Source organism: Phodopus roborovskii, unplaced genomic scaffold (genome assembly GCF_943737965.1).
Source record: "Phodopus roborovskii unplaced genomic scaffold, PHOROB, whole genome shotgun sequence".
In the NCBI taxonomy this organism is placed as follows: domain Eukaryota; kingdom Metazoa; phylum Chordata; class Mammalia; order Rodentia; family Cricetidae; genus Phodopus; species Phodopus roborovskii.
Genome location: NW_026126410.1, coordinates 41,626,984 through 41,771,162, shown reverse-complemented (window position 1 = coordinate 41,771,162; position 144,179 = coordinate 41,626,984). Strand labels below are relative to the sequence as shown.

At 40.8% G+C, this 144,179-nt stretch overlaps 6 protein-coding genes and 1 pseudogene across 7 annotated transcripts; 2 read left to right on the top strand and 5 right to left on the bottom strand.

Annotated features, from left to right (window-relative positions):
• Positions 1-1,471: 1,471 nt before the first annotated feature.
• On the top strand, positions 1,472-5,543 carry LOC127220799 (zinc finger protein 160-like). Its single transcript, XM_051182697.1, has 2 exons — positions 1,472-1,475; positions 2,959-5,543. The coding sequence occupies exons 1-2, from the start codon at positions 1,472-1,474 to the stop codon at positions 4,395-4,397; spliced, it is 1,443 nt and encodes a 480-aa protein (XP_051038654.1). The 3' UTR covers positions 4,398-5,543.
• Positions 5,544-8,153: 2,610 nt separating this feature from the next.
• LOC127220798 (zinc finger protein 708-like) lies at positions 8,154-22,317 on the top strand (annotated as a pseudogene).
• Positions 22,318-45,062: 22,745 nt separating this feature from the next.
• On the bottom strand, positions 45,063-93,961 carry LOC127220700 (zinc finger protein 58). Of its 2 annotated transcripts, none has more exons than XM_051182628.1 (4): positions 93,893-93,961; positions 48,496-48,622; positions 47,916-48,011; positions 45,063-46,247 (listed from the first exon to the last, which is right to left on the bottom strand). In XM_051182628.1, exons 2-4 carry the CDS (start codon positions 48,617-48,619, stop codon positions 45,079-45,081), a joined length of 1,389 nt encoding a protein of 462 aa, XP_051038585.1. In that variant the 5' UTR covers positions 48,620-48,622; positions 93,893-93,961; the 3' UTR covers positions 45,063-45,078. The 2 variants fall into 2 exon arrangements, with proteins under 2 accessions (XP_051038585.1, XP_051038584.1); XM_051182627.1 differs by lacking the exon at positions 93,893-93,961 and adding an exon at positions 53,178-53,346.
• Positions 62,493-84,663, bottom strand: LOC127220797 (zinc finger protein 345). Its single transcript, XM_051182696.1, has 5 exons — positions 84,566-84,663; positions 83,973-84,109; positions 82,167-82,697; positions 68,404-68,499; positions 62,493-63,375 (listed from the first exon to the last, which is right to left on the bottom strand). The coding sequence occupies exons 1-5, from the start codon at positions 84,661-84,663 to the stop codon at positions 62,552-62,554; spliced, it is 1,686 nt and encodes a 561-aa protein (XP_051038653.1). The 3' UTR covers positions 62,493-62,551.
• LOC127220796 (zinc finger protein 58) lies at positions 91,727-117,282 on the bottom strand. Its single transcript, XM_051182694.1, has 4 exons — positions 117,251-117,282; positions 114,270-114,354; positions 92,512-92,638; positions 91,727-91,830 (listed from the first exon to the last, which is right to left on the bottom strand). Exons 1-4 carry the CDS (start codon positions 117,280-117,282, stop codon positions 91,727-91,729), a joined length of 348 nt encoding a protein of 115 aa, XP_051038651.1.
• On the bottom strand, positions 105,860-112,942 carry LOC127220697 (zinc finger protein 58-like). The gene is made up of 3 exons (XM_051182622.1): positions 112,819-112,942; positions 112,089-112,184; positions 105,860-107,583 (listed from the first exon to the last, which is right to left on the bottom strand). Exons 1-3 carry the CDS (start codon positions 112,940-112,942, stop codon positions 106,118-106,120), a joined length of 1,686 nt encoding a protein of 561 aa, XP_051038579.1. The 3' UTR covers positions 105,860-106,117.
• Positions 117,283-122,976: 5,694 nt separating the features above from the next.
• On the bottom strand, positions 122,977-142,343 carry LOC127220699 (zinc finger protein 58-like). The gene is made up of 4 exons (XM_051182626.1): positions 142,287-142,343; positions 128,379-128,505; positions 127,434-127,529; positions 122,977-124,790 (listed from the first exon to the last, which is right to left on the bottom strand). Exons 2-4 carry the CDS (start codon positions 128,500-128,502, stop codon positions 123,517-123,519), a joined length of 1,494 nt encoding a protein of 497 aa, XP_051038583.1. The 5' UTR covers positions 128,503-128,505; positions 142,287-142,343; the 3' UTR covers positions 122,977-123,516.
• Between the last annotated feature and the right edge of the window lie 1,836 nt (positions 142,344-144,179).

The following is a 144,179-nucleotide window of genomic DNA, read 5'->3' as shown; positions in this document are numbered from 1 at the left end:
TATCCCAAAGTAGAGGCTGTTAGACAATATCTATTTTCATGTAGCCAGTACATCTAATAGCTTTATGTGTAACAGTACATATAGCAGTACATATTACAGCATTGCAGATACATCCCGCAGCCCAGTTTTAGTTTTTCTGGCCTGCTCACCCAAGTGTCTCTGGAGAACCTTGAAACCTCATGCAATTGAGTCCCAGTTCCATGCAGCTAGCTGGGAGGCTGAGTGGATCCTCAGGTGAGGGTTCAGGGACCTTGCCTGTATCCTCTGTTTTTGAAGGAATGTTAACATTTAACAAGCTAGAGTTATGATGATAGTAGGTTGTTCAGCTTAGTTGTACAACATCAGTCAAATAAAAAAAAGAGTGAAAACAAACTACACAGTGAGGGTAATGTGATGCATTAATATTACCTGGGCAATACTGTTAAACAATTATGCCTTGAAAGTTTCCAGGTCATCCTTATAGTGAACATAAGACAGACTTTATGACTTAGATAGTATGCAGACTTACCGTGATCATCATTAAAGTGATGCTGACAGCATCTAACAGAACCTGGCTGACTGTGATTTTGGAGTTATTATTGATTGCTTTTAGACAGATTGTCGCTTTTATCCTCTTTAATAACAAATACCCCATTGGTTGTTTTTATTCTGCACTTCTTCCTACCATGACATCATTAATAGCAGCCTCTCTTGGAAACAGTTCACCTCTTAGATGTTCTCAAGTGCACGGCGTCTTTTTCCCAAGCAGTCCTACTGTTCTCCCTCTGTCTGTCACAGAGTTGGAGCCAGCCTGACCCAGGATAAGGTTTGAGAAATGTGCTTGGGTTTGAAGTGGGTGGGGAAATACCCTTTTTCCAGAGCCAGCTTTTCAGTGAGCTGAAACAGACAGGATGATTTATGAAAACATTGTCTATATTCAAATGGCATTTGTGTCTCAATAAGACAGAACACAGTAATCTAAATATCCATAACTATAGTGTGTATCTTCAGATGTGAGCAGACAACCTGAATAGTTCTGTGTTTTGCCTCTTATAAAGATTTCAGTGTTTGGGATAATACACTGATTCTTATGAAACAGGGACGTACTAACTTCTTTGTGGATCAACCTCTAAGCTTAAAATAGATAGGTACCTGCAGCCTAGAGACATTTAAACCTATAAGCCATAAAACTAGACATTGAAGTGACTCAGAAAGTTCTAGAAGTGAAAGCAAGTGTATCCGGGCTTGTTGGAGCAGAGAGGAAGGCTGAGCTCAGCCACAGGGCAAAGAGTCCCAAGAATAGACAGAATTAATGTCTTATCTCAGAGGAAGCAGGCTTGTGGACCCAGTAGAAAAGACCCATCTTGGCTGTTATTTCTGTCTTTATGCACAAGCAGTGTAGGTGAGGAATTCTTTCACAGAAAGGCTGACTGCAACATCTTGTCCTCATCCTGAGCTAGAGTCCTAGAAGCTATCTAAGCTCCTTGGATATATGGGTACGCCTCTCCTGCCCACTCTGCATGTACTGGCATGGTGGCTACCAAGTAACCTGTGTTCTGAAAAAGAGAAGGTACTGTCCCTATGTGGACCTTACTGCACATGGATAGACCAGTGAGCTTAGTCCCCACCAGCCAGAGTATTCTTTGAGGGAATGTGACTAGGAGTTGACTAGGCTTGGTTTTTTGACAAGACCTTAATGGGGATCTCAGTGTCCAGGATGAACAGCTTAAAAAGGAATAGACATGGAGTTTCCCAGACCTGCTAACGCAGCCTCTGAATGGATGTTGGCACCACTCATGGAACACAGATGGGGACAACAGAACCCCTCAGCTTCCAGGAGCCTTGAATCGAACTGAGCTCAGACAGTGACTGACTCTCTGCTCCACAAGGGGGGGGGGGGGGTCAGGGAAAGCAACAGAAAGTAAGGAACAAAACCAAAGCTGAGACAGCATAAAGTATATAGTCAGTATAAGATTACAAAATATCTGTGAGCTTTGCTCTGTGAATTTCTACTTCATGTGTAAACACAAGTCTCCTGTTTGCACGCCTTGTTCATTGTCTCTCTAGTTAGGGCCCAATAACTATATACTCTTGTAAATAAATAAATCTTAGAAATACACAATATTATTGCCTAGGCATGGTGACATACTGCACTGATCCCAGTACTTGGGAGGCAGAGGAAAGTGGATCTCTGATGTTGAGGCCAACCTGGTCTATATAATGAGTTCCAGAATAGCAAGATCAACACAGAGAAACCCTTTGTAAAAAAAAAAAAAAAAAAAAAAAAAAAATATGAAATAACTCATTTTTTCATCTATTCATTGACAAATACATTGTCTCAGCACAATTAGTGTAATTCACAGGTGAACCTGAAGGTTTTTTGTTTTGTTTTTTACTGTGACTTAATATGTTTCAAGTATATATTTTCTTGTCATCCAAATAAAACACTGCCCTGAGTTTTTGAACTGTATTATTTAATCTTGTTGTGGACCATCTACTTCTTGTGCAGCAAGCATATTCTTTGTAACTTCCAAAATAAAACTATGTGGAGGATAAAAATTTTGTATTTTGATGATGATTCAGAACCATACAATCACCATTAAGTTTTTCTTTTCCAGGCCTGGCTACTTTATTTCATGGTGTCTAGATATCTAATATCTGTACAGTTTAATGAGCTTATTTCTGTTAGTAAAATGCTCTTACAACTTACTTAGCTTTTAAACTTTGAATAATATTTCATTATGTCTATGTTCTATTTGGTTGTGCCCTTATTCTAGTAGGAGTATAGATTATTCCTCGCTACAGTAGTTTATCATCCATGCTCAGTACCTATTGAAAATTATTGTAGTTTCTTATCGATGGTTCAATATGCATAAGTAAATCTCTCAATATAAAAGTAAGCATTTAAAAAAATATAAGCAGTATAATAATAAAGAATATTTCTTAGCTTTTGTTCATATTTCAACTTTTGCTCAACAGGAACAACCGATGATTATAACATTTACAACAAGACCATCGATTATAACTCAGAACATATTCCATACCAGAGAATTTATACAAGGGAGAAACCCTACAAGTGCAAAGAATGTGGTAAGGCCCTTAGTTCTTATAAAACGCTTTCTATACACCAGAGACTTCATACTGGAGAGAAACCCTACCAGTGTAAAGAATGTCATAAGGCCTTCAATACACGCTCATCACTTTTTATACACCAGAAAAACCATACTAATGAAAAAACATACAAGTGTGAAGAATGTGATAAATCATTTTACTATCTTCCAATGCTGAAGCAACATCAAAGAATTCATTCTGGAGAGAAACCCTTCAAATGTGGAGAATGTGGCAAAGGTTTTTATTTCCCTTCATACCTTAAGCAACATCAAAGGATCCATTCAGGAAACAACCCCTACAAGTGTGAAGACTGTGGAAAAAGCTTTTCTTGTTCTCTACGCCTTCAGGTACATCAAATAATTCATACTGAAGAGAAATCATATAAGTGTGAAGAGTGTCACAAAGCCTTTCGTTATCACTCATCCTTTTGGAGACACATGAAAATTCATATTGCAGAAAAGTCGTACCAGTGTGAAGTGAGTGGGAAAGAATTTACTAAGCCTGCTTCTCTCATTGGGAACAAGGCAGCTAACCCTGCAAAGAAAGCCTACAAGTGTGAGGAGTGTGGCAAGTGTTTTTGCTCGTCTTCATCCCTTAGACGACATCAAACAATCCATTCTGAAGACAATCCCTATAAGTGTACGGAGTGTGGCAAAAGGTTTTCCTACTTTTCACACCTTCAAGAGCATCAGACAGTCCATACTGGAGAGAAACCATACAAGTGTGAGGAGTGTGGCAAATGTTTTTCCTCCTCTTCATCCCTTAGACGACATCAGTCAATGCATTCGGAGGACAGCCCCTATAAGTGTGGGGAGTGTGGCAAATGGTTTTCCTGTTCTAGGAGTCTTCGGGAACACCAAGCAATTCATACTGGTGAGAAACTATACAAGTGTGAAGAATGTCACAAAGGCTTCCGTAAATATTCGACCTTTTGGAAACACAGGAGAGTTCATACTGCAGAGAGATCCTATGAGTGCAAAAAGTGTGGGAAATGTTTTTTCTCATCTTCAACCCTTAGACGACATCAGACAAGTCACTCTGAAGACTATCCCTACAAGTGTGAGGAGTGCGGCAGATGTTTTTGCTCATACTTTTTCTTTAAACGTCATCAAATAATCCATTCTGAAGACAGCCCCTATAAGTGTATAGAATGTGGCAAACGGTTTTCCTGTTCTAGGAGTCTTCGGGGACATCAAGCAATTCATACTGGCGAAAAACCATACAAGTGTGAAGAATGTAATGAAGCCTTTCGTAATAGCTCATCCCTTTGGAGACACAAGAGAGTTCATACTTCAGAGAAATCCTAATAGTGTGAAGTGTGTGCAAATATTTTTCTTCATCTTTGTGCCTTAGACAATATAAACACTCCACGCTTAAGACAATTCCTCCATGTGTGCAGAGTGTGGAAAAGTTCTCCTACTTTGCATAACTTCAGGAACCTCAGACAGTCCATACTGTAGAAAAACCATCAAGTGTGAAGAGTTGGCAAACATTTGTGCTCATCTTCATCTCTTAGGCAAGGAGAGAGACACACAGAAAAAGAGACAGAATTCATTCTGAACACAGTCCCTAAAAGGGTGGGGAATGTGGTAAAGACTGTTAATTTTTATAGCCTTACTAGATGCATGATTGTTCATATTGGAGAGAAATACCACAAATGTCTTAAAAAGTTTACACTTCAGCCCTTAAAACACATCAGATGTATCATTCTGAATACAAACTTCATTGAGTGCTGAGGGGAGAGGAGAGTAATGAGGAGATAGATGCCAGCTAGCTGATAAGAAATTAGGATATGTAGAAAATGAGACAACAAGCCATGAGCCTCGTGACAAAGCACAGATAAGTAATATGGGTTAATTTAAATGTAAGAGTACTGGGAAACTAACTCCTAATTCCCAACAGGTCTGATGCCCTGGGAAAGAAGTCAGCACAATGATGAAATTGTGATCACCTGTTTCAAGCAAGTAGCCCTTGATAGCCTGAACCATTTTTATTTATACACTTTCAGTAGTTTGCATGAACAATTTTACAGTCATGTTTCCTTAAGTTTCTAGTTATAAGTACAATAATTGCCAATTGGTTCCCATACTTTATTCCCTTTTTGTCCCTCAACTTTCCCATGGTAATCATTACCTATTTGATTTGTAGCTTTAATATTAGAAACATAAGCAGTATAGCAAGCTACAAAGGAAGTTTTCTAACTAGGCACACCTACAGGTCGCACAGTATGTCTAGCTGGCAGCACTTATCATTAAAGCGTCAGGCAAAGTGACAGAATTTTGCCTCTAAACTACATAACTAAAAAGGTTACTCTTAATATTTGGCACTGCTTATCCCTTATTTCATGTCCTGCTCTCACCTTCCTACACTATTGGCACAGCTGTTAAAATGAGGGCATTGTGGACTTGTATGATTCTCTTCATTCTCTGTTCCTATTTTGATTTTTAATTGAAACTTGAAGGACTATGAGAAGGGCAAGTCTTTTTTTTTAATCACAAAAAAGACTAAATTTATAATAAACCAAGAGCAACAACCAAATTAATGATAAATGTCCAAAAGTTTTTATAATTACAAAAGAAGTAACTGAATTAAAAAATGAGAGAGATTTTTATCTTCTCGGCAGAGAACATCTAAAGATGTGCATGAGAAAAGGTAGTTCATGGAGAGAATGAATATTCATATCTATATTAGAACTGTTCCCTATAATATGACCCTGAATTTGTCCCCATGAATAATCAGAGCCACTGTAAGACAATGTTGTAACACAAATTCATTTATAAGTTGTGTAACAAACAGCAGTAAGTCTAACTTTAATATTTGAGTCTGTGTACCCATGTATGAAACCTCTTCCTCCAATGCATTAATCCTATTAACAAGGCCCTTATCAACAGGTTCTTGAGTAAAGTATCAGAAACATTCTTAGACAATGTTTTTATGTTGTTCAAGGGCCGCAGTAGAGGCAGCTATAGTGCCAATGATAGAAATAAAGGCAGTAATACCCAGTATCAGAGCTATAATAAAGCATTTAGCGGATTAGCAGTAATACCTAGATCATCAAACCATGATCAAGATAGGTTAACAGGAAGAAGAATACAAGGAGGTTGATGGACAAACTACAAAGGAACCTGGGGATAAAGTTAAATGGTAACTGAATGTGAAATTTTTGAAACTGAAAGTGAAGCCATGAAAACTCTCACCAAGGATTGCAAATGGTGGAGTAATACAGGCTTGTGAGCCAGAGTAAACGGGAACCTTCTGAAGGTCTTTGAACAGAGTGAAATTAGTAGCTGCAAAGAGCTTATAAAAATGTCTTTGAAGAAAGAAGTAGAACATCCTGGGGAAAACCAATGATCCACAGAAACTGATTTTAAAATGAGATCATCAGAATGGGAAATAAAATAATCTCTATAAAAGAGAAGATTGTTCAGTCTACTTTTGAACAACCGCTAGTCTCAAATATTTTACATTGGTATGGATTTTTGTATATCGAAACAAATTTCAGGTTATTTTTGTTATATTGTATATATGTTTCTATTCTTGATTAAGATTTTGTACCCATGCAGCTCATTTGAAATGTAAAGTTTTAGTCCCTGAACGCTATTTAAGATAATAAAGAAACGCAGTTTAATAATCATCTACAATAATCAAACTTATAGTCATGTTAGGTATTTTTTTCAAGAATATACAAAGATTTATTTTAGCTAGATCCATGATCTTCAAACACATCAAGACCTACAAAATATAGCATTTAAAATGTTTTAATAACATAAGGCTTTTCATAACAATGAGACATATCTGCTCCTGATAGTATCAATTTACTTTAATGGACACCAAAGAACCTACATATGGAGATTGCTTTGTTTGTGGCAAAGCTAGCCAGAAAAGTGTTTGCTGAAATATACCAAGACAATGTAGGATAGTCCTTCAAAATTCCTGCTTCACAGAAAATTCTGTCAGATATTCTAGGCCTGTAGGTGAAGATGGATGTCCCAATGTTAGTTTCCTTTGTTACCAAATTCAAAACAGAAGCTTACATGAGAGATGTAATGTTTATAAGCTCGAGAGACATAAACAACTTAAGATGTTTTGAGGTCTAAACATATTTTTAGGATGGTAATACTAGTTATGGCAAAAAGGGTTAGGGATAATGCTTTGGATTAAGATAGGATAGATAATGTAGTACTATCTCTAAATTTGCCAAATGCAAATTGGACATTGTAAATGTAATTCTTGCCTGATAATTGTTCTTACTGTATACAGTTTATTGCATTAGAGCTAAAAACTTTCTATTTGTTACATTGAGATCGGTTATTAAAGAGCCAAACAGTCAGTAACTAGGCAGGAGGTGTAGGCAGAACTTTCTGGTCAGAGAGCTCTGGGAAGGAGAAAGGTGGAGTCAGAAGCCAGATGAGGAATAACCAGGATGGGCCTAAGGGAGATGAGGTCATGAGCATAGGGAAGAACATAGATTTAAAAATATGGCTTAATTTAAGTTATAAGCTAGTTAGAAACAAGCCTAATCTAAGGCTCAAGCTTCATAATTAATAGTAAGTCTCCATGTCATGAAAGATAAAGAAAGTCCATGTACAGGAAGCAGGCTTGGAAACCTATTAAAAAGAGCTGGCATTAGGAACAACTATAGCTTCTCCAACTGGAGAGCTACTAGCTCGGGACCCTCCAGCATAGTAAAAGTGACCCCACACCACAAGGCCACTGTGAGTCGGGGCCTGGCCTCCCTGGCTGGTTAGGCTACTGGATGATTAAGTTTTCAAAAGGATGAAGACATGCAGAATGGATGCTCCCCTACTGCTAACATGGCAGCTCCTGGTCAAGAGCCCTCTGCAGCTACCACAGGTGGTCCTTTCTGGCCTCCCTCACTCAGGATGTGAGCACAACCAAGAAGCCCAGTTTTCAGTCTGGTTATCTTGCATTGGGTTGCTTTAAGGTAAGTGGAGACTTAATAAAGGTTCATCAAAGTCATGTGACCTCATGAGTAGAAGTGTCTGAGACAAGTAATAGCATACTGGGAATTTTTCAGCAATAGGAGCTGTTATCAGGACGACATGATGGATAGTGAGTTTCAAGAGAGTGTCAAGTGTGCTAAAACTGAAAGGCCACTGGGCCTTGGGCTGAACAAATATTTTGTAAGTTTGGGGCATTTAGGTTCCATCTGAACCTGAGAGATTATAGTAAGAGAAGAGGCAGCACATTCTGGATGAGCTTGGCAATTGAGAGACATCTAGTGCCACTCTGTGTACACTGGAGTTAGAACATGTTAAGCCACTCTGTGTACACTGGAGTTAGAACATGTTAACACCTGGACTTCCCCCACACCCACTAAGTTACCTTACACACCGAAGAGGCACAATTGTCATGTGACCCAGTTGTGTGACTAAATTTTTGTTAGGCTGGTCTCTTATGTTTGGCTAAGGAAATGGTTGTTTTGTCTTTAAACAAAGCAGACGCCGACATGTTACAGGGGACTACATGTCAAGTGACAGCCTCATGTATTACAGCGATCCATACACAGATACCCCAACTGAGAGGATTTCACCAAGAAATGACTGATATGGCAGAAAGTGGGAGACAGTGTGGAGCCTACAGAACAATGTATTTCTAAGTAATAGGAGAAGCAATGTAGAGAGTGCACAGAGAAATTAACACTGCAAACGAGATGACCAGAGTGAAGGGGCTGATATGGAAAATTGCTTGTCCTATAGACATGAAGACATGGTTGATAGACAGCAGGATCCATATGAATATGGGATAAGGAAACATAAATGGAATCAGGATGAGAGGGACCTGAGTCATTAAAGTACTGCCTCCTGTGGAGATTGATCTCTGGGGAATATACAGACTCCTATCCTTCAGGTACATGGAAAGACCATCCTCCCAGGCATGATAAGGAAGATAAATAAGTATACCTCTATCTCATTGACAGGACACCTATTTCTGATGAGATCACCACAATATAGATGACTTTCAAACTCAGTTACCTAGAATGCATGAAATGTTCAGTTGATGAGATCTCTAGTTACCCAGAAGACAAACGTCTGGCACTGTCTCTAAGTAGACTTCTGTGGTAGATTACTGATGCCAGAAGACCATCTCTCAACATGTGTGCCTCAGTGCTAGAGAAGCATTCATTCCTCCCTCACTCATGAAGTAGCTTGGGATTTGACCAACAACAATTTGCATTTGATGGAAACATCCCATTCTGGTGGGGGGGGGTCACCTCATTAACCTTAGGAAGTAAGCATGTGATAGGCATGGGGAATTCATATTCTCAAGACCCTCAGAGCCCTCATTGCTGATGGTTAGATAAACAGTTAAGGGGCAGAGACTACCTCTTAAGTGGAGCTCCCTGGAACTCATAAACTGAGCTGAAGCATGCAACTTTCCTGAGTCTTTACTCAAAGTCCCTCAGATATTTCATACTGTTGATGTTACTACTTTGAATCAGTATGTTCCTGTTCTAATCCCTCATCCATACTCCTGTGTGCAATCCCACTAACAAACTCACCGACCCTGGAAGATAAGGACTTCAGCTGAATCTTTGCTATGTCTATCATTAGACACCGATCCAAGGTAAATAGACATTCTGTTCTCCATTAGAAAACCACAGAGTGTCTTTTTCAATTGCTGTAAGAGAACACATTAGTCATTTGTTGCTCATGGTTTCATTGTGTAAAAGTCCTTTGATAGAGAGCATAGCATCGGATAGGCAGGCATGATCCTCAAACAGGAGCAGTGAGCTTACTTACATCTTGATCTCCAATAGGAAACAGGTAATGCATAGGATTCTGTAACATCAAAGCCCACCCACAGGGACACAGTTCAAATCCTTCCAACTGGGGCACAGCATTCCATTGTATGAGCCTACAGGTGCTGATACAGTTTTTAAAAATGTCAGGAAGGAGTCAGGCCATACAATAGGCCAAACAAACCATCACGTGTAGGGTTTCTTTATTAGGGGAAGGGAAAGACAAAGGGGGACAGACGGAAGAGAGAAAGGTGGTGGAGTTCTACCTTGCAAAGAAGGGGCAGAGCACATGTGCAGAGAGACCACAGAGCAGGCAACAGTAGGGATGCTTAAAGGACCTGGCTGCAGTGGTGACGAACCCTGCCAGGCTCCAATGCCAGGTATGCCTGAAGGCCAACAGGTGCCATATTCATTCTAAACTACTATGACTTTAAAGTTATGAACGATGTGAAATGAACTATAATTCTCAGAGATTAGCTCCAGTTTGGGGAATCCTGGCACTTTGTATGGAGTCCATGTTGATTTGCTCTAAGCCTAGAGGCCAGCCCTGCAAGTCTGTCTTGTGGAAGTACAATTTCATTTGAAAGGCGAAGGACCACGGTAATTGTATCATGCTCAAACGTACATTTTTAGGAAAGTTTCTCCAGAGTCAGCAGGCATAGAAGAAGGAAACTGTGTTATGGTGTTGGGCCTTGTCCCAACATGGAAACAGAACAGACAGCACTGTGCACATTGTACTAGACCTGCAGATAGTAAGGGACAACATGTAGGTAACATTGAGCTTTGCAGCATATTTAAAGTGAACAGCTTCAATTCACCGTATAACTAGTCAGATGTCCAGTGTCCCTCCTAACAGTCCCTGTGTGGTCACACTTCATGGAACACGCAGGTGATAGCTAAGTGGAATTGGAATCTCACCATACACTCATGGCAGAAATATAGAAAACTCTACACTGGGGCTGTCTGTGCTTCAGTCCTGAGTCTGTGATCCAGGACCAGTGTCCCCTCACTTGGGAGGTAAGCATGAGCTCCTAGCCCACCTGGTGGTGAATGTGGACCTGAGTTTGTGAACAACCATTGGGACCCTGGCAAAATTCTAGTAGAGCTCTCATGCAAACTAGATAGCTTACAGAGTAACAGTTGAAAGTTTTCAAGGGACAAAAGGAAGGATGGAAAAATCTGAAGATGGGTTATGGGAGATCTCTGCAAGCAAATGTCAGAGTGATTATACCATCTCTGCATCCCTAACCAATCCTCTACACTGTAGGATTCCAATGTTCACACAGGACTGTTTTACAAGCTGTGGAGTCAGATCCACTTATAGCTCAGAGTGTCAGCACAGAGGAACAAGGAATATATATGTATGTATATAAGCATGTATGTGTAGGACTGCCTATTAAGACAAAGCCTACATTATACTAAACTGCTTTCGTCTGTCTTTGTATTGTTTTGACTTTCCTTTTACTTAGATACGAGGTCTTTTTAAATTTTCCAGTCCAGCTTTTCATCCCTGGTCCATTTGTCACACAACCTAGAAGCAGCTAGCAACACACGGTTGGTTTCAAAATCACCTCTAAAAGACACTTCTCGCGCCCAAGTAAGTCGGAGTCAAAGTGATTTTTAAATGTTCTTACAAGATTAAAATGAGAGAAAACTTACAAGGCTAATATTTCTGTCAGTGTCATGACTCACATTCATAATCTCGCGTTGTGGAACACCAGCCTCTCTGCACATGGTTGCAATACTGACTCTGCTCCTTATTTACTGCAGGGAGCCAAATACAAATCCAGAACATTAGAAATCTCCTACCTGGGTAACAGGATTTCTTTCGCACGGGCTTATGGGAAATGTAGTCCGTGCCACTGTAACAACACAGGGAGCCTTCCAGGAAATCCCCTTCTGGCTTCTGGCTTGCAGAAGTGCATCTTTTCCACCAAAGTTGGACACGCATCCTGCCCTGCTGGATCTCCTGCTGCGTCTCTGACTTGGAGGTTGATGCAGGGTGCAGTGCAGCCTGAGGCTCTGTGCGGGTCCATCTTGGAGGGAGCGGACCTGGGCTGGGTGGGAGGGCAGAGATGCTGCCTAGGGGGTGCTGTGCTGAACAGGCTGGAAAGCTGGAGGTTGCAGGTCAGGGCTGAGGAGAGGGCAATAGGGACTGAGTCCTGAGTGATGGTTTCCTTGACGTGCAGCCCGAGTCCGCCTTGGGCTTCTGGGACAGGAGAGCTGCCTGGGAGCGCGGAGTAGATAGATCAAGCTAATGATGGTCAGATGAGGTGACCAGGACTTGTGCAAGCTAATGATGATCAGCTGACTGCCTGCTGCTGAGGTGGAGCTGGGCGCTCACTGAGCAGCTTTGGTGGGGAAGCAAGCCTCACTAGCTGAGCCATTCTCACGTGGAAGCTGTCAGATTCCTCAGGATCTTAGAGCAAACGGGGTTTCTGACCCCTCCTGTACTCTGACCTGCCTGGTGTAAGGGTCCCAAGGTCTTGATTGTGTTCATTTTCTGTGCCCGTTAAAGAATTAAGAGAGGAAAAATGTGAGGCAAAGCAAAGGTCTCAGATGGGAAATTCTGGAAAACCACAGACAGATCTGCCAGACTCAGCTGCTACAGAAAAGCGTTGACTAGGGCTGGGAGAGCAAACATGAGGGCCCCACACACAGAGGGACCCTCTGCAGGGAGAAGGGACTGGAGAAGCTGACTCCAAGCCTCACCTTGAGGGCTGTATGGTCTTAAATCTCTGAGAGATCCTCCATTCCTCCACAATTGATGTGTCAACATGTCTTTTTCTGGTCTTGAGCTGTTGAGGTAGTCCCTGAGCAGGATCCCTAGAAACAGGTGAAAAGTTCTCATGGCCTTGTTTTATGGTAACAGAGGTTTTTTTGTTTGTTGTTATTTGTATGTGTGTGTGTGTGTGTGTGTGTGTGTGTGTGTGTGTGTGTGTGTGTCAGGTCAGCAGGGTGAGGAGACCTGTGTATATTCCTGTCATAAAGTAAACAGACCTGTGACAGAAAACAAACTCCAGTCTACTCTATTGCATACCCTGTCATCTCTGCATTTGTGAGGGGGAGGCAGGACCCTCTGGACCTCCCATGCTGCATAGCAAATTCAAAGCCTAGGCTACCCAAGTCTGTGTCAGAAAACACTCGAACATACTTCATGGGTGTGATAAATACTGTCATGTTTCTTACAGTGAGCACCGTGACAGATCCATGAAATCAACATTTTGTGACTCAAGAACTACATGTACTTAGCTAATGTTGACACATTTCACACTTAATTTATACTTTTGTCGCTAATCTATTTTTGTTGAAGACTTTAAATCATGGTGATTAGATACTTGTTTGCATTTACTTTATAAGGAAGAATCCTCTTTGCCGAGTTTGAATATTCCTTCCTATATGCAGCAAATGTTCATTCTTTTTGGATGTCATTACTGTTGTGACCTGGTGTGGTTTTCTTCTGGTTTTCCCCTGATTTCTCCCACTTTGCTCCTTTCATATGTAACCTGACACTCCATTATTCCTTCCTTTCCATTCTGCAGTTGTTGGCTGATGCTGCTACTGTGGTTGCATTCCTGGGTCCTTTTCTGCAGCTGCAGCTGGGATGCCTCCCTGTCCTTACACCAGAGGTTCCACTATGAGCAGATGAGTCTTACAGTTAGCCAGGACAGAACCACGTCCTCCACTTCCTTCACCCCAGGCACTGCCCTATCCAACCAGTTAAGCAAACTGCTGATGTTGGATTCCTGTTCTTCCATGGGTGGAGTGCAGTTCTCCTGTTGAACAGTTCTGTGTCTCTCCTCCCTGTCTTCTGTCATCATATTCAATGGCAGTGTGACAGGAGGAGTACTTGTGTGTACAATTTATGCATGAACCTTGCTGTGTTAGACATATGTCATCTCTGGAAAGCTCTGGAGGGGAGTGTGCTGGTGATGACATTCAGTTGCTGTCTATCAATCTATATGGTTATATCAGAGGCCATGGAGAGACATTGCAAAAGATTTGAACAAGGGGTCAAACACATGCCAGGAATAAACTGGCACAGATTTGCATTACACTACTTATAAAAGTGTCTGCCACAGTGTCCTCCATAGTCATTATCAAATGCAGTGTCATATTTTGAGTTGAAAGGTGTGTGTGGTTGCATGGCCAACTCTTTCAAATCTGCCTTCCATTGTTCTCTGCTTTGCAGTTATGTATATGAAATTAAGCCAGACCTATGAGAGTGCATGCCCCAAATCTTTATTGGATGCACTCTTCCTACTGTTGTTTTAAGAAGACTCAGAAACAATATATGGACTATTAAAATCCACAAGCAACTAGGCATCAAATCTTCATTCTTCCATGAATTATATTTTGGTCTCCCATATAGTTTTCATGGTTTCATCCCTTTTCTAGGTCATAAAATTGAAAACTTAGTAGCTTGAAGCAAAACCTAGTGATTGTTTCATGCCTCTGTTATGTGAGTAAAGCCTGAGACAGCTATCGAGGAGTTGCTTCTTCATCACGCCCGTTGTGTGTACTTTAAGCACTATGTTATTGTAATCTGTAGTTTGTCTGTTTTGAATGGAGGGTCACTACTGTTCAGATCCTGACCAGGAATCCAGTCCTTTCTTTCCATATCATTTTGACTTCCCATCAATGTCCTGCTAGTCTTCAGTTTTGTCTGACTCTCTGAAAAGATATCTCTGAGAGACACCAACAGGAGATGCAAGAGTTCTTCTTACATCTACTCTGTCCATTCTGTTATAAGCTTCCCTCTAGAACCAGCCTCCATTCCAGTGGAGGACAGATGTCCACTCCAATTATAGTATGAATGCATAGCAACTTTTAATGAGTGGCAATGAGCTCCACCAACACTCCCCCATTAGTCCTGATATTATTTGAAGTTCTTCTCCATAGAAAATGAAGTTTGCCCATCTCAAATTCCCCTGAAATGTTTGCCATTAATTAGCATTGGGGAAATTCTCTCTGAAATAATACCCTGTTTACAGGTGTCATGCCCTCCACTCACGGTGTCCCACAGGAGGTTGGCCCCAGGACAGCAGACACTTCCCGATGTAGACTGGTGGCGTGCTGTGCTGGGCAGTACAGGGAGTGATCCTTACAGTTAATTCTGCTTTGGGGACCTGCTCAAGCTCTCCCAGAGGTTAATGTTTCCATCTTTACTCTTCTCTGGGCTCTTGCCCTTCTCTGTGCTAGTAATGTCCCTCTTCTTGGTGGCCCCTAGCTCTACAGCCTCACCTTTCCTAATGTTGTGAGCCTTTAATACAGCTCCTCATATAGTGCCGATCCCCAACCATAAAATTCTTTTCCTTGCTACTTCATAACTGTAATGTAAGGTTATTTGTTTTCATGTAAATGCTTTTAGAGATGAGGATTTGCCAAAGGGGTCGTGACCCACATGTTGAGAAGCACAGCCCTGGTTAAAAAAGAGTGGAATCTGTTTTTCTCGCTTCTAAAGGCAGTGACATACTATACTACTTTGTACTATCTACAAAGAAGCTTCCAAAACAGTTCAGTCTCTCTTCCCTTGAGAAATTACTGGGTATTCTGGTCACCAGATTGCTTCATTCTGCCTGTGTCTTGAAGGTCTGCTGGCCTCCTCATTGCTGCTCAACTCTGTCCTTTATTTAAAGACATTTTTTCTGTGTAGCTTTTCCTTATGGAGGATGTATTCCAGTTGTTCCCCAAAGTCTTGTGATGATAAGCTCCTTCCTCCCAATGGTGAAAACACCATGCCCTTCAGACACAAGACTCAGGTTTGTAGCTGGATCTGACCTGAAGGTCTCCTGCCTAAGGGTGAGTTTTCTTCATGCTGGAAGGTGTTTTGCAAGCTCCATGGGAGAAGCAATAAACAGTCCTGTTTAGCTGTTATGCGCATGAACCACACAATGACCATTATGCTATGATACCTCTAAAGGTGCCTCTCATATCTTCACCTTAGCAGCACCTGTCTAATGGGACTTAGAGGGGACAGGAGAACATACATAATGCTCGGGAGCTGATACCACTAGACCAGCATAGTTCCTAACTGCATTCCAGAGCCTTTTCCTTAAACCTACACTGAAGTGTAGCTGTCACTTCTCATCAGAGACGCCTCATGCTGCAGCACAGACAGCATTACAGAAAACTAAACTGTACAGAGCGCAAAGAACTCTTATCTCATAGTGCCTTGACCCCAAAGCTACACTGTACCAGAATTGCTGCACGGAAGGTTCATTGAGCATCTCTGGGGAGGGCATATATCAATTATGAGAGCTAGGTATCCAGGAAGTTTGCTGTGATTTTATGCCTTCTAGAAAATGAAGCAGCATGCATGATACCCCAACAATTATGACTTCCTGAGCAAACCCTGAACAATGACAGTGGCACAAGATCCCCTGCAGGGGGCAATTTGATGACTAAACCAAGAAGTACAGGCACCTATGAACTGCTAAGAGAGGAAGAATTAGTTTTCCCCAGGGGTGAGCCCACTCCCTGTTTATCCAGTTACAAGTGGTTAGTCCTCAGAACATGCACACAGGCGACCCTGAACAGAATTGGCCATATTTATATAGTTATGTGTAGATATATACAGTTACATGCTGTGTGTGTAACAACAATAATTAGAGAAGAATACACCATCATTTTGAGACTGCCTATTGGGGGACAAGAGACAAGTTGCAATGAGGAGCTAGAGGGGAAAGTGCCGTATTTTAATTCAATAATTTTTCAGAGAATACATACAACTTTTTTTTTTTTTTTTTTTTTTTTTTTGCCTATTGTGATGATATTGGTAAACTGGAAGATACCAGGGAGATAAAGGTAAAGAACACATGATCTCATCAATATGTTAAATTTAATGAATTGTAACTCATATAAGAGAGATGTTAAGTGTAAGGAATTGTAAGGCACAGAAGTTGGAGATGTAATGGTTTTATTCATTGACCCCTGTCCTCAGAAAGCCAACGCTTGGAGACTTACTTAATTTGGAATATTAGTGCAACTATGTAAAGAGGTTTTACATTTCTTTATGGGACATTTGTTTAACTAAATAAAGATGTCTTGCATTTGTTTGCTTTGCATGCTTAAGGACCTGGATGGTCTAATAAAAAGCTAAATAGCCAATAGCTAGACAGGACGTGTAGGCGGAACTTCTGGGCAGAGAGAGTAAGAAGAGGAATCCAGAGGGAGACTCCAGGCTCCTGCTAGCAGATACTGAGAAAGCAAGACATAAAAAATGAAAGAAAAGTAAAAGTTCTGAGGCAAAACGTAGAAAAATAGGAACAGGTTAATTTAAGTTGTAAGAGCTGGTGGGATAAGCCTAAGCTAAAAGCCAAGCTTTCATAATCAATAAGTCTCCATGTCATTATTTGGGAGCTGGTTGGAGGCCCAGAGAAAAAGGCCAGCTACATTTCTTGAATAATGGATGCATTGGGGCAGTGTGATGGGAGGGAGGAACCGCCTCCAAGTACTGCTGTTCCAAGTACTGGATGTGTGTAAGAATTATGTAGGGTACATTTCAGAAGCCCAGAAGATTGTGCTTGAGGATCATTTTGCTCTTTTTACTCTGTTGTCTCTAGCTCTTATGGGGGAGTCTTATTATTACTTATGAATGCTTGGTCTTAACTTGGCTTGTTGTGGCCATCTTTTCTTTAATTTAAATTATCCCACCTACCTTTGCCTCTGGGCTTTTACCTTTCTCTTCTTTATATCTCACTTCCACTTTTATCTCATGGCTGGCAGGGTGGTGGGTGCTGGGTGGCTGGGTGGCTGGGTGGCTGGGTGCTGGGTGGCTGGGTGCTGGGTGGCTGGTGGCTGGGTGCTGGGTGGCTGGGTGGCTGGGTGGCTGGGTGCTGGGTGGCTGGTGGCTGGGTGCTGGGTGGCTGGGTGCTGGGTGGCTGGGTGGCTGGGTGCTGGGTGGCTAGGTGGCTGGGTGCTGGGTGACCCTATTTCTCCTCTCCTCATGCTCTTTCCCCGTTTTCTCCTCCCATCCCCACCTATCCTTTCTCCTGCCTCGCTATTGGCCATTCAGCTCTTTATTAGACCACGGGTGTTTTACACAAGCAAAGAATCACAGCTTCACAGAGTTAAACAAATGCAACATAAAAGAATGCAACACATCTTTGCAACATTAAACAAATGTTCTACAGAATAAACAAATGTAACACATCTTAAACTAATACTCCATAACACTATACCACAACTGAGAGAATCCAATGCTCCACCATGAAATTATTGCAAAATACCTCATTATTACATAAATTGCTGATATTTAATGTATTGGTAAAAAAAGAAAAATGAGGTGTGACTATTTCCACAGTGTATTCTGGGACTTTACTCATTAAAATATGAAAAGGGTAAATTCTAAAATTAGAAAATTTGGGAAGAAGAAAATAGCACCAACAGCCATATTTCTCATCTACATAGAGCACACTGATGCACAGGTGTCATGTATGTAAAACATGCTTTAGGAATACCACAAACACCTCCATCAGTACCAGAGAAATGGAAAGGGAAAATGGCAAAAAGGTCAAGTAATGCATATTCTGTTTTAAATCCTCAAACAGTGTTATTCCAATACTTGCCTATTCTATACCATGGTCAGATGATATTTAGTCTGTGTATTCTTCTCCTGGCCTGCTACTTCTCATGTCCCTTGCCACTATCATTTGCATCATTACTGAACTCTGCAGAAATCCTGAAATCCACATGACAGCCTGACCGGCTGCATCAGACTCTATTTCCATTTCACCTGACATTCCTGACTGTGCACATTAACTGTTGAGAAATCCCCTCCCAACATGACTTTCTCCTGTGAGGGATGTATGTATGTGTGGTGTACAGGAGGACATGGCACTAAATGCATGTTCTGTGGATGCATTCATTTTTACATTTCACCTGTCATAAATGGATCATGTCCCTCTGGGCTTATAGAATCTTTTATCTGTCTTTCCTTGAAGATGGGTACAGTGTGAGATTGTGTGACCACCTTGGACATATCTAAGGACTATTACTCACCAATGTAAGAAACATTTCTAGCTCTCTTTCCTGCAAGGAAAAAAAAATCTAGATTTCTGTTCAAGTCACACAATGCCTGTATCAGGGTTTCTACTGCTGTGATATAGACCTTGAAGAAAGACAGCTTGGAGAAGTAGGGGTTTATTGTAGACTACAACTTCAGGTAACTGTCCATCACTGAGGGAAGTCAAGGCTGTAACCTGAGGTGAGAGCTGGAGCAGAGGCCACAGAAGAACACTGCTTACTCATGTACCCAAATGGCTTTCTGTACCATATAGGAGTGCCTACCCATCCTATCAATCAATAATTAAAAAATTAATTCTTGGCTTGGCTACAGGATAGTTTTAGAGAGACATTTTCTCTATTATATTTCTCTCTTCTCAAATGACCATAGCTAATGTCAAGTTGACAGAACTATCCAGCCCATTCCTCTTGGTATATATATCATTAATGGTTTTAATTAAAGTAAAATTAAAGTATGTTATCATTCATTGACCTTTGTTTCAGGAAATGCTGTCCTTCTGGGATGTGGCCATTGAGTGTGGGAGTGCCTGAAGCCTGCTCAGTGGAATCTGTACAGGGATGTGATGTTGGAGAATTACAGCCACCTTGATTTCCTGGGTAAGGAACTTATCCACAGTAAATTCTTATTTCACCACCAACATGTAGCTTACTTGCTTTGTATGGTGTCTCACAGGAACATTTCAACTGTGAGTTTCATATTTTTTGTTTTTCAGACAAAATAGGGAGATCTCTGTATTAAGAATCATTTTGGTGTTGGAGAGAGGGCTCAGTGGTTAAGAGCACTGACTGCCCTTGTAGGGGACCAGGGTTCAATTCCCACCACCTACATGGTAGCTTATAACTATAATTCCAAGGTCTGACACCCTCAGATAGACATACATGTAGGCAAAGTACCAGTCCACATAAAAAATGAAAATTATTAAAGAATCATTTCATTGTTTTTCTGCTTTTGTGTTTAGCCTTCCTGTGTTGGATGTTTGTTTCCTTCACTCTCCTGGGATTGATAGAAATTCAGTGGCATGAGACATGAAGTACACTTGTTAATGAAAGTCTTTCACATTCAGTTTTCATTTTTGTTCCCTTTAAATGAAACTCAGAATCTGGATGCTGTACATTCCTTTATGTACTGCAGTGATCCTGTCAGAAAACATATGGAACTGATTGTCTGGAGTCATCTATTACATCATCTCTTTCCTTATGAGCCATGCACTGGAAGGCACATGTCAATTCCCAGTAGAAGAACACCTATACAATCTTGTTCCTTTTTCTACAAAGGTTTGCTATCCCTAAACCACACCTGCTGCCATTTCTGGAGCAAAGAAAAGAGCCTTCAGGTGTGAAGAGACAAGCAGCAGCCACCATGCACCCAGGTGTGTAGGAATGAGAAGGGGTCAGGGTCAGAACTGAGGTCCAAATATTCAACTGAAAAGCAAGTGCCTTGAAACACAATTTTATGGGAATCATTCTTTGGTCTCTCTTCATGGCTTTGTCGTCAAAGCACATTTCTCAGATGTTTTTGATGGTTTAAGTCTCTTCAGCTTTGTATTTCCCCAACAGTGAGCTGTGCTTCTGTTTACAGTGACCTCCAAGGTTTTTCTTTTTGTTGAGTCTCCACTGTAGTGTAAGACTCAGGGAAAGAGAACTCAGTGCTATTCAGACCAAGAGTCATTTCTTTGCAAAACTTGACAGCAGTCTTATGCCAGAAGGATTTCTACACCAAAGTGAGCGTGGTTGGGTTCATAAAGCCAAACCCACAATTCCATCACAGAGAGGCAGCCAGTGACAGAGCCTCAACAGTTTCAGTCCTGATGATCCCAACAATTTGTAGGTAGGGAACAGTTGGATAAAACTCAGACAATCTGGAGTCACTTTGGATAGTTCATTCCCCACTGATCGTAGGGAAGAGTCAAAGCCCTAACATATTGTATAAAGGAGTTCTACTGGGCCAATATGTATACTAACAGAGATTGTTTTTTCAACACTTTTGCCACCAATTGGTTGAGTAGGTTCTGACCATTAGACCTATGAAGAGTAGCACAGGATGACCTACAAGGCCTTACACTCTTGATTCAGGGATGCCCATCAAACCAGATATGGGTACAGCTATGTGTGCCTCCCTTTTATGGCAGTTAGTAGAGTTTGGCCTTTCAGTGAGTGTAAAGCCCCATGGTCTTTTGGGTTTTGTGTTTTCAAGTTAATATATTCATCACACATTAGGTCTAACTGTTCTTTGGATACACCACTGATCCCAGCAATTGGGAGACAGAGGGAGATGGGCCTCTAAGTTTGAGCCAGCCCAGTTTAGGTAATGAGTTTTGGATAGCAAGTTCTACACATAGAAAGCTTGTCTTGAAAATGAAACCAAAAAAATGGAAATAAATCATTGTTTTATCTTTTCATTGACAAATATGTTGTCTTAGCAAAATTTGTGTAATGTGAAGGCAAACCTGAAGTTTTTATTATCATGACTAAATATGTTTCCTGTATATATTTCCTTATCATCCAAGTAATACATAAAATACTATCCTGAATTTTTGAACTATAAATTTAAATTTTCTTTTTTTTTTTCTTTTTTTTTTTTTTTTTTTGTTTTTTGTTTTTTGGACCATCTACTTCTTGTGCAGCATATCTTTTGTACCTTCCATAATAAAATTCTATGTGGAGGGTAAAAATATTGTATTTAGAAGATAGCTGAAATTCAGAGTCACAAAGCTTTTCTTTATCACTCAAGCCTTAAGAACCTCAAGGCAGTTCATACTGGAGAGAAACTCTACCAGTGTAGACTTAGTGGAAGAGGCCTTACTAAGCCTGCTGTCGTCATTGAGGACAAGGCAGCTCATACCACAGAGAGAGACTATGAGGGTGAGGAGTGTGGCAAGTGTTTTTGCTCATCTTCATCCCTTAGACAACATCAAACAATCCATTCTGAAGACAATCCCTATAAGTGTGCAGAGTGTGGCAAAAGGTTTTCCTCCTTTACACACCTTCAAGAACATCAATCAGAGAGTCCATACTGGAGAGAAACCATACAAGTGTGAGGAGTGTGGAAAAAATTTTCATTTTCATCCCTTAGACGTCTTCAAGCAATTCACTGTGAAGAGGATCCTTACAAGTGTGAAGAGTGTGGCAGATGTCTTTACTCACCGTTTTCCCTTAGGTGACATCAAGTAATCCATTCTGAAGACAATCCCTATTCTAGGAGTCTTCAGGAACATCAAACAATTCATACTGGGGAGAAACCATACAAGTGTAAAGAATGTCACAAAGCCTTTCATTATCAATCATCCCTTAGGAAACACAAGAGAGTTCATACTGGAGAGAAATTCTACAAGTGTGAAGAGTGTGACAGATGGTTTTCCTCATCTTCATCTCTTAGACGACATTTAAAAAAAAAAAAGAAAAGAAAAAACAAAATTCATTCTGAAGACAGTCTCTAAAAGTGTGGGGCATGTGGCAAAAACCTTGCTAATCTTTATATCCTTATTCAACACATGATATAGTTAGTTCCTACAAGAGAGAAATCCTACACATCTTTAAAAGTTTACTTCTTCAATCCTTAAAACATGTCAAATGATTCATTCTGACTATAAACTCCATGAGAGTGTGAAGTGTGGCAAAATCTTTGCTAAGAATTCAGATCCTATCCAACTCTAATGAACGCATAATGGAAAATATTAAGTTAATTATTTTGGAATGTCAACATGAACATCTCACAACAGTACAAATGCTAAGAATGTCGTCAGAGAACAGTAGAGACCTCTCTTTGAAGTAACCCTCAATAGTTTGTTCAAGCAGAGTGTTTGAAACTACCTTGATTAGTGAGTCTCTTTTGTAACTATAAATGTTCCATTAAACCTTTACCATATCATAACTTTGTCCATTGGTTTCCTGCAATTTAAGATCTGGGCTGTGGCCCAATTACCGGCGTTTCTCCCAGTGGAGTCCTCTAAGCTCCTGGAAAAACCCCCTTTGTGTGTAGGAAACTCTGTCTTCTCTGAGTAGCAGGTTTTCACCCAGCATCTGGCTCCTGAACTTTTATTGGTAGAATAAAAGGATAGAGACTTAGTTAAAAACTAAGAGAATGCACTTCCAGTCTAAGGCCTCAGGAGCAAGGCAGCAGCAGCTGCTGGAAAGGCACAGTCACCAGCCAGGACAGCGAGAGTATTAGGTGCAGCCACTGTATTTCAGATAAACAAGTGCCCATACAGCAATAATGGCAGGAGAGTTTTGAGAATAACCAATCGTTTTCTGACTAGATTTATTCCACAAATCATAACTGAAGTGATGTTAATTTGGTAATATACTTGTACCTTGCTAGGTGCTAAGCCCTAAAGAGAATTTAATGCTAATTAGAACTAATTCTAATGATTGGATACAATCTAATTTGAACCCAACTTCTCATCATTATACCTACAGTGTCGGCAACCTCTCAGCACCCACCAGAAAATACTGTGTTATAGATGGAGAATAAACACACATGCAAATTAGTCCAAATATAGAGAATATTAGCCTCTGGAGAGCCCCAATCTAAACGTGACACCTGTGTCACACATTGTAAAGTTGCTAACACACATCTCAAGCCAAGTCAGGGATTCCTAAAGGAGAAGTGGGAGGAGGAACATGAGAACCAGGTATAGTAGATGTCTGCAGTGTGACAGTGAAATGTTGAGACATTTCTAGAACAGTGACACACTGCTAGACATGTCTGTGCCATTTCATGCCTGAACACTGTGACTATCACTAAACAACACTTACACAGCCTAAACCCTGGCATATAGTAATAATGGAACGATGAGCAGTGGCCTTCCCTCCCTCCTACACCCATAGAGATCACAGCTGCTTTGGTTACTGGTTACCCATCAGTATTAGAGTTAGCAAAGTCAACTGATTTTGCTGTGTAGAAAGTTAGAAGACAATACATCACATACCTTCTATCATTGAGTTTTGTTAAGAATAGTTTATTAACATGTACATGTCATGAGCATATTAGTGAAAACAAATGAATAAGCCTCGAGATTACATGGCAAAAAGAGTATGCTTCCAGCTTTAATTTCCGTCATAGATAATTACAAAGAAAGGCTGCTGTGAAGGAAGTCTCTGTTTTTTAATAATGTCTAAGATGTGGTCAGCAAAGCACCTTAAACTAAGGTCAGGTTTGCTGTGTGTATGTGAGTCTATGTTTTTGTCCAGCTTAGAGTCTTTGCAGACCTAATTAGTTATTTCCTCAGAACACAAGAGGGAGATTTCCTTATGAATGGAAGTAACCTTAATGGATATTTGTGCTGTATGATATTTTTGCTCTTTGGGATACCTATCACCCAGCACTCAAAGCAATCACACACAGAGTTTTATTATCTATCAGTGCCTGGACTAATTTTGACTTGTTTCCTGCCAGCTTTTCTTAATTTACACTATCCAGTTTACCTTCCTTTTTTTGACAGAAAAGGGCAAATATTGTAGAATATTATTTTAAAGTGTGTTACTTTTGTGTATGTTGCGTTTGTTTATCTCTGTGAAGCTGTGTTACTCTGCCTGTCTAAAACACCCAGGGATCTTAAAGAAATGAATGGCCAATAGCGAGGCAGGAGAAAGGGTAGGTGGGGCTGGCAGGCAGAGAGGATAAACAGAAGGAGAAATCTGGGAGAAAAAAAAGATGGAACCCGAGAGGGATGAAGACATCAGGAGGAAGTCACCCCAGAGAACAAAGGTAGATGGTGATAATTTAAGGAAAGCTGGCAAGAAACAAGCTAAGATAGGGCCTAGCATTTATAATTAAGAAAATAAGACTCCATATATTTATTTAGGAGCTAGGTGGCAACACCCCAAAGTATAAAACAACCAAGAATGTTTTGGTGTACCAGCATGGGCCTCGAATTTAAACAGGGCCTGAGAAAGCTTGAAAAAAAAAAAAGGATACTGCTCCTTTAAGAGTTTCTGTCTGCTGGGGAGCCTTCAAGCAGCCAGCATGTAAAGTAGGGACAAAAATCTAGGGGAAACTTCTGTCGCTTTGGAAGCAGCATCATTCCAGAACTCTAGCGAGCTTGAATACAGTTCTTGGTCACAAACTCCCAACCTGACTGTGTCCTTCAGGCTTTGCTTTCACAGATCAAGAAGCCAGCCACCCATGCTGCAAACACACTGTTAAGCAGTTTAAAGTTTGCTCATGCAGTCAACAAGGCTAAAAGATACTCGATAAAGGATGTAGAGGTGGAGAAACCTCTAAATAGGTTCCAGTGTGTTTAACAATGGTGTAGGCTTAAGGAAGAAAAGAAAATGGGTATAGACACTCTCAGAAAGAAGTTAGAAAAATAGTCTTTCTCTCTTTAAGAGAAATAAAATAATATAAAACAACAATAACAACAACAACAAAAGCCATGTAAGATGGGAAATACACAGAGAGCCTGGATCCTATATGTTGTTATGTTGACTTTGAATTTTGATTGTTGAGAAACAAACTATAGCTGTGAACTTGACTGCAAAACTGAACCAATCTTGATACTTTAGGACTATCTTAACTTTAAAGAAGATGTCAAAAATGTATTTTTCAAATGGAAGTAAATAAATGCTTTGGAGTTGTGTTCCCACAGGAGATGAGAAGCTACAGATTCTTTCAGGGTTAATATGTATCGGGTTTGAATCTTGACAGGTGATATCTGTGAACAAAGATTATAGTGGGTCTTCCCAGAACTTGGTCATTATCTCAAATTTTCACTCTGGGACCCTAAATACACTTTTTAGCCGGAGGAGAAGTCACATGGCAGCAGGTAGAGGAATAGAAATGGGTTAATTCAAGTTAGAGCTCTGGGGGGGGATAAGCTTCAGCTGTTGGCTGAGCTTTCCTAACTAATAATAAGTGTCCATGTTGGGTTTTGTTTGTTTTTGTTTCTTGAGCTGATGGCCCTTAGAAAAACCCATCTACAGAGCTGAGTCAGCACATCCTGAGTGAGACATCGAGTGCCACTCTGAGTACCCTGGGACTCAGAGAAAGTTAATGAACACACACACAGACTTCTCCCACACCTACTAAGTCACATTACAAGACACCAACCGGGGTCTCTACAGTTTTGATAGATTGGTCCCTTGTATATGGCTAAGGAAAGAATTTGTCTTTAAGCAAACCAGGAACTGACAAGATGTTATAGATCCATAGGTCAAGTTACAGCATCAGGTATAACAGTGATGTGTGTGTGTGTGTGTGTGTGTGTGTGTGTGTGTGTGTGTGTGTGTACAAATACCGAAACAATGTATAAAATGCATAGAGGATAATAAAGAACCCTAAAAATAGATTGCATAGTGCTTTATTAATTTTGAGTTTTCTGGATGCTAATGAGAAAGGAATGATAGCTGCGGAGACTAATAACTAGAAAAGTCTGTCAGACATGCTAGGCCTCTAGGCCCAAGATGGATGCCACAACATTGCAGAACAACCTTGGGTGACTGTCCAGGCAGCCAGCTGTTTTTGTCACTTCTCACATTTTCTTTGGAAGTCACTTCCTTGAACTTCCTGCTTACTCAGTTAATATAATTTCCTTCTCGGGTCTCTGAAGGAATTGAAGACTAGATAGTGATATTTATTCTTTTCCTTGTTTACTCGACTCAGAAAAGAAACTCACTAAAGAGGTGAAAAGTGTAGAAGGTTGAGAGATATTAAAGACAATTTGATAATGCAAATAGAACAGAAAGTATATTGGGTACAAGACATTGGACTCACCAAGTTAAGATAAATAATGACGTATTTTCTCTGAATTTGTCAAATGCGAATGGACTAAATATTGTTAAAGGACTTATTGCCTGTATATAATGTATATAGTTATTGTGTTTTTATATAGTTTTGCTTACATTAATTATAACCTTCTTTTTTGGATTAGACAAAAAAGGGGGAATCATGATAATGTGTTATTTATGATTTAATAAAGCCACTGGAGATCAAAATGCAAAGCTAGCCACAGCTATAGAGCCAGGCAGTGGTGATACATACCTGTAATTCCAGCAGCCATACTAGTTAGGCACTGATGTCAGGAGGTGGTGGTACACACTTTTAATCCCAGGACTCAGGAGACAGAGGCAGATGGTTCTCTCTGAGTCCAAGACCACCCTGGGCTACATAAGAGTGAATCAGTCAAAAAGAATAACAGAGCTTATACCTTCAATCTCAGGACTAGGGGAGTATAAAAGGAAGAAGCAAAGGGTCTCATGTGAGATTCAGTTTCCAGACAGGGGAAGGATTGCACTCTGAGGATTCATGGAGACAGGATCACCCATTTTGACCCGAGGTAGAGGTAAGAACTAGTGGCTGACTGCTTTGCTTCTCTAATTTTCATCTTGAAGCCCAATATCTGTCTCTGGGTTATTATTATTTGTGTTACATTTTCTGCTGTGGGTTAATACTTTTGTACACTGAAAAGATTTGGTACTTGAATTTGTTTAACGATGATTGGCCAATACCCCCGGGGGAAAGTATAGGTAGGGCGATCAAACCGAGGATGCTGGGAGAAAGAAGCGTCTCAAGGAGCGTCTCAAGGAGATGCCAGCCAGCTGCTTGGGATGTGTAGAAAAGAGGTGATGAGCCATGAGCCAAGTGGCAAAGCATAGATAAGAAACACGGATTATTTTAAATATGAATTAGGTAGTCACAAGCCAGAGCTATCTGACCCAGAGTCCTTCAGATTTTTAGTATTGTTGATATCACTGCTTTGAATTGTGTGTGTTCCTAATCTTTTTTGTTATTATTAAACATTTCATTTTACTTACCAACCACAGTTCTCCCTCCTTTTCTCCTGCCCTTCCCGCCCCCATCCCACCCACACTCCTCAGAGTGGGTAAGGGCTCCCCTGGGATGCCAACAAAGTCTGGTGCACCAAGTTGAGGGAGGATCAAGCCCCTCCCCCCACTGTGTCAAGGCCGGGGGAGGTATCCCACCATGGGGAATTGGCTCCAAAAATCCAGTTCATGCACCTGGAATAAGTCCTTGTCCCACTGCCAGGGGTCCCCCAAACAAATCAAGCCGCATAACTGTCAGCCACATTCGCAAGGCCTAGTTTGGTTCCATGCAGATTCCCAGCTGGCAGTCCAGAGTTCCTAGGTCCCACTAGCTTGGGTCAGCTGTCTCTGTGCTTTTCCCCAAAATGATCTTGAACCCCCTCACTCATATGATCCCTCATCCCTTTCTTTACTGAAGTTGAGGAGCTCAGCCCAGTGCTAGGGTGTTTCCATCAGTTCGTGGATGTAGGTTCTATGATGACAGGGTATTCACTAATCTGATTATAGGGGAAGGCTACATTAGGCACACTCTCCACTTGCTAGAAGTCTTATCTGGAGTCATCCTTGTGGATTTCTAGGAATTTCCCTAGTACCAGGTTTCTGCTTAGCCTCATAACAGCTCCTACCAAGATATCTCTTTCACTGCTCTCCCTCTCTGTCCCTCCCCCAAGAAAGAATAATAAGAGCTGCAAAGGAAAAGGGCCAAGTAACACATATGGGCAGACCTATCAGAATTACACCCGAGTTCTCAATAGAAACTCTGAAAGCCAGAAGATCCTGCACAGACATTCTGCAGACACTAAAAAACCACAAATACAAGCCCAGACTAATATACACAGCAAAGCTTTCAATCACCACAGATGGAGAAAACAAAATAATCCATGACAAAACCAGATTTAAATAACACCTGTGCACAAATTCAGCCCTACAGAAAATACTGGAATACTCCAACCCAAAGAAATTAGCTACAATTTGAAAACACAGGAAATAGATAAGTTCACACCAGCATAACCCAAAGAAGGGAAACAGACACACTACCATGATTAAAAACCAAAAATAACAGGAATTAACAATCACTGATCATTAAAATATTTTAATATCAATGGACACAATTCACTGATAAAAAAAAGACTCAGGCTAACAGAGTAGGCACAAAAACATGACCCATCCTGTTGATGCAAGAAACATACCTCAAATTCCAAGACAGCCATTACCTCAGAGTAAGGGATTGGGAAAAGATTTTCCAACCAAATGAACCTAAGAAACAAGCTGGTGTAGCTATCCTAACGTCTAACAAAATAGACTTCAATCTAAAATAAATGAAAAGAAATCGAGAAGGACATGTCATATTTCTCACAGGAAAAATTCATCAGGATGGTCTGAATTCTGAGTCTATGACCCAAAATACAAGAGCACCTACATTTGTAAAAGAAACATTACTAAAGTGTGTCCCTGTTCTAATCCCTCATCCATACTCCTGTGTGCAATCCCAGTAGTAAACTCACTGACCCATGTAGATATGGACTTCAGCCAACTCTTTGCTGTGTCTATCATTAGACACCGATATGAGGTGAGTAGATATTCTTTCTCTTCTCCATTGGAAAATTACAGAATAGAGTGTCTTTTTTGTTTGCTGTCAGAGGACACATTAGTCATTTGTTGCTCATGGTTTCATTGTGTTTTAAAAGTCCTTTGATAGCGAGCATAGCACTGGGTAGGCAGGCATGATCCTCAAAAAGGAGCAGAGAGCTTACATCTTGATCCCCAATAGGAGACAAGTAATGCATAGGATTCTATAAACTCAAATCCCACACCCAGTGACACAGCCTTCTGGTAACTACAAACCCTCTAATCCTTCAAAAACAGTTCCTACCAACTGCGCCCAACCACTCAATTTTATGAACCTATAGGTGCCAATTTCATTCTAAACCACTGTGACTTTAAAGTTACAGACAGTGTGAAATCAGATGTAATTCTCAGAGACATTAACTGTCATATGAGTACATCCATAGAAGTCTCTATCTTGTGGAAGTACAATTTCACTTAAAAGATGGAGGCCATTGTAGGAGCGTCATGCTCAAAACTTCACTTCTGGGAAAGTTTTTCCCAGAAGGTCAACACTGAGCTTCACAGCACTTATAGAGAGTACGGTTCACCGTATAACTAGTCAGATGTCCAGTGTCCCTCCTAACAGTCCCTGTGGGGTCACACTTCATGGAACATGCAGGTGATAGCTAAGTGGAATTGGAACCTCACCATATACTCATGGCAGAAATATAGAAAACTCTACACTGGGGCTGTCTGTGCTTCAGGCCTGAGTCTGTGATCCAGGACCAGTGTTCCCTCACTTGGGAGGTAAGCATGAGCTCCTAGCCCACCTGGTGGTGAATGTGGACCTGAGTTTGTGAACAACCATGGGGACCCTGGCAAAATTCTAGTAGAGCTCTCATGCAAACTAGATAGCTTACATAGAGTAACAGTTGAAAGTTTTCAAGGGACAGAAGGAAGGATGGAAAAATCCGAAGATGGATTATAGGAGGTCTTTGTGAGTAAAAGTCAGAGAGTTGGACATTTAACTTTGTTCAGTGACTGTACCATCTCTGTGTCCCTCACCAATCTTCTACGTTGTAGGATGCCCAAGTTCACACAAAACTGGTTTACAAGCTATGGAGTCAGATCCACAGGTGGCTCACACAGAGTGTCAGCACAGAGGAATGAGTAGTTATTTATTTGTAGGGCTGTCTAATAAGGCAAAGCCTACATTATCCTCACCTGCTTTAACCCATCTTTGTTTCATTTTGTTTTGTTCTGAGTTTTCTTTTTTAGTTAGATACAAGGTGATTTAAAAATTTCAACCCAGCCTTTTTCCCTAGGTCTACTTATATGAATAACAGCTGATTTCAAAATGACCTCTAAAACATTAACGTGTCGCTTCGTTAATTTAAAGTAAAACTGAGTCAACCTGATTTTTAAATGCTCTAGAGAGTTTAAAATCACAATATATGAACCAGAAAAATTACAAGGTTAATATTTCTGTCAGTGTCATGACTCACATTCATAATCTTGTGTTGTGGATCAGGAGGCGAACGACCAGCCTCTCTGCATATGGTTATAATGCTGACTGCTCCTTCCTTCCTTATCTACTGCAAGGAGCCAAATACAAATCCAGAACATTAGAAATCTCCCTACCTGGGTACCAGGAATTCTGTCGCACAGACTTCTGGTAAATGTAGCCTGAGGCACTGTGACATCACAGGAAATCCCTCCAGCCTTTTAGTCTCACAAGTGAGTGTTCCCCAAAGTCGTGCCCTGCTGGATCGCCTGCTGCTTCTCTGACTTGGAGGTTGGTGCAGGGTGCAGTGCAGCCTGAGGCTCTGTGCAGGGTGCAGTCCTTCTTGCAGGGAGTGGACCTGGGCTGGGTGGGAGGACAGAGAAGCTGCCTTGGAGGTGCTGTGCTGAACAGGCTGGAACGCGGGAGGTTGCTGGTCAGGGCTGAGAAGAGGGCTATAGGGACTGTGCCCTGAGTGATGGTTTCCTTAGGACATGCAGCCCGAGTCCGCCTTGGGCTTCTGGGACTGGAGAGCTGCCTGGGAGCGCGGAGTAGATGATAGCTCAAGGTCCAGGACAGCAAGCTAATGTTGGTCAGCTGAGGTGACCAGGACTGCAAGCTAATGATGGTCACCTGACTGCCTGCTCCTGAGGTGGAGCTGGGCGCTCACTGAGCAGCTTTGGTGGGGAAGCATGCCTCACTAGCTGAGCCATTCTCATGTGGAAGCTGTCAGATTCCTCAGGATCATAGAGCAAAAGGGTTTCTGACCCCTCCTGTACTCTGTCCTGCCTGGTGTAAGGTTCCCGAAGTTTTGATTGTGTTCGTTTTCTCTGCACGTTAAAAAATTAAGAGAGGAAAAAAAAATATGTGGCACAGCAAAGGTTTCAGATAAGATATTCTGGAATATAGCAAACAGATCTGCCTTTTATTCAAGCATTCATTTTTCAAAATAATTTTCAAATATACATATATCTGTATATATATGAAACTGTAGATATAAACACAGTTATTATTTTTATACCCCATTGGACAAATTTAAATTTGTTTTGGGGTATGTGATTTAGGCTGTACTTCAACAGCATATACAGAGGACTATAGAGTGAGAGATATAATTCGATTCTCCTTCCCATCTCATCTCTGTAAATAAATATAATTTGTACTTAGCATGACTAGAAACACAATTCTGGACACATTAGAGACATTTAATCATCTATAAGTCAGTGACTGTTAATGTTTAGGTGTTAATTACCCCAAGTTAACAGTTTATTGCAAATTAGTAAACTTGAGATTGAGATGACTTTCAGATCTGTATCAACAGTAAAGTAAGATCTGTCTCTACAATGTCTCATACTTGATGATCACATATCTACTAACCAAATGCATCCCTTCTGCTGAGTGAGTGCAACTCGCTCGGGTCCTTATTTCACTGTGAAAGCATTCTCTATGACATGACAGCTGGATACATATGAGAAATGCTGTTCTGAACTTTAAAAACATAAGGGATTCTTTATTCTGTACTCAAATATGACTGAAGATATGTTCCATTAGCATTTCTTTGGGAGATAAACACAAATGCCCATTTACCCCAAATTGGTACCAATGCAGTTTGGAACTTCTTACACACCCAGGGGAGATGTTATTACAAACACTTAGGTGACCCCACTGGGGAAAAAAACAGTAACTATACCACAGCCTAGATTTCAGATCCAGAGAACACAACAGACAAAGTTATGACATGGTAACATTTTCATGGAACATTTATAGTTATAGAAGAAAGAGTCATAAGTCAAGGTAAGCCAGAGACATGGCTTGAACAAACTGTTGGAGGTTACAGTGAAGTCTCTACTGTTCTCTGGGGACATTCTTAGCATTTGTATTGTTGGAAGTTAGGTGTTCTTGTTGACATTCTAAAATAATTAATGTTCTCCACTATAGATTCATTTGAGTTGGATAAGGTCTAAATGATTAGCAAAGATTTTGCCATATTCCACACACTGATGGAATTTGTATTCTGAATGAATTATTTAACTTTTTTTCAGGGCTGAAGATGTGTAAACCTTTTATTTTGTAGGATTTCTCTCTAGTATGAACTGTCTTGTGTCAAGTAAGGCTATAAATATTAACAAAGGCTTTGCCACATTCCCCACACTTGTGTGGATGGCCTTCAGAGTGAATATTTTGGTGTCTTTTAAGGTCTGAAAAATGGGGAAAGACTTTACCACACTCTTCACACTTGTAGAGTTTCTCTCCTGTATGAACTGCCTTGTGTCTATTAAGGGCTGACTGGTTACGAAAGGCTGTGTGACATTCTTGACACTTGTACGGTTTTTCCCCAGTATGAATTTTTTGGTGTTTTTAAGGTCTAAAGTAGAGTAAGACATTTTTTCCACATTCTTCGCACATGTAAGATTTCTCCCCTGTGTGACGTAGTTTGTGCGGAGGAAGGTATGAGAGCAGACAAAAGGTGTTGCCACACTTCACATTTGTGTGGTTTCTCTACTGTGTGAGATCTCTTGTGTACAGGAAGTTCTGTATGAGTACAAAAGACCTTGCTACACATGACACATATGTAGGGCTCCTGCCCAGTATGAACCCGCTCGTGTCTCTTCAGTTTTGAAGGGTAGGCAAACTTTTTGTCACGCTTTTCACGTTTGTGTTGTTTCTCTCCAGTATGAACTATTTTGTGCTGAACCAGGGAAGAATTACTAGGAAAGGCTTTTCCACAGACTTCACACCTATACCCTTTCTCTTGACAATGAAGACTTTCATGTTTCTTTAGGTCAGGAGTAAAGTGAAACACTTGGCCGCATCCTTCACAATTGTAAGATTTCTCCCCAGTATGATATAACTTGTGCTGACTCATGGAAAATTTAGAAGTAAAGGCTTTCCCACACCCTTCACACTTGAATGGTTTCTTTCTAAAATAAGCAAGCTGAATAAGGGTAGAAATCTTAGAAAAGGCTCTGCCACACTCCCCACACTTGTGGAAATTATCTTCATAGTGAATTCTTTGATATATTTTAAGGTCTGAAGAATAGGAAAAGTTTTGCCACACTTGTCATACTTGTAAGGTTTCTCTCCACAAGGAATGAAGCATTATAAAAACTTCTGCCACACTCTTCACATTTGTAGGGTTTCTCTTCAGAATGGGTTCTTTGATGTTGCTTCAGCATTGAAGGATAGTGAAATGACTTGCCACACTCTTCACACTTACAGGGGTTTTCTCCAGCATGATTTTCCTGGTGAACAGAAAGCATTGAATGAGTACTAAAGGCCTTATGACATTCTTCACATTTGTAGGGTCTCCAGTAAGATGAGACCACGTGGAAGTAGTAGGGGACAGATCCAAGATGGAGGACCTACAGGATAGGATGACGTCTCTCTCTCTCTGGTAAGATAAGACCACGTGGACATACTTAGATTAATAGAAATGGTTAATATTTAAGACAGAGCTAGCCAATAAGAAACTAGTAACCAGCCAACAGAATTATATCTACTACAGCATCTCTGTGTGTTATTTGGGGCTGGCATGGCAGTGGGTCCAGACCAGCAGGAAAAATCTATTCGTAACAGTAGGGTTCTTCTCCAGTGTGAATTCTGTGGTGTTTAGAAAGTTTAAATCGAGTATTAAAGGTCTTACAACCTTTACACACTTGTAGGGTTTTTCTCCAGTATGAAGTCTCTGGTGTCTAGAAAGTATTGAGCAACTAAAGCCATTACCACATTCTTTACACATACAGGGTTTCTCCCCTGTATGAGTTTTGTGGCACCGAATAAGGAGTGATTTACCAACAAAGATCTTGCTGGAATCATTACATTCATTGGATGTTGTTCCTGTTGAGCAAAAGTTGAGATATGATCAAAAACTTACCAACATTATTCATCAGGATAAAATGGAGATGTTTACTCATATATATTTAACCTTAGATGAGAAACCACAACATATTTTAACACCTATAGGCAATGAGCATAATTCACAAAATATAATAGGTGGAAACAACTGTAATAAATGCACAACCAAATAGAACATAGAAATAATGGAAAGTAGCATATTATTCAAAGTTAAATAGCTAAATAAATTGTGGCACCTAAAATTGTGGAAACTCTTAAGGGCATTTTGCTTACAAAAATAAGCCCATTACCCCTCCTGGATGGCATCACCCTACATGTGGAGTGGGGTGGGGAGGGGAGGGTGGTAGGGTGCATGTGCGGGGTGGGGGGAGGAAAGGAGGGAGGGGAAGGGAACTGGAATTGGTATGTAAAATAAAAATAAAAAATGGAAAAATTAAGCCCATTAAATAATACAGGTATTATGTGGCAAGACAGATATGAAATTAAAAAGTAGCCATGTTTGGAAAAGAGGAACTTCATTGTGACTTTGTGAGATAGGACCAATAAAAATATACAAATCTTAAGTATAAAGTTGAAGGCAAAAAAGATAACACTGCAAAATAAGTAGACTGTCCACCACTATTAAATAATATATCTCAAGGATTTAGGGTGGTCCTTTACATTTCATTTTGATGACATGAAAATATATACTTGAAGATAATGAAGTTATGAAAAACGTTCATGTTCAGTTGTAAATAACAGAACTTTGACTGAAGACAACATATCTGTAGGCGAATGGATAATCACAATAACCTAATTTCTAAGAACTAATTCATCTATAATATTAAACAACCATTGAACAATGAATGGAGAGAGATAATGTACAGAAATGCATGCCTTGTGATTACACATGAAGTGGAAACACATTTCTCATGTTCACAGAACTAGACCTTGTAGATATTTTTATCTTACACTGTCTCCATGTATTTTATAATTGGATATTTCACCTATGCAAATATATAGATTGCATGTAGGCAAATGGTTGTAGGTCATGTGCCCTGTAAGATAACAATGCAGAATATCAAACAGCAAATAAAGAAAAAAATCTTCAATCTACAGAATTCTGAAAACTTATTGATGAGCAATCAAACACATTCTCCTAGATGTGGACAGTTTTTCTTTTAACTATATGTCCCCAAAATCCATGCATTTTAAATCACTGGAGAAAAATGAGAAGATATTTTCATCATTCATATAGAACTCAGATGACTTTTATTAGTATGAAAGAAACTTAAGTGTGAAGTTACTGTTCTATAATGGTTTCACACTAGAAAGTGTGCAGTTTTCAGATGTGTACAAACAGTGCAAAGTCTGCTATTGAACTGCCCAAAGGGCCTCCATTTTGTCTGAGTTTTATCCAACTGTTCCCCTAGCTCACTAGTCAGTACTACTGAGGAAATGTTCTCATGCAGCCTCACCTGCAGCTTTGGAGGATCCACTGTTTGATAACAAATTGTTGAATCAGTGAAACTGATACATACGGAACTTCAGGCTTCTGGCCAGTGTCTGGTATGAGGAAGTTTTGGGTTTGGCTTCATAATCCAAACATGGTTCACCTCATGGAAAACAGTGTTTGTGGGACTCCTTTGCCCTGTGGCTGAGGTCAGCCCTTGTCTCTGCTCCACGAAACCTGGATACTCTTCCTTTCATTTCTAGAATTCTCTGAGTTCCTTAGATGTCTACTTTTTATGGTTCTCAGTTTAAATGTCACTAGGCTACAGGTACTTATGATTTAAAGCTTATTGGTTGATCCATGAAGATGCCAATATGCCCCTGTCTTTAGAATAATTCTATTATCCTAACACTTGATATCTTTGTAATAGGGAAAGTAAATATAGAACTATTCAGGTTGTCGGCCCACATCTGCAGACACAAAACCAGTTTTGGATTTATAAATCACTGGGCTCAGTCTTATAAACAAATGCCCTTTGATTATAGGTAATGTTTTTTTTTTAAATCATATACTGTTTTAGCTCACTGAATGCCTGGCTCTGGGGATAAGATTTGCCACAGCCTCTTCAAACACAAGAATATTTGTCTCAGAATTTCTTCTAAAGCCCATGTCTTGGGTCAAGCTGGCTCCCTGACTCGCTGACAGGCAGAAGGAAAACAACAGGACAGCCCAAGAAAAGATGTTATGAGTTAAAGTATCTCATACAGAAGCTATTATTTAATTTACCTCAGGGTAGAAAGATGTGTATTATAAAAACAGCTAATGGGACCCTCTGTTAAAAAGACACTGTCCAAAATCTCTCAATAATGACCTCAAAGTCACGGCTAAATTCTGTTAGATGTTTAATGTTTACTTACTTTAATGATGATCATGATAAGTTTACATACTATTGAAATCATAAAGACTCTGTTTTGTTTTCTATAAGGTTTACCTGGTAACTTTCAAGGCACAATGGTTTACTAGCAATATTTATCACATCAACCATCACTGTGTAGCTTGCATTCAACTTTTTATTAAGCTGATATATCACAATGTCTTCTAAGATGAACACTTACTTCTATCTCCTTCATATCTCTAGCTGTACCTGCTAAAGTAATCACAGCTGGGCTTGTTCAATGTTAATATTAATCAAAAAAGGAGATCGAGTCAAAGGCACTGAATTCCCACCAGAGTATCCAGTCACTCCTCCCAGATAGTTGCAAGGAGTGAGGTTTTGACTTCAATAGGTCTCAAGGTTTTCTGGAGACACTAGGGCATACGGGGCAGAAAAACTAAGACAGAGATGCAGGTGTCTACCTATTCAGTGAGGGGAAACCTGTTGTCTGGCTAACTTTGCCACAAAGAAAGTAAACTCCATGTGCAGTTTCTTCATTACTCATCATCTTCTGTAAAGTAGATTGGTGCTGCCAGGAGCAGACATGTCTCATTGTCATAAAAAAAGAAAAGAACCTATGTTATTAAAACACCTTAAATGCCACAGTCTGTAGATCTCTGAATTGTTTGAAAATGACCTATTTAAAATGTATCTCTGTTTGACATTGAAAACATACCTAATATAACTATAAATTTGGTTATAATAACTAACTACTAAGCTGCATTTCCTTATTATCCTAAATAGTTGGTAATAATAACTTTCAAGGGCTAAAATTTGCATTATATTATTAAATGAGTTGTGATGTACAACACTTTGAAGATTTTACATATATATATATAATATTTTTTTAATTTTTTTACATATATAATCTTCTAACAAAAATAATCTCACCTTTGTATCAATATACCGAAAAATCCAAGCCAATGTAAAATATTTAAAACTAGTAGTTGCCTTTTTGGTTTAAAAGTAGATTCAATAATCTACCTTTTTAATCCTTATTTCTATATACACCCCCTTTTTTTTCAGAGTAGACTCAATAATCCACCCTTATATCCTATCGTATCTGTATCCCCCTTTTTTCTTCTCAACACAAGGACATTGAATCTAAACTCCATTGTTCAGCTTTCATTCTGACCAGTTACCAATAGCAACTTCAGTTCCTCTGTGAGTCACACTGATGTTTTTGGTCCATTGTTCCATGTAGAGAGTATTCTATTTCCTTTTCATCATCGTTGGTGCTCATCATCAGTCCTATAATCTGTACTCTGACTGCAGCCACTGGAGCAGCTGGAGCCCCAGTCAGAGTCTGAGGAGGAGGAGCTAGACATGCTGTACTTTGGGGAAGATGAGGCAGATGTCTCACTCTCTGATGAAGACTCACTGGCCGAACAGTCGCTGCTAAAAGTACTGGAAATTGTGATACTCTTAGACCTCTTCTTATTGACTTTCTCTCTTTGTTAGTCTCTCCCATGCTTTGCTGCAATAATCCATTTTCTTTTTCTTTTAAAGCTTCCTTCAGATCTGCTGTCCTTGAAGGCCTGTGTAAGTACTTTTCTTTTTTCCTGTGCATTCATATATATATCCAATGTCCAAACTGCAAGCATTTCTGACATCTTGCACATTGCTTATTGGCTTCAGCTTGTCTCTGAGCTATTAGTCTACGCATGGAAGTTTCCATCTTGGCAGCCAATTGTAGCACAAATTCTAATTGGTATCAATAATAAAAACTCAGAGTCAGATATTAGGGGGTGAAAGCTGAAAGATCAGAGAAGCAGAGCAGCCAGCCATTTAACTATTAATGGGGTATTCTGCAAAAATTTCATGAGTAAACTTTGGATCATCTATCTCAGTTTCTGTTTGCTGATCTACACAAACACTATAGATTGTGCTTCAGAAATGTACCCTAGATAATGTTTACACACTTCCAGCATTAGGGGAACCAGTACTGTGAGCATAGATCACCCTTATATCACAGTGTTGAGGGCCATCTATTGTTTGGTAAGCCCCTAAGCCTCTGCTTCCTGATGTCCCTGGCTTGTGGGAAAAACCACTGCATTTAGCCTATCAATGTGATCAAGTGGTATTTATCCTCCTCTGCCTGAAATAATTTCTAGTTTCACCCATGTTTTCACAACTGACCAGACTGGTCAGTCTGTTTTTCTGAAAAATTGTAAAATGAAAGTATAATTATATTATTCCCCCCCCCAATTCCAACTCCTCTCTTGTCCATCTCAAATGTATTATGTCTTCTTCAACTTTTACTGTTAAATAAAACACACATGCATGCACATAACCATATAAATATGAAAGTCTGCCGCTGCTAAGGGTTGCCTGTGTATGTTTTGAGGAACAGTGAGTAGGTTCATCCTTGGGAAGACTAATTCTCCCTCTCTGGGCAGCTCTTTGGTACATATATATTTCTTCTGGATAGGGTCACATGAGATTCCTGTCTACAGGGTATCATATATGTTAATGTTGTTCAGGGAGTCCTATCTTTTGGGTTATGGCTTCTCTCCCTTGGAAGCCTGCAAAGCATCTTCTAATACTATGAAAACTCATCCTTAGGTCTCAGGGTCTTAGGCCAGACCAAGAGGATTGTGTCTGAAGTGCATGGTGCTTGCAGCTCTTGGACAAGGGAGGAGCCATGCTCTAAAGAATTTGTGCAGTGGAAACATATATTCTGTGAAGAGTGATTACACTGAAAATGTCATTTAGTAAGGGACAGGGTTAAGCAGCAATGAAGAGACCAATATGTATTCAAATGACAAGCAGAGAAATTTGGTAATTAGAACACTCTTTATTTTCTCAAGGGAAAAGCAACTGACCTGGGTTGAAAGCACCTTTGTAGCTTGTAGACCCCATTCCCATCTTTACAAGTAAGCGAGGAAAAACAAAAACAAAGATCCAACTCTTTCTTTAAACTGGGAGATTGGCAGGAGCAGGAAATTGGTGACCATGGAGAATGGCAAGAGTTCAGATGATGAAGATGGAAACTGCTGTTCTCTGGGAGAACTAGAGCAGGTTCCCAACAGAGAACTCACTACAAGGATCACTCCCTAGCACAGCCCAACACAAGGGGGGCACTGTTCTACCTTGGAGAGTACTTGCTGTCCTGGGACCAGCCTCCTGTGAGATGCTAAGGGTGGTGGGTTGTAGGCCTATGTATAAGTTAGGGTTTCTATTACTGTGAAGAGACATCATGACCACAGCAACTCCTAAAGGAAAACATTTAATGGTTTCAGTTTTAAAGGAAAACAGTTCAGTGGTTCAGTCCATTATCACCATGTTAGGACATGGTGGCACACAAGTAGCCATGGTAGTGAAGGGGCCGAGAGTTTAGAACTTGATATACAGGCAACTGGAAAGGAACTGAGACAGTGGATGTGCCTTGAACAGGTATGAGAACACAAAACCCACCTCCATAGCAACAAACTACCTCAAGCAAGGCCACACCCACTCCAACAGGCCACACCTCCTAATAGTGCCACACCCTTTGGAGGGCATTTTCTTTTAAAGCACCACATTCTACTCCCTGGCCTCCAAACACTTGTAACTGTATCATAATTCAAAAATTCATTCAGTGTAACTTCAAAAGTCCCATAGTTTGTAACAGTCTCACACTTACTTAAAAGTCTAAAGTTCAGTCTATTCTGAGGTGCATGTAATCTCTTAATTGTAATCCCCTATAAAATCAAAATAAAAAGACAGATCAAACAGGTCCAACATATAGTGACACAGGATATACATTACTGTTCCAAAGCACAGGGAACGGCAATTAGTGAGAAAACGCTGGACCACAGCTGTGCAAACTCCAAACTCTGCATCTCCCTGTCTGATGTCAAAACGCTCCTCAGATCTCCAACCCTTTCAGCTTTGCTGACTGCAACACACTTCTTTCTCTTGGGCTGGTTCCCCTGCCTGTTAGCAACTTTCCTCAGCAGGTGTCACATGACTTTGGCATCTCCAAGGCAATCCAGGCTTCACCTTCACAGCATCTTTGTGAAGTGCCCTGTCAAGGCCTCCATTCAGGAACACATCGGACACATGTGTGGCCTCAGCAGCTTTTTTCTCAGAGGCATGTTCCATAGTGCCCCTTTTCTATCTTTAACTCCAGAACCTGTTCCTAGGGACCCTGCTCAACGGACTAGCTCAACAAATACTTTAAATCACAGGAACACACACAGGTCTGTGAGTTCTTCCTCACTCTCCTGACCCAACACAGAACCCTGGGCTCACAAGGCCATGAGAACTTTTCACCTGTTCCTAGGACCCTGCTCATGGACTACCTCAACAGCTCAAGGCCAGAAGAAGACATTGACAAAACCACTGTGGTCCACCCTACATTAGGGATGGAGGACCTCTCAGAGATTTAAGACCATACAGCCCTCAAGGTGAGGCTTGGAGTCAGCTTCTCCAGTCCCTTCTCCCTGCAGAGGGTCCCTCTGTGTGTGGGGGCCTCATGTTTGCTCTCCCAGCACTAGTCAAAGCTTTTCTGTAGCAGTTGAGTCTGGCAGATCTGTCTGTGGTTTTCCAGAATTTCCCATCTGAGACCTTTGCTTTGCCTCACATTTTTCCTCTCTTAATTCTTTAACGGGCACAGAAAACGAACACAATCAAGACCTCGGGACCCTTACACCAGGCAGGACAGAGTACAGGAGGGGTCAGAAACCCCACTTGCTCTAAGATCCTGAGGAATCTGACAGCATCCACGTGAGAATGGCTCAGCTAGTGAGGCATGCTTCCCCACCAAAGCTGCTCAGTGAGCGCTCAGCTCCACCTCAGCAGCAGGCAGTCAGCTGACCATCATTAGCTTGCAGTCCTGGTCACCTCAGCTGACATCATTAGCTTGCAGGACCGGACCTTGAGCTATCGTCTACTCCGCGCTCCCAGGCAGCTCTCCTGTCCCAGAAGCCCAAGGCGGACTCGGGCTGCACGTCCTAAGGAAACCATCACCCAGGGCGCAGTCCCTATAGCCCTCTCCCCAGCCCTGACCCTCAACCTCCCGCGTCCCAGGCGGTTCAGCACAGCACCTCCAAGGCAGCTTCTCTGTCCTCCCACCCCGCCCAGGTCCGCTCCCTCCAAGACGGAACCGCACCTTGCACCAACCTCCAAGTCAGGGACACAGCAGGAGATCCAGCAGGGCAGGACTCTCGCCCAACTTTGGGGAAGACGCACCTGTACAAAAAAAACGAATTGCAATTCCCTGGACCTCTCCTGTGCTTTCACAGTCACATGGACTACATTTCCCAGAACTCTTTGCAGGCACCTTCCCGGAAGTCGGGTGTATGATTTATTGATTGTTTGTTTGTTTGTTTTCCCTCGTGTTCTTGAATTTGTATCCTGCTCGCTAGTGTTTTTATTCTGGTAGTTAGCCTACGTTAACGAATTTGACTCTAATGTAGACTTTGTCTAAATACTCCAATACTGGAAATAAATAGCCCTTGTTCTGTGTGAGCTATATATAGATCAGAGTTCACAACTTGGAAACGAGTTTTTGTGTGAACTTTGGATCCGTCATACTGAAGTAAGTTGGTCAGGGACACAGAGAGCATACAAATAGCATTGAACAAAGTTAAAAGTCCAACTCCCTAGTATTTATTTGTAAAGACCTCCCATACTCCATCACAGGATTTTCCCACCAATCCGTAAGTCCCTTGAAAAACTTTCAGCTTTAGTGGGAGCCCTGCTAGAATTTTAACAACCTCCACCTGGATTTTACAAACTCGGGTACATAAACACTGTTCCTAGTTCATTCTTACCTGCCTGCTCCCATCCCAACCGGAGGGCAAGGCGCCTGTCTCAAACAGGTGTGTGCAATGACCGCTGACCCACTGTAGATTATTGGCATTCCCTCTGCGGAGCTTTGATCTGTCTCTTCCAGTCTCCTTTGCCGGCTCTGATACTGAAATTCTTCCTGTGTGACAGTGTTTTCAAAGTCAGACCATGTGCCTTGAACTTACCTCGGTTTCTCAAAATCACTAGACAGAAATGCCGACTTCTAAGATTCAAAGACAGCAGAAGTGTCGAACAACCTTATTGACTCAGCACCATAACCTCTACCTGGCAGCCTTGGAGTTTCACTTTCATCTGTCTAGGAAAGGCAACCCATTCTCTATGACCCTTTAGACTGAGAGTTGCCAACATGCAAGTAGTTGTCTCGGATGTTTCTATTCACCAGGTCACAAGGCTTTGATGGATCTTTATTAAGTCTCCAGCTACCTTAAAGGAACCTAATGCAAGATGCACAGACTGAAAACTGGGCTTCTTTGCTGTGCTCACATCCTGAAGTGAGGGAGGCCAGAAAGGACCGCCTGTGGTGACTCCAGGGGGCTCCTGAGCTGGAGCTGCCACACTGGCCTTAGGGGAGCATCCACTCTGTACCTTTTTATCCTTCTGAAACCCTAATCATCCAGTAACCTAACCAGCAAGGAGGCCAGGCCCCAACCCAACTCACTGTGGCTGTGGGGTGTGGGATCCGTTTTTTGTTGTTGTTAGAGGGCCCCTGAGCTGTGTGACTCTCCGGTTAAACTATACTGGGTTCTAATGCCTTCTCTTTCTAAGGTCCTCAGGCCTGCTTCCTCTAACTGTGATAGGATATTCCCTCTGTCCTTGAGATTACTTTGCCTTACGCCTGTGGTCTGCCTTGGTTTCTGACACAGCAAGACTGGTTACTCTTGTTCATGTTTCTTTCTTTCCCATTATAGGAAACAACTGTGCTTTGTGTATGGATAACATTACAAATGCATTTGCCTGTGGCGGCTCCAGGGGATGTGCAGTATAATCAGGGTATCCTGACAGGGCCTGAGTTACTTCATGCTCTACTTCTGTTCATTACTTTCAAATCTTTGATTTTTATGAAGGGGCAGGAACTGGGCCCTTAGAATTTTTTCCCTCTCATTTGACAAAGTTTAACAACCAGTTAATTAAGCAGGACCTGGTCATTACAGCAGGTATAGCAGGACAGGAGCAGCAGACATTCGGCAGATTTTCCCCCCTTATATCCTTATGATGTCACATGGTGAACATGTAACTTACTCTCATAGGGTCTGTGTCCCATCTGAGAGGAAAAGGTGCTCCTTGTGCCTGGGGGGAGCCCTGTCATCTAAGAGTATTGTGAAATTAACACCTTTAGGACTAACACACTATTTTCCAAACCAGGATTTTTTAAAAGTATAATTAGACTTGGTTTTTAATTATGTCATATTAAACAAATTAAGTTTAAACTTGTCATGAGGTATGTGATTTAGGCTGTACTTCAACAGCATATACAGAGAACTATAGAGTGAGAGATATAATTCGATTCTCCTTCCCATCTCATCTCTGTAAATAAATATAATTTGTACTTAGCATGACTAGAAACACAATTCTGGACACATTAGAGACATTTAATCATCTATAAGTCAATGACTGTTAATGTTTAGGTGTTAATTACCCCAAGTTAACAGTTTATTGCAAATTAGTAAACTTGAGATTGAGATGACTTTCAGATCTGTATCAACAGTAAAGTAAGATCTGTCCCTACAATGTCTCATACTTGATTATCACATATCTACTAATCAAATGCATCCCTTCTGCTGAGTCAGTGCAACTGGCTTGCACTTGGATACATATGAAAAATGCTGTTCTGAACTTTAAAAATGTAAGGGATTCTTTATTCTGTACTCAAATATGACTAAAGATGTATTCTATTAGCATTTTCTTGGGAGATAAGCACAGATGCCCATTTACCCCAGATTGGTACCAATGCAGACTATTTCACCAAAGTCCAACTTGGTGAGAAATGATTCTATGGAGATTCTTACACACCCAAGGGAGATGTGATTATAGGTGTTTAGGTGACACCACAGAGAAAAATAATGGTAACTCTACCATAGCCCAGATCACAGATACAGGGCTCCCACAGGATCAAGTTATAACAATGTAAAACTTTCATGGAACATTTTTAATTACAGAAGAAACTCGTCAATCAAGGCAAGTTTCAAACACACTGCTTGAACAAACTGGTGAGGAAGTTACAACAAAGACATTCTTAACTTTTGTGCTGTTGGAAGTTAGATATCCTGTTGATATTCCAAATAATTAACTTAATAATCTCCACTATGGGTTCATTTGAGCTGGATTAAGATTTGAATGATTAGCAAAGATTTCTACCATATTCCACATACTCAGTTTTATTCAGAATAAATCATTTGATGTGTCTTAAGGTCTGAAGAAGTAAACTTTTTCTGACATTTGTAGGATTTCTCTCCTGTGTGAACTATCATGTGTCGAGTAAGGCTATAAAGATTAACAAAGGCTTTGCCACACTCCACACATTTGTAGGGATTACCTTCAGTGTGAATTGCTTGATGTCGTTCAAGGCACGAAGATGAGGAAAAACATTTTCCACACTCTTCACACTGGTAGGATTTCTCTCTAGTATGAACTCTCTTGTGTCTCCTAAGAGCTGAGTGATACCGAAAGGCTTTGTGACATTCTTCACACTTGTACGGTTTCTCTCCAGTATGAATTGTTTGATGTTCCTGAAGGCTTGCAGAACAGGAAAATCTTTTGCCACATTCTACACACTTATAGGGGTTGTCTTCAGAATGGAACGTTTGATGTCGTCTAAGGGATGAAGATGAGCAAAAACATCTGCCACACACTTCACACTTGTAAGGGTTGTCTTCAGAGTGGATTGTTTGATGTCGTCTGAGGCATGAAGATGAGGAAAAACATTTGCCACACACTTCACACTTGTAGGGTTTCTCTCCAGTATGAACTGTCTTGTGTATCCTAAGAGCTGAGTGAAAACGAAAGGCTTTGTGACATTCTTCACACTTGTATGGTTCCTCTCCAGTATGAACTTTTTTATGTTCCTGAAGGCTTGCAGAAAAGGAAAATCTTTTGTCACACTCTTCATACTTGTAGGGATTTTCACCACAATGAATTCTTTGATGTTGCTTAAGGAATGAAGGATAGCAAAAGGATTTGCCACATTCTTCACACTTGTAGGGTTTCTCTCCAGAATGAATTCTCTGATGTTGCTTCAGCATTGAGGGATAGTAAAATGATTTGCCACATTCTTCACACTTGTATATTTTTTCATCAGTATGATTTTTCTGGTGTATGAAAAGTGATGATCGTGTATTGAAGGCCTTATGACATTCTTTACACTGATAGGGTTTTTCTCCAGTGTGAAGTCTCTGGTGTATGGAAAGTGCTTTATGAGAACTAAGGGCCTTACCACATTCTTCACATTTGTATGGTTTCTCCCCTGTATGAATTCTCTGGTGTTGAATAAGGAGTGATTTATAATCAGTGGCCTTGCTATAATTGTTACAATCATTGGGTATCATTCCTGTTGGGCAAAAATTGAGATATGAAGAAAAGGTAGGAAAAGTTCTTTGAACTTATAAGGCTAATCTTTGGAGTCATTTACTCATACATATTAAAGCATCAATGAAATACTATAGTGTATTTCAACACTTATATACACTGAGCATAATTTACCAAGTAGAGAAGATGGAACAATCTATACTTCTACTGTAATGAGAGCACAACCGAGGAGGGCATAGATGTGATGCCATGTTATCCAAAGTTATATAGCTAAATAACTTGAAAGGGCATTTCACTAATAGAAATAAGCCCATTAAACAATACAGATGTTAAATGGCTGAACATCCATGAAATTATAAAGCAGCCAAGTCTAGAAAAGAGTAAGTTAATTGTGATTATGTGATATTGAACCAACATCAAAATATACCATTGTAATCTTAAGTATTTCATTTTGGGAGATACAAAAGATATATTGCATACCAAGTAGACTGTCCATAGCAAGAGTAGATAACATAGCCTGAGGATTTAGAACAGTATGTTTTATTATTGATGATTAGAAAACACATACCTGAAAGATATCATGTCATTATAAAACAAAAAAAAAAAAAACTTCAGGTTCATTGGTGAATAACAGAAATTTCCCTGAGGATTTTGTCAATGAACAGGTAACAAAATGACTTATTTGTTTTTGGTTTTTTGAGACAGGGTTTCTCTGTGTAACCTTGGCTATCCTAGAAATTGCTGTGTGGATGAGGTTGGCCTTGAACTCAGAGATTTACCTACCTCTGCCTCCCAAGAGCTGGTATTATGCAGTAGGGCACCAGGCCTGGTGATAAAATTACCTATTTCTGAGATTCCTTCATTTACAAGATTAAATGACCATCGAGCACTGAATGGAGAAAGGCAATGAGCAAGGCATAGAAATGGAAGGCCCATGCTTCCCCATGAAAAGAAAAGTACAGAACCAGAGCACTTAGGTGTTTGTATCTCATACTGTACTGTTGTGTTTTATCCACCCACCAAGGTATATATGGTACATAAAACATGTGATTATAGGCAATGCTCATTTCTAAATAACAATAAAGCATAGCAAATTCCAAAGTACAAAAAAAAAAAAAAAACCAAACAAACAAAAAAAAAAAAAAAAAAAAACTCAAACCTATTAAATTCTGAAAGCTTCTTGATAAGCTATTAGACAAGTCCTCCTAGTTGCAGGCATTAATCTTCGAATATATATCCACATGACATGCATTTTAACTCCTTATTATTGAGGGAAAAATTTAGAAAACTTCCATCATTCACAAAGTACTTGGATGGGATAACACTCATTAACGCGAGTGTGATGCAGAAGAAACTTATGTGTGAACCTATTGTGTAACAGTGGCTTCGCACTGTGATCTGGAGAAAAGTGTACAGACTTCCAGGCATTTCTTATATTACAATGTCGACTCAACAGAAAGAAAAACCTTGGAAGTCTCTGGAAATACACAGCTTACCACTGGGGAATTACAAAGTTTAAGAGACTTCAAACATCATAAACATCTGAGAGACATCCTTTGACAACAAAAAACGGAGAGACCCAAGGAGTTATCTCCACAACAACATAGGTTTTAATATATATTCGAAAGCATGCCTTTTTGTTGGATATTTGGACCTCAACTCTGTCCCTGAAACCCTCTTTCCTACCCACCTGGAAGCACAGGGGCTTCTGTTTGTATCTTCACATCCCAAGGTCCTTGTCTTTGCTCCAGAAATGTCACCAGGAATGGCTTAGAGACAGCAAGACCTGTTTGTAGGAAAAGGGAAGATTATTTAGGTGTTCTTCCACCGGGAATTGACACGTCCCATCCAGTACATTGTTTATAGGAAAAGAAATGTTGTAATAAATGACTGCAGACAATCAGTTCCTTAGATGTTTTCCCACAGGACCACTACAGTACAGAAAGGAATTTACAACATCCAGATTCTGAGTATCGTTTAAAGGGAAAACATTAAAACTGAATTGCGAAACACTTTGTTAACAGGCGGGCTCCCTGCCTCATGCTATTGCATCTCTAACAGTCCCACTAGAATGACTGCTGGATGAAACACACATTCAACACTGACAGTTCAAACATTGGGTTGTTTTATCTACGGAGAAAGCTCTCTAATTTTTCTTAAAATGAAAGATATGAAACTGGCTGTTGAAATGTTCCCATGAGAAACAGTACAAAGTGAGGAAGCCACATGCTGATGGTGAAATAAGAATTCACTGTGGATGAGATCCTCACCCAGGAAATCAAGGTGGCTGTAATTCTCCAACATCACATCCCTATACAGATTCCACTGAGCAGGCTCCAGACATTCCCACTCTTCTGGAGAGAAATCAATGGCCACGTCCCAGAACGACAGCATTTCCTGAAATACAGACCAACCTTTAATTAATTAAAGGCATTAATTATAATACAGATACTAAGATGCTTTGGGATGGATAGTTCTGTCAACTTACACTGGCCATTTGATAAGAAACATAAAAGAGAAATTGTCTCTCTAAGACTGCCCTGTAGCCATTGGGGGCATTTTCTTAATTAGTGATTGATATGAAATAACACAGCCTATTGTGGGTGGTTGGCTGTCCAGGGCAGGTAGTCCTCATGGTATAGGAAAGCAGGCTGTGCAAGTCACTGAGCAGTGTTCTTCTGTGGCTTCTACTCCAGCTCTTGTCTCAGTCTCTTGCCTTGATGACCCTCAGAGATGGACAGTTACCTGAAGTTGTAGTTTAAAATGAACCCTGTAAATGGACATTTCCAGTCCTGATTGCCCAGCCCCAAATAATCAACTCAGAGTCTGAATATGAATTATAAATGATCAGCTGATAGCTCAGGCTTATTACTAACTAGCTCTTACATTTTAAGTTAACCCATATTACGTATTTACCCTCTGTCACATGGCAGTACCTTTACTAACAAGGCACCATTAATCTCCTGCTCTGTCTGTGTCTGCTGGCAGACTCCGCAGACTCTGCCCTTCTCCTTCCCATCATCCTTTAGTTTGGTTGCTCACCAATACTTCCTGTCTGGCTACTGGCCAATCAGCGTTTTACTAAACCAATTCAAGTGACAAATTTTTACAGTATACATGAGAATCATTCCATAGCAAAACACTTTCTTCTCCAAGTTGTCATTCGCCATGGTCTTTATCATTGCAATAGAAACTCTAACAGAGGCATGTGTGCCTGTGGACACAAGTCTAGATTTTGCCCAGGATGAAAGAGAGCTACAAATGTTTTTGACATAGGTGAGTAATATTCCTCAGTCATGTCTGAAGTGGTCACATGATCTCACAATGGACTCATCTGTAGCACAAATTCTAACTGATCTTAATAATAATAATAATAATAATAATAATAATAATAATAATAATAAAACCCAAAGTCAGATATTGGGGTAAATGCTGAAAGATCAGAGAAGTAAATGAGTCAGCCACTAGAGAGACCTTTTACTTCTACTGAATCCTCAGAACAGAGTAGGCAAGATCCTGTCTCCACAAATCCTCAGACTGATTGCACTGAGATCCTGTCTCCTCCTTCTTTATATTCCTCTCTTTACCCAGCCATATCCCTTTCTGTCTCCACTTTCCTAGTGCTGGGATTAAAGGTGTGAGCCTGGCTCTAGTTCTTTTTAGACTGGATCAGTCTCGTGTAGCTCAGGCCTGGCCTCTATGGCTAACTAGCGGCTGAGCTCTGTACTCTGGTCTTCAGGCAAGCTTTATTTGTTAGATCACAAACATTCATTTTCAAGGAAAGACAAGGCAAAATATCTTATAAGCCCCATTGGACATGATCCATTTAAGACAGATGAAATGTAAAATGAATGCATCCACAAAAGAACATTCTTTGGTGCCATATGCTATTATACACCACACACATATACATTTCTCACAGAAGAAAATCATAGTGAGAGAGAACATACTTTTCAACACTTAATATGCATAATCACGAATGTGAAATGCAATGAAAATGCAGATTTTGATGCAGTGGCGCTGGATGGTGTCTGGGTTTCTGCAGAGTTAAGTAATGGTATAAAGAGACATGGGGTTGAGCAGGTAAAAGATAGAATAAAAAAGTAACAAAGGGAGAACTCACAGGCTAAGTATTTGAATACACGTTTTAAAAACTGCAAGAAAAGGACTGACAACAGAGAATTTAAGATAGAATGGACATCACTAAATCTATTCGTTATTTTCCTTTTCTACCCTTTCTCTGACAGGCATCAATTGATGTTTTAATGATATTCCTAAGGCATGTTTTACACATACACATGTGAACATCAGTGTGTTGTAGCTGAGGGATACAACTGCTGATGCTATTTTCACCTTTCACATTTTTTAAATTAAGAATTTATGTTGTTAATATCTTATCAAATAAAGGGGCAGAATGACCTATGGGAGTAGTCATACTTTATTTTGCTTTTTTATTAAAAAATTATCAACCACAGGTGTATTAATGCATTATTTTGTAATAATTTCATAGGTAACGTTTGGACTGTCTTTCTCAGTTATGGTATGTACGGTCACCTCCTCAAACACAAACTTCCAGGCTTCTGAAAAGCACACTTCATAATGCTTACACGCATCCAGTATTCAGGGCAACAGTACTGGGACTTCTCCCCCTACTACACTGTTGCCAGCATGCCCCGTCTGTAGAGCATCCACAAGCCGTGATTTGCTGATGTCACTGGACAATGGGAACAACCATTACATCTGTGAGTTACAATTAATTGCATTTAAGATATCAATGAGGGGGCTGGAGAGATGGCTCAGAGGTTAAGAGAACTGGCTGCTCTTTCAGAGGTCCTGAGTTCAGTTCCCAGCAGCCACATGTGGCTCACAACCATCCATAATGAGATCTGGTGCCCTCTTCTGGCCTGCAGAAATACATGCAGGCAGAATACTATATACATAATAAATAAATAAATCTTTAAAAAATATTAATGAAATCATGTGTTAATTAGTTTTATCTGCTTGAAAATAATTTCCAGCATCACCAATATTGTCACAATTGACAAGATTTTATTTCCTCTGAAAGACTAATGAATTATACTATAAGTAAACCATTTTCTCTTCTATCTCCTCATTGTAACTTCTCTCATGACCTCCAACAGTCCATGTTGAATATATGATGTAGTCTACTCTAATTTTTACTGTGTGTGTGTGTGTGTGTGAATATGAATGGCCAATTCTGTTCAGGGTTGCCTATATATATGTTTTGAGGACTGGCCACTTGTTACTAGACGAATAATAAGTGGGCTCATTCTGGGGAAGACTACTTCTCTCTTTCTTAGCAGTTCTTAGGTGACCCTCCAATCACAGCAGCCCATGTACTGAATAAATGACATAGTGCTTAAAATACACACTACACACATCATGAAGGCATCGCACCCAGGACTCTGTCCGAACTCTATGATTATATACCTGGGGGAAAGAAAGAGTCATCAGTTTTAGTTTTAAACCCTCACAACTTAAGATTATAAGACTCACAAGTGGAATGAGCCATGAAAAATATGGAAGACTAAAAATATGAGAGACATGAATTAAATAATTATACTGTGAATTTCAAAACATCACAAACTTTGCCTTTTACATTAGATGTCTAGATGTGTTTGTGGATTTTAATAGTCTATATATTGTTTCTGAGTCTTCTTAAAGCAACAGTAAGTGGAGTGCATCCAATAAACATTTGGGACATGCACTCTCATAGATCTGACTTAATTTCATATACAAACTGCAAAGCAGAGAACAATGGAGGGCAGGTTGGGAAGAGTTGGCCAATGGAACCACACACACCTTTCAACTCAAATTATGACACTGCATTTGATAATGACTATGGAGGTCACTATGACGGGGACAGAAGTATGTTTGTTTTCTGACACAGACTCTGGTAGGCTAGGCCTTTGAATTGGCTACAAATCAAGAGAGGACCGGTCCTGCCTCCCCCTCATAAATGCAGAGATGACAGGGTGTGCAATAGAGTAGACTGGAGTTTCTTTTCTATCCAGGTCTGTTTACTTTATGGCAGGAATATACACAGGTCTGTGGGTTCTCCTCCCCTATTGATCTGAAACAAAAGGTTGGCACTCTAAAATAAGGCCATGAGAACTTTTCACCTGTTCCTAGGGACCCTGCTCAGGGACTACCTCAACAGCTCAAGGCCAGAAAAAGACATGTTCACAGAACCATTGTGGTTCACTCTACATTAGGGATGGAGGACCTCTAAAAATTTTAAGACTACCCAGCCCTCAAGGTGAGGCTTGGGGTCAGCTTCTCCAGTTTGCTCTCCCAGCCCTAGTCAACGCTTTTCTGTAGCAGCTGAGTCTGGCAGACCTGCCTGTTGTTTTCCAGTATTTCCCACCTGAGACCTTTGCTTTGCCTCACATTTTTCCTCTCTTAATTCTTTAACCAGCAGAGAAAACGAACACAATAAGTCCTCGGGAACCTTACACCAGGCAGGACAGAGTACAGGAGGGGTCATACACCCCCTTTGCTCTAAGATCCTGAGGAATCTGACAGCTTCCACTTGAGAACGGCTCAGCTGCTCAGTGAGCGCCCAGCTCCACCTCAGGAGCAGGCAGTCAGCTGACCATCATTAGCTTGCAGTCCTGGTCACCTCAGCTGACCATCATTAGCTTGTAGTCCTGGACCTTGAGCTATCATCTACTCCGCGCTCCCAGGCAGCTCTCCTGTCCCAGAAGCCCAAGACGGACTCGGGCTGCACGTCCTAAGGAAACCATCACTCAGGGCGCAGTCCCTATCACCCTCTCCTCAGCCCTGACCTGCAAACTCCCGCGTCCCAGCCTGTTCAGCACAGCACCTCCAAGGCAGCTTCTCTGCCCTCCCACCCAGCCCAGGTCCGCTCCCTCCAAGACGGACCCGCACCCGGCACAGAGCCTCAGGCTGCGCTGCACCCTGGACCAACCTCCAAGTCAGACACGCAGCAGGAGATCCAGCAGGGCAGGACTTGCGCCCAACTTTGAGGAAGACGCACTTCCACAGAACAAAACCCGGATTAGGATTTCCTGGAAGGCTCCCTGTGATGTCACAGTCGCACGGACTACATTTCCCAGAAGTCTGTGCAAAAGAAATCCCGGAACCCAGGTAGAGAGATTTCTAATGCTCTGAACTGTATTTGGCTCCCTGCAGTAGATAAGGGAGGAAGGAGAAGAGTCAGCATTGCAACCTTAGGCAGAGAGGCTGGTGTTCGCCTCCTGATCCACAACACGAAATTGTGAAAGTGACTCATGACACTGACAGAAATATTAGCCTTGTAAGTTTTCTGGCCCGCATATTGTCATTTTAATCTTACAAGAGCATCTAAACATCACGTTGAGTCAGCTTTACTTTAAAATAACGACGCAGCACATTAATTTGGGAGTGAGACGTGTCTTTTAAAGATGATTTCTGAAACCAGCCGTGGTGTGTCTAACCATGCTCCTAGCTGCTTCTCGGTTGTGTGACAAATGGACCAGGGATGAAAAGCTGGATTGGAAAACTTAAAGAGACCTTGTATCTAAGAAAAAACAAAAAACAAACAAACAAACAAAAACCAAAAACCTCCTTGCTCCTTGTTCCTCTATATTGACACTCTGTGTGAACCATACTTGGATGTCATTCCACAGCTTGTAAACCAGTATTGTGTGAACTTGGGCATCCTACAATGTAGAAGATTGTTGAGGGACACAGAGATGGTACAGTCGCTGAACAAAGTTAAATGTCCAACTCTCTGACTTTTACTCGCAAAGACCTCCTATAATCCATCTTCGGATTTTTCCACCCTTCCTTCTGTCCCTTGAAAACTTTCAACTGTTATTCTATGTAAGCTATCTAGTTTGCATGAGAGCTCTACTAGAATTTTACCAGGGTCCCCATGGTTGTTCACAAACTCAGGTCCACATTCACCACCAGGTGGGCTAGGAGCTCATGCTTACCTCCCAAGTGAGGGAACACTGGTCCTGGATCACAGACTCAGGCCTGAAGCACAGACAGCCCCAGTGTAGAGTTTTCTATATTTCTGCTATGAGTGTATGGTGAGGTTCCAATTTCACTTAGCTATCACCTGCGTGTTCCATGAAATGTGACCCCACAGGGACTGTTAGGAGGGACACTGGACATCTGACTAGTTATACGGTGAAGCTGTACTCTCTATAAGTGCTGTGAAGCTCAGTGTTGACCTACACGTTGCTAACCCTGGAAAAACTTTCTTAGAAGTGAAGTTTTGAGCATGAAGCCCCTACAGTGATCTTCACCTTTTAAATGAAATTGTACCTCCACAAGATAGAGACTTCTATGGATTTGCTGTTAGTTCATAGAAAATCACTGTGGGCTCTGTACAAAGTGCCAGGGATTCCCCCCCACACACACTGGAGTTAATCTCTGAGAAGTACAACTGATTTCATATTGTTGTAACTTTAAAGTCACTGTGATTTAGAATGAAATTGCACCTATAGATTCATACAATAAAATTCTTGGGCTCAGTTTTTAGGAACTGTTTAGGGAGGATTAGAGTGTTTGCACTTAACACAATCCTGTGTCACTCAGGGTAGGCTTTGAGGTTGGGGATCAAGATGTAAGCTCTCTGCTCCTGTTTGAGGATCATGCCTGCCTACCCAATGCTATGCTCGCTATCAAAGGACTTTTACACAATGAAACCATGAGCCACAAATGACTAATGTGTCCCCTGACAGCAAACAAAAAAGACACTCTATTCTGTAATTTTCCAATGGAGAAGAGAAAGAATGTATACTCACCTCAGATCAGTGTCTAATGATGGACACGGCAAAGATTCTGCTAAAGTCCCTATCTTCTTGGGTTAATTGTAGAAGTGTATGTTGGGTGGGTTGAGGGGAACAAGGAGGGAGTGAGGAAAGGGACAAGTTTGGGTGAAATGTAACAGGAAATTTAAAAAATAAAAATATTACATTTATAAAAAAGGGAAGGTCTTCTGACCTCAGTAAGCTACAACAGAAGTCTCCTAAGAGAAGTTTTTCTCCTGGATATCTTGAGATCTCATCAACGAAACAATCCATGCATTCTGGGTAACTGAGTTTGAAAGTCATCTATATTGTGGTGATCTCATCAGAAATAGGTGTCCTGTCAATGAGATAGAGGTATACTTATTTATCTTCCTTATCATGCCTGGGAAGATGGTCCATGTACCTGAAGGATAGGAGTCTGTATATTCCCCAGAGATCAATCTCCACAGGAGGCAGTACTTTAATGACTCAGGTCCCTTCATCCTGATTCCATTTATGTTTCCTTATCCCATATTCATATGGATCCTGCTGTCTATCAACCATGTCTTCATGTCTATAGGACAAGCAATTTTCCATATCAGCCCCTTCACTCTGGTCATCTCGTTTGCAGTGTTAATTTCTCTGTGCACTCTCTCCATTGCTTCTCCTGTTACTTAGAAATACATTGTTCTGTAGGCTCCACACTGTCTCCCACTTTCTGCCATATCAGTCATTTCTTGGTGAAATCCTCTCAGCTGGGGTATCTGTGTATGGATCGCTGTAATACATGAGGCTGTCACTTGACATGTAGTCCCCTGTAACATGTCGGCGTCTGCTTTGTTTAAAGACAAAACTATCATTTCCTTAGCCAAACATAAGAGACCAGCCTAACAAAAATTTAGTCACACAACTGGGTCACATGACAATTGTGCCTCTTCGGTGTGTAAGGTAACTTAGTGGGTGTGGGGGAAGTCCAGGAGTTAACATGTTCTAACTCCAGTGTACACAGAGTAACTTAACATGTTCTAACTCCAGTGTACACAGAGTAACTTAACTTGTTCTAACTCCAGTGTACACAGAGTGGCACTAGATGTCTCTCAATTGCCAAGCTCATCCAGAATGTGCTGCCTCTTCTCTTACTATAATCTCTCAGGTTCAGATGGAACCTAAACTGCCCCAAACTTACAAAATATTTGTTCAGCCCAAGGCCCAGTGGCCTTTCAGTTTTAGCACACTTGACACTCTCTTGAAACTCACTATCCATCATGTCGTCCTGATAACAGCTCCTATTGCTGAAAAATTCCCAGTATGCTATTACTTGTCTCAGACAAGACATTCAGACACTTCTACTCATGAGGTCACATGACTTTGATGAACCTTTATTAAGTCTCCACTTACCTTAAAGGAACCCAATGCAAGATAACCAGACTGAAAACTCTCTCTGTCCAGAAGTTCTGCTTATATAACCTGCCTAGCTGTTGGCCATTTAGCTTTTTATTAAACCAGTCACAGTGATGCATCTTCACACAGTTTAAAGGAATATTCTTGGTTGTGCTCACATCCTGAGTGAGGGAGGCCAGAAAGGACCACCTGTGGTGGCTGCAGAGGGCTCTTAACCAGGAGCTGCCATGTTAGCAGTAGGGGAGCATCCATTCTGCATGTCTTCATCCTTTTGAAACCCTAATCATCCAGTAGCCTAACCAGCCAGGGAGGCTAGGCCCCTACTCACAGTGGCCTTGTGGTGTGGGCCCACTTTTACTATGCTGGAGGGTCCCGAGCTAGTAGCTCTCCAGTTGGAGAAGCTATAGTGGTTCCTAATGCCAGCTCTTTCTAATAGGTCTCCAAGCTTTCTGTAGATGGACTTTTACCTTAGGGCCACCAGGTCACAAAAACTTACATGGAGACTTATTATGAAAGCTCGGCCACACCTTAGGCCTGTTGCTAACTAGCTCATAACTTAAATTAAGCCGTATTTTAAACTCTGTGTTCTTTGATGTGCTTATAACCTCATCTCCATTGTCATTTCATGTCAGACTGGATACTCCATCTTTTACCAGCACTCTCTCTGTCCAGAAGTTCTGCTTATATAACCTGCCTAGCTGTTGGCCATTTAGCTTTTTATTAAACCAGTCACAGTGATGCATCTTCACACAGTTTAAAGGAATATTCTACATTTCTCCCTTTTTGTATAAATTTTTTTAAAAAAGTTTTAACTCTTAACACAATAAAACTGTATGCAGTAAGAACAATTATCAGGTAAGAATTAAATTTATAATGTCCTGATGGGGCATGTCCTTCTGTATGCTGTGAATATATGTTTCTCTTATTGGTTGATGAATAAAGCTACTTTAGCCAATGTACAGGCAGGGTTTAGCCAAGCAGGATCTCCAGACAGGGATAGAGAAAGGGAATTGGTGGGCTGGTGGCGGGGAGGGGCATGTAGCTACCAGGAAAGAATGTATTCCCAGACATTCTATGTAAGCCAAGACCATGTGGAGATTCATAGATTAATAGAAATGGGTTAATAATTAAGAGAGAGCTAGCCAATAAGAAGCCTGAGCTATAGGCCAAACAGTTTATAATTAATATAAGGTTCTGTATGTTTATTTGGAACTAAAGAGCTGCAGGACCAGGCAGGACACAAATTTCTGTCTACAACACAGAGACAGTATACTCACTGAACAAGGTTAAAGTTCAGTTCTCTGACGTTTACATACAAATAACTCAATAATCATCTCAGCATTTGCTACCTGTCCATAACTTCCATGAAACTCTCAACCGTTAACCTGTGCAAATATTTCAAGTTTTGGAGGGCTCTACTAGAATCTTAACAATGTTACCTTGTTTGTTTTTCACAAATCCAGGTGTGTATTCCACACCAGGTGTGCTATGTGCTCATGATTATGTGCCCTGCTCCTCTGCAAAGTGAATTGACTCTGCTCCTGGGTCAAACAGCTGTGTGATGACATCTGAAATTCTATGCTGGAATATCCATGCTGGAATTCCCTCTGCAGAAGTTGGATGTGTTGTGTTCATTATCCTTTGGTTTGGAAAGGGTTCCTATGTGACAATGTTAGGAATCTGACAATCAGACACCTTACCACACACCATAATCTCTACCCTGGCAGCCTCTAAGACCTCACATTTGCGGTGCCTGCACAGCCAGAGTACCGAGCTTGGCAGAGGGTGTCAGGATTGAAACACTTAACAGACCACCATGATAAGTTAAGAAGCTGCTGCCATTGTTTATTACAGAGAGTAATGAGCTTATATACCCATGCCAGGGGATGGGCTAAGCATAGGAGGAAGTCATGCACCCACACCTGGGGTCAAGGCACACCTGCACTGCACACCGGTAAGTTTTGAAAGCAACCTTGTTTACTCAACCGTGTTTGCACGAGAGTTCTACATCTGGGCGGGGAGAAGAGAACTGTAAGGGACAAGTACTTAAATTTCCCAACAGTTCCTCCCTTTTTATTGTTTTAAATGAAACAATTCCTGTCTTAGGTCACCTGAGGAACAATTACCTTACCCGTCATTGGGAAATGCTCTTATCATTTCCTGTCTTAGGCGGCATTGATCCCTCTAGGAGTTGCCCGTCATTGGTTATCGCTTCTCCAGCAACTATAGTCACACTTAGGCTGATTCAGGTTACACTGCCAAGGCCATGAGTGCCTGTCAGGTGACACTTGCCTGTCTATTGTACTTGTTACAGAATCCAGATGCATGCACCAATACCCAGGACCCCAGTAGGGATAACGCGATAGACCCCGACCAGTGCTGTACCCATTCCCCCATATGGGACATGAAATTTTACCAATTTGACCCCTTTTTCTCAGTCACTTTTCTCTGTAAACAATATTTGGGAATTTGGGCGTTGTTCTTTCCAAACTGCTTCCTGCTGGTAGGGGGTGCTGTCATGGGGATCCTAAGAAGATGCAGAAATCCTGGCTGTAGTGGTCTGCAAGGCTGCCTTGTCCCAGCTGTTTTGAAAGTTGGATCACCTGGGACACTGTTTCAGGGGGTCTGGCTTGATCAAACCACATTAGTCTGAAGAAATCCACAGCTTTTCATTTTCTGTGGAAACAAAAATAGAAATTCTTTTCTCCCGTAACCCATCCTTGGACTTAAATTTTGGAGTCAAAGCATTTTTAAAATATATAAATTGAATTAATCCAGCAGCATTTGTTTTTAACAGTTGTTATTTCCTCATCTCCCTTATCTGAAGAAAGACCCTCATGACTATGTCCCCTATGAGTTTTTTTTATGACAAAGCCCGCAGCCTATGGCAGAGTTCTTCACCTTCCTTTAATAAAGTTTCCTCCTCCAAGCCCTGGACTCAGAAGATGTTAACCTTTTTGTTTCATTTTCTTTACTTGGGGGGGGGTCTGACTAATTGTTACTTTTCATCTAGGTTCCTCCTCTTGGACCTCTCTAAAAGCCTCCTTGGTTGTCTCTAGTTGTTTTTTCACTTTAACCGTGTCTGTTAGTAAAGCATCTTTGACTAACCTCCACAAAGAGAAGGTGGCTATCGGAATGTTGTCAAGACCCTCTTTATGGAATGTTGTCAGTACCCTCTTTATGTAGCTTCTTCTGAAGGTCTGATTTCACTTGATCCCAATCAGGAGGAACATTAAGTCCTCCCCCTGTCAGAAACCAAGGACTAACTTTCTCTATGGTGTCTGCAGCTTTAACTTCTGTTCCTTGTTGTTTTAAAAGCTTTCTTATTTGTTCTTTCATTTCATTCTTACTTGAAACAATTCCCATATTGTTGTACGTACCTTGGGAGAAGAGAGCTGTAAGAGACAAGTACTTAAATTTCTCAACAACCTTCATCTCTTACTAGAAAAGGCAACCCATTCTCTATGTCCCCTTGGACTCTGATACTCAGAAGACAATAGCTTATGCCACAGTGCTTACAAGATTATGATGTATTAAGATATGAAAAGGGAAATACACTCATGAATACAGGACATGGAAAATCCAGTTGCAAAGTCCTTGGAAAGCTGGGGACAGATCACATGCTGTTTCAAGCCCACCTGACCAGGTCTTCACCACCAAAGAGAGTGTGACCCACACTCTCCTCCTTCCTCACAAGAGGTCACATAGCTAGACAAGAAGCACAGCCTCTATGGGGCCAGACAGTCCAAGGTCATGGGCAGAGCGAATACCCACTGTACTTCCCCTTTTTGTCTAAATAAGAAGATTCTAAATCTAATACAAACCATATACAACAACAGTGATTATCAACTATTGTCCAGGAGAAAGAATGGGTAAAAACATAAACAAAAATGGAACAACAACCAACAAGAACAGTGTCATGTAAGAAACACATACTAAATGTCCAGACCAAATTACGTAAATTGTTCCAATAGTTGCCCTATCCTGAAGAATCTGTGTCTAGCACCTGATAGGTCCTTAGCTGAGATATGACAGGATTGTAACTGTGACCATCAAAGACCTGAGGAGGAAAATAATATTATTACCTGAGTAAACAGGAAGTGCAAGCAGGCGACTTCTGAAAAATGCAGGAAATGACAGACAGCTTGCTCGCTGAACAGTCACACAATGTTTAACTTCGACATTGGGACATCCATTTTTGGATACAGGCCTAGAATATGTGACAGACCATTTTCAGAAGTGGAAACTTTGAAAGACCCTGACTTGGCAAAGTTCAGCAGTTGCTTTTACTTGCATCTTCCTCATCCAGAATGGACACCATGCTTACGGTCTGCAGCCAAGGCAAGGGCAGTTTTACCCAACAGGCCATTATGCCAAGAAGAAGGCAAATTCCATGTGGAGCATCTTCCATGCCCAACATCATCTTGGGAGTAGATGGGTGCTGCCAGGAACAATCGTGTTTCATGTGAACAGAATTCTAAGTTATTAAAACATCTAAATGCCAGCAGGGCATTGGTGGTGCTCCTTTAATCCCAGCACTCTGGAGGCAGAAGCAAATGGATCTCTGTGAGTTTGAGGCGAGCCTGGTATACAGAGCAAGTTCCAGGCCAGGCAATACAGAGAAACCCTGTCTTGAAAAACAACAACAAAAACATTTAAATGTCATATTCCTTGGGTTTATGAAATGTTTGAAGATTACTTATCCATGCTCAACATTCATTTCTGTTATTTGGAAAACCTAACGTGAATATAAGTACAATAAGCATGGGTGACCTGTATTTCTTACCAACCTAAATAGCTTAAAAACTAAGGATTCATATATAAAAAATAATCTGTAAACAGATGTACAGTATAAAGATAGTGACTTCAAATTTCCTACAGTATACAAAATATCTTGATCAGAGGTAGAAATGTATAGTGGCAATATGATAATAACACCCTCAATATACAAAATATCCTAAACAGAAGTATAACATACATACAGCAAGACAGGTGTAATTTATACTTTTATCAAGTTATAAAAAATGTATTTTAAATTAGTAGAAACATCTACAATATGACAAATACAGTTTTGAATTTCTAACAATATATAAATTTAAACAGGAATAGAGAATGAATTTTACATTTGTAACAATATACAAAAATCCATTCCAATGCAAATTATCTAAAGCTGACATGTTGAATAAGTTTACAAGTAGGTACAGTATCTACTTTATTATGCTAACCTATATTGATATTCTCTATAGGGTAAACATCTCACTAACTAAACATCTCTATCTCTTTACTTCTCAGAAAACGTGTAGTCCCTACTCTGTAGTAAATCAAAGCTGCCTTTGGAGTTGGAGTGTGGCTCTCTCCTTCTTTTCATTCAAGCATGTTGTCAAAAGAAAATATTAAGAGTTTCTGTCTCCTATCAGAAGAGGTACTTGGTATGGGACAGAAAAAATAAAAAAATCTAGGGACTATTGTTGTCAAAACTCTATTATCTTTCCTTTTCATCAGAATAAAAAAACTGGGTCAGGCTGGACCCACAGCTCTCAATGTACCTAGCACACAGCCTCTAGGACCGCTTGTAGCTGCCAATTCCTGTAGCAGGTAGCCAGGAGGGGGCCAGTGCGATCTAGCAGCTCCTACAGCGAACCTGCAATGGCTAATGGAGCATGCAGGGGGTTGAGCCTAGCTGCAGTGGATGGAGCTGTCTGGTGAGGATCCTGTATCTGGGGGATCCAAATGCAGGACTTGGGACGTGCTATAGCAGCCAGAGCCTGGAAAGCCACACCGGCATTTTGGGATCTGACCATATAGGGGCCACTTGTAATGAGAAATCCATGTGCATCTATTTAAGGGGTATTGCTGATTGTTATGAAATGGGTGAAAATACACTCATGAATACAGGATATAGAAAATCCAGTCGCAGAATCCTTGGAAAGCTGGGGACTGATCACAGGCTGCTTCACACCCACCTGAAGCGTCTTCACCACCCGAGAGTGTAACCCACGCCCTCCTCCTTCCTCACAAAAGGACACATAGCTAGACAAGAAGCACGGCCTCTATGGAGCCAGACAGCCCAAGGTCAAGGGCCAGCAAATGCCCACTACACTGTATCATCTGCTGAGTGAGGATACAAAGAGTAATAGTCTTTGCCACATTCCCTACACTTTTAGAGATTGTCTTGAGAATGAATTCTGATTTTATGTTGCTTAAGGCCTGAAGATGAGGGAAAACATTTGCCACACTCTTCACACTTGTAGGGTTTCTCTCCAGTGTGGACTGCCTGATGTTCCTGAAGGTATTTAAAGCGTGAAAACCTTTTGCCACATTCTGAACACTTGTAGGGTTTCTCTCCTGAATGAATTATTTGATGTTGCTTCAGCATTGAAGGATAGTAAAATGATTTGCCACACTCTTCACACTTGTAGTTTTTTTCATCAGTATGAATTTTTTGGTGTATAAAAAGTGATGAGTGCGTATTGAAGGCCTTATGACATTCTTTGCACTGGTAGGGTTTCTCTCCTGAATGAATTCTTTGATGTTGCTTCAGCATTGAAGAACAGTAAAATAATTTGCCACATTCTTCACACTTGTAGGGTTTCTCTGCTGAATGGATTCTTTGATGTTGCTTCAACATTGAGGGATAGTAAAATAATTTGCCACATTCTTCACACTTGTATGTTTTTTCATCAGTATGGTTTTTCTCGTGTATAAAAAGTGATGAGCGCGTATTGAAGGCCTTATGACATTCTTTACACTGGTAGGGTTTCTCTCCAGTATGAAGTCTCTGGTGTACAGAAAGTGTTTGATAAGAACTAAGGGCCTTACCACATTCTTTGCACTTGTATGGTTTCTCCCTTGTATAAATTCTCTGCGGTTGAATACTTAATGAGTTATAATCAATGGTCTTGTTGGAAACATTATGATCACTGGATGTTGTTCCTGTTGAGCAAAAGTTGAGATATGAACGAAAGCTAGGAAATATTCTCCATACTTAATCTTTTAAAAAGGAAAGATTTACTCATACTATTGAAGCATCAGTGAGAAACTACAGTACATTTCAAAACTATAGGCACTAAGCATAAATGATAAAATATTGTAGGTAGAAATGATATATACTTCCACTAGGAAAAGGGCAGAACTAAATAGAACACAGACATCATGGCATATTAAAGTTTAATAGTGAAGTAAGTTGTAAGGGCATTTTATTAACAGAAATAAACCCACTAAATGAATAGAGATTTTATATATCTAGGCACCCATGATTATAAAGTAACCAAGCCTAGAAAGAGGAAGTGAATTGTGATTGTGTGATTTTGAGGTATCATCTCAATAGAAAATTTTCATCCTCCACATCTTAGTTTTATTTTGGAAGTTACAAAGGATATGCTGTACAACAAGAGGATGGTCCACAAAAAGGGTAAATTTATAGCTCAAAATTTCATGACATTGGTTTGTTTATGTTTCATTTGGATGATAAGAAAATATACACCTGAAAATACTGGGTCGTGATTAAAAACAAAAACAAACAAACAAAAACAGCCGGTATGTGGTGGCGCAGGCCTTTGATTCCAGCACTTGGGAGACCAAGGCAGGTGGATCTCTTGTGAGTTCCAGGCTAGCCTGGTCTATAAAGCAAGTTCCAGGACAGGCTCCAAAGCTACACAAGAAGCCTTGTCTCCAAAACCCAAAACAAACAAGCAAAAACCTTCAGATTCACCTGTGCATTACACAAATTTTGCTGAGATAACATATTTATCGCTGAATAAATGGGCAAAATTACTTATTTCCTTTTTTGTTTTTGCTTATTGAAGACAAGGATTCTCTGTGTAGACCTTACTGTCCTGGGACTCACTATCTAAGCCATACCTAGGAGCATGCATTTTAAAACCACAAATTTTTGAAAGCTCAATGGTGAGCTATTAAATGTACACTCCTAGGTACAGACAGTTTTAATCTTTGAATATGTACACACATAGGGTATGTATTTTAAATCCTTATTATTGAGTGTGTGATAAAGAAAAACTTTAGAAGGTATCTTCATCAAAGGCAAAGAACCCTGCTGATGTCACTATTGTCAACATGAATATAAGTGACATGAAAGAAACTCATGTATGAAGTTACCTTCTTACAATGGTTTCACACCTAGTTATTTAGAAATGTGTGCAACTTTCCAAATGTATAGAAAACACTAGAGTCAGTGGGTGAACTGCTCAAAATGACTCGATTTTGCCTGAGTTTTATTCAACTGCTCCCCCAACCAACCAATCCTGCTGAGAAAATGTTTTCATGCAGCCTTCCTGGCACCTTTGGAACCTCCATTGTTTTACAACAAAAATGAATCAATGGAACTAAAAGTTTTAGCCTTCACGCCCCTGTTTTGTGTGTGGTATGATGGAATTGTGGACTTGCCTTTATAAACCCAATCAAAGTAGGATGAGAGAGTGTTGGAAGGACCAAAGCATTTACAAACAAACCCAACCTTGTCCTTCTGGTCCTCCAGTGGGGTAGGTGTGGGTGGATGTTTATGTCTGGTCCAGATTCTGGAGGGGGAAAAAAATCCCTGACAAGAACTCCCTCCCTGTGTCTCCTTCTGAAAGTAAAGGTGTGGACTGGAGAAGCAATGGATAAATTTTTAGTTAAACCCAGGTCTTCCTTCATTCCTATGGATGCTGAATGAGTGAATACATAGTACCCTCCAGCTATGGCTCTGTGACATTTTCTGTTGCTTTCCTGATGCCCTAGTGGAACAATCAGTCACTCTCTGGGATCACTTGGATTCAAGGCTCCTGGATCTGCTGTCCCCTGCCTGTGCTCCATGAGCCATGTGCCACCTTTTCTGAGGCTCTATTAGTGGGCCTGGGCAAGCCCAAGTCTATTCCTCTTCAAGCTTTTCACCCCCGGCCCCGAGCTCTCCCTTATGGTATTCCTTATGATGATACAGCCACTGAAAGGAGAAGGTCTGCAGGACTGGGTTAGATTTTATAAAGAACAGTATAAAGGGATCAGGAGGTTAAAGTTCCTAGTCCACCACGGACTGTGTTTATCTTTAAAGTTTGTTTGCTAAAAAAGATTTTAGCTCAAAAAAAAAGTAATTTTAGAGTGTGAAATTTTTAAGAGATAAATTACTTTCATTTATTAAGTCCTAATATGATGAGAGTCACTATTTTGTTGTAAGATGTTACAACAAAGGTAATTAAGACAAAATAGTTAATGAGTCACATAATGAATAATGAAAAATACTTAGTTCCCAAAGTTGTGTTTATAGTCATGCTAAATATAAATATAATTCATTTATAGACAAAATATTAGGGGGAAAGAAAATTTTCTACCTTCCATTATTCATACTCTGTACATGTCATCAAAGGTAAGCCCAAAGCAGGTAACTGAAACAAATTCAAGTTCAACTTTCTTTTCGTTAATATGGAATAATGTTAAAATCAGGAGTACTTAAAGTAATTGGTTATTGGCTCAGGAGTGGTGACACAGCTTTAATCCCAGTACTCAGGAGCAGAGGCAGAAAGATCTTTTTGAGTTTAGTACCAGCCTGGTTTATAAGGCCAATTCTAGAGAACCGGGACTATACAAAGAAAAACACAACAATAACAACAAAAATAACAAAGAAAATCCACAACACTGGTTATAGAAACTGGATGCTTGAATGTAAGCAAATCTACACTACACTTGCATGGCAGGACACATCCACAATCAATTACTATGCTTGCCCTCAGTTGGGACATAGACCTAGCAGACTAAATGGCATTCTATTGTCAACCCAGCATAGGGATGCATGGGAAATAGGAGTGTCAGTATCTGCTGCTCATGTCTCCCTCTGGTCTGGAAACCAGAGCAGGAAATCCTAATCCTTATCTGTAGGGAAGATGAATCACTCTTCATGTCCCACCAGACAGGGGGTGGACTCCCTCACACCGAGGAGGATCTTAGATTCTTCACCACACTCTAAATGTGTCAAGTAATGGAGACACTCACTGCAACTTGTCAGCACTCCATGTTTCCTGAACTGACAGTTGAGGGTACTGAGAGGAACCTTGTACCTATGCCTGCCACCCAACTGGTATGGGAACTACACTCTAGTTCAAACGGCAATGCCCTGTCCCCTGGCTTTGAATTTCCTCCTCTTAACAAAGCCAATCCCAGGGCTGAGATGTCAATGCCTGATTGTGTATAGAATCCTCAGCAAAGTGGTAGATAAGACATGACAGAGGCTCAACCACAGGGCCAGTACACACAACAGGGTCAACTCTGGGCAGTACTGAAATTAAGTCACAAGTGCCATATGTGGACACCACATCAGTATAGATGGCCTGAGGAGGAGGTGAGGTGGACTGTGAAAGTTTACCCAGGGCAGTCATTCTAGTCACCTTCCAGAGACATCTGGGACCAGCTCCTCTGCTGTGGAACCCTCTTTTTTGGTACGATATTAAACTGCATCACTGTCATTGTTAATGGCTAAGCAGGATTTTCTGGGCCCAGAGAATGCTGGGAAAAAAGGCAGAGTGAGAGATGTCCCCAGCAGCTGCAGTGAGAAACAAGATGAATGTGCTGTGTTGAAAGAAGGTCCTGCCATGAAGCAGAAGGCAGATCAGAAATGTAAAAACTAGCTAAAAATGAGCCTAAGCTATTGGCCACACACTTAAAATTCATATTAAGTCTGCACGGCTGCCTAGATAGGAAAACTTCGCCTACAAATGGCATTTTAATGTAAGTACACTTTCATCCACATAAGACTTGAGAAAGCTTTAAAAGTTTCTCAGCACAAAAATGGATGAAAACACACTTCCAAGACTCATGTCTATATGTGGGTTACAGTACATAAATGCATATTCTGGCAGCTAGCCCAAGTCCCACCAGAGCTCTGCATGGTGATCTTGGAATTTTGTTCATGCAGACAGAAAATGTTATAGATACTCAGTAAAGACAGATTCAGGTGGAAAAAAGGGACCATAAGGTCTCTTCATCCAATTGGACTTATGGTCATATTAGTCATAATGCTTCCTATAGGACTAGCCACACTGGCTACCCTGAGCTGAAACAAAACATTACTAGCTCTGGTGTATCTGAGAACATTGGGCCTATACATAAAAGTTTATACTTTTTCTAACAAGTTGTGACTGGAAATATATTCAAATAAAGTTAGACCTAATATACAATGAACGTATTAATGTGAAACCAAAACAAAACAAAGAAAAAAAACAAACAAAAGCATGGAGCACTAAATCACTAAAAGGCCTACACTGACAAACTGCGATGACAGAGAGGCACACTATCACTGTACCCATATCCATTTCATGGGCATCCCTGAATCAACAATATAAGGCCTTGTAGGTCATCCTGTCCTACTCTTCATAGGTCTAATTGTCAGGACCTACTGTACCCACTGGTGGTAAAAGTATTGAAAAGAAACAGTCTGTTAAATTCATGTGTCTAATGCCCAATATAACCCCTTCTACAATATGTTAATGTTTTGAATCAGATGAGTGGGCAATGAGCTATGCGAAGTGACTCCAGTTTGTCTGAGTTTTATCCAACTGCTCACCACACCCAAATTGTTCTGATCAGGACTAAAACTGTTGAGGCTCTGTCACTGCCTGCCTCTCTGTGATGGAATTGTGGGTTTGGCTTTATGAACCCAATCATGCTCACTTTGGTGTAGAGATCCTTCTGGAACGAGTCTGCTGTCAACCTCTGCAAAGAAATGACTCTCGGTCTGACCAGCACCGAGTTCTCTCCCTGAGTCTTACACTACAGCGGAGACTCAACAAAAAGAAAAACCTTGGAGGTCACTGTAAACAGAAGCACAGCTCACTGTTGGGGAAATACAAAGCTGAAGAGACTTAAACCATCATAAGCATCTGAGAGATATGCCTTGACGACAAAGCCATGAAGAGAGACCTAAAGAATGATCCCCATAGAACCATGTTTCTAGGCACATGGGAAAGCCTGCCTTTCTGTTGGATATCTGGACCTCAGTTCTGACCTTGACCCCTCATTAATACACACCTAGGTGCTCGGTGGCTCCTGCTTGTCTGTTCACACCTGGAGGCTCTTGTCTTTGCTCCAGAAATGTCACCAGGTGAGGCTTAGGGACAGCAAGACCTGTTTATAGAAAAGGGAACAAGATTGTGTAGGTGTTCTTCTACTGGGAATTGACATGTGCCTTCCAATGCATGGCTCATAAGGAAAGAGATGATGTAATAAATGACTCCAGACAATCAGTTCCATGTTTTCTGACAGGATCACTGCCGTACATAAAATAATTAATTACATCCAGATTCTGAGTTTCATATAAAGACAGAAAACATGAAAAATAAATTGTGACTTTCATTAACAAGTTTACTCCATGTCTCATGCCACTGAATTTCTAACAGTCCCACTAGAGTGAAGGAAACATACATCCAACACAGGTTAATACAAAAACAGAAAAAGAGTGAAATGATTTCTATTCTTAATTTATTTTTTATTTTTATGTGCCATGCTGTTTTGCCTGCATGTATATCTGTGTGAGGGTGTCAGATCTTGGGATTACAGACAGTTGTAAGCTGCTAAGTGGGTGCTAGAATTGAACCCCTGTCCTCTACAAGAGCAGTCAGTGCTCTTAACCATGGAGCTTTCTCTCATGCACCAAAATGATTCATATAGAAATCTTTCTAATATTTATGAAAATGAAGCATATGAAACTCATTGTTGAAATGTTCCCGTGAGATACAATATACAAAATGAGGAAGCCACATGTTGATGGTGAAAAAAGAATTCACTGTGGATGAGATCCTCACCCAGGAAATCAAGGTGGCTGTAATTCTCCAACATCACATCCCTGTACAGATTCCACTGAGCAGGCTCCAGGCATTCCCACTCTTCTGGAGAGAAATCAATGGCCACGTCCCAAAAGGACAGCATCTCCTGAAACAAAGGTCAATGAATGATAATCCATTTTAATTTAATTAAGACCAGTAATGATATCAATACCAAGAGCATTGGGCTGGATAGTTCTCCTGTCAACTTGACACTAGCTAGGGTCATTTGAGAAGAGAGAAACATGATAGAGAAAATGTCTAAGACTGTCCTGTAGCCAAGCTTAGAGAACATTTTTTCTTATATATAATTTTTTATTTAAATTTGAAACAAGCTTGTTTTATATATCAATCCCAGTTCCTGCACTCTCCTGTCCTTCCCTGAGAGCATTTTTTGATTAGTGTTTGATATGAGACACCACAGCCCACTATGGGTGGTACCCACTCTGGGAAGGCATCTTGCCTCAGGTTACAGCCTTGACTTCCCTCAGTGATGGTCAGTTATCTGAAGTTGTAGTCTACAATAAACCCCTTCTTCTCCAAGCTGTCTTTCTTCAAGGTCTTTATCATAGCAATATAAAAAATAACAGATATCATGTGCCTGGGGACACAAATCTACATAATGTTAGAATTTATGTTCATTATATTTTACTGAGCAATGTCCCAGAATGACCTATGAGAATACTCACACATTTTCCCTTTTTTATCAATCAATGAAGTATCATTCAATTATGTAATAAAGAGGTATTTTATAATACTCTCATGGTTAAGCTTTGGATACTCTTTCTTAGTTAAGGTATGGTGTTGTGGAATATTACTTAAAGGTGAGTTATATATGTTTATGCTGTGGGACATTTGTTTACTGATGGAAAGATGTGTTGATTCTTTTAAGAATGTTCAATGTTTTCTGACACAGACTCAGGTAGCCTAGGCCTTGAATTTGCTATGCAGCAGGGGAGGACCAGAGGGTCCTGCCTCCCCCTCACAAATGCAGAGATGACAGGCTGTGCAATAGAGTAGACTGGAGTTTGTTTTCTGTCACAGGTCTGTTTACTTTATGACAGGAATATATACAGGTCTGTGGCTCCTCCTCACCCTGCTGACCCAGCACAAAACTGTTACCATAAAACAAGGCCATGAGAACTTTTCACCTGTTCCTAGGGACCGTGCTCATGGACTACCTCAACAGCTCAAGGGCAGACCAAGAGATGTTGACACAGTCATTGTTAGCCAAGCAGACATCCTGTCTTTATTATAGTTAGTTTACCCTATATTAGGAATGGGGGGATCTCTCAAGGGTTAATAAAACCCAGCCCTCAAGGTAAAGCAGGGTTCAGCTTCCCTAGTCCTCACTTCTGCTTTACAGTGGGCCTTTCCCCCAAGGCCTGCAGTACCTGTGTTCTCTCAGCCATAGTCAATGCTTTTCTGTAGCAGCTGATTTAGGCAGACCTGTGCCTGTTTCAGAATTTTACTCCCATGAACCGTTGGGCCTCGGGTATTTCCTTTCTTAATTCTTTAACTGACAGAGAAAACGAACACAACCAAACCTCAAGACCCTTACACCAGGCAGGACAGAGTACAGGAGGGGTCAGAAACCCCGCTTGCTCTAACATATGGAGAAATCTGACAGCATCCAGGTGAGAATGGCTCAGCTAGTGAGGCATGCTTCCCCACCAAAGCTGCTCAGTGAGCGCTCAGCTCCACCTCAGCAGCAGGCAGTCAGGTAACCATTATTAGCTTGCAGTCCTGGTCACCTCAGCTGACCATCATTAGCTTGCAGTCCCGGACCTTGAGCTATCATCTACTCCGCGCTCCCAAGCAGCTCTTTTGTCTCAGAAGCCCAAGGCCGACTCGGGTTGCACGCCCTAAGGAAACCATCATTCAGGGCACAGTCCCTATAGCCCTCTCCCCAGCCCTGATCCTCAACCTCCCGCGTCCCAGCGGGTTCAGCACAGCACCTCCAAGGCAGCATCTCTGCCCTCCCACCCAGCCCAGGTCCGCTCTCTCCAAGACGGAACCGCACCCGGCACAGAGCCTCAGGCTGCGCTGCACTCTGGACCAACCTCCAAGTCAGAGACGCAGCAGGCGATCCAGAGGGCAGGACTCGCGCCCAACTTTGGGGGAAAAGATGCTCCTGTGCAGACCAAAGCCAGAAAAGACTCTCTAGGACGGTTCTCTGTGATGCTACAGTCTCACTGACTACATTTCCCAGAAGTCGGAACGAAGGGATTTCTGGAATCCTGGGTGGTGATACTTATTCTTTCTGTACTCGATTCTGGCTGCCTGCAGTAGAGATGGGAAGAATCAGGGTGGGCTGGAGAGCTGTTGGCCTGAGAAAAACCAATTGCAGGAATGCCTAATTAAAGCAACCTTAATTTTACAGGAACACCAGGAAGTGGCCAGGAGGCTTTCTCTCCCAAAGTCCGCATTTGAGAGAGTAGCCCCTCATTGCTTTTTGTGGTCCCTTTGTGTGGAAGCGTTAGGGTTCATAGAATACAGCTGTCGAGATAATTAGCTGTGAAAATGGATGATATTAAAAAGAACGGGTGTTCAATAATCATTTTCTTAAGGCAAAAACCAACCATCACAGGTTATTTGTATAAGGCACACGGTGAGCATACATCATGGGGGTCATACAACTTCCACATTGATTGGAACATGGTTTGCAGGGTACATTAGGCTTAGGAATAAGGAAATGATACCTTTCAGCATCGGAGACTTAATAACAATGTATAAAAATGTGGTTCCTGACATGTTTCTACACCCCAAATAGCCTCTCCACCAATGCAGCAATCCAAATCAAACCAAATTAGAAAAGACCCACATTTAGTACTTACAAAGCTCCTGGATGGCCTTCCAGCCCCCAATGGAGGAGAAGAGAAAGAGAGACCAGAAAATCACCAGTCGGGTTTTCTGAGAGGCAGTTAGAATACCCTCTGGGAGTGGTCTTGAGCATCTCTGGGGGAGGGGTAATCATTTCGCGGGCTTTCTGAGATGCTGCAGGGTTTGGAGGGCTATGGGGGAGGGGGCTTCGGTGGAAACTCATCATTACATTCCAGAGTCTTTGTGTCTGTGGTTGCCAGGGGCTGGGGTGAAGCTTCCACCAGAACAGTGTGGCTACTGTTTTGGTTTAAGACAGCAATGGGGACTCAGTCTTTTGTTCACCTCCAGATCCACAGTATGACATGCGTGCCTGTGAGTCAAGACTTTGACATAACTATTAGGCTCAGAGGTCAGTTTTGTTCTATATGTCCTGATTTAACCTTACTACAGCATTAAAATGGGCATTAAATCAGCTGTACTTCAAAATGATAAAGCAATACTGTGTGGAGTGATCTTTTTGCACACTGTGAAGATCTGTCGTTACCAAGGAAACTTGGTCAATAGCTAGGCAGGGGAGGACAAATGGGAATTCCAGGGAGAGAATAGAAAAGAGGGATCTAGCTGAACAAAAATACCAGCTCCAGGCAGACCGAGGTAGGCATGCAAGATGGTGGAGAAGTTTAAAAAAAAAAAAAAGCCATGTGGCAGGTTTTAGATGAATGAAAGCAGATTAAATGAAATTATACTGTAGCTGGGGAAAAGCCTAGGGTAAAGGCCAAGCATTCATAAATACTAAGAAGTCTTGCTGAACCTGTTCCCAGGCTGGATTAACTTGCCCAGCATTCATGCAGAGGAAGGAGCTAGGTCCTCACTTAATTTATGTGTCATTCTTTATTCAAGCCCATGAGAGGCCTGCACCTTTCTGGAGACAGAGCAGTGGATGGATGGTAAGGGAGATAGAAGGGGGGTGGGGTGAAGGGAGTGGAGGGGGGGGATGTAGTTGGTATGTAAAGTACATGAAAAGATGTTAACTAAATAAAATTAAAAAAAAAAAAAGAAATCTCTTTGTCAGCTCTGTGAGCTCATGGACCAAACAAGTGAAACTTGCACGATTAACTAACATAGGAATGAAAAGTATCTTTTTTAAATGATTTATTTCTTTAAATTTCATTTTACAATCCATTCATAGTTTTCTCTCCCACCCCTCCTTTCATCCACCATCCCTCCAGACCACCCCTAGGTTACTCCTCCTCATGGGTAAGGGGTCTATGTATAGTCAACAAAATCTGACACAACAGGTTGGGGCAGGACCAAGCCCCTTCAATGCATTAAGCTGGGTAAGACATCTCACCCTAGGGAATGGGCTCCTACAAGCTATCTCATGCACCAGGTTTGTAACTTGGTCTTACTGCTAGGAGCCCCTCTGATAGCCCCGGCTTCTCAACTGTCTCCCATAGATGGAGTGACCCTGAAGTCTGAACCACTGTTGGTCTAGAGTTATGAGTTTCCACGGGCTTGGTTCAGCCGACTTTGTATAATTTCTCCATCATAACCTTGACCTCCCTTGCTCATACATTCCCTCCTCTCTGACTGGATTCATGAAGCTAGGCCTGGTTCTGGATTGTGGATCTCTGAGTCTGCTTCCATCAATTGCTGGATGAGGACTCTATGATGATAGTTGGGGTATTCACCAATCTGATTACAGGGGAAGGCCAGTTCAGACACCCTCTCTACTATTGCTGGAAGTCATCACTGGGGTTATCCTGTGGATTCCTGGGAGTTACCCCAGCACCAGGATTCTCTTTCCTTGCTCTGCCACTGCATCCCTCCCCCCTCCACGTTGCCCTTCAACTTTCAAATGAAGTTGCATTTCTACAAGATAGAGACTTCCATGGATGTGCTCAAGACTCAGAGCACACATGTACTGGGCTCAAAGTACCAGGATTGCCAATATTGATCTTAATCTCTCTAACAATTACAGCTGATTTCACACGGTCTGTAACTTGAAAGGCACAGTGGTTAGAATGAGGTTGGCACCTATAGGCTCACACAGTTGAATGCTTGGGCACCAGTTGGTAGGAACAGTGTGGGAAGGATTAGCAGATGTGACTCATCATAGAGATGTGTCACTGGTGGGCTTTGCATATGCAGAATCCCAAGCCATCCCAGTTAGCATTGTCTGCCTCCTAGTGTGGATAAATATGAAAGCTGTCTGCTCCTGCTTGAGGAATATACATTCCCACCTGATACCATATTCTCCAGCAGAGGACATTTTTACAATGAAACAAGGAACCCCAAATGATTGATGTGTTCTTTCACAGCAATTAAAAAGACATTTGGTTCTGTGATTTTTTTCCAATGGAAGAGTGAAGGAATGTCTACTCACTTTAGAGCAGGCTCTAATGACAGACAAAGCAAAGTTTCCACTCCAGTCCCTATCTTCATGAATCAGTGTTTATGGGGGTGTTGACAAGACTATGAATGAAGGATTAGAGCAGAAACAGGGATAACTTACATTTAGTGACATCAGCAATACTAACAATCTGACTGAACATCAGGTAAGCACTCAGGTTAGCTGCATGCCTACAGCTCAGTGTATGACTTCCAGGCAGCTCCACTGATGAGGGGTCTCCTCCCTTACAATCCTTACTGTTTGTTGCCTTCAGCAGGGAAGGTTCAGTGAATCTTGTAGTCGTGGGGGAATTTCCAAGGCCTATCACATGCACCCTTCCCAAGAGTTGATGCGGCTCCTTCCAGGATGGAATGTTCCTTCAGAGGACACTGCTACTGGTCACATTACACGCACAGTCACAATGGAGAGAACAAGGAATGAGTCTATTCAGCCCTGCTGATACTGTCAAGGGCAATCCTCCAAAGTTTGGAGCTATATACGTTTAGAGAGATCTTCTTTGCTCAATAATCCACTACTAAATCTCCCTAACAGACATTAGCAGAAGTGTGTCTCCTAGGTCATTTGAGATCTCATCAAGTGGACTGCTAGGTGTCCTGGATGACTGAGTTTGAAGTCAGGTACAGAATAGGTGACATCATCACACACAGGTGTCATGGGAGTGAGTTAGAGATGTACTTACCATTCTTACCATACCTTACCTTGGAACATGGACTTTCCATGGACATGATGGATAGGAATCTGTAGAGTCCCTGAGGATCAATCTGGATATGAGGTGATACTGAAATAACTAACATCCATTTTTTCTGGATTCCCTTTATGTTCGCTTAACCACTTCTCTGTCTTCTACCCTTCTTTCACACTTTGAAGGATTATGGTGTTCATAAACCATATATTAATTTTGTAGGACAAGCACTTTTCTGTATTAGCCTGTCCCTGTCCCTTTAGACCTTGTTTGCAGTCTTAATTCCTCTATGCATTTTACACTTTGTTTATCCTGTTACTTAAAAATCCATTGTTTAGTAGGCTCAATATTGTTTCCCCACTTTCTGCAGTATTAGTCATTTCTTGTGGATACCCTCTCAGTTTTGGTATTTGTAGATACACACACATACACACACACACACACACACACACACACACACACACACACACACACCACTGTTATACCTGATGCTGTAACTTGACCTATGGATCTATAACATCATATCAGTTCCTGATTTATTTAAAGACAAATTCTTTCCTTGGCCATATACAAGGGACCAGTCTATGAAAAATGTAGAGAGCCTGGTTGATGTTTAACTTGTAATGTGACTTAGCAGGTGTTGGAGAAGTCTGTGTGTTTATTAACTTTCTCTGAGTCCCAGAGTACTCCGAGTGGCAACTTTCAGTTGTCATTGCTCACTCAGGATGTGCTGACTCAACTCTGTAAATGGGTTTTTCTTAGGGCTGCCAGCTCAAAAAAATAATAAATAAAACTCCAAATGGAGACTTATTATTAATTAGGAGAGCTCAGTCTATTCCTTAAGGTTTATCCCACTAGCTCTTACAACTTAATCTACTTCTCTTCATCTACATATTGCTAAGTGACTTGTGGTGTTTACCTCTCCTGCAAGTCTTTGTCCCTTGGAGTCTCCCTGCCTTTCTCCTTCTCAGACCTGTCTCTGTCCAGAAGTCTGGGATATTGGCCATTTAGGTTTTTGTGGAACCAATCACAAGCTGACTTTGCCAACACACATCTTCACAGTGTACAAAAAGTTTATTCCACAACACCTGCCTTACACTAATCTCTCAGCCTGAAATGGGCCCCAAACTGACCAACTTATGAAATATTTTTACAGACCACCACCCACTGACTTTTCTGTTTTGGCACATTTTATATTCTCTTGAAACTCACAATCCATCATGTTATCCTGATAATAGCACCTATTACTGAACAGTTCCCAGTTATTATTTATCCCGGACCCTGTCACTCATGAGGTCACAACCACTATTAGGTGGTTCAGTTACCTTAAGGAACCCAGTGCAAGATGCACAGGCTGGAAACTAGGCTTCTTGGGTGGACTCACATCCTGAGGTGAGCGAGGCCAGAAAGGACCGCCTGTGGTGTTCCAGGTGGTTCATGCGTTGGAGGTCCCATGTGGCAAGGTGTAGAGCCTCCACTCTGCTTGTCTGAAACCATAATCACCTAGTAGCCTAAGCAGCCAGCAGGTGTCTATAGAAATGCAGACAAAGTATCCAGTCACTTTTCCCAGCTTGGAGTATGTAGTTCAGCCATGAATATATGAGGCCTCAGGTTTACTGTGGCACAAGGTTGTCCAGGGTCCAAACATTTAAAACAGTGCTCACCCTCACAGCCACAGGAGAGCAGCCTGCAACCAGCATTCCTTCCAGTGACCTCAGAAGTCAATGCAAGCTGGGTTAGGAGCTTACTAGGCAGCCAGGTGGGCATATGCAATCACCCCTGGGACCTTGTGAGCCTGCTGGAGGCAGGTACTGAACTTCAGATGCAGTGAACTATCAACAGGCTGTGCTTAGAGCTACAGAGCTTAGAGCTCAGAGGCTTAGAGCCTCTGAGACCACAAGAACATAGAGTATGTATGCTGCAGCGATCACCGGAACCTCCATGATGACCTCACACCACTGGAACCAGGACTCTAGGGTCTGCATATCTTACTATAGAGACATTTGTACCCCATGTTTGTTGCTTCTTTATTCTCAAATATGAAGAAGCTGAATCAACATAAATGCCTAACAACATACTAATGGAAAAGAAGTTAACAAATATAAATGCATGCTTGCTTATCACACACACACACACACACACCACGAGTAAAAACATATATAGTGTAACAAAAATAACTTTAAATTTGTATCAATATACTATATTCCCCTAAATGATAACAAACATCCATGACCCACCAAATAACCAAAGACCATCCACAACCTGGAAATCTTGGGAACATGGACCTTGCTTTCTCTACAATACTTTCTGCTGTCTGTGAAGGACGTGTATTTAGGGTCCCAGAGAGAAAATTTGAGATAATGACCAAGTCCTGGGAAGACCCACTATAATCTTTGTTCACAGATATCACCTGTCAAAATTCAGGTGGTCCTGCCTGATCAAACCCGATCCATATTAACCCTGAAGGAATCCACAGCCTCTCATCTCCTGTGGAAACAAAACCCCAAAGCATTTATTTCTACTTGAAAAATACAGGGTTTTCTTTGTTTATTTGTTTTTACTTCTTTTTTAAATATTTTGTAGTCTAGTCCACAATCCTATGCCTTTTAGCAGCTATTGTTTGCTTGTCAACAATCAAAACATTCAAACTCAACACAATAACACACAGGATCCAAACACCCTATGTATTTCCCTTCTTAGGTGTCTTTTTTCTTTTATATTATTTTACCATTCACTTTAAAAGCTTTTTTTTTTTTTTTTTTTTTTAACTTCTTTCTGTGAGAGTCTATACCCATTTTCTTTTCTTTCTCAAGCCTACAGCATTGTTTTTCGTCTGGACCTCTTTATTGCATATCTTTTAGCGTTGTTGACCTCATGAACAAACTATAAACTAAGTGCTTAGCTTGAGGCTTTGGCAACATCACCATCACTTCTAAAGCTGTGAAAGTGAAGACTGAAGCTCCAAGTATGGATGGGGGTTTATGACCAAGTCTGTGCTAAACCTTCTTAGAGTTCTAGATGCCAGTGTTTGCAGCATGGCAGGCATTTTTAATTTCTTCCTACTTCACATACTGGCTTCTCGAGGGCTCCCTAGCAGGCAGACTCTCTTAGGGAGCCCTATCCTTTTTTTCTTTTCCTCAAGCTTTCTCATGCCCTATGGAAATCCAAGGCCCATGTTGATACACCAAAATGTTGTTGTCATTTTTTTTTTTTTTTTACACCCAGATCCCAAGTAAACACACAGAGGCTTTTCCCCCCTCCTCAATTATAAATGTTTGGCCTAAGCTTGGTTTGTTTCTTGCCAGCTTTGCTTAATTTACCCCATCTATCTTTTGCCTCTGGCCTTTTCCTTTTCTTACTTCTTGTAGTCTTTCAATCTTCCTCCATGGCTGGCTGTGTAGCAGGGAGGCTAGCCCCTGATAATCCTTCATTTGTTTATGCTGTGGAATGTTACCTTAACTGTAAAGATGTGTTGCAGCTGTATCTGCTGCCTTCGGTACTGATGTGAAGATGTAGAGATGCGTTGCATTTGTTTCATCTTGCCTGCCTAAGGCACCTGATTCGCATAATAAAAAGCTGAATGACCAATAGCTAGGCAGGGGGAGGACAGGTGGGGTTGGACCACAGAGACAGTAAATAGGAAGAGAAATCTGGGCTGTAGGAAAAGGTGAAAAGGAAAAGGGAGAGAGACAAGTCAAGCCTCCAGCCTTGGAGAATACAGGAAAGCAAGTCACACAGAGAAAAGGAAGGGTAAAGAGCCCTGAGGCAAAATGTAAATGAAGAGAAACAGGTTAAGTTAAAAGAGCAAGCAAGAAGCAAGCCTAAGCTAGGAGGCAGAGCAGTCATAACTAGTAAGTCCCCTTGTCATGAAGTGGGAGCTGGTTGGTGGCCCAAGAGAAAGCCTGTAACACTACAGAGGACATTCAAAACAATCTGAGGCTTTCACATTGGATTTGACACTGTGTGCACTGCATATATATTACATGTACTTACATGAATACTAAAACCCATGACGGAGTTGCAACCTGAAAATAGTTGCCGTATGTCTTCTTTCACAACCCATGTTCATTACCTGCTTTAAATCCTTCCTCATTCCTAACATTCAAACTTCATTCTCTTTTCCACTTTACATGCTGTACCCACATAGCTATCTCTTCACATACGCACATGTATTATTGTGTGGATTACACATGAGGTAGAACATGCAGTGTATTTCTTTACGAGTGGCTGTTGTAGAATAATATTTTAAGGTGTGTTACTTTTCTTTATGTTGCACTTGTTGAACTCTATGAAGATGTGCTTCTGTGCCTCTCTAAAACACCTGATAGACAAATAACTGAATGGCCCATAGAGAGGCAGGAGAAAGAGGGTGAGGGGCTGACAGAGAGGACGTATAGAAGGAGAGTAAGGGAGGTGTGAGAAAGAGAAAAGGGGTAGACAGAGACAGAGGCTATCAGGGGCCAGCCACCTTCCCACATAACAAGCCATAGACAAAGAGTAAGACTGAGAGAAGAGAAAGGGACACTGGGTAATGTAAATCAAGAAAAGCTGGCAAGAAGCAAGTCAAAATGAGTTCGGGCATTGATATACAATAATAGGACTCCGTGTGTGACTGATATGAGTGAGGTGTGGTAGGCCTCCCAAAGAGCAAAAATATCATACAACACAAGTGTATATCCATTAAGGTTACTTCCATTCATAAGGAAATCTCCCTCTTGTGTTCTAAGGAAATTACTAACTAGGTCTGCAAAGACTCCAAGCAAGACAAAAACATAGACTCACATACACAGCAAACCTGACCTTAGTTTAAGGTGCTTTGCTGACCACATCTTAGACATTATTAAAAAAACAGAGACTTCCTTTGTGTTACCTATAATGGAAATTAAATCTGGAAGCATACTCGGCCATGTAATATTGAGGTTCATTCATTTCTCTATTATCTCAAAAGTACATATGACATTTACACGTTAATAAACTATTTTTAACAAAACTCAATGATAGAAGGTATGTGATGTGTTGTCTTCTTTCTACACAGCAAAATCAGTTGACTGCTGTATTTCCTTCCTAACTCTAATACTGATGGATAACCAGGGACCAAAGCAGCTGTGATCTCTATGGATGTAGGAAGGAGGATGGGGAGGCCACTGATCCTCGTTCCTCTGTGGTACTCATGGCAAAGCCAACAGGAAGCTACTAGGAGAGTCTGGTCACATCTCATCTTGGCAAAGGCATTCCCCTATATTTCCAGAGGATACACTGCTGAGGGGCCCTGAGTCCTCAGCATCTGAGCCATTCTGGGAATCATCGTACTTGATCTCTCAAGATGCCTTTCTAGTAGCTGTGTGTCTGTAAACTTTAAGACAACCACAGTCATGTCCTGTCATCACTGCCAAAATAGGTCACATTTAGATGTTCAAAATCATCATGGTATAAAATAATATTTTGGGAGAATTCAATACTTATATAATATTTTATTCACATCTCTATATTCCTTTGCCGACTAGTTATATCCCTTAATTAAAATCACCTTACTCTCTCTCTCTCTCTCTCTTTTTGGGGGGGGTTATTTATTCATTCCACTTAGCACTCTCTCCTATGTAGAGGTGTAGGACAGTTGGAGCCATCAATTGCCAATCGCTTTTCCACTCAGGGTGAAGTATAGTGGGCCCTCATGCATGATGGGGTTCAGCTTGTGTAAGTGTTGTCTAGTAACAGTCATAGTATGTTCAAGCATGAAACAGTACTGACATGCCTAGTAACAGTCAGTGTGTTCAGGCATGAAATGGTACTGAAATGTCTAGTAACAGTCAGTGTTCAGGCATGAAATGGTACTGAAATGTCTAGTAACAGTCACAGTGTGTTCAGGCATGAAATGGTACTGACATGTCTAGCAGTGTGTCACTGTTCTAGAAATGTCTCAACATTTCACTGTCACACTGCAGACATCTACTATATCTGGTCTGACATTCCTTCTCTCGCTTCTCCTTCAGGACTCCCTGACTTGGCCTTAGATGTGTGTAAGCAACTTTTTACAATGTGTGACACAGGTGTCACTTTCAGATCCGGGCACTCCAAATATAGTCTCTATATTTGGACTAATTTACATTTATGATTATTCTCCATCTACAGCACAATATTTTCTGGTGGGTGCTGAGAGGTGCCTAACTCCATGCTTATAAAAATGAGACCCAAGGTTCATTTAGTTTATATCAACTTACTAGAATTAATTTCAATTAGTATCAAATTCTTTTTAGGGCTTACCACCTAACCAGGCAGAGTTATGTCACTAAATTAATAACACATCAATTACTGTTTATGGAATAAGTTTTAAATCCAGTCAGAAAATGACTGATTACTCTCATAACTTTCCTGCCATTATTGCATTACAGACACTGTTTTTTATCTGAGGCATAGCAGCTGCACCTGATACTCTAGCTGCCTCACCTGATGACTGGGCCTCTGCAGCTGCTTCTGCTGCCTTGATCCTGAGGCCTTAGACCAGAGGAGCCTTCAGGTTGGGTTAACTAAGCTCTATCTTTTTATCTTACCAATAAGAATTCAGGAGCCAGATGCTGGGTGAAAACCTGCTATCTCAGAGAGACAGAGCTTCCTACACACCAGGGGAGATATTCCAGGAGCTCGAATGACTCCACTGGGAGAAACAACAGCCAATGCCAGATTCCAGACAAACAATGGACAAAGTTATGACATGGTAAAGGTGTCATGGAACAGTTACAGAAGAAAGAGACCCACTAATCAAGGTAGTTTCAAACACACTGCTTGAACAAAGTGTTGGGGTTACTGCAAGGAGAAGTCATCACTGTAGGGTTTCTCTCCAGTGTGAACTCTCTTGTGTTCCCTGAAGGATGGTACATGCGGATAGGCTTTGTGACATTCCTCACACTTGTATGGTTTCTCTCCAGTATGAACTGATGTCCTCTGAGACATGCCCATGAGTGAAAACACACGCTAAACTCTTCTCACTTGTAAAGATTGCCTCTACAGTGAATTCTTTGATGTCTTCTAAGAGATGAAGATGAGAAAAAACACTTGCCACACTCTACATCCTCATAGGCTTTCTCTGCAGTATTAGCTGTCTTGTTCTCAATGAAGAGAGCAGGCTTAGTAAATCCTTTTATAGTCAGTTTACACTTGTAGAGTTTCTCTCCAGTATGAGTTGCCTTGTGGTCCTTAAGGCTTGCATGATAACGAAAGGCTCTGTGACATTGTTCACACTTGTAGGGTTTCTCTTCTGAATGAATTCTTTGATGTTGCTTCAGCATTGAAGGATAATAAAATAATTTGCCACATTCTTCACACATGTACATTTTTTCATTAGTATGATCTTTCTGGTGTAGAAAAAGTGATGAGCGCGTATTGAAGGCCTTATGACATTCTTTACACTTGTAGGGTTTCTCTCCAGTATGAAGTCTCTGGTGTACAGAAAGTGTTTTATAAGAAATAAGGACCTTACCACATTCTTTGCACTTGTATGGCTTCTCACTTGTATAAATTCTCTGTGGTTGAATACTTAATGGGTTATAATTGATGGTCTTATAAACATTATAATCATTGGTTGTTGTTCCTGTTGAGCAAAAGTTGAGATACGGACAAAAGTTAGAAAATATTCTCCATATTTAATCTTTTAAAAAGAAATAATTTACTCATATTTACTAAAGCATAAGTGAGAAACTACAGTACATTTCAAATTCTACATGCACTAACATAGTTGATAAAATATTATAGTAGAAATAATTAATACTTATACTAGAAAAAGAGGCACAACCATAGAACATACACACAATGACATATTACTTGAGGTTTAATAGCTAAGCAGGTTGTAAGGGCATTGTATTAACAGAGATATTATACATCCGGACATGAATGAAATTCTAAAGTAAAAAATCAGGGATAGGAGAAGTTAATTGTGACTTTCTGAATTTCAGCTTCTAACTACAAATTTTTTTATTCTCCACATAGTTTTATTTTGGAGGGTACAAAAGATACGCTGCACAAGAAGTATATGGTCTAAAAAGAAAATCACATCTCAAAAATTCAGATCAGTATCTTATGTTTTATTTGAATGACAAGAAAATATATACCTAAAACAGTGATAAAAAAAAAAAAACCTGCAGGTTCATCTGTGCATTATACAAATTTTGCAGAGACAACAAATTTGTCACTCAATGGAAAAATTACTTATTTCCTTTGTTGTTTGTTTTTGCTTTTTTAAGACAAGGTTTCTCTGTGTAGACCTTGCTATCCTGGAACTAACTATCTAAATCGAGATTCACCTGCCTCCCAAGTATTGGGATCAATGAAGTAGTCCACCAAGGCCAAGCATTAAAATTATGTATTTCTTTTTTGTTTGTTTGTTTTCTGAGACAGTGTTTCTCTGTATTGTTTTGGAGCCTGTCCTGTATCTAGCTCTTGTAGATCAGGCTGGCCTTGAACTCACAGAGATCCATCTGCCTATATCTCCTGAGTGCTGGGATTAAAGGCATGAGCCACCAACTCCTGGCCCAAAATTATGTATTACTAAGACCAAACAGCTATTGAACAGTAAGTAGAGGAACAATGAAGGCATGAAAACAAGAAACTTGTGTTGACCCATGAAATAGACATTCACAGAGCATTGCTGATAGATAATATGTAATTTTGTACTGTTCTTATATCCACCACAATATATAGGGAATGTATAACAAATGACTATAGGTTATACACACCTCCAAAATAATACCAAATTCTAAACTAAAGGAAATTTTCAGAACTTGGTGAGCTATTAAGTGCCCACTCATTGTTACAGTTTTCATCTTTGAATATATACACACAAAAAGCAAGCATTTTAAACCCTCATTACCGAGCATCTGATAAAGAAAATCTTTAAGGATATCTTCATCAAAGACAAATAACTGTGATGGGGTCACTTTCGTCAACATGAGTGCAAGTGACACAAAGGAATCTCGTGTGAATTCAGTTTCTTCCAATGTTTCACACCTAGTCATTTAGAAAGGTGTGAAATTCTTCAGATGTATAGGAAATACTACAGAATTTGTTGCTGAACTGCCCAAAATAACTCTCTTTTGCTTGAGTTTTATCCAACAACTCCCCCAACTCAACAATCCTGCTGAGAAAATGTTCTCACACATATTCACTGACAAATTTAGAAACGCCCCTGGTTTGCATCGTAAACTAAATTGTTTGAATCAATGGAACTAACTGTTTTAGATTTTAAGTCCCTGGCTTGTATGTGGTATGATGTAATTGTGGACTTGGCTTTATAAATTCAATTAAACTAGGTTAGGGAGTGCTGGAATGAACAATGTATTTCCCAACACAAAATCCAACCTTGTCCTTCTGGTCCTCCAATAAGGTAGGTGTGGGTACTTTTGTCTGGTCCATATTCTGGAGACAACGACAACAACAGAACAAAACAAGAATAACAACAACAACCTGAAGGGACTCCCTTCTTGTGTCTCCTTCTGAGAGGAAAGGTGTAGACTGAAGAAGTAATGGATAAATTTTTCAGTTAAACCCAGGTCTTCCTTCATTCCGTAGATGCTGAATGAGTGAATACATAGTACCCTCCGTCTATGCTGTATCAGCTATGGCTCTGTGACTTACTTTCTGTCGTCCTGACCCCCTCGTGGAACACACAATCTGTCACTCTTTGGGGTCACTTGGATTCAAGGCTCCTGGATCTGCTGTCCCCTGCCTGTGCTCCATGAGCCATGTGCCACCTTTTCTGAGGCTCTATTAGTGGGCCTGGGCAAGCCCAAGTCTATTCCTCTTCAAGCTTTTCACCCCCAGCCCCGAGCTCTCCCTTATGGTATTCCTGAAAGTCCTGCAGGACTGGGTTAGATTTTATAAAGAATAGTATAAAGGGATCAGCAAACCGCACTGTCTATTGCCTCCATGGAATGTATTTGTTTTTAAAATGTTTTGGTATAAAAAAAAAAAAAAAACTTTCAAATCAACAATCATAGTTATAGAGTGTAAAATTTTTAATAGAAATAAATTACTTTCACTTATCAAGCCATAATCTGATGAGAGTCACTATTTTATTGCAAGGTGTTACAACCAAGTTCATTAAGACATAATAGTTAATGCGTCACCTAATGAATGATAAAAAACACTTAGTGCCCAGAGTTGTATTTATATTCATACTAAATATGAATACAATTCATTTACAGGCACAATATTATGGAGAGAGAAAATTTTCTGCCTTTCACAATACAGGTCTCTCTACATGTCTTCAAAGGGAAGCCTAAAGCAGGTGACTGGAACAAGTTTAAGGATGCATGGGAAATAGGAGTTGTCAGGGTCTGCACTCCTGTGTCTCTCTGGCTGGGAAACCAGACCAGGATATGCTATTCTTTATAGAGAAATGAATCACTCCTCAGGTGTCACAAGACGGGGTGTACTCCCTCACGCTGGAACAGGATCCTAGATTCTGCACCACACTCTCAACGTGTCAAGAATGGAGACATTCATTACCATTTCTCAGCACTCCATGTCTCCTCAAAGGATAACTAAAGACACAGAGGGGAATGTTGTAACTATGCCTGCCACCCAACTGGTAAGGCAACCACACTCTAGTCCTAAACAAAGTGGCAGATAATACATGACAGAGACTCTGCCACAGGACCAGAGGGCACAACAGGCTCAACTCTGCACTATTTAAACTAAGTCACCCAGACTAATATACCCAGCAAAGCTTTCAATTACCATAGAGGGGAAAAACAAGATATTCCATGACAAAACCAGATTTAAACAATGCCTATCCACAAAAACAGCCCTACAGAAAGTATCAGAAGGGAAACCCCAACCCAAGGAAGTTGGTTACACCCACAAAAACACAAGCAATAGATAATCCCACATCAGCAAATCCCTAAATAGGGAAACACTCACACAATACCTCCACCATCCAAAAAAAAAAAAAAAAAAAAAAAAAAAAAAAATCAATAGGAAATAACAATCTCTGGTCATTAATATCTTAATATCAATGGTTTCAATTCACCAAAAAAAAAAAAAAAAAAAAAAAAAAGACACTGGCTAACAGAATGAATACAAATACAGGATTCATCCTTCTGCTGCATATAAGAAACACATCTCAACTTCAAAGTCTGACATTACCTCAGAGGAAAGGGTTGCAGATGATTTTCTTTCCAATCAAATGAACCTAAGAAACAAGCTGGTGTAGCTATCCTTCAAAGTAAAATTAATCAAAAGAGATAAATAAGGACATTTCACATTCATCACAGGAAAAATCCATCAGAATGAAGTCTCTGTTCTGAACATCTAATGCTCCAAATGGGGGCCCCATCATCCATTTGGAGAGCTCAGTGGTCACTGTTATAAAAGGTTATCCTTCACTTAAGTAATAAACATTTTAAATGTCATATGCACCAGATCTCACAGAGGTTAAAGGACCATAATTTTTATGTACAACCAGAGTACAAAAACTTAATTCCTAGTTACCTGATAGAGACTCAAACCTGAAATCATGTACAGGAAGCTAGAGGAAGCTTTTTTTTTTTTCTAGAATTAGTACTCTATATGATCATTAAATCATACAAAAGTTTAACAGATATGTATATATCTTATAAGTTCTGAGATATTTACACCTTAAGAAAAGTGTTAAAGATTCAAAATAAAACCAAAGGATTATGAGATTCGTGGCAATAAAATAGTTCCTAAAGTTGGCTTTTCTTCTGTACCATATAAGGTGGCTTTCTTAACATGATACAGGAGATCTTGTCTATTTCCCCTTTCCAGGGGGGTCCATGTATGTCTCTTTTATGGTTCTCTTTGTTACCTACTTGTTCTGGGGTTGTGGACTGTAGGCTGATTATCCTTTGCTTTATGTCTAATATCTACTTATGAGTGACTATTTACAGTCTTTCTTTCTGGGTCTGACTTACCTCACTCAGGGTATTTTTTTTTTTTCCTAGTTCCATCCATTTGCCTGCAAATTTCAAGATGTCATTGTTTTTTGGTTTGTTTTGATTTTGTTTTTTTGGGGGGGTTGTTTTGTTTTGTTTTTTTTAACCATTGAGTAGTACTCCATTGTGTAAATGAAATATTTTCCTTATCCATTCTTCAGTTGATAGGCATGTACTTTGTTTCCAGGTTCTGGGTATTACAAATAATGATATGAACATGGTTGTGCAAGTGTCCTTGTGGTATGCATGTGCATCCTTTGAGTATATGTCAAAGAGTGGTATTGCTGGGTCTTGAGACTGAGTCCCAATTTTCTGGGAAATGGCCACGCTGATTTTTACAGCGATTGTACAAGTTTACCCTCCCACCAACAATGAAGGAGTGTTCATTCCCCTTTCTCCATATCCTCTCCAGCATAAGCTGTCATCAGTGTTCTTGATCTTAAGTACAGGAGTAAGATGGTATCTCAAAGTTGTTTTGATTTGTATTTCCCTGATGGCTAAGGATGTTGAGCAATTCCTTAAGTATCTTCCAGCCATTTGCCTTCTTCTATGTATGGAAAGAAGATCCTAGACAGATGTTCTGCAGACACTAAGAGACCAAGGATGCCAACCCAGACTAATATACCCAGCAAAGCCTTTAACCACTGTAGATGGAGAAAGCAAGATATTCCATGACAAAACCAGATTTAAACAATACCTATCTACAAATCCAACCCTACAGAAAGTACTATGGTAATGCCACTAAGCTGACAAACACCATCTAAAGATCTGCTTTTGGAATACAAACTGTCAGAATAATTTCAAGATGGCTAGCTGAGGTGATCCAGCCTCACAGACTAGTCTAGCTAGGACTTGAGATAATCCCTGTACTTTCCCGTTACGCTCAACCTGGACAACAAATCACACAGCTAGCTCACCGAGGACTTGGTAATTACCCCAATTATTTCTCAGACTCCCATAAAGATGCCATCATCCCCAGACACCAGGAAGTAGGTTTAAGAACGTATTGCCCACATTCCCAAGAGGTGGGTTGGGTAGTCTTTGGTCATTCAATGGGTTCAGAATACTTGTCATCATTTAGGGTGGTTGCTTACAAGTTGTTATTGCTAATTGGCAGGAAAAAAAATCCAAACAAAGGAGATTAGATTCAGAGATTTTGTTTGAAAAGAAAAAGAGGGATACTGATATGATAGGATGAAAGGGTATATTATTGAAAATACTTAGAAAACAGAGGTTATAGATAAGATAGGATGAAAGGGTAAAATAGTGAATCTACTCAGAAAAGAAAAAGGAGAGACATATTTTGAATCTACTTTTAAACCAAAACAGCAACTAGTCGTTTTAAATATTTTACATTGATTTGGATTTTGGATATTGATACAAATTTGAGGTTATTTTTGTTAGAGCACACTGTACATATACTTCTACTCTTGTTTAAGGTATTGTACCTATGCAACTCATTTAACAACGTAATGAAAATTTCTAATCCTTGAAATACAAGGTTAGTAGTTGGTCACCTATTATAATCAACTTGTAATCATGTTAGCTACATTTCTAAGGTCAAACAGAGATATATTTCAGACAGGTTATCTTCAAACATTCAGAGATTTACAGAATGTGGCATTTAAGATGTTTTAATAACATAGGTTTTTTTCTTTTCTTTTATCTCTATCTCCTCTACATCCTGGTACCTCAGGATGTTGAGATGTCTGCTCCTGGCAGCACAGTCTACTTCAGAGAAGATGGGCATCAAATAAACCCCATATGGAGTTTACTTTCTTTGTAGCAAAAGTTAGCCACTGGGAAAGAAAGTGCTCTTGCTTCGACTGCTGACTGTATGCTGTCCAAATCAAACAAGCAGGACATGAAAGAAAGAACTGCCAGACTTTGCCAAGACAAGATAAGACAGCCCTTCAGAGTATCCTGCTTCACAGAAAAGTCTGTCCGATATGCTAGGCCAAAGATGGATGCCCCGAGACTGCAGAGGAACCTTGGGTGACTGTCGAGGCAGCCAGATGTTTCTGTCATTTCTCACATTATTTGGAGTAGCTTGTTTGCACTTCCTACTTACTCAGGTATTATTATTTCCATCTTGGGTCTGTGATGGAGGTGAAAACTTTATAGTTATAGTTTTCCTTGAAACCAGATTCGGAAAATAAATTCACTACAAAGGTGCAAAGAAGATAGGGTTGAGAGACAATAAAAGACAGTTTTGGTAATTCAAAGTAGAATAGAAAATGAATTAGGTGTATCATTTTGGATTCACCAAGATAGGGTAGATAATGGAGTATTTTCTCTGAATTTGTTAATTGTTAATGGACTAGACATTGGTGATGTAATTGTTTCCTGTATACATTGTACATACTTACTGTACTTACCATACATAGTTTTTCTTGTATCAGTTATAACCTCCTTTTTTATTTTATTCAAAAAAGGTGAACTATGGTGATATTTTGTTTGTGTTGTGACAGATCAAACTGGCCAAGAGATCAGAGGGCAGAGGTAGCCAGGAGTTAAGCATAGAGACCAGCCAGTGGTGCAATACACTTTCAATCCCAGCACTTGGAAAGAGGAGACAGGAAGTGATATGGCTGAGTGGAAAGGAAGTGATAAGGTGGATAGAGGAAGGAGTCTGTCCCTCTTCTGCCTGAGAATTTGTTAGAGATCAGAACTGTTCAGTGGCTGCCTCCTTCTCTGATCTTTCAGCATTTACTTTGATATCTGACTCCTTTTTTTTTTTATTAGACCAATTAGAACTCCTATATTCCGTTGCCTCAATGGTTGATAATATATTGTCCAAACTGAATGACAAAGACACAAAATAAAGTGAATACCCAACTTTGCCAAGACAAGGTAGGAGAGTCCTTCAAAATGCCCTGCTTCTGAAAAATATCTGACAGATATTCTAGATATTTAGGCCAAAGAAGGTGCCCCAATGTTACAAAAGAACTGAGTGATTGTCCAGGCAGACAGATATCCCTGTTGTACATTTCATCCTTCTGGGATCTTTGACAGAGTTAAAGACTAAATAATTAGATTTAAAGTTTTCCTTAGTCATGACAAAAGGTAAATTAGATATAACACTTTTTTGGAACACAAAGATCAAATACATAATATTTTCTTTAAATTTTCCAAATATAAAAGAACTAAATATTGTAAGTGTAAAATTTTCCTTTGTAATTAGACAAAAAGCAGAAAATGCTGTGGAATAATCCTTCTGCATTCTGTGAAGATGTATTGCTTGCACTGTTAATGAAAAAATGATTGACTCATTTCAGGACTTTTGGGACAGAGAGAATACTGGGAAGAGGAAGGGCAGAGCCAGAGGAGTTACCAGGATGTAGAGGAGGTAGAGATAAACATGTCATCTGGGGAAAAGATATTGCCACATGGCAGAAAGGAAATAAGATAAATGGGATAACTTAAATGCTAGTGAGTAATAAGTTGTGCTTATCTGCAGAACAGTTATAATTAATATTAAGTCTTTCAGTGGTTATTTGGGAGTGGCTGGCAGGAGAGAGCTAATCCTGGTCCTGACGAAAAAGTTGGCCTACATTTCTCAGTGCTAATCACATTATAAATCTGGAAGACAATGCAAATATGCACTTTCAGGAAGTTTGAAAATCAACAAGACATCTTCAGAAGGCTCCACAAGAATGCTTCATCAAAATAGTAACATTATCCATAATGCTTTCTATTGGACTATTGGACTAGCCACAGTGCTACCCTGACTGGGATCTGAAACAAAACATTTTACTACCTCTGATGTATCTGAGAATATAGAAGTTTATAATTTCTAATATAAGTTGTGACTAGTTATACCTATGTTAAAGACATTAACCTAAAAAAAGAAAAAAAAAAAAAAAAAAAAAAAAAAATAACTTAACAACCCAAAACAAGGAACCTTACAATTCACAAAAAGACCTAACTCTACTAACTGCCATGAAAGAGAGGCACACAGTCACTGTACCCAAATTGGATGGTGGACACCCATGAATCAACAGTGTAGGACCTTGTTGGTCATCCTGTCCTACTCTTCCTAGGCAGAATAATCAGACCCTGATGAACCAACTGGTGATAAAAGTGTTGAAAAAAAGGAAATAGCACCCATCATATTTATGTTCTCAATGTCCCAACAGAATCCCTTTTACAATAGGTTAATACTTTGAATCTTCCCTAAGATCAGTGGGGAATGAACTATCCAAAGGACTCCACTTTGAGTTTTATCCGATTGCTCACTATACCCAAATTATTCTGATCTGTTGGCAACCCGAGTCTCTGTAATAGAATTGTGGGCTTGGCTTTATGAACCCAATCATGCTCACTTTGTTGTTGAGATCCTTCTGGCATGAGTCTACTGTCAACATCTGCATAAAAGTGACGAAATGACTCTCAGTCTGACCATCACCGAGTTCTCTTTCCCTGAGTCTTACACTACAGTGGAGACTCAACAAAAAGAAAATCCTTGCAGGTCACTGTAGATAGCAGCACAGCTCACTGTTGGGGAAATACAAAGCTGAAGTGACTTAAACCATCTTAAACATCTGAGAAATGTGCTTTGACAACAAAGCCATGAAGAGAGACCTAAAGAATGATCCCCATAGAACCATGTTTATAAGCACATAGGGAATTCTACCTTTCTGTTGACCTCAATCCTGACCCCTCACTCCTACACACCTGAGTGCATGGTGGCTGCTGCTTGCCTCTTCACATGTGAAGACTCTTGTCTTTGTTCTAGAAATGTCACCAAGTGTGGCTTAGGGACAGCAAGACCTGTTTGTAGAAAAGGGAACAGAATTGTTTAGGTGTTCTTCTACTGGGAATTCACAAGTCCCTTCCAGAACAGGGCTGATAAGGAAAGAGATGATGTAATAAATTACTCCATAAAATCAGGTCTGTAAATGATTTCTGACAAAATTATTACAGGACATAAAGGAATTTACAACATCCAGATTCTATGTTTCATTTAAAGGGAAAAAACATGGAAACTAAATATGAAAGACTTTCATTAACAAGTGTACTCCATGTCTCATGCCACTGAATTTCTAACAGTCCCACTAGAGTGAAGGAAACATACATCCAACACAGGTTAAATACAAAAAGAGAAAAAGTGAAATGATTTCTATTCTTAATTTATTTTTGATTTTTATGTGCTATGCTGTTTTGCCTGTATGTATGTCTGTGTGAGGGTGTCAGATCTTGGAATTACAGACAGTTGTAAGCTGCTAAGTGGGGGCTAGAACCGAACCCCAGGGCTCTAGAAGAGCAGCCAGTGCTCTTAACCATGGAACTATCTGTCAAGCACCAAAATGCTTAATACAGAACTCTTGCTAACTTGTCTGAGAATAAAGAATATGAAACTCATTGTTGAAATGTTCCCATGAGATACAATAAAAAGCAAGTATGATATATGTTGATGGTGAAATAAGAATTTACTATGGATGAGATCCTCACCCAGGAAATCAAGGTGGCTGTAATTCTCCAACATCACATCCCTGTACAGATTCCACTGAGCAGGCTCCAGACATTCCCTCTCTTCCGGAGAGAACTCAATGGCCACATCCCAGAAGGACAACATTTCCTGAAACAAAAATCATTTTAGAATACCATACTTTAATTAAAGAAATAAATAATATAACTACCAATCACATTGAGCTAGACAGTTCCCTATCAACTTGACATTTCCTAAGGTCATTTGAGAAGAGAGAAATAGAAAACAATAATACCTAAGGCGGTCCTATCACTAAGCCTAGAGTGCATTTCTTAATTAGTGATTGATATGAGACAGCACAGTCCATTGTGGATGGTGCCTGTCCAGTGCAGGTGTCCTATGTGGTATAGGAAAGCAGGCTGTGCAAGTCTGTGGCCTTGGCTCCAGCTCTTACCTCAGGTTACAGCCTTGACTTCCCTCAGTGATGGACAGTTACCTGAAGTTGTAGTCTACAATAAAACCCTTCTTCTCAAAGCTGTCTTTCTTCAAGGTCTATATCACAGCAATAGAAACCCTACACAGGCATTGTGTGCCCATGGACCCAAATGGAGATTTTGCACATCATGAAAGAGAGCTAGAAATGTTGTACATTGGTGAGTAATATTCTTCAGACATTGCTGAAGTAGTCACATGATTTCACAGTAACCATGTTCAAAAAAATCCTATAAGCCCAGCTGGACATGATCCATTTAAGGCAGATGAAGTGTATAATGAAAGCGTCCACACAACATGAATTCAGTGCCACGTCCTCCTATACCACAGATAAGGAATACATACACTTCAGAATTTCATACCAGTGAACCAATGGGACTCGGGGTTTTCCTCTTTTCATTTTCTAACAGGCAGAAAATACGAACACAATCAAGATCTCGAGACCCTTACACCAGGCAGGACAGAGTACAGGAGGTGTCAGAAACCCTGCTTGCTTTGAGATACTGAGAAATCTGACAGCATCTACCTAAGAATAGCTCAGCTAGTGAGGCATGCTTCCCTACCAAAGCTGCTCAGTGAGCCCCCAGCTCCACTTCAGGAGCAGGCAGTCAGCTGATCATCATTAGCTTGCAGTCCCGGACCTTGCCCTATCATCCGCGCTCCCAGGCAGCTCTCCTGTCCCAGAAGCCCAAGGCGGACTCGGGCTGCACGTCCTAAGAAAACCATCACCCAGGGAGCAGTCCCTATCGCCTTCTCCCCAGCCCTGACCCTCAACCTCCTGCGTCCCAGCGGGTTCAGCACAGCACCTCCAAGGGCAGCTTCTCCGCCCTCCCACCCCGCCCAGGTCCGCTCCCTCCAAGACGGATCCGCACCCCGCACAGAGCCTCAGGCTGAGCTGCGCCCTGCACCAACCTCCAAGTCAGGGACGCAGCAGAAGATCCAGCAGGGCAGGACTCCCGCCCAACTTTGGGGAAGAAGCACATGGAAAGACCAAAGTCGGAAAAACCTTTCCTGGACGGTTCTCTGACGTCACAGTCGCATGGACTACATTTCCCAGAAGTCTGAGTAAAGGACTCCTGCCTGGTGATATTTACTCTTCCTGAACTTGCGTTTGGCTGCCTGCAGTAGAGATTAAGAGGAAGCAATGGTAGGCTGTAAAGGAATCAGATCGTCACCCAGGTACCTGCTTTGGGCTGCAAGACAGACTTAGTTTCCAGCTTTCTCACTCTGCAGGAACTGCCTTAGACTCTAGGAGGTCACAAACACTCCAGTGGGCAAGGAACCAATCAGAAGTTAGCTGGCTGTCTCCAGGGCGGGGGGTGGGGGGGGGGGACCGGGTGGCTTTTTTTTTGTTTTGGTTTGGTTTTTTTTGTTTTGTTTTGTTTTTTGTTTTTTGTTTTTTGTTTTTTTTTTTTTTTTTTTTTTTTTTTTGAGACTTAACAATAAAGACCTAACAAAGAGCAACCACCCTGGGAGGGCCACAACAACCAATTGACCAATCAACACAGAACAGGGCGCCCAAACCTGGAAGCATACCCTAGGCACTCCCACAAAAATTGCACACCCCAATAAATTCCTTCTTACTCCACTGCCATGTGAAATGGACAGAGTGCCTGAGTTAATGCAGTCAAATCATTAATAATATCTACAAGAGTTAGTTCCAGAGCAGCTTCAGAGGCAATAGAGGACCCTGTCTTGAAAAACAAAACAGCAAAACAAAACAACAAAGAGACTAATTGCTTTTGCACTGGAATGGGTCTCTTCGTGAGCATGGGGTTCAGAATTTGGGCACAATATGCTGGACAGCTGTTAGCCTGAGAAAAACCAATTGCACGAATGTCTGATTAAAGCAAGCTTTATTTTACAGGAGCACCAGGAAGTGGCCAGGTGGCTTTCTTTCCCAAAGTCAGCATTTGAGTAGCCCCTCATTGCCTTTTGTGGTCCCTTTGTGTGGAAGCGTTAGGGTTCATAGAACACAGCTGTCGAGATAATTAGCTGTGAAAATGGATGATATTAAAAAGAGCGGGTGTTCAATAATCATCAAGCTATCTGGAAAAACATTTTCTTAAGGCAGAAGCACAACCATCACAGGTTATTTGTATAAGGCACACGGTGAGCATACATCATGGGGGTCATACAACTTCCACATTGATTGGAACATGGTTTGCAGGGTACATTAGGCTTAGGAATAAGGAACTTACACTTTTAAGCGTCGGAGACTTAATAACAATGTATAAAAATGTGGTTCCTGAAATGTTTCTACACCCCAAATAGCCTCTCCACTAATGCAGCAATCCAAATCAGGCCAAATCAAAGTGAATTAGAAAAAGCCCACGTTTAGTACTTAGAAAGCTCCTGGATGGCCTTCTTCCAACGGAGGAGAAGAGAAAGAGAGACAAGAAAACCACCAGTTGATTGTCTGGGAGGCAGTTAGAATACCCTGTGGGAGTGGTCTTGAGCATCTCTGGGAGAAGGGTCATCATTTGGCGGGATTTCTGAGATGCAGTAGGGTTTGGAGTGAGATGGGGGAGGGGGCTTCGGTGGGACTTCTATCATTACATTCCAGAGTCTTTGTGTCTGTGGTTGCCAGGGGCTGGGGTAAAGCTTCCACCAGAAGTGTGGCTACTGTTTTGGTTTAAGACAGCAATGGGGACTCAGTCTTTTGTTCACCTCCAGATCCACAGTATGACATGCATGCCTGTGAGTCAAGACTTTGACATAACTATTAGGCTCAGAGGTCAGTTCTGTTCTATATGTCCTGATTTAACCTTACTACAGCATTAAAATGGGCATTAAATCAGCTGTACTTCAAAATGATAAAGCAATACTGTGTGGAGTGATCTTTTTGCACACTGTGAAGATCTGTCGCTGCCAAGGAAACTTCTGATTAGTTTAATAGAGCTGAATGGCCAATAACTAGGCAGGAGAGGGCAGATGGGAATTCCTGGGAGAGAGCAGAAGAGATGAATCTAGCTGAACAGAGATACCAGCTCCAGGCAGACAGAGGTAGGCATGCAGGATGGTGGAGAGGTAAAAGGAAAAAAAAAGAAAAAGAAAAAAAAAAGGCATGGGGCAGGTTTTAGATGAATTAAATCAGATTAAATGAAATTATACTGTAGCTGGGGAAACGTGTAAGGTAAAGGGCAAGCATTCATAAATAAGAAGTCTTGCTGAACCTGGTCCCCAGGCTAGGCTACATTAACTTGCCTTGCCCAGCATTCATGCAGAGGAAGAAGCTAGGTCCTCAATTTAGGTGTCATTCTTTATTCAAGCCAATGGGAGGCCTGCATCTTTCTGGAGACAGAGGAGTGGATGGTAAGGGGGGGAGGCAGGAGAAGGGAGTGGAGGGAGGGGAAAATGTGGTTGCTATGCAAAGTACATGAAAAGATGTTAATGAAATAAAATTAAGTTGAAAAAGAAGTCTTCCTGTCATTATCTGTAGGTGGGTGGTCCACACAAGTAAAACTTGCACAATGCACTATTTAGGAATGAATGGTATTTTCTTATAACTTATTTATTCTTTCAATTTCATTTTACATTCCATCCATAGTTCTTCCTCCCATCCCTCCTTCTACCCGCGCCCCCACCTCCCCTCTGGACAACCCCCAGGCCACCCCTCATGAATAAGGGCTCTATGAGGAGTCAATAAACACTGACACAGTAGATTAGGGCAAGGCCAAGCCCCTGCCATGCATTAAGACTGAGCATGGCATCTCACCAGAGGGAATGGACTCCTCCAAGCTATCTCACGTACCAGGTTTGTATCATGGTCTTACTGCCAGAAAGCCCCTCTGGTAGCCTAAGCTGTCATTTTGCTTTATTGACAGTGCCCTTTGCCTTACAGAAGCTTTTAGTCTCAGGAGGTCCCATTTATTAGTTGTCACTGTCGATGTCTGTGCTACTGGTGTTCTATTTAGGAAGTGATCTCCTGTGCCAATGTGTTCAAGGCTACTTCCACATAATATTCCCCTCACATCATAATAAAAACACAAAATATATAGAATAAAGAAAGAATATTAAGAACTGCAAAAGGAAAAGTCCAAGTAACAATAAGGGCAGATCAATCAGAATAACACAGGACTTCTCAATGAAGACACTCAAAGCCAGAAGTTCCTGGATAGACATTATGCAGACTGTAAGAGACCATGGATACCAACCCAGACTACTATACCCAGCTAAATTTCAATCACCATAGATGGAGAAAACCAGATATTCTATGACAAAACCAGATTTAAACAATACTTGCCAACTTATTCAGCCCCAAAGAAAGTTCTGGAAGGAAAAGTCCAACCCAAGGAGGATAGAGATGCCCAGGAAAGCACAGGCAATGCATAATCCCACACCAGCAAATCCTAAAGAAGGGGAACACACACCAACACCACCAAAAAATTACAGGAATCAACAATCACTGGTCATTGATATCCCTTAATATCTTTGGACTCAACTCACCTATTAAAAGATAGAGGCTATGAGAGTGGCTACAAAAACAGGATCCACCCTTCTGCTGCACACAAAAAAACCATGTCAACTTCAAAGAAAAACATTACCTCAGAGTAAAGGAGTGGGGAAAGACTTTCCAATCAAATGCACCTGAAAAGCAAGCTGGTGTAGCTACCCTAATATGTAACAAAATAGACTTCAAACTGAAGGTAATTGAAGGAGATGATAAAGGTTTTTCTTATTCATCACAGGAAAAATCCATCAAGATGAAGTCTCAATCGTGAACAAATATGCCCCAAATACAAGGGCAACCACATTCGTGAAAGAAACATTACTAAAACTTATATCACACATCAAACCCCACACGCTGACAGTGGGAATTCAACACTCCACTCTCACCAGTGCACAGGTCTGCCAGACACAAAATTAACAGAGATATAGGGGATCTAACAGGTTATTACTCAAATGGGCTTAATAGACATCTATAGAGCATTCCATCCAAACACGAAAGAACATAACTTCTTCTCAGTGCCTCATGAAACCTTCTCTAAAATCAACCATATACTCAGTCACAAAGCAAATTTCTACAGATACAAAAAAAAATTGGAATAACCCCATGTGTCTTATCGTATCACCATGAATTAAAGTTATAATTCAACAACACAAATTCTAGAAAGCATACAAACTCATGGAAACTGAAAAATGCCCAACAGAATCACCCCTGGGTGAAAGAAAAAATAAAGAAATTAAAGAATTCCTAGAATTCAATGAAAATGAAGACACAACATACCCAAACTTATGGGACACTAGGAAAGCAGTGCTAAGAGGAAAGCTCATAGCACTAAATACCTACCTACATAAAGAAGTTGGAAAATCCCACACTAGGGAATTAACAGAACACCTGAAAGCTCTAGAGCAAAAAGAAGCAAACTATTCCAGGAGGAATAGACGCCAGGAAATAATCAAATTGAAGGCTGAAATCAATAAAATAGAAATAAAGGAAGCAATAGAAACAATGTATGACCCAAAGAGTTGGTTCTTTGAGAAAACCAAAAAGGATAGACAAACACTTATCCAAACACACCAAAAGGTAGAGAGAGAATATCCAAATTGAAAATCAGAAACAAGAAAGGAGATATAACAACATACACTGAGGAATTCCAGAGAATCATCAGGTCATATTAGAATAACTCCACAAAATTTGAAAAATTCAAAAGAAATGGACAGTTTTCTATGTAGGTTCCACATACCAAAGTTAAATCAAGACCAGATAAGCAATATAAATAGACCTATAACCGTTAAGGAAATAGAAGAGGTCATTAAAACCTCCCTCCCCAAACAAGTCCAGGACCAGATGGCTTCAGGGCAGAATTTTAGCAGAATTTCAAAGACGATCTAACTTCAATACTCTTCAAATTGTTCCACACATTAGGACAGAAGGAACATTACCAAACTCATTTTATGAGACTACAGTAACCCTGATATGCAAGCCACACAAAGATGCAATCCAAGAAAGAACTACAGACCAACACTCTTCACAACCACATATAGATCTGACGCCACTGCTGGCAAAACAGTTTTCCTGTGAACATTGAAATGTCTACAGTGCAGGTTCTTTGGGGTCACAAAGAAGTCATAATAACTGAACAAGGTTAAAGTTCAACTCTCTGACATTTACCTACTAAGAACTCCATAACCCATTTTAGGATTTGTTACCTGTGCTTAACTCCCTTGAAACTCTCAACTGTTAATCTGTGTAAATATCTCAAATTTTGAAGGGCTCTACTGAATTTTAACAATGTTCCCTTGGCTTTTTGTTAGTTTGGGTTTTTGTTTGTTTTTCAAAAACCCAGGTGTGTATTTGGCACCAGGTGTGCTATGAGCTCTTCATTATGTTCCCTGCTCCTCTCCAAAGTGAACTGATTGGCTTCTGGGTCAAATGGGTGTGTGATGACAGCTGAACTGTTATCCATGCTGGAATTCCCTCTGCAGAAGTTGGATTTGTGGTGTTCAGTTTCCTCTTCCCTGGTGTCCCTATGTGACAGCATTAGGAATCTGGCACTCAAACACCTTACCACACACCATAATCTCTAACCTGGCAGCCTCTGAGATTTCACCTTTATCTCTTACAAGAAAAGGCAACCCATCCTCTATGTCTGCTTGGACTCTAATACTCAGAAGACAATTGCTTATGCCACAGTGCTTACAGGATTATGACTTCACCATGCCATGGAACAGTGGACAACTGCCATTCTAGAAGGGAGAAATAGACATCCAGCAAGGAAATATAAGAATTTGTAAGACAGAAATGCAATCGAAAAGACAAGTTCTACACTGCCTGTGTGGTACCTGAGGATCCTGACTGAAGTGCGTGGGCTCTAAAGAATTGTGGGAACTCAAACTTCCACCTGTGTGTGTGAAGAGCACGTAGCCTTTGTGTAATCTTTGCGGTGTTCCTGCTGTGAGGATATGGTCGGTATCAAACACAATGGAGCTGTCATCTGCACATTTCATCATGAACTGGTTCACTTTAACCCTGCTGCAAAGCTCCCTATTGACCTTACATGGAGTCTACAAATGGAGTAAAGAGTGGACAGTGCCATCAAGTTCTGCTTCAATCTTGAAATAGTGCCAAACCCCAAAGCAAGGTTTCCCTTGGCTCTGGGTTCTGACCCTTGAGAAACTAAACCCGGAAGCGGAGTTTTGGGCCTTTCGAATGAAATTCCACTTCTACAAGATAGAGACTTCCATGGATGTGCTCTAGGCTCGGAACACGTGTCCTGGGCTCAAACTACCAGGATTGCCAATATTGACCTTAATCTAACAATTACAGCTGATTTCACACAGTCTGTAACTTGAAAGGCACAGTGGTTAGAATGAGGTTGGCACCTATAGGCTCACACAGCTGAATGCTTGGGCACCAGTTGGTAGGAACAGTGTGGGAAGGATTAGCAGATGTGACTCATCATAGAGATGTGTCACTGGTGGGCTTTGCATATGCAGAATCCCAAGCCATCCCAGTTAGCATTGTCTGCCTCCTAGTGTGGATAAATATGAAAGCTGTCTGCTCCTGCTTGAGGAATATACATTCCCACCTGATACCATATTCTCCAGCAGAGGACATTTTTACAATGAAACAAGGAACCCCAAATGATTGATGTGTTCTTTCACAGCAATTAAAAAGACATTTGGTTCTGTGATTTTTTTCCAATGGAAGAGTGAAGGAATGTCTACTCACTTTAGAGCAGGCTCTAATGACAGACAAAGCAAAGTTTCCACTCCAGTCCCTATCTTCATGAATCAGTGTTTATGGGGGTTGTTGACAAGACTATGAATGAAGGATTAGAGCAGAAACAGGGATAACTTACATTTAGTGACATCAGCAATACTAACAATCTGACTGAATATCAGGTAAGCACTCAGGTTAGCTGCATGCCTACAGCTCAGTGTATGACTTCCAGGCAGCTCCACTGATGAGGCGTCTCCTCCCTTACAATCCTTACTGTTTGTTGTCTTCAGCAGGGAAGGTTCAGTGAATCTTGTAGTTGTGGGGGAATTTCCAAGGCCTATCACATGCACCCTTCCCAAGAGTTGATGAGGCTCCTTCCAGGATGGAATGTTCCTTAGAGGACACTGCTACTGGTCACATTGCACGCACAGTCACAATGGAGAGAACAAGGAATGAGTCTATTCAGCCCTGCTGATACTGTCAAGGGCAATCCTCCAAAGTTTGGAGCTATACACATTTAGAGAGATCTTTGCTCAATAATCCACTACTAAATCTCCCTAACAGACATTAGCAGAAGTGTGTCTCCTAGGTCATTTGAGATCTCATCAAGTGGACTGCTGGGTGTCCTGGATGACTGAGTCTGAAGTCAGGTACAAAACAGGTTACACCATTCCTGAGGAACAGAAGGGGGATGGGATGGGGTGGTGGTGGGGCATGGGAAGATGGAAGGGAAAGGGAAGTGGGATTGATATGTAAAATAAGACTTTCTAATTTCAATTATTTTAAAAATAAATAAACCATTAATGTACTTTTTAAAAAAAGAAATATATTGGTTAGTAGTCTCAATATTGTTTCCCATTTTCTACAATATCGTCATTTCTTGTGGAAATCCTCTCAGCTTTGGTATTTGCATACACACTCATACAAGTACAAACACACAACTTGACCTATTGGTCTATAACATCTTATCAGTTTCTGAGTTGTTAAGACAAATTCTTTCCTAGACCCTATACAAGGGACCAGTCTATCAAAAATGCAGAGACCCAGGTTGGTGTTTAACTTGTAATGTGACTTAGTAGGTGTGGGAGAAATATGTGGTAGTCGATGTCTCTTTCAGTTGTTATTGCTCACTCAGGATGTGCTGACTCAACTCTGTCAATGGGCTGCCAGCTGAAAAAAACCGACCAACCAAACCAAACCAAACCAAACAAAACAATAACAACAACAACAACACACACACACACACAAACCCAAAAAGTGATATGGAGACTTATTAATTAGCTCCATCTATTCCTTAAGATTTAGCTACTGGCTCTTACAACTTAATCTACTTCTCTTCATCTACATATTGCTAAGTGACTTGTGGTGTTTACATCTCCTGCACATCTTTGTCCCTTGGAGTCTCCCTGCCTTTCAGACCTGTCTCTGTCCAGAAGTCTGGGATATTGGCCATTTAGGTTTTTGTGGAACCAATCACAAGTTGTCTTGGCAAACATACACCATCACAGTGTACAAAAAGTTTATTCCACAACACCTGCCTTACACTAATCTCTCAGCCTGAAATGGGCCCCAAACTGACCAACTTGTGAAATATTTTTACAGACCACCACCTACTGGATTTTCAGTTTTAGCATGTTTTACTTTCTCTTAAGTCTCACTATCCATCGTGTTATTCAGCTATTACTGAACAATTCCCAGTTATTATTAATACCAGGTCCTTTTACTCATGAGGTCATAACCACTATTAGAGGGTCCAGAACCTTCAAGGAACCCAGAACATCTTAACCTGTTTCTCCTCATCTACATTTTGCCTCAGGGCTCTTTACCCCTTTTCTCTGTATGACTTCCTTTCCTATGTTCTCCAAGGCTGTCCGGAGTCTGCCTGGCTTCTGGCCCCCACTTGTTCTTCTCTCCCTTCTTCTTTTCACCTTTTCCTACAGATTTTCTTCCTTTTTATTGTCTCTGCCATCGAGCCCCACCTATCCCTCTCCCGCCTAGCTATTGGCCATTCAGCCTTTTATTAAGCCAATCAGGTGCCTCAGGCAGGCCAGGTGAAACAGATGCAACATATCTTTAAATCTTCACATCAGTAATAAAGGCAGCAGGTATGCATGCAACACATTGATGGGGGTCGTCCTTCTGTTTCTTTCTCTTCTCGGTTGATGAATAAGACACTGGATAGCAGAAGCAGGGGGACAGGAGGGGCTAGGAGATGAGAACAATGGAGAGGCAGAAAGAGATGCCATGTAGTAAAAGAAGGTCTAAAGGTGTGGATCCTTTTTGGGTAAGATAAGACCACATGGAAATACTTGGATTGATAGAAATGGTTTAATAATTAAGACAGAACTAGCCTATAAGAAGCCCTAGCCATCAACCAACCGTTTAATAGTTAATATACCATCTCTGTGTGTTTATTTGAGGCAAAGCAGCTCCACGCCAAGGTTGGAAAGAAAATCTCCAACAACAACACATCTTAACAGTTAATATCTCATAGAATAAACAAATGAAATAACTCCTTCCCTATTTATAATATTCCACAACACTGTAGTTTTCAGGTCTTGTTAATATCACATGTGAATTTTCATTTTACTTTCAAAATAATAGGGTTTAAAATTAGTAGAGAAATAAGAAATGGCAGCTAAGTTTGTAAGCATCTGCTATACTATTTAAGTGTGAGTTTCAGCAATCGTGATTTACTGCTGTGGTTATGTCTGCTATATTATTAACTCCTTAATATTTATATATTTATGCTATACTGTTTACTCCTGAGTGTCTGTCTCTGCCATACTATCTACTCTTCACAGTGTGAGCCTTTGCTATAGTATTTACTCTTGAGCTATGAGTCTCTGCTATACTATCTAGTCTTGAGAGTGTGTCTCTGTTTCCCATAGAATGTAGCTCTAATAAACCATTCTCTTATAGAACAAATGTGTTAGGAAATATTAAGTTAAGGCATGTTACTTTTGTTCATGTTGCAATTTGTTTAACTCTGTGAGGCTGTGATGCTCTATGTAGAATACCTGTTTGTCTAATACAGAACTGAACCACCAAAAGCAAGGCAGAAGAAAGAAAGGATAGGTGGGCTGGCAGGCAGAGAGGGTGTATAGAAAAAAGAAAGGGAGGTGTGGAGAAGAGAAAAGAAGTAGCCAGAGAAGGAGGTTATCAGGGGCCAGCCACATAGCGACACAACAAGGCATAAGTGAACAGGAAGAATGACAGAAGAAGAGAAAGTGAAGGCCCAAGGTAAAAGGTAGATGGGAGAATGTAAATTAAGAAAAGCAGGGAAGAAGCCAGCAAAATGAGGCCAGACATTGATAGATAATAAATAGGACCCTGTGTGTGATTGATTTGCGTGTAGTGGCAGGCTTCCCAAAGAGCAAAAATATCACACAACATGAATGTATATACATTGAGGTGACTTCCATTTATAAGGAAATCTCCCTCTTGTGCTCTGAGGAAATTACTAACTAGGTCTGCAAAAACTCCAAGGAAGACAAATCACAGACTCACATTCACACAGCAAACCTGATCTTTGTTCAGGTACTTTGGTGATCATATATATCTTAGACATTTTTAAAAGACAGTAACTTGCTTCATAGCAGCCTTCATCTGTTATTATCTATGACGGAAATTAAAGCAGGAAGCATACTCTCTTTGCCATTTAATCTGGAGGCTTATTCACTTCTGTTTACTCTAATGTGTGTATGATGTTTACATGTTAATAAACTATTTTTGACAGAACTCAATAATGGAAGTATGTAATGTGTTGTTTTCTAACTTTCTACACAGTAAAATCAGTTGACTGCTACACTTCTTCCTAACTCTAATAATGATGGATAACCAGGAACAAAGACAGCTGTGATCACTATGGATGTAGGAGGGAAGGAAGGGAGGATGGAGAGGCCACTGATCGTCATTTCTCTGTGGTACTCATGGCAAAGCCAACAGGAAGACACAAGGTGAGTCTCGTCACATCTCATCTCGGCAAAGCCATTCCTCTCCATTCCCAGAAGTCACACTGCTGCAGGGGCCCTAAGTCCCCAGCATCTGAGCCATTCTGGAAGTCTTCTCAATTGCTCCCTTATGAGGCCTTCCCAGTAGGATGCTGTCACTCTGTAAATATTGTGACAGCCAAGGTCATGAGCTGTAATCACTGCTGAAACAGAAAAGTTTGGATATGTCTAAAACCAACAATGTTCAAAATGACATTTTTGGGAGAATTTAACACATATCTATTGAATATTTTATTCAAATCTCCACATTCTTTCACCTATTACTTAAAACCCTTAAAAGCACTTTACTCTCCCAACTTGTTTGGTGCTTTTTTTTTGTTTTATTTTTTCATTCCACTTAGGGTTCCCTCCATGTGTAGGGGTGTAGACAGTTGACTGGACCCTGGAATCCCCTCAGATGACTCTCTCCCTCAGGAGCCATCAATTGCCAATAGCTTCTCCACTCAGGGTGAAACACAGTGCCCTTATGCAGCCGTGCTTTTTGCATAACGGGGTTTAGCCTGTGTAAGTGCTGTCTAGTAACAGCCACAGTGTGTTCAAGCATGAAATGGTACTGACATGTCTAGCAGTGTGTCACTGTTCTAGAAATGTCTCAACATTTCACTGTCACACTGCAGACATCTACTATATCTGGTCTGACATTCCTTCTCCTGCTTCTCCTTCAGGACTCCCTGACTTGGCCTTAGATGTGTGTAAGCAACTTTTTACAATGTGTGACACAGGTGTCACTTTCAGATCCGGGCACTCCACAGGCTAATAGTCTCTATATTTGGACTAATTTGCATTTGTGTTTATTCTCCATCTACAACACAATATTTTCTGGTGGGTGCTGAGGGTGCCTAATTCCGAGGTTATAAAGATGAGACCTTGCGTTCATTTATTGTATCCACTTATTAAAATTAATTTTAATTACCCTTAAATTCTTCCTAGGGCTTATCACCTAGCCAGGCAGAAGTATGTCACTGAATTATTATCACATCAGTTACTGTTTGTGGAGTAAGTTTTAAAACCAGTCATAAAATGACTGATTACTCTCATAACTTTCCTGCTATTATTGCATTACAGACACTGTTTTTGTTTTTTATCTGAGGCACAGCAGCTGCACCTGATACTCTAGCTGCCTCACCTGATGACTGGGCCTCTGCAGCTGCTTCTGCTGCCTTGATCCTGAGGCCTTAGACCAGAGGAGCCTTCAGGTTGGGTTAACTAAGCTCTATCTTTTTATCTTACCAATAAGAATTCAGGAGCCAGATGCTGGGTGAAAACCTGCTACCTCAGAGAGACAGAGCTTCCTACACACCAGGGGAGATATTCCAGGAGCTCGAATGACTCCACTGGGAGAAACAACAGCCAATGCCAGATTCCAGACAAACAATGGACAAAGTTATGACATGGTAAAGGTGTCAGGAACAGTTACAGAAGAAAGAGACTCACTGCTTGAACAAAGTGTTGGGGTTACTGCAAAGAGAAGTCATCACTGTAGGGTTTCTCTCCAGTGTGAACTCTCTTGTGTTTCCTAAAGGACGATACATGCCGATAGGCTTTGTGACATTCCTCACACTTGTATGGTTTCTCTCCAGTATGAACTGTCTGATGTCCTCTAAGAGATGCCCATGAGTGGAAACACCTGCCACACTCTTCACACTTGTAAGGAGTGTCTTCACAGTGATTCCTTTGATGTTTTCTAAGGGATGAAGATGAGAAAAAACACTTGCCACACTCTTCATCCTCGTAGGCGTTCTCTGCAGTAAGAGCTGTCTTGTTCTCAATGAGGAGAGCAGGCTTAGTAAAGCCTTTTCTGCTCAGTTTACACTTGTAGACTTTCTCTCTAGTATGAGTTGCTTTGTGGTCCTTAAGGCTTGCATGATAACGGAAGGCTTTGTGACATTCTTCACACTTGTATGGCTTTTCTCCAGTATGAACTATATGATGCCCTCTAAGAGCTGACCATGAGAGAAAACAGCGGCCACACTCTTCACACTTGTAAGGATTGTCTTCACAGTGAATTCTTTGATGTCGTCTAAGGGATGAAGACGAGAAAAAACATTTGCCACACTCCTCACACTTGTATGGTTTCTCTCCAGTATGGACTCTCTGATGTTCTTCAAGGTTTGAAAAGAGGGAAAACTTTTTGCCACACTCTGCACACTTGTGGGACTTGTCTTCAGAATGGATTCTTTGATGTCGTGTAAGGGATGCAAGTGACGCAAAACACTTGTCACACTCGTCACACTTGTAGGCTTTCTCTGCAGTATAAGCTGCCTTGTCCTCAATGACGACAGCAGGCTTAGTAAGGCCTTTTCCACTCAGTTTACACTGGTAGAGTTTCTCTCCACTATGCACTGCCTTGTGGTTCTTAAAGCTTGCATGATAACGAAAGGCTTTGTGACATTTTTCACACTTGTAAGGTTTCTCTCCACAATGAATCTTTTGATGTTTCTTAAGGAATGAAGGATCATAAAAAGCTCTGCCACACTCTTCACACTTGTAGGGTTTCTCTCCAGAGTGAGTTCTTTGATGTTGCTTCAGCATTGAAGAATAATAAAATAATTTGCCACATTCTTCACACTTGTAGGTTTTTTCATCAGTATGATTTTTCTGGTGTATGAAAAGTGATGAGCGCGTATTGAAGGCCTTATGACATTCTTTACACTGGTAGGGTTTTTCTCCAGTATGAAGTCTCTGGTGTATGGAAAGTGTTTTATAAGATCTAAGGACCTTACCACATTCCTCACACTTGTAAGTTTTCTTCCTTCTATGAAGTCTCTGGTGTATAGAAAGTGTTCTGTAAGAACTAAGGGTCTTACCACATTCTTTGCACTTGTGTGGTTTCTCCTTTGTATAAATTCTCTGCAGTTGAATACTTAATGAGTTACAATCAATGGTCTTGTTGTAAACATTATAATCATTGGATGTTGTTCCTGTTGAACAAAAGTTGAGATATGAACAAAAGCTAGGAAATAGTGTCCATACTTAATCTTTTAAAAAGGAATCATTTACTCATACGTGTGAAACTACAGTACATTTCAAACTCTAAAGGCACTAAGATAGTTGATAAAATATTATAGTAGAAATAATTAATACTTCTACTAGAATAAGGGCACAACCATAGAACATACATATAATGACATATTATTTGAAGTTTAATAGCTAAGTAGGTTATAAGGGCATTTTACTAACAGAAATAAGTGTATTAAACAGAGATTTTATACAGCCCGGCATGCATAAAATTATAAAGTATAAAATGAGTGACAGGAGCTAATATTGACTTTCTGAATTTCAGCCTCCATCTAACTATAAAATTTTTGTCCTCCACATAGAGTTTTATTTTGGAGGATACAAAAGATATGCTGCACACGAAGTAGATGGTGTAAAAAGAAATTTATAGCTCAAAAATGCAGAACAATATTTTATGTTTTATTTGGTTGACAAGAAAATATATACCTGAAACAGTGATTTATGATAAAAAAAAAAAAAAGCCAAAAGCTTTAGGTTCACCTGTGCATTGCACAAATTTTCTGAGACAACATATTTATCACTGAATTGATGAAAAAAATTGACTTATTTCCTTTGTTGTTTGTTTCTGCTTTTTTAAGACAAGGTTTCTCTATATAGATCATGCTATCCTAGAACTCAACTATCTAAACCAAGATGGCCTCAATCTTAGAGATTCACCTACTTCTGCCTCCCAAGACTGGGATAAGTGAAGGAGTTGACTATGCCCAGGCAATAAATCATGTTTTTGTTTGTTTTGTTTGTTTGGTTGGTTGGTTAGTTTTTTTAGACAGGGTTTCTCTGTGGCTTTGGAAGCTGTCTTATAACTAGCTCTTGTAGACCAGGCTGGCCTCGAACTCACAGAGATCTGCCTGCCCCTGCCACCCAAATGCTGGGATTAAAGGTGTGGGCCACCACAGTTGGCTTAAATGCTGAATTCAAAGACAAAACAACTATTGAACACTGAGTAGAGGGACAAAGAACCAGGCATGAAAACACAGCATAGCTCATAGAGATTTTAATCTTTTGTTCTGATGTACTTTATCAAAGTGTTCTACAGCCACCAGAATATATAGGGAATGTAGAACAAATGATTATAGGTTGTACACATCTCCAAATTCCAAATTAAAGAAAAAGATTGTGAACCCATAAAATTGAACTTGGTAAGCTATTAAGTGCACACTCATTGTTACAGTTTTCATCTTTGAATACACACACACACACACACACACACACACACACACAAACACAGCATGCATTTTAAACCCTCATTACTGAGTATCTGATAAAGAAAAACTTTAAAGATATCTTCATCAAAGATAACTGTGATGGGGTCATATTTGTCAACATGAGTGCAAGTGACACAAAAGAATCTCATGTGTGAATTCAGTTTCTTCCAATGTTTTACACTTAGTCCTTTAGAAAGGTGTGAAATATTTCAGATTTGTAGGAAATACTACACAGTCTGTTACTGAACTACCCAAAATGGCTTGAATTTTGGCTTGAATTTTATCCAACTGCAACCCCAACTCAACAATACTGCTGAGAAAATTTTCTCACACATATTCACTGACACCTTTGGTAGAGCTATGGGTTTACATCATAAAATAACTGAATCAATAGAACTAACTGTTTTAGATTTTAAGTCCCTGGCTTGTATGTGGTATGATGTAATTTTGGACTTGGCTTTTTAAACCCAACTAAACTAGGGTTAGAGTGATGGAACGACCAGTGTATTAATTGGTACAAACCCAACCTTGACCTTCTGGACCTCCCACAGGATAAGTGTGGGTATTATTGTCTGGTCCAGATTTTGAGGGGGGGGGAGCCAACCAAACAAAGAAAAACATGACATAGTAAAGATGTTGACTGAAGAAATAATGGGTACATTTTTCAGTTAAATTCACATCTTACATCATTTCTGTGGATGCTGAATGAGGGATTACAGAGTCAACACCATCTGTTCTCTCTCTGCTATTGTTCTGTGCCTTACATTTTATTTCTTTCACTGACACTCCCTGTCAGGGAAATAACAATCACTGGGCATTAACAGCTCTTAATATCAATGGTCTCAATTCACGTATAAAAAAAGACACTGGCTAACAGAATGGATATGAAAGCAGGATCCATCATTCTGCAGCACACAAGAACATCATTCTGCAGCACATAAGAAACACATTTCAACTTAAAAGTCTAACATTACCTCAGAGGAAAGGGTTGCAAATGATTTTCCAATCAAATGAACCTAAGAAACAAGTTGGTGTAGCTATCCTAATATCTAACAAATAGACTTCAAAGTAAAATTAATCAAAAGAGATGAATAAGGACATTTCACATTCATCACAGAAGAAAATCCATCAGAATGAAGTTTCAGTTCTGAACATCTAATGTTCCAAATGGGGGCCCTATCTTCCATTTGGAGAGCTCAGTAGTCACTGTTAGAAAAGGTTATCCTTCACTGTAAGTAACATAAATATTTTAAATGTCACATGCAGCAGATCTCACAGAGGTTAAAGGAACATAATTTTTTATGTACATCCAGAACACAAAAACTTAATTCCTACTTATCTGATAGAGACTCAAACCTGAAATCATGTACAGGAAGCTAGATGTAGCTTTTTTTCTAGAATTAATATTCTATATGGTCATTAATATCGTGACAAAAGTTTAACAGATATGTATATATCTTAAAATTTTTGAGATAACATTTACTCCTTAAGTGTTAAAGATTCAAAGTAAAACCTAAGGATTATGAGATTTGTGGCAATAAAATAGTCCCCAAAGGTGGTTTTTCTTCTGTACCATGTAAGGTGGCTCTTAACATGATTTGGGAGATCTTGTCTATTTGCCCTTCCCGGGGGGATCCACGTATGTTTCCTTTATGGTTCTCTTTGTTACCTAGCTTCTCTGGGATTGTGGACTGTAGGCTAGTTGTCTTTGCTTTGTGTCTAATATCCACTTATGAGCGACTGTATACAGTCTTTCTGGGTCTGGCTTACCTCACTTAGGAAGGTTTTTTTTTTTTTTTCTAGTTTCATCAATTTGTCTGCCAGTTTTAAGATGTCATATTTTTGTTTTGTTTTGTTTTGTTTTTTACCACTGAGTCATAATCCATTGTGTAAATGGAACACAATTTCCTTACCCATTCTTTAGTTGGGGGACATTTACCAGGTTCTGTTGCTATTACAAATCATGCTGCTATGAACACAGTTGTGCAAATGTCTTTGTAGTATGTGTGTGCATCTTTTGAGTATATGCCCAAGAGTGGTATTGGTAGGTCTTGAGGTAGATTTTCTAGGAAATGGCCATATTGATTTTCATAGTGGTTGTACAAGTTTGCACTCCCACCAAAAATAAAGGAATGTTCCCCTTTCTCCATATCCTCTCCAGCATAAGCTGTTATCAGTGTTTTTGATCTAACAGGTGTAAGATGGTATCTTAGAGTGTTTTGATTTGCATTTCCCTGATGGCTAAGGCAAATGGCATAAGTGTCTTTCAGCCATTTGCCTTTTTCTACATATTGACAGAACATTCTGGATAGATGTTCTGCAGACTTTAAGGGACCAACAATTCCAACACAGACAAATACACTCAAAGAAGCTTCAATGACTGTAGACAGAACCTTACAGAACCTTAACATCTAACTCTACTAACTGCCATGAAAGAGAGGCACACAATCACTGTATCCAAACTGTTTGATGGACATCCCTGAATCAACAGTGTAGGACCTTGTTGGTCATCCTGTCCTCGTCTTCCTAGGCAGAATAATCAGGCCCTGCCTGCTGAACCAACTGGTGGTAAAAGTGTTGAAAAAAGGAAACAGCACCCATCATATTTATGTTCTCAATGTCCCAACAGAATCCCTTTTATAATAGATTAATGCTTTCAATCTTCCCTAAGATCAGTGGGGAATGAACTATTATCCAAAGTGACTCCAGTTTGTCTGAGTTTTATCCAACTGCTCACCACACCCAAATTGTTCTGATCAGGACTAAAACTGTTGAGGCTCTGTCACTGGCTGCCACTCTGTGATGGAATTGTGGGCTTGGCTTTATGAACCCAATCATGCTCACTTTGGTATAGAGATCCTTCTGGCATAAGTCTGCTGTCAACCTCTGCAAAGAAATGACTCTCAGTCTGTCCAGCACCAAGTTCTCTTTCCCTAAGTCTTACACTACAGTGGAGACTCAACAAAAAGAAAAACCTTGGAGGTCACTGTAAACAGAAGCATAGCTCACTGTTGGGGAAATACAAAGCTGAAGAGACTTAAACCATCATAAGCATCTGAGAGATGTGCCTTGATGATAAAGCCACGAAGAGAGACCTAAAGAATGATCCCCATAGAACCATGTTTCTAGGCACATGGGAAAGCCTGCCTTTCTGTTGGATATCTGGACCTCAGTTCTGACCCTGACCCCTCATTCCTACACACCTGGGTGCTTGGTGGCTGCTGCTTGTCTCTTCACACCTGGAGGCTCTTGTCTTTGCTCCAGAAATGTCACCAGGTGTGGCTTAGGGACAGCAAGGCCTGTTTGTAGAAAAAGGAACAAGATTGTTTATGTCTTCTTCTACTGGGAATTGACATGTCCTTGTTCATAAGGAAAGAGATGATGTAATAAATGGCTGCATACAATAAGTTCTGTAAATGTTTTCTGACAGGATCACTACAGTACATAAAGGAATGTACAGCATCCAGATTCTGAGTTTCATTTAAAGGAAAAAAAATCTGAAATAATTGTACTCCATGTCTCATGCCACTAGAGTGAAGGAAACATATATCCAACACAGAAAGGTTAAACACAAAAGGAGAAAAACAGTGAAATGATTCTTTTTAAAAAATAATTTTACTTTTTTATGTGCATTGGTGTTTTTTCTGCATGCAAGTCTCTGTGGAGGTGTCAGATCTTGGAATTACAGACAGTTATAAGCTGTCATGTGTGTGCTAGAATTGAACCCCTGTCCTCTAAAAGGGTAGTCAGTGCTCTTAACTACAAATTCATCTCTCCAGCACCAAAAGTATTCTTACTACAGAAAAAGCCTGATTTTTCTGAAAATGAAGCATATGAAACTCGCTGTTGAAATGTTCCCATGAGAAACAGTACAAAGTGAGGAAGCCACATGCTGATGGTGAAATAAGAATTCACTATGGATGTGATCCTCACCCAGGAATTCAAGGTGGCGGTAATTCTCCAACATCACATCCCTGTACAGATTCCACTGAGCAGGCTCCAGACATTCCCACTCTTCTGGAGAAAACTCAATGGCCACGTCCCAGAAGGACAGCATCTCCTGAAACAAAGGTCAATGAATGATAATGCATTTTAATTTAATTAAGACCAGTAATAATATAAATACCAAGAGCATTGGGCTGGATAGTTCTCCTGTCAACTTGACACTAGCTAGGGTCATTTGAGAAGAGAGAGACATGATAGAGAAAATGTCTCTCTAAGGTTGTCCTATCGCTAAGCCTAGAGTGCATTTCTTAATGCACGCTAAGCCTAGAGTCCATTGTGGATGGTGCCTGTCCAGTGCAGGTGTCCTATGTGGTATAGGAAAGCAGGCTGTGCAAGTCTGTGGCCTCAGCTCCAGCTCTCACCCCAGGTTACAGCAATGACTTCCCTCAGTGATGGATAGTTACCTCTGAAGTTGTAGTCTACAATAAAACCCTTCTTCTCAAAGCTGTCTTTCTTCAAGGTCTATATCACAGCAACGGAAACCCTAACACAGGCATTGTGTGCCCATGGACACAAATCGAGATTTTGCACACCATGAAAGAGAGCTAGAAATGTTTCTTACATAGTTGACTAATATTCCTCAGACATGTCTGAAGTAGTCACATGATCTCACACTGCACCCATGTTCAATGAAAGGCAAGGCAAAAAAGAAAAAAAAAAATCCCATAAGCCCAGTTGGACATGATCCATTTAAGACAGATGAGGTGTGTAATGAAAGCAGCCACAGAATAGGAATTTAGTGCCATGTCCTCCTATACACCACACATAAGGAATACATACACTTCAGAATTTCATACCTATGAACCACTAGGATTCGAGTTTTTCCTCTTTTAATTCTTTAACGGGCAGAGAAAATGAACAAAATCAAGATCTCGAGACCCTTACCAAGGGTCAGAGTACAGGAGTCAGAAACCCCGCTTGCTCTAAGACCCTGAGAATCTGACAGCTTCCACTTGAGAATGGCTCAGCTAGTGAGGCATGCTTCCCCACCAAAGCTACTCAGTGAGCTCCCAGCTCCACCTCAGGAGCAGGCAGTCAGCTGACCATCATTAGCTTGCAGTCCTGGTCACCTCAGCTGACCAACATTAGCTTGCTGTCCTGGACCTTGAACTATCATCTACTCCGCGCTCCCAGACAGCTCTCCTGTTCCAGAAGCCCAAGACGGACTCGGGCTGCACGTCCTAAGGAAACCATCACTCAGGGAGCAGTCCCTATCGCCCTCTCCCCAGCCCTGACCCTCAACCTCCCGCGTCCCAGGTGGTTCAGCACAGCACCTCCAGGGCAGCTTCTCTGCCCTCCCACCCAGCCCAGGTCCGCTCCCTCCAAGACGGAACCGCACCCCGCACTGAGCCTCAGGCTGCGCTGCACCCTGCACCAACCTCCAAGTCAGGGACGCAGCAGGAGATCCAGCAGGACAGGACTCGCGCCCAACTTTGGGGAAGACGCACTTGTAGAGACCAACTACTGGATCGTTATTTCCTGGATGTCTGTGATGTCACAGTCGCACGGACTACATTTCCCAGAAGTCTGAACGAAGGAATTCCTGAACTCCTAGCTGGTGATATTTACTCTTCCTGGACTTGAGTCTGTCTGCTTGCAGTAGGTATTGGGAGGAAGAAATGGAGTTTCTGGGTAGGTGTTGGTCTGAGAAATAAACCAATTGCTCGTGTTTCTGATAAGTTTTGTCCTCAAGTAGCGAAGATTCCCAAAGACCACCAGGGAGGCAGACTTAGCCGTACAAGGTTTATTTTTCTGCCCTACATCTGGAGGGACCCTGTGTAGCAAGCTGATGCAGCGGGTCTCCAGATGGAGTGAGTTCCTTGTTTACTGGTAGGATTTTTAAAGAAACTAACTGCAGGTTACATCAGAGGCAGGGAAGAGGTACTGGTCAGTTCCTGATTGGTTGACATTTAGGGGGATTTTTCAAAGCCTCATTTTGGCATGAAATACTTGTTGATCAGCTATTCTCATTGGCTGGCTGTAGAAGGGAACATTCTGTGGTTTCTATGGCTTTGTGTTGTTACTTGCAGGTGGCCTGTTGTACATAGATACCAATAGTTTTCAGGAACTCAGTATCCTGGAGACAAAAGGGGAGGTTTTGGTCTCGGAGGATTTTTTTTTTTTTCTTTTTTTTTTTTTTTGGTGTGGCCAAACACAATTCAGGAACTAAGTGTCCAGGAAGCTAGGGGTCTGGAGTTCCTGTATTCAGTTTTGGCCCTAGGTTCCAGGAGGCTAGGGGGTCTGGAGTTCCTGTATTCAGTTTTGGCCCTAGGTTCCAGGAGGCTAGGGGGTCTGGAGTTCCTGTATTCAGTTTTGGCCCTAGGTTCCAGGAGGCTAGGGGGTCTGGAGTTCCTGTATTCAGTTTTGGCCCTAGGTTCCAGGAGGCTAGGGGGTCTGGAGTTCCTGTATTCAGTTTTGGCCCTAGGTTCCAGGAGGCTAGGGGGTCTGGAGTTCATTTGTGTTCTTTCGTGGCCCCAGGTCTGGTGCATACAACACAGTCTCCAGGAACGAAGCCTCCTGGAGGTTAAGGGGGAGGGTTTGGTAGTTCCTTTGTGACATGTGCTGAGTCAGAGGCCTACATGTCTTTTCTGTAGCCTGGCATGGTTGCTAAAGCAGGGAGCTGGAGGAGGGTCTGGTTCCCTTCTAAAGCAAGCTTTATTTTGCAGGAACACCAGGAAGTGGCCATTTGGCTTTCTCTCCCAAAGTGGATGTTTCAGAGAGCAGCCCCTCACTGCCTTTTTGGGGTCCCTTTTTGAGGAAGTGTTCTGGTTCATAGAAAAGAGCTGTCAAGATAATTGGTGGTTAGAAAGGATGAAATGAAAAGATAAAACGTGTCTAAGCCTAAGCTAAGGCCAAGAGTTCATGAATACTAAGACGTCTGTCTACACATGTTCCCCATGATGGGTTACCTCATCCACCTTTATGTGGGGGTATGAGATAGGTACTACCTATACTTGGTGTGTTATGCTTTGTTCAAGCCCATGGAGACTGAAGATGATTGGATGGGGAGAGGGATAGATGGCAGTCTGGAAAGGGGGGTTGGGAGAGCAGAAGGTGGGGAAATTTTGGTTATGTAAAAGACATGAAAATGTTAAGTAAATGAAATAAAATTTAATGAAAAAATTCTCCCTACCAGTATTTTCTGGCTGGGGGTCCAGACAAGTAAGTAAAACTGCACAAAACACTGGCGTGTGAGAGAAAAGTATCTTTTAAAGATGATTTTGAAACCATCCTTGGTGAGCCTAAATGTGCTTCTAAATAATCACAGGCTTCTGACAAATGGACCCGATCCAAATCTGAACTGAAAATTAAAGACCTTCTCTATAATGAAACAGAAAAAACTAACTTAAAAAAATATGAATGAATAAAACATACATGGTAAAGCAGTTTGAGTAGAAGTTGGGGTTTGTTTTAATATTCGGTGCTACATATAAATAATCCATCTTAATTTGTAGTGACACTCTGCATGTTCCACACGTGGATCTGACTCCACAGCTTGTAAAACAGTTTTCCTGTGAACACTGGAATCCCTACAGGGTAGGAGGTTCTTCAGGGACACAGAGAAGGTATAATCACTGAACAAGGTTAAAGTTCAACTCTCTGACATTTACTTGCAAAGAAGTAAATAATCCATCTCAGGATTGGTCACCTTTCCTTAATTCCCTTGAAACTTTCAACTGTTAATCTGTGTAAATATTTCTGTTCTTGGAGGGCTCGACTAGAACTTTAACCATGTTCCCTTGGTTTTTTGTTTGTTTGGATACCTTACACATAGCAGCATCAGCAATACTAACAATCTGACTGAACATCAGGTAAGCACTCAGGTTAGCTGCATGCCTACAGCTCAGTGTATGACTTCCAGGCAGCTCCACTGATGAGGGGTCTCCTCCCTTACAATCCTTACTGTTTGTTGTCTTCAGCAGGGAAGGTTCAGTGAATCTTGTAGTTGTGGGGGAATTTCCAAGGCCTATCACATGCACCCTTCCCAAGAGTTGATGAGGCTCCTTCCAGGATGGAATGTTCCTTCAGAGGACACTGCTACTGGTCACATTACACGCACAGTCACAATGGAGAGAACAAGGAATGAGTCTATTCAGCCCTGCTGATACTGTCAAGGGCAATCCTCCAAAGTTTGGAGCTATACACGTTTAGAGAGATCTTCTTTGCTCAATAATCCACTACTAAATCTCCCTAACAGACATTAGCAGAAGTGTGTCTCCTAGGTCATTTGAGATCTCATCAAGTGGACTGCTAGGTGTCCTGGATGACTGAGTTTGAAGTCAGGTACAGAATAGGTGACATCATCACACACAGGTGTCATGGGAGTGAGTTAGAGATGTACTTACCATTCTTACCATACCTTACCTTGGAACATGGACTTTCCATGGACATGATGGATAGGAATCTGTAGAGTCCCTGAGGATCAATCTGGATATGAGGTGATACTGAAATAACTAACATCCATTTTTTCTGGATTCCCTCTGTGTTCGCTTAACCACTTCTCTGTCTTCTACCCTTCTTTCACACTTTGAAGGAGATTCTGGTGTTCATAAACTGTGTCTGTTTGTTTGTTTTGGGTGGCGCAAGTACTTTTCCATATCAGCCTGTGCCTGTCCTTTGACATCTTGTTTGTAGTCTTAATTCCTCTATGAATTATATAAATTATTTAGCCTTTTACTTAGAAATACATTGTTTAGTAGTCCCAAAATTGTTTCCCATTTTCTGCATTTAGTCATTTCTTGTGGAAATCCTCAAAAAGCTCTCTCTTTCCAGAAGTCCATGCTATTGGCCACTTATCTTTTTATCAAACCAATCAGAAGATGCCTTGGCAAAGACACTTCTTCACTGTGTACAAAAAGATTATCTACAATACTTCTCTTACAGTAATCTCTCAGCCTGTAATGCCCCAATCTGATAAACTGATAAAATATTTGTATAGCCCAATACCTAGTAAGCTTTTGTTTTAAAACATTTGACGTTCTCTTGAAACTCACTATTCATCATGTTATCCCGACAAGAGCTATTACTGAACAATTCCTAGCATACAATTAGTTATGTCATACTCAAGAGGCTACAAGACCTTGATGAACCTTTATGGAATCTCCAGTCATCCTAAAGGAATCCAGTATAAGATGCACAGACTGGGAACTGGGACACTTTGTTGTGCTCACATCCTGAGGTGAGAGACCAGAAAAGACCACCTGTGGTGGCTTCAGGAGGCTCATGAGCTGGAGCTGCCAATTTGGCAGAGCAGTGTGTTCACCCTGTACTTCTTTAACTTTCTAAAACCCCAGGCATCCAATGGCTTAACCCATCATGGAATCCAGGCCCTAGCTCACAGTAGCTATGGGACTTGGGACCACTTTTTCTATCCTGGAGCTCTTTGCTATGTGACTCTCCTCTTAGAGAAACTATAGTGGGTCCTAATGGCAGCTCTTACGAATAGGTCTCCAAGCCTTCTCCTAATGATAGCACATTCCCACTGTCCTTGACATTCCTTTGCCCTATGCCTATGGTCTGCCTTGGTTTCTGCCCCAATAAGCCTGGCTACTTTTGTTTGTTTCTATTTCTTAAATATATAGAAACAACTGCATATCAGGTATTGCTATTATTACACATATGTAGACATATGCTGTTGAAGCTAGGGTTGGCGTCCCTCATCCTCACATGCGTGTGCATCTCGAAGGGTCCTCTTATCTGCTGTTCTGAGTCAGTGTAGTTGACTCTGAGACAGGGAAAAGGACATCAGCTAATAGCCAAAGAAGACACTGTATGATTAATAACAGCTAGCAGGCTGAAGTCAGCTAGCAGGCTGCCTGAGTGCAGCTGAGACAACCATTGTTTATCTCCTGGTATAAGGCATCTGTAGAAATGCAGACAAAGTGTCCAGTCATTTTTCCCAGCTTAAAGTATGTAGTTGAGCCACAAATGCACAAGGCTTCAGGTTTAGAGGAAGCAAGGTCGCACAGGGTAGAAATACTTAAACATGTGCCCACCCTCACAGCCACAGGAGAGCAGCCTGCAACCAGCATTCCTTCCAGTGACTTCAGAAGTCAGTTCAACCTGGGTTAGCTGCTCACTAGGCAGCCAGGTGACCACATGTTATCACATCCTTGGTCACCCCTTGGACCCTAAGAGCCTGCTGGAGGAAGATACTGAACTTCAGATGCAGTGTGGTCTACTATCCACAGGCTATGGTTAAAGCCATAGACCCAAAGTATCCTCTGAGATCACAACAGCATCGAGTATGGGTGCTGTAGTGACCACTGGAACCTCCCAAATCTGCTCCTCACACCCATAATGATGTCACAGCACTGGAACCAGGACTTTAGTCTCTGTACTGTCTCCACTATTTCAATCCTGGGCTTGAACCTTATACCTCATTATAGAGCTACTCCTGCCCCATGTTTGTTTCTTGACTCACAATAATAAAGAATCTGAATGAACATAGATGTTAATGAATGTATTAATGGAAAATAGGATGGATGATAAATATAAATGTATATGTTTATTTCACACACACACACACACAGGGAATCCTATTTAGCTCAAAAATAGTAAAATTAAAAAATTAACAGAAAAATGGATGAGCATCAAATGTCTATCAGGTGAGGTCACCCAGTCATCTAAAGAAATATACTGCATGTTCTCCTTCATGTATAATCTAGACACGAATACATGTACATATGTGAAAAGATGCCTATGTGGGCACAGCATGTAAAGTGGAAAAGAGAATGAAGTCTGAGTAGTAGGGATAAGGAAGGATTTAAGGCAGGTAATGAACGTGGGTTGAGAAAGAGGACATAAGACATGGTTTTCAGGTTCCAGCCACTAGGGATTTTAGTTTTCATGGTGTGTAAGTACACGCAGTGCAGGCAGTATCAAATCCAATATGGAAGCCTCAGATTCTGTTCTGAATGTCCATTCTAACGGTACAGAAGTTCATGAGCTCTGTAGTGTCACAGGCTTTGTCTTCGGCCACCAACCAGCTCCCACTTCATGACAAGGAGACTTACTAGTTATGACTGCTTGAGCCTAGTTCAGGCTTGTTTCTGGCTAGCTCTCATAACTTATTTCTCTTCACCTACATGTTGCCTTGGGGCTCTGTACCTTTCTTTGTTTTCTGTATGACTTGCTTTGCTGTTATTTCCATGACTGTCTGGAGGCTGCCTGGCTTCTGTGCCTCTCTCTGTTTTCTTCTTTTTCTCCATGCTAGATTTCTCTTCTTTTTTTATTCTGACTGTGGGCCCCACCTATCCCTCTCTTGCCTAGCTATTGGCTGTTCAGCTTTAATTAGACCAAGCAAATGCCTTAAGCGGGCAAGGTGAAAGAAACGCAACACATTACTACATCATTAACAAAGGCAGCAGAAACAAATGTAACACACCTTTACACAGTTAAATATTTCACAGCGTAAACTTTGGCTATTTAAAATAATATTCCACAACACTGAACTTTTCATGTCTTTTTTTTTTTTTCACATGTGAAATTTATATTTTCACTTTCAAAATAATGGAGTTTAAAATCAAAGAGTGGGGGGAAAATTAGAAATGCCACCTGAGATTATAAGTCTCTGCTATACTATTAACTCCTGAGAGTATGTGTCTGCTATATTATTTACTCCTGAACTTGTGGGTTTCTGCTACACTATTAACTCCGGAGTGTGTCTGTCTCTACCATATTCTCTGCTCCTGACAATGTGAGCATTTACTACACTATTTACTCCCAAACTTGTGAGTCTCTGCTAACTTCTTACTTAAGCTGGACCCTTGAGAGGCTTCCTGCACAGAGTAGTAAAAACCATTGCCTTGAAGAACAAGTGTATATCCACTAAGGTCATGCCCTTTCATAAGGAAACCTCCCTCTGTGTTCTGAGGAACTAGATCTGCAGACTCAACCAGGAAGAAAACATTAACTCCCATACACACAGCAAATCTGATCTTTGTTCAAGGTGCATTGCTGACCACATCAAAGACATTAAAAAACAAAACAAAACAGAGCCTTTCCATACAGCAACCTTTCTCTGTTATTGACTGGGATGGTATTTAAGTCTGTGTTTTCTCTAATGTGTACATAACATTTACATTTTAATAAACCATTTTTAACTCAATGATAGACGGCATGTGATATGTTGGCTCATAACTTTCTACCTACCAAGTTCAATAGACTGCTACACCTCTTTCCTAACTTAAGTAATGATGAATAAACCAAAGCAGCTGTGATCTCTATGGATGTAGGAGAGAGGGGAGGGAGGATGGGGAGGCCACTGTTCATTGTTCCTCTGTTGTACTCATGGCAAAGCCAAATGCATGATACAAGGTGAGTCTGGTCCCATCTCTTCTCTGCAAAGCCAACCCTATCTCCTCCCTGAGGTTACACTGCTGTGGGGCCCCTGAGTGCTCAGCATCTGAACTCTCTCGGGAATCCTCATACTTGATCCCTCAAGATGCCTTCCCAGTAGGATGCTTTCCCTCTGTAAAGTTTAAGACAGGCATAGCCATGTCCTGTATTCACTGCCAAAATAGATCAAGTTTGGATGTCCAAAGCCATCAAGGTTGAAATGATATTTACTTTGGGAGAATTTAATACATGCATATTATTACACGTTTTCTTCAAATCCCAACATTCCTTCACCAATTGCTTCTTACCCTTAAAAGCACTTTACTCTCCCAGTTTGGTGGGCTTTTTCTTTGTTATTTCTTCATTCCACTTAGGGCTCCTCCATGTGTAGGGGTGTAGACAGTTGACTGGACCCTGGAATCCCCTCAGATGACTCTCTCCCTTAGAAGTCATCAATTGCCAATAGCTTCTCCACTCAGGGTGAAACATAGTGGGCCCTTATGCAGCCATGGTTATTGCATGATGGGGTTTAGCCTGTGTAAGTGTTGTCTAGTAACAGCCACAGTGTGCTCAAGCATGAAATGCTACTGACATGTCTAGTAACAGCCAGTGTGTTCAGGCATGAAATGGTACTGACATGTCTAGTAACAGCCAGTGTGATCAGGCATGAAATGGTACTGACATGTCTAGCAGTGTGTCACTGTTCTAGAAATGTCTCAACACTTCACTGTCACTCTGCAGACATCTACTATATCTGGTCTGACATTCCTCCTCACTCTTCTCCCTGACTTCTGGCTTTAGATGTGTATAAGGGATGTCCCTTCCGATGTCTGATACAGGTGTCACTTTAGATTAGGGCCCTCCACTGACTATTATTCTCTATACTTTGACCAACTGTGAATCTATGTATTAGTCTCCATACACCACACAACTGCTATATTCTGGTGGGTGTAGAGGGATGCCTGACTCTGTGGGTACAGAGATGGGAATTTGGATTCATTTAGGTAGTATCCGCTGATTACAATAACAGCTTTAAATTCTCCTTAGGGCTTATCACCTAGCTAGACACAAGTATCTCACCAAATTAACATCACTTGAGTTACCGTTCATGAACTATGCTTTAAATCCAATCAGAATATGATTGTTTACTCAGAACTCACCTGCCATGAGCTTTTTTTTTTTTTTAATCTGAGCCACAGCAGCTGCACCTGATACTCTCGATACCTCACCTGATGACGGGGCCTCTACAGCAGCTGCTGCTGCCTTGCTCCTCAGGCCTTAGACCAGAAGAGCCTTCACATTGTTTTAGCTCCATCTTTCACGCATGTATGTATGTATGTATGTATGTATGTATGTACTTATAGCCAGTAAGGTTTCAGAAACAAGACACTGGGTGAATGCTACCTCAGAGAGACTGAGCTTTTTACACACCAGGGCAGATAGTACAGGAGTTCAGAGGGTTCCACTGGGAAAAATAACAGTAACTGTGCCACAGTTCAGCTACCAGAATCCAGGCAACCATGGAAAAAGTTATGACATGTAAACATTTCATGGAAAATTTATAGTTACAGAAGAAAAAGATTCATTAATCAGGGCGAGTCTCAAACACAGTGCTTGAACGAACTGTTGGGGATTATAGCAAAGCGAAGTCTCTGATGTTCTCTGATGACATTCCTTTCTTTCTTTTCTTTCTTTTTTTCTCTTTTTTTTTTTTTTTTTTTTTTTTTTTTTTTGGTTTTTTTTGAGGCAAGGTTTCTCTGTGGCTTTGGAGTCTGTCCTGGAACTAGCTCTTGTAGACCAGGCTGGCCTTGAACTCACAGAGATCCACCTGCCTCTACCTCCCGAGTGCTGGAATTAAAGGTGTGAGCCACCACTGCCCTGCCCCTTTGATGACATTGTTAGCATTTGTGCTGTTGTAAGTTAGATGTTCATATTGACATTCCAAAATCATTATCTTAATAGTCTCCACTATGGATTCATTTGAGTTGGATAAGATTTGAATTTTTGGCAAAGATTTACCACAGTTCACTCACTCACAGAGTTTGTAGTCAGAATCAATCATTTGATGTGTTTTAAGGGTTGAAGAAGTAAACTTTTTAAGACATTTGTAGGATTTCCCTCCTGTATGGACTATATCACGTGTTGAATAAGGATAGAAAGATTAATAAAGTTTTTGCCATATTCCCCACACTTTTTAGGGATTGTCTTCAGAATGAATCTTCTTCTTTTTTAATGTTGTCTAAGGTATGAAGATGAGGAAAAACATCTGTCCAACTCTTCATACTGCTAGGGTTTCTCTCCAGTATGAACTTTCTTGTGTTTCCTAAGGGATGAGTGATAATGAAAGGCTTTGTGACATTCCTCACACTTGTATGGTTTCTCTCCAGTATGAATTGTTTGATGTTCCTGAAGATCCCTAGAATAGGAAAACCGTTTGCCACAGTCTATACATGTATAAGGATTGTCTTCAGAATGGATTGTTTGATGTCGTCTAAGGGGTACAGCTGAGTAAAAACACCTGCCACACTCTTCACACTTGTAGGGATTGTCTTCACAGTGAATTGTTAGATGTCGCCGAAGGGATGAAGGTAAGTAAAAACATTTGCCACACTCCTCACACTTGTATGATTTCACTCCAGAATGCATTATCTGATGTTCTTGAAGGTTTTTAAAAGTGGAAAGACTTTTGCCACACTCTGCACACTTGTAGGGACTGTCTTCAGAATGGATAAGTTGATGTCGTTTAAGGGATGAAGTTAAACCAAAACATTTGCCACACTCCTCACACTTGTATGGCTTCTTTCCAGTATGGACTGTCTGATGTTGTTGAAGGTGTGCACAGGAGGAAAACCTTTTCCCACACTCTTCGCACTTGTAGGGATTGTCTTCAGAGTGAATCGTTTGATGTTTTCTAAGTGATGAAGATGATGCAAAAAACTTGCCACACTCTTCACACCGGTGGGCTTTCTGGGCAGTATGGGCTGACTTGCTCGCAATGAGGAAAGCAGGCTTAGTAAATCCTTTCCCGCTCAGTTTACACTGGGACAGCATCTCTTCACTATGCACTCCCTTGTGATTCTTCAGGGATGAATAAAAATGAAAGGCTTTGTGACATTCTTCACACTTGTATGGTCCCTTTCCAGTATGAATGGCTTCATGTTGTCTAAGGTATGAAGGTGAGGAAAAACACCTGTCACACTCTTCACACTTGTAGGGTTTCTCTCTGGAATGAATTCTTTGATGTTGCTTCAGCATTGAAGGATAGTAAAATGATTTACCACATTCTTCACACTTGTATTTTTTTTCATTAGTATGGTTTTTCTGGTGTATAAAAAGTGATGAGCCTGTATTGAAGGCCTTATGACATTCTTTACACTTGTAGGGTTTTTCTCCTGTATGAAGTCTCTGATGTATGGAAAGTGTTTTGTAAGAACTAAGGGCCTTACCACATTCCTCACACTTGTAAGTTTTCTTTCTTGTATGAAGTCTCTGTGGTTGAACACTTAGTGAGCTATAATCAATGGCCTTGTTGTAAACATTATAATCATTGGTTGTTGTTCCTGTTGAGCAAAAGTTAAGATATGAGCACATGCTCAGAAATATTCTTCATACTTACAATGCTTATCTCTTTAAAAGGAAACATTTACTTATATGTACCGAAGCATCAATTAGAAACTACAGCACATAAAAAGCATAAACGTTTAGAATATTGTAGGTAGAAATAGTCTACACTTCTACTAGAATAAGGACACAACCAAATAGAACATATACATAATGGCATGTTACTCAAACAAAGTTTAATAGCTAAGTAAGCTGTAAGGGTATTTTACTAATAGAAATAAACCCAGAGCAGCCATTCTGAGTTACCTTCCAGATACATCTGGGACCAGCTCCTCTGCTGTGGAACAATCTTTTTTTTTTTTTTTTTTTTTTTTTTACAATATGGATATGTGTTACTCTCATTGTTAACAGAAAGTTGATTAGCCGATGGCTAGGCAAGATTTTCTGGGAGGAAAGAATGCTAAGAAGAAGTGTGGAAGGAGAGGAGTGGCCAGCAGACCCAGAGAGAAACAAGATGAATGTACCATGTTGAAAGAAGGTACTACCATGTGGCAAGAGGTAGAAATATGGGTCCATCTGAAATGTAAGAGAGAGCTGGAAATGAGCCTAAGGTATTGGCCAAACATTTATCATTAATATTGTCACTCCTTTGGTTATTTTAGAGAGGCTGCGGAGACAGAAAAACTTCCCCTACAAATGGCAATCCAACCTGGTACACCCACATCCTAATTAGACCTGAGCAAGCTAAAAAATACTCCTAAACACACAAAAACATTGCCAAAAGAGGCTTCCTCTTCTTGTGTCTGTCAGGTGGACTGCAGTACAGACATGCAATTCCTGGCAGCAGCCCATACATCTGAGCCACCAGCTTGAGCTCCACAAGCACACTGGGAGATGGGTTTGGGGTTTTGCTCACACAGACAGAAAAGATTACAGAGGCTCAGAAAAGACAGATCTAGATGGACAAAAAAAAAATCTCTACATGGGTTACAATGTGATTAAGAATGTACAGAGAGTTGGGAGGGAAAAGAAAAAGGGTATAGAGAGTCATTAAAATATATACATACTTTGAAATAATTAAGTAAAAGTCCTTAAAATGGAGTAATGTAAGAGAAAAAATCCACATAAAGATGGGAAATACACACAGTGTCTGGATTCTGCATCTTATTGTGTTGTCTTCAGATTTTCTGATTACTAATTAATGAACCACAGCTGCTAAGGCACATTGGGTTGTGCAAACTGCTGGATTAAACCAACCTACATATTTTTGAAATGTCTTGACTTTAAAAAAGAAGTTAAAAAAAGTTTCTTTGGGAGAGAGGTTATGCTTTTATTTCCATAGGAAATGAGAAGCTGTTTTTGTTACAAATACTTTTATGATATTAAAGTTAAAACCATGCTTTCTAATTTGACAAAAAAGGGGGAAAGCTATAGAATAATCCTTCTGTTATCCTAATTGTTATCTTAATGCTATTCTAATTATTAATAAAAAGCTGTTTGGTCCTTGGAGAGGCAGGATTTTCAGGGCAGAGCAAATGCTGGGATGAGCAAGCAGAATCAGAGGAGTCCCTAGGATGTGGAAGAGCAACAGATATGGAGGAAAGGTCCTGCCACATGGCAGAGTGCAAGACATATAGATTAATGACAATGTAAAAGCCAGTTAATAATGAGCCTGAGCTATTGGTCAAGCATTTATAATTAATATTAAGTCTCTGAATGGGTCTTTGGGAATGGCTGGTGGGACAGAGCTGATTGAGGTCTCTACTGAAGAACTCCGCCTACACTCCTCAGCCCTGCTCCCATTACAAAGCTAGGAGCTAATGAAAATATCCACTAATAAGGTAGGCTGATCATCAACAGGAGACCTTGACAAAAAGGGACTCCAAGATCTCTTCCTCTATCTGTACTTACGGTCCTATTAGCCATAATACTTCCCATAGGGCTACTCGGACTGGATTTGAAACAAAACATTTTCCTAACTTTGATGTATCTGGGAATATCAGGCTTATACATAAAAATTTGGAATTTCTCTAAAAATTTCTGCGTGAGAATATATCCAAATAGCAATTAGACATAATATACAATAAATATATATGAACTTGAAAAAAAAAAAAAAAAAAAAAAAAAAAACAAGACTCCAAAAATCCTTACACCATACTGGAAGACCTAACTCAACTGTCATGAAAGAGAAGCACAGAGTTACTGTATCCGTTTGATGGGCATCCCTAAATCAAGAGTATAGGACCTTGTAGGTCATCCTGTCCAACTCTTCTTAGGTAAAATGGTCAGAACCTACTGTACCAATTAGTGGTAAAAGTGTTGAAAAAACCAGTCTCTGTTAAATTAGTGAACCTAGGGGGCCAATACAACCCCTTCTATAATATGTTAATGCTTTGAATCTTTACTGCTCCCCACCCCCAAATATTTCTAATCATCAGACCTGAAACTGTTGAGCCTCCGTCAAGGCTTAAGAGACTTAAACCATCATAAACATCTGAGAAATGTCCTTTGACAACAAAGCCATGAAGAGAGACCTAAAGAATGATCCCCATAGAACCATGTTTCTAGGCACATGGGAAAGCCTGCCTTTCTGTTGGATATCTGGCCCTCAGCTCTGACCCTGACCCATCACTCCTACACACCTGGGTGCACGGTGGCTGCTGCTTGTCTCTTCACACCTGAAGGTTCTTGTCTTTGTTCCAGAAATGTCACCAGGTGTGGCTTAGGGACAGCAAGACCTATTTGTAGAAAAATGGTACAGGATTGTTGAGGTGTTCTTCTACTGGGAATTGACATGTCCTTTCCAGTGCATGGTTCATAAGGAAAGAGGTGATGTAATAAATGGCTGCATACAATAAGTTCTGTAAATGTTTTCTGACAGGATCACTATAGTACATAAAGAAATTTACAGCATCCAGATTCTGTGTTTCATTTAAGGGGTGGGGGGTGGAGATGAATTGGGAAACACTTCACTTTTACTTTTCATATGCCTAAGTGTTTTGCCTGCATGCATGTCTGTGTGAAGGTGGAGCATTAATCTAATTAAACTTTATCGATAAAAAAAAATCTGGAGTTATATATGGGAGAGAAGAACCTGGAAGATCACAGGAGCAGGGGAACAGCCACTAGTGACTTCCTGCCTCTTCCATACCACTGTCCAAAAGAACTGAGATCTTGTCTCAGCCGCCCCCCCCCAGTGCTTCCTACCCTGTTCTCTATGGTTCTCCAAACCTCTATGGTCAGTTAGTGGCTAACTCTGCCCTCTGAATCCAAGCAAGCTTTATTTGTCAGAACACAGTCAAAACGACACAACTTGAGGGTGCCAGAGCTTGGGATTACAGACAGTTGTGAACTGCCATGTGAGTGATGGGAATTGAATCCTGGTCCTCTACAAGAACAGTCAGTGCTCTTCACAACTGAGCCCTCTGTCCATCCATGAAGGATGTTTAATACAGCAATCTCCCTAATTTTTCAGAAAATGAAGGACATGAAACTCACTGTTGATGTGGTCCACTGAGACACCATACAAAGTGAGGAAGCTACATGCTGATGCTGAAATAAGAATTCACTGTGGATGAGATCCTCACCCAGGAAATCAAGGTGGCTGTAATTCTCCAACATCACATCCCTGTACAGATTCCACTGAGCAGGCTCCAGGCATTCCCTCTCTTCCGGAGAGAACTCAATGGCCACGTCCCGGAAGGACAGCATTTCCTGAAACAAAGATCAATGGAGAATAACACACTTTAATTAAAGTCATAAATAATCCTGGGCATTGGTGGTGTACCCCTTTAATCCCAGCACTCAGGAGGTGGAGTCAGGTGGATCTCTGAGAGTTTGAGAGCAGCCTGGACAGTTCCAGGACAGCCTCAAAGCCACAGAAAAACCTTGTCTAAAAAACCAACCAACCAACCAAACAAACAAAAACACAAAAACAAAAAACCAACTAATCAAACACACAAAAACAAAACATACAAAAAAGGTATAAATAATATACCAAGACCATTGGGCTGGTTAGTTTCCTGTCAACTTAAAACTAGCTAGGTTAAATGTGAGAGGAGAGAAAAATAACAGAGAATATGTCTACCTAAGACTGTCCTGTAGCCAAGCCTAGGAGGCATTTTCTTAATGAGTGATTGATATGAGATGGTACAGCCTATTATGGAAGGTGTCCCTGCCTTGGAAGGTAATTCTATATTGTAACACAAGTTCTAATTGGTCTTAATAATAAAAGCCTGGAGTCAGATATACAGGTAAAAGCTGAAAGTTCAGAGAGATGAAGGAGCAAACCACAACCACACCTTCCCTTGCTAACTTCCCAGCTGAAAAGACAGTGAGTTCCTGTTTCCTTCCACCTATACTGTCTCTGTCCAGCCATGTCATTTCCTGTCTACGTTAGCTAGCATTATGCATGTCCTCCTGTCCCCTCTAAGTCCCATTAGACAGGTGCTGCTAAGGTGAAGATATGAGAGGCACCTTTAGAGGTATCATAGCATAATGGTCATTGTGTGGTTCATGCGCATAACAGCTAAACAGGACTGTTTATTGCTTCTCCCATGGAGCTTGCAAAACACCTTCCAGCATGAAGAAAACTCACCCTTAGGCAGGAGACCTTCAGGTCAGATCCAGCTACAAACCTGAGTCTTGTGTCTGAAGGTCATGGTGTTTTCACCATTGGGAGGAGGGAGCTTATCATCACAAGACTTTGGGGAACAACTGGAATACATCCTCCATAAGGAAAAGCTACACAGAAAAAATGTCTTTAAATAAAGGACAGAGTTGAGCAGCAATGAGGAGGCCAGCAGACCTTCAAGACACAGGCAGAATGAAGCAATCTGGTGACCAGAACACCCAATAATTTCTCAAGGGAAGAGAGACTGAACTGTTTTGGAAGCTTCTTTGTAGCTAGTATAGCATGTCACTGCCTTTAGAAGCGAGAAAAACAGATTCCACTCTTTTTTAACCAGGGCTGTGCTTCTCAACATGTGGGTCACGACCCCTTTGGCAAATCCTCATCTCTAAAAGCATTTACATGAAAACAAATAACCTTACATTACAGTTATGAAGTAGCAAGGAAAAGAATTTTATGGTTGGGGATCGGCACTATATGAGGAGCTGTATTAAAGGCTCACAACATTAGGAAAGGTGAGGCTGTAGAGCTAGGGGCCACCAAGAAGAGGGACATTACTAGCACAGAGAAGGGCAAGAGCCCAGAGAAGAGTAAAGATGGAAACATTAACCTCTGGGAGAGCTTGAGCAGGTCCCCAAAGCAGAATTAACTGTAAGGATCACTCCCTGTACTGCCCAGCACAGCACGCCACCAGTCTACATCGGGAAGTGTCTGCTGTCCTGGGGCCAACCTCCTGTGGGACACTGTGAGTGGAGGGCATGACACCTGTAAACAGGATATTATTTCAGAGAGAGTTTCCCCAATGCTATTAATGGCAAACATTTCAGGGGGATTTGAGATGGGCAAACTTCATTTTCTATGGAGAAGAACTTCAAATAATATCAGGACTAATGGGGGAGTGTTGGTGGAGCTCATTGCCACTCATTAAAAGTTGCTATGCATTCATACTATAATTGGAGTGGACATCTGTCCTCCACTGGAATGGAGGCTGGTTCTAGAGGGAAGCTTATAACAGAATGGACAGAGTAGATGTAAGAAGAACTCTTGCATCTCCTGTTGGTGTCTCTCAGAGATATCTTTTCAGAGAGTCAGACAAAACTGAAGACTAGCAGGACATTGATGGGAAGTCAAAATGATATGGAAAGAAAGGACTGGATTCCTGGTCAGGATCTGAAGAGTAGTGACCCTCCATTCAAAACAGACAAACTACAGATTACAATAACATATAACATAGTGCTTAAAGTACATACAACAGGCGTGATGAAGTAGCAACTCCTAGATCTCTGTCCCAGGCTTTACTCACATGACAGAGGCATGAAACAATCACCAGGTTTTGTTTCAAGCCACCAAGTCTTACAATTTCATGACTCAGAAAGTAGATTAAACCATGAAAAAATATGGGAGACAAAGAATGGTATCTGTTTAGAAACATGAAGTATATGTTTTACAAAACCAATATCACACCTGCCACTGAATCTCCCAAAGGGACCTGGACCTGGAGGCAGAACAAAGCATCCACCATTGGCTGCCATTCCTGCCTTGCCCCTCCTCCCTCCAGTAGAGAGGTGAGTACCAGGGGGATCCTCTAGCCCACCTCTCCCTCACCTGTGGTGCCAGATCCTTCCTGCCACTGAATGCCCGAGATGTACCTGGAGGCAGAACAAAGCATCCAGCATCTGCCACCCTGTCTTCACCCTGCATCCTCCAATAGAGAGGAGAGAATAGAGCCTTGAACCCATCCCCACTAGAAGAGGGACAGACACCATCTGTACCGACTGGAAGAAGAGATGGGAAGACAGTATAAGAACAAATCCAACAACAAAAAGACTCATAAGACATCACCTGAGTCTAGGTATTCTATGCCAGCAAGACCTGAACATCCCAACGCAAATGAAGCAGAAAAGAACGAGCTTAAAAACAACTTCATGAAGATGATAGAGGCCCTCAAAGAGGACATGAGGAAATCCCTTAATGAAATGGAAGAAAAACAAAACAAACAAAAATGCAAGAAATAAACAAATCCCTTAAAGAAAACAAGGGAAGCCAAAAAAACAAACAAAAAAAATAAAATACAAAAACAAACAAACAAACAAAAAAAAAACCCACACACACAAAAGGACAATCAAACAGATGAAGGAAAGAGTTCAAGGCCTGAAAATGAAATAGAGACAATAAAGAAAACACAAACTGAGGGAATGCTGGAAATAGAAAAACTGGGTAAATGAACAGGAACTACAGATGTGAGCATAACCAACAGAATACAAGAGATGGAAGAGAGAATCTCAGGCACTGAAGACAAACTAGAGGAAAGATTCATCAACCAAAGAAAATCTTAAATCCAACAAATCCTTAACATGAAACATACAGGAAATGTGGGACACTGTGAAAAGACTAAACCTAAGAATAATAGGTAATGAAGGCGAAGAAGCCCAGCTCAAAGGTGCAGAAAACATATTCAACAAAATCATAGAAGAAAACTTTCCCAACCTGAAAAAGGACATACCAATGAAAGCACAACAAGCATACCAAACACCAAATAGACTGGACCAAAGGAAAAAAAAAGTCCCCTCGCCACATAGTGATCAAAACACCGAACATACAGAATAAAGAATGAATATATTAAGAGCAGCAAAGGGAAAAGGCCAAGTAACACATAAAGGCAGACCCTATCAGAATTACACCTCCCCTCCAGGGAAACTATGAAAACCAGAAGGTCCTGAATGTTCTACAAACACTAAGAGAACACGGACGCCAGTTCAACTATCATACCCAGCAAAGCTTTCAGTCACTACAGATGGAGAAACCAGGATATTCCATGACAAAATCAGATTTACACAGTTCCTATCCACAAATCAATCCAGCCCTACAGAAAATTCTGCAAGGAAAACTCCAACCCAAGTAAGTTAACTACACTCACAAAAACATAGGCAATAGTTAATCTCACTTTACCAAAAGCCAGAAAAGGGGGAAAAATTCAAACAAAGTATCACCACCAAAAAGAAATCCAAAGCAAACAAGAATCAACAATCAATGGTCATCAAGCATTGGTGATGCACGTCTTTCATCCCAGTATTTGGGAGGCAGAGGCAGGTAGATCTCTGTGAGTTCCAAGCCAGCATGGTCTACAGAACTAGTTCCAGGACAGGCTCCAAAGCAATACAGAGAAACCCTGTCTGGAAAAAACAAAAACCAAAATCAAAGGTCATTAATATCCGTCAATGTCAATATCTTAACTCACCTATAAAAAGAGACAGGCTAACAGAATGGATATGAAGACAGAATCCATCCTTCTGTTGCATACAAGAAATACACCTCAACTTCAAAGACAGATGTTACCTCAGAGTTAAGAGTTAGGAAAAGATTTTCCAATCAATGGCCCGAAAGAGCAAGTTGGTGTAGCTATGCTAATATCTAACAAATTAGAATTCAAAACAAAATTAATCAAAAGAGATGAAGAGTATGGTTTTTCCGCCCGCTGCCTGGTCTTGTTCCACCACTGCGCCAGCCCCAATTAACACACTGAGACTCTGTATTAGATATAATTCAGTTGGCCCAGTACTAGTTTCTTATCGGCTAGCTCTATCTTAAGTACTAACCCATTTTTGCTGATCTATGTATTTCTCTTACCAGGGAGCCGGCCAGCATCCTGCTTTCTCCAGACTCTCCATCTTGGCTCCTCCTTCCTACTTCCTCTTTCCTCTTTGTTTCCTAGTCCCTTCTATGTCCTTTCCTATTGGCCAACAGTGCTTTATTCATTAACCAGTATGAGAAACATATATACATAATGACATCCCCCATCATCTCCTCTTTTCTGTCTAAATAAAAAGAAGGGTTTTAACTTTAACAAAGCAAAATATATAACACAACGCTTATCAAGTAAGATCACAGTTAACAATATTTAGTCCATTAACATTTAGTAAGATTTGATGAAAATGTTTTATCATCTATCCTATCTTTGTGTGTCTAAAGTCTAAGTAACTTATCTTTAATCCTAAGTAAGGAAAACTATAACCATAACTATTTGTCTTTAATTCCATCAAAGACCACAGAAAGATAACATATAAACTCTAGAAATGACAGAGACAACTCACTGTCTGGCCAGTCACCTGAAGTTCTTCTGTTATCTTCCATCTTCAGCCCATAGGCCATAGTGTGTCTGGCAGACTCTTCAGAAAAGCAGGAAACTTTAAACTGTCTTCTTGTATTGGCAGTTTGTCAGTTACTTTTTTCTGTGTCCTGCAGAATGTCTGGCAGACTTCCATGAAGCAGGAACTCTGTAGCAATATCCATCTTGAATCACCAGTCACTTTTCTGTGGGTCCTGCATGTCCAGTTTATACAGCATAAAGTCAAACAGTCTAGACAAGAATAGTATCTTGTCCAAATGGCTAGTCTTGCCATACTGGAAGTAAACTCCATAACCCATTTCTTTCATGTTCATCTTCCTTTCTGACACAGGTGGTATTGCCAGGAACAGTTATGTCTCACTGTCAAGAAAAACCCTAAACCATTTTAAATGCCATATTCTGTAGGTCTCTGAAAGGTTTGAAGAATGCCTATCCTCTCAAGTACATGTCTGTATATCTAGAAATCTTAACTAACTTAACTATAATATCTGACTATCATAGGTACTATCTATAAACTGTACTAAATTATACATTACATTTCTAAATGAGCTATATAAACACAATACCTAAACAAAAGGAGAAATATACACATCAAAGAATGACCTTGAATTGTATCAATAAACGAAAATCCATTCCAAAACAAAGTATTCATATCTATATCATAATTTCTTTTTTACCTTTAAAAAGATATTGGTTGTGATCATTAACCATTTATAACCAAGCCCACTTAAATGAAAACAAACATTTATAAACAATATTTGGGGATTTGGGCGTCGTTCTTTCCAAACCACTTCCTGCTGATAGGGGGCGTTGTCATGGGGATTATTAGCCACGTGGGCGCCATTTGTATTGAGTATGGTTTTTCCACCCGCCGCCCGGTCTTGTCCCGCCACTGCGCCAGCCCCAATTAACACACTGAGACTCTATTAGATATAATTTAGTTGGCCTGGTACTAGTTTCTTATCAGCTAGCTCTGTCTTAAGTATTAACCCATTTTTGCTGATCTATGTATTTCTCTTACCGGGGAGCCGCCCGGCATTCTGCTTTGTCCGGTCTCTCCATCTTGACCCTCCTTACTACTTCCTCTTTCCTCTTTGTCTCCTAGTCCCTCCTATCTCCTTTCCTATTGGCCAACAGTGCTTTATTCATTAACCAGTATGAGAAACATATATACATAATGACATCTCCCATCAAAGAAGATATTTCATATTCATTACAGGAAAAGACCATCAAGATGAAGTCTCAATTCTGAACATCTAGGCAACAAATACAAAGGCATCCACATTGGTAAAAGAAACATTACTAAAACTCAAATCATACATTAAACCCCACATATTGATACTGGGAGACTACAACACCACAGGATAGGACCACCAGACAGAAGCTTAACAAAGAAACAAAGGAACTAACAAGTTATGACCTAACTGGACTTAAAAGATATCTATAGAACATTCGATGTTTTTCCCAGCCCCATAGCCGCACCAGCCCCAAATAACACACAGAGATGCTGTATTTGATATAAAGCTGTAGGCCAGTTACTAGTTTCTTATCAGCTGGCTCTGTCTTAAATATTAACCCAGTTCTATTAATCCACATGGTCTTATCTTACTGGAGAGAGTCTGGCCTACTACCCTGTAGGTCCTCCATCTTGAATCTCCCTACTACTTCTCCCTGACTCCTCCTTGTCTCCTTGTCCTGCCTATCTTGCTTTCCTATTGGCCAAAAGTGCTTTATTCATTAACCAATAAGAGAAACATATTTACAGAATGACATTTCCCATCAAGCGTCTTCTCAGCACCACATGGAATTGGCTAAAATTGACCACATACTCAGCAATAAAGCAAACCTCAAAAGATAAAAAAAAAAAAAAAAAAAAAAAAAAAAAAAAATTGGAATAAACCTTTGTATCTTATCGGACCACATGCCTTAAAATTACAATTCAGCAACAACACAAATTGCAGAAACCCTACAAACTCATGGAAATTGAACAATGCTCAACTGTACCACTCCTAGGTAAAGGAAGAAATTATAAATAAAGAAATCAAAGACTTCCTAGAATTCAATGAGAATGACGGCACAAAATACCCAAACCTATGGGACACTCTAAAAGCAGTGCCAAGAGGAAAGAAAGCTCATAGCACTAAGTGCCCACATGAAGAAACAGGAAAATAGCCACACTAGAGAACACCGGAGAGCTCTAGAAAAAAAAAAAAAAATGAAGAAGAAGGAGAAGGAGAAGGAGAAGAAGAAGAAGAAGCAGAAGAAGAAGAAGAAGCAGAAGCAGCAGCAGCAGCAGCAGCAGCAGCAAATTCACTCAGGACTAGATACTAGATGCCAGGAAATAATCAAATTGAGAGCTGAAATCAATAAAGCAGAAACAAAGAAAACAATATAAAGAATCAATGAAACAAAGAATTGGTTCTTCAAGAAAATCAACAAGATAGACAAATCTTTATCCAACCTAATAAAAAGGCAGAGAGAGAACATGCAAATGAACAAAATCAGAATAAAAAGGGGACATAACAAAAGACACTGAGGAAATCCAGAGACTCTTCAGGTGATACTTGGAAAATCTGTAGTCCACAAAATTTAAAAAAAAATTAAGGAAATGGACAATTTTCTGGATAGATATCACTTACCAAAAGTAAATCAAGAACAGATATGCAATTTAAATAAACCTACAACCCCTAACAAAATAGAAGCAGTCATCAAAAGTCTATCAAACAAAAAAAGCCCAGGGCCAGATTGTTTCAGTGCAGAATTCTACCAGAAATTCAAAGAAGAGCTAATACCAATACTCCTCAAATTGTTCCACACAATAGAATCAGATGGATCTTTGCCAAACTCTTTTTACGAGCTACAATTACCTCGATACCAAACCACACAAACACACAAGTAACAGAGAACTACAGACCAATATCCCTCATGAATATTGATACAAAAATACTCAATAAAATACTGGAAAATCAAATCCAAGAACACATCAGATAAATCACCTATCACGATCAAGTAGGCTTCATCCCAGAGATGCAGGGATGGTTCAACATACAAAAATCCATCAATGTAATCCACTATATAAACAAACTGAAAAAGAAAAACCACATGATCATCTCACTAGATGCTGAAAAAGCCTTCCACAAAATTCAACACACCTTCAATGATAAAGGTCTTGGAGAGATCATGGATAAAAGGAACATACTTAAACATAATAAAGGCAATATATAGCAAACTGACAGCCAACATCAAACTAAATGGAGAGAAATTCAATGTCATTCCTCTAAAATCAGGAACAAGACAAGGTTGTGCACTCTCTCCATATCTCTTCAACATTGTACTTGAAGTTCTTGCTAGAGAAATAAGACAACAAAAGGAGACCAAGGGGGAACAAATTGGAAAGGAAGAAGTCAAACTTTCACTATTTGCAGATGATACAATAGTTTACATAAGTGACCTGAAGAATTCTACCAGGGAACTCCTACAACTTCTAAACACCTTTAGCAAGTGGCAGGATCCAAGATTAACTAAAAAAAAAAAAAAAAAAAAAAAAAAATTAGCAGCCCTACTATATATATAGACAATAAAGGGACTGAGATTGAAATCAGAGAAACATCACCCTTTACAATAGCCACAAACAACATAAAATACCTTGCGGGTAACTCTAACCAAACAGGTGAAAGACCTGTATGATAACAACTTTGAGTCATTAAAGACAGAAATTAAGGAAGATATCAGAAAATGGAAAGCTCTCCCATGCTCTTGGATAGGTAAAATCAACATAGTAAAAATGGCAATTTTACCAAAAACAATCTACAGATTCAATGCAATTCTGATCAAAGTCCTAGCACAATTCTTCACAGATCTTGAAAGGACAATACTCAACTTTATATGGAAAAACAAAAAATCCAGGATAGCCAAAACAATAAAGGAACTTCTGGAGGAATCACCATCCTTGACTTCAAGCTCTACTACAGAGCTATAATAATGAAAACAGCTTGATATTGGCACAAAAAAACAGACAGGTAGACCAATGGAATCAAATTGAAGACCCTGATATTAACTCACACATCTATGGACACCTGATTTTTCACAATGGTAAAACTATGCAATGAAAAAAAAAAAAAAAAAAAAAAAGAACATCTTCACAAATGGTGCTGCCATAACAGGATGTGGAATGTAGAAGATTGCAGGTAGAGCCATATCTTTTGACATGCACAAAACTTAAGTTCAAGTGGATCAAAGACTACAACATAAATTCAGCCACACTGGACCTCTTGGAAGAGAAAGTGGGAGGTACCCTTGAACGAATTGGTACAGGAGACTGTTTCCTGAACATAACACCAATAGCACAGACACTGAGATCAACAGTTAATAAAAACAACCTCCTGAAACTGAGAAGTTTCTGAAGTTTCTGTAAGGCAAAGGACACAGTCAACAAGACAAAATGGCAGCCCACAGAATGGGAAAAGATCTTCACCAACTCGACATCTGACAGAGGGCTGATTTCTAAAATATACAAAGAACTCTAGAAGCTAGTCACCAAAACACCAAATAATCCAATTAAAAATCGGGGTACAGAACTTGGAAAGAATTCTCAATAAAGGAATCCAAAATGGCTGAAAGACACTTAAGAAAGTGTTCAATATCCTTAGCCATCAGGGAAATACAAATCAAAACAACTCTGAGATATCATCTTATTCCTGTCAAAATGGCTAAAATGAAAAACACCAATAATAGTTTATGTTGGACAGGATGTGAAGAAAGGGGAATGCTCCTCCATTGCTGGTGGGAGTGCAAACTTGTACAGCGACTTTAGAATCAGTGTGGTGGTTCCTCCAGAAAATGAGAACCAACAATTCCACTCTTAGACATATACCTAAAGGATGCACATTCATACAACAAGAACATCTGTTCAACTACGTTGATAGCAGCATTACTTATAATAGCTAGATCCTGGAAGCAACCTAGATGACCCTCAACAGAAGAATGGATGCAGAAAATGTGGTACATTTACACAATGGAGTACTACTCGGTGGAAAAAAACACAATGGAATCTTGAAATTCACAGGCAAATGGATGGAACTAGAAGAAACCATTCTAATTGAGGTAACCGAAAGACAAATATGATATGTACTCACTTATATACGGATAGTAGACATAGAACAAAGGGTTATCGGACTACAATCCACACTTCCAGAGAAGGTAGGATACAAGGAGGACCATAAAGAGGGACATATACAGTCTCCCAGTGAAGGGGAAAGGAACAAGAGCCCCTGAACAAACTGGGATCATGGTGCCTCGGAGGGGGAGGCAGGTAGGAGAAAGAGGAAGGGAGAAGAAGAGGACATGAGGGATCAGGAACATTGAATAGGGTGATGAACACAGGAGAACAAGAAAAGGAACACATCAATAGAGGGAGCCATCATAGGTTTAAAGAGAAATCTGGCACTAGGGAATTGTACAGAGTTCCTCAAGGATGATCCCAACTAGGAATCTAAGCAATAGTGGAGAGGCTACCTTAAAAGCCCTTCCCTTATAATAAGAATGATGATTATCTTAAATGCCATCCTAGAGCCTTCATCCAGTAGCTGAAACAGAATCAGAGATGCACAACTAAGCATTGAGCTCAACTCCTGGAATCCAGTTGCAGACAGGGAGGAGAGATAAAGGGGTCAAGACCAGGCTGGAGAAACCCACAGAAACAGCTGATCTGAGCAAGTGGGAACTCACGGACCCCAGTCTGACAGCTGGGGAACCAACATAGAACCAAACCAGGCCCCCTGAACTTGGGTGTCAGCAAGTAGGACTGGGCAGTCACAGGGGCCTCTGGCAGTGGAACCAGGAAGTATCCCTAGTGCAGGAACCGACTTTGGGAGCCTATTCCCCATGGAGGGATACTCTCTTAATCTAGAGACACAGAGGAGGGCTTAGGCCCTACCCCAAATGACTTGACAGATTTTGATGATCCCTCATGGAAGGCCTCATCCTTCCTGGAAATGGATAAGAGATGGGATGGGGGGGTTGGTGGGTAGTCATGGGAGGATGGGAGGAAGAAGGAGCTGGGATTGACATGTAAAATAAGATTGTTTCTAATTTAATTAAATTTATTAATAAAAAGATATCAATGCTTTACTCTGTACACTACATGTCTAGATGTGCTTGTGGATTTTAGTAGTCTATTGTGTCTGAGTCTTCTTAAAGCAATAGTAGGTAGAGTGCATCCAATAAAGATTTGGGACATGCACTCATAGATCTGACTTAATTTCATAACTGCAAAGCAGAGAACAATGGAAGGCAGATTTGAAAGAGTTGGCCTTGCAACCACACACACCTTTCAACTCAAAATATGACACTGCATTTAATAATGACTATGGAGGACACTGTGACAGACACTTTTATAAGTAGTGTAATGCAAATCTGTGCTACCCAGTTTATTCCTGGCATGTGTTTGACCCAAATCTTTTGCAATGTCTCTCCGTGGCCTCTGACATAATCATATAGATTGATAGACAGCAAATGAATGTCATTACCAGCACACTCCCCTCCAGAGCTTTCCAGAGATGACATATGTCTAACACAGCAAGGTTCATGCATAAGTTGCACACACAAGTAACTCCTCCTGTCACACTGACATTAGAATACAATGACAGAAGGTGGGGAGGAGAGACACAGAACTGCTCAACAGGGGAACTGCACTCCACCCATGGAAGAACAGGAATCCAACATCAGCAGTTTGCTTAACTGGTTGGATAGGGCGGTGCCTGGGGTGAAGGAAGTGGAGGGCATGGTTCTGTCCTGGCTAACTGTAAGACTCATTTGCTCACAGTGAAACCTCCGGTGTAAGGACAGGGAGGCATCCCAGCTGCAGCTGCAGAAAAAGACCCAGGAATGCAACCACAGTAGCAGCATCAGCCAACAACTGCAGAATGGAAAGGAAGGAATAATGGAGTGTCAGGTTACATATGAAAGGAGCAAAGTGGGAGAAATCAGGGGAAACCAGAAGAAAACCACACCAGGTCACAACAGTAATGACATCCAAAAAGAATGAACATTTGCTGCATATAGGAAGGAATATTCAAACTCGGCAAAGAGGATTCTTCTATTAAGATGGGAAATTTTCAATTGTGCTAGGTCCTAGAATAGCCCGAGAACATGCACTCCTGACCAGGAAGGAGCCCTGGAGATGGGCATGCAAAACATTTCCTAGAAACACAGATGCAGGTGCCAGATAAAGAGCATGAGCCCAGCCAACAACTGGCCATTATTAGGCCACCTGGGCCCAACCAATCAGGAGCCTGCTAGCCCTAACCAGACCCTCTTACAGGCTTGCAGTTTTTGTCTTTATAAGCTCATGTAAAATTGGGCTCTGGGCTCTCTCTCCTTGTCCTTTGTGTGTTAAGAGTTGAGCCCTAGCTGGCTGGAACCCAAACAAAGCCTCTTGCTGTTTTGCATCAGAGTAAATTCAAAGAAGTATCTAATCACCAAAATTTAAAGTTTTCAACAAAAATATATTAGCGACAAACGTATAAATTAAGTGTGAAATGTGTCAACAGAAGCTAAGCACATGTAGTTCTTGAGTCACAAAGTATTGATTGCATGGATCTGTCAAGGTGCTCACTGTAAGAAACATTACAGTATTTAACACACCCATGAAGTATGTTCAAGTGTTTTCTGACACAGACTTGGGTAGCCTAGGCTTTGAATTTGCTATGCCTGCCTCCTGCCTCCCCCTCACAAATGCAGAGATGACAGGGTGTGCAATAGAGTAGACTGGAATTTTGTTTTCTGTCACAGGTCTGTTTACTTTATGACATGAATATACACAGGTCTCCTCACCCTGCTGACCTGACACAAAACTCTGTTACCATAAAACAAGGCCATAAGAACTTTTCACCTGTTTCTAGGGATCCTGCTCAGGGATTACCTTAACAGCTCAAGGCCAGAAAAAGACATGTTGACACATCAATTGTGGAGGAATGGAGGATCTTTCAGAGATTTAAGACAATACAGCCCTCAAGGTGAGGCTTGGAGTCAGCTTCTCCAGTCCCTTCTCCCTACAGAGGGTCCCTCTCTGTGTGGGGACCTCATGTTTGCTCTCCCAGCCCTAGTCAACGCTTTTCTGTAGCAGCTGAGTCTGGCAGACTGTTGTTTTCCAGAATTTCCCATCTGAGACCTTTGCTGCGTCTCACATTTTTCCTCTCTTAATTTTTTTGACGTGCAGAGAAAACGAACACAAGACCCTTACACCAGGCAGGACAGGGTACAGGAGGGGTCAGAAACCCGGTTTGCTCTAAGATCCTGAGAATCTGACAGCTTCCACTTGAGAATGGCTCAGCTAGTGAGGCATGCTTCCCCACCAAAGCTGCTCAGTGAGCGCCCAGCTCCACCTCAGCAGCAGGCAGTCAGCTGATCATCATTAGCTTGCAGTCCTGGTCACCTAAGCTGACCATCATTAGCTTGCAGAACCGGACCTTGAGCTATCATCAAGCGCTCCCAGGCAGCTCTCCAGTCCCAGAAGCCCAAGGCGGACTCGGGCTGCACGTCCTAAGAAAACTATCACTCAGGGAGCAGTCCCTATCGCCCTCTCCTCAGCCCTGACCTGCAAACTCCCGCGTCCCAGCTGGTTCAGCACAGCACCTCCAAGGCAGCTTCTCCGCCCTCACACCCAGCCCAGGTCCGCTCCCTCCAAGACGGATCCGCACCCCGCACAGAGCCTCAGGCTGCGCTGCACCCTGCACCAACCTCCAGGTCAGAGACGCAGCAGGAGATCCAGCAGGGCAGGACTCGAGCCTAACTTTGAGGTAGAAGCACATGTGGAGACCAACAACCGGATCGCGATTTCCTGGATGTATTGCTATGAGGTCACAGTCGTATGGACTACAGTCCCCAGAAGTCTGCGCGAAGGGAATCCCGGGATCTCATTAAACTACTTTAGTTCCTGGATTTGTGGCCAGTTGCAGCAGTCGAGTTTGGGAGGGGGAAGCTGGGGTTGCAGGATGTGTTCAGGAGAAATCCCATGAAAGAACACAAGACAAGTGTGCAATCAGCAAAGGTGTTTCATCCAGCATGCAGGCGCAACAAAAAGTGACCCCTCGCGAAGTTTGCAGGTCACTTTTAAGAAAGGTTAAGGGAGTTGCAGGGATTGATGGGTCTAAGGAAAAAGTGTACAGGGGTCGCAGGTTTGGTAGTTTCCCGTCGTGGTTAGGGACTTCCCAGTCGCAGGATGAATAAACTTATCTTTAGCTGGCAGAGGGCTGTGGGCAGCAGTTGCTCCTGCGTTGTGGTCTTTCCAAGAGCTGATTGTTCAGTCCCAGTAAATCGAAACTGAGGGATGCTCTCCGACAGGGCTATCAGCAGCCTGTCATGACTTCTGGTTGGTTCTCCCACAGGATAGTCGTGGGCAGTAAGGCTGGCATTCACCCCCAGATCTTCAACATGAGATGTGTGAATGCGAGTCCAGCCTTGGACAGAAATTATTAGGCTTGCTGGTCATTCCTGGCCCATATGTTCCGATTTAATCTTCCTACCGACTGGGGAAAAACAAAACAAAGCAAAAAACACACTGATCAGTTTTACTTTAAAGTAACCAAGCAACACACTAACGTGGGAACCAGAAGAATTGTTTTAAGGTTATTTTGAAACCAGATTTAGTGTCCTTGAATGTGCTTCTAGATGTTCAGCGGTTACTGACAAATGAACAATTTATAGAAAACTTTCTAAATAAAAAGTAAGAACAAAACAAACAAAAACTGTATACTTAGGAGGAGTAAAGCAGTTGAGTATAATGCAGGCTTTGCCTTTGTATGCAGCCCTACAAATAAATAAATAAATAATAATCTTCATTCTTCTGTACTGACTCTGTGAGCCATTCGCGAATCTGACTGCACAGCTTGTAAAACAGTCCTGTGTGAACATTGGAATCCTACAGTGTAGAGGATTGGTGAGGGACACAGAGTTGGTACAGTCGCTGAACAAAGTTAAATGTCTAACTCTCTGACATTTACTTGCAAAGAACTCCCATAATCCATGTCAGGATTTTTTTCACCTGTCCTTCTGTCCCTTAAAAATGTCAGCTGCTAATGTATATAAGAAATCCATGTGTGTATGAGAGAGACACTGAGAGATCTCTCTTAGAATTTACCTAAAATTAAGGAGCCCTTCCCCAGAAGAGCAGTGAAAGAGAACATAACTGATTTTCAGGTTCCAACTCTGCCACGGATTTTGTATTTGGTGGCATATAAGTGTATATTACATATCCAATAGAGACTGTGTTAAATGTCAGTGTCTCAGCTTCTGCTCTGAACACCAGTTCTCACTGTACAGAAGATTGTGAGCTCTGTAGTCCTCAGATCTCATTCATTTTGATGTGTAATCATTTTTCTATTTGACATCTTTAAACAATAGGGTTTAAATTTTTTAAAAAGAGAGCAGTGAACAATACCACCTAAGAATGTGAGTCTCTGCTATAATATCCATTTAAGTTGGGTCCTTGAAAGGCTTCCTGCACAGACTATAGCTATAAAAACCATTCTCTTGTAGAACAAGTGAATATTCAGTAAGGCTGTCTCCATTCATAAGGAAACCTCCCTCTGTGTTCTGAGGAACTAGGTCTGCAGAGACTCCAACCAGGAAGAA

Bases quoted from the DNA above. Each gene is read 5' to 3' on its own strand.
- LOC127220697 (XM_051182622.1), bottom strand. From the start codon at position 112,942: ATGCTGTCCTTCTGGGACGTGGCCATTGAGTTTTCTCCAGAAGAGTGG. The intron at 112,185-112,818 runs GTGAGGATCACA...TTCTACAAACAG, and splicing joins CCGCCACCTTGAATTCCTGG to GCCTTGCTGTCCCTAAGCCA. The intron at 107,584-112,088 runs GTGTGTAGGAAT...TTTGTTCAACAG, and splicing joins AGCAGCCACCAAGCACCCAG to GAACAACATCCAATGATTAT.
- LOC127220796 (XM_051182694.1), bottom strand. From the start codon at position 117,282: ATGTCCATGGAAAGTCCATGTTCCAAGGTAAG. The intron at 114,355-117,250 runs GTATGGTAAGAA...ATAACGATCCAG, and splicing joins AGTCCATGTTCCAAGGTAAG to TAGTTGGTCTCTACAAGTGC. The intron at 91,831-92,511 runs GTGAGGATCTCA...TTCTACAAACAG, and splicing joins CAGCCACCTTGATTTCCTGG to GTCTTGCTGTCCCTAAGCCA.
- LOC127220699 (XM_051182626.1), bottom strand. From the start codon at position 128,502: ATGCTGTCCTTCCGGGACGTGGCCATTGAGTTCTCTCCGGAAGAGAGG. The intron at 127,530-128,378 runs GTGAGGATCTCA...TTCTACAAATAG, and splicing joins CAGCCACCTTGATTTCCTGG to GTCTTGCTGTCCCTAAGCCA. The intron at 124,791-127,433 runs GTGTGTAGGAGT...TTTGCTCAACAG, and splicing joins AGCAGCCACCGTGCACCCAG to GAACAACAACCAATGATTAT.
- LOC127220797 (XM_051182696.1), bottom strand. From the start codon at position 84,663: ATGAAGGAAGACCTGGGTTTAACTGAAAAATTTATCCATTACTTCTTC. The intron at 84,110-84,565 runs GTTGTTGTTGTT...CTAAATGACTAG, and splicing joins CAAGAAGGGAGTCCCTTCAG to GTGTGAAACATTGGAAGAAA. The intron at 68,500-82,166 runs GCAAGTGTTTTT...TTCTATAAACAG, and splicing joins CTATGAGGATGTAGAGTGTG to GTCTTGCTGTCCCTAAGCCT.
- LOC127220700 (XM_051182628.1), bottom strand. From the start codon at position 48,619: ATGCTGTCGTTCTGGGACGTGGCCATTGATTTCTCTCCAGAAGAGTGG. The intron at 48,012-48,495 runs GTGAGGATCTCA...TCCTACAAACAG, and splicing joins CAGCCACCTTGATTTCCTGG to GTCTTGCTGTCTCTAAGCCA. The intron at 46,248-47,915 runs GTGGGTAGGAAA...TTTGCCCAACAG, and splicing joins AGAAGCCCCTGTGCTTCCAG to GAATGATACCCAATGATTGT.